The following is a 144,179-nucleotide window of genomic DNA, read 5'->3' on the forward strand; positions in this document are numbered from 1 at the left end:
CAAAAAAATTATACTGTTAATAAAACTGAATTTTCTCTCCTTCCTCCCTCATAATAACAGTGCAATATGTATATGATTATTTAGTCTTGAAAAATAATTTGAAAAGTAAAAATTAAAATGTATATTTTCAGCCATGAATAAAAAAAAGAATCAGTTGGCTGCACAAGGTGATATTTTAATTTATTTATGTTGACATTTGTGAATACTCACTTAAAACCAAATTACCAAATCTGTACCAAAAACATAAAATATATGTTGACCTTTCTCAATATGTTTACACTTTGCAGTTTCAAAACATATTTATATTACTAAGGTATATAGCCAGAAAATATATCTGTTAATTTATAATTAGAAATATTGTCAATATAGCCAAATGGATCATAATTTTCAGGTTGACCAGCATTTTTTCTTGGTAGGCAAATCTACTGAGAAAAATCAAATTATCAGAATATTTCTTAGTAAGCATGCAGGATCATAGATATTAGTTATGCAATTCCAATGTCCCTAATACATTTTCCTCCACAATGGATATCTACCTGCTAGGTTACCTGGAAACCAAAGATGACCTGACCTCTAATGTCTTCCCCAGTATGTTTGTTAGAGATCACTTCTTAGACTTTGAGACTCCACTTGCTTCTGCCTTGTGTCTGATCAGTTGCCTTTCTGACAGAATTATTCTTACTTCAAATTTGTTTTGTCTTCAAACAGGGTTTCTGCCTATTGTTAATCTGAGAGTTGCCGCTAAGATACCTTTGATATGGGCTTACTCAGTATCTTACTTAATAGCCCTTAGAGGTTATTTGTTTTCTTTAGAAATCAAATGTATTATCTAGGAGTTTAAACTTTAAAGTTTGAAGTATAAGCTTCCAAGGAGATGGGGGCAATCAGTTTTTCTACATTCTCATGTGAAAATTGGGTGCGGACTCTTATACCACTTTACAAGTAGCCTTTCATTATACTCCTTCCATTCTTCTTTTTATTTTTCTGCAATACTAGGCATTGAACCTAGGAGCATTCTACCACTGAACTACATCCCCAACCCCTTCTGTTGCTATTTTATTGTTATTATTTTTTAATTGAGGTAGGGTATCTTTCCAAATTACCCAGGCTGGGCTTGAACTCACAATCCTCCAGTCTCAAATGCCTGTACCACTGTGTCTGGCCCATAGTCTTCCATTTCTCTTTCTTTATTTTTGTTCTTCTGTATATAAACACAATTTTTAATTTTTACTGTTTTTATTAGTGCATTACACATAATATAATATTATATATAATATGTATATTGTATATATTTATATATTATATGTTGTGGAAAATATGTATTATACATAATATTGAGGTTCATTTTGATATAATCACATAAGCATGATATTAATATACTCTACTTTAGTCCCCAGTACTACCTCTTTCCCTTCCCTTCTACCTCCCCCAGTTTCCCTTCTTCTACTCTACTGATTGTCCTTCTATATATTTGTTTATTTATTTATTTATTTATTTATTTATTTTTTAGTTTTCGGCGGACACATCATCTTTATTTGTATGTGGTGCTGAGGATCGAACCCAGGCCACACGCATGCCAGGCAAGCGTGCTACCGCTTGAGCCACATCCCCAGCCCCCCTTCTATTTATTTATAGTTTTTAAATTTTTATAGATATACAAAAAGGTAAAATTCACTGTGGCATATTCATATATATACATGGCATAGTTCAGTCAATTTCAATCCTCAGTTTTTCCCTTTTTCAATCCTTCCTCCTTCCCCCTCTACTCCTTTCCTTTACTCATCTCCCTTATATTTTCATGGGATCTCCCCTTCTTCCACTAATATTGATCTAGCTTCCATATTAAAGATAAAATATTCAGTCCTTGAACTTCTGAGCTGGCTTATTTCACTTAGCATGATGTTTTTCATTTCCATTCATTTACCAACAAATATCATAATTCCATTCTTCTCTATGGTTCAATAAAACTCCATTGTGTGTGTATCACATTTTCTATATACATTTGTCTGTTGATGGGCACCAGATCTGGTTCTATATCTTGGCTATTGTGAATTGCACTTTTGTAAACATTGATGGTCCTGTATCACTATATTATGCTAATTTTAGTTCTTTCAGAAAGTAAGAGTGGGATAGCTGGGGTGGTTCCATTTCTTTCAGGGAATCTCCACTTTCCAGAGTGGTTGTACTAATTTGCAATCCCACAAACAATGTTTAAATACAGCTTTCCCCCCCACATCCTCACTATAATTCATTATAATTTTTATTATTGATGATTATAATTCTAACTGGAGTGAGATGAAATCTCAATGTAGTTTTGATTTGCATTTCCCTAATTGCTAGAGATGGTAAACATTTTTTCATGCATTTGTTGGTGATTTGTATTTCTTCCTTTGAGAAGCTTCTGTTTAGTTCTTTTGCCCATTTATTGATTGAGGTTTTTGATTTGGGGATGTTAATTTTTTTTGCAGTCTTTATATATTCTGGATATTAATCTCCTCTAAACAGGCAAGGATCTTCTACCATTCTGTAGGTTCTCTCTTCACATTCTTGTTTCCTTTGCTATGCAGAGCTTTTATTTGATGCTGTTCCACTTTTGAATTTTGGTTTTATTTGTTGAGCTTTAAGGGTCTTGTTAAGGAAGTCAGCACCTACATCAATATGTTGGAGTGTTCAGCCTATGTTTTCTTCTAGCAATTGCAAAGGTTCTGATCTTTGGTTCACTTTGAATTGAATTTTCTGCAGGGTGAAAGATAGGAATCTAGCCTATTTCTTCTATATTTGAATAGCCAGTTTTCCCAGCACCATTTGTTAAAAAAGTCCATCTTTTCTCTCATGTTTTTCGCACCTTTGTCAAATATCAGATGACTATATTTATGTAGGTTTGTCTCTGAGTCTTCTGTTCTATTTCATTGGTCTTCATGTCTGGAATGCCAATACCATGCTATTTTTGTTAATATAGTTCTGTAGCATAATTTGAGATCGGGTATTGTGATGCTTCCAGTATCACTCTTCTTAATCTTCTTTGGCTATTCTGGATCTTTTATTCCTCAAAATGAATTTTCGGTCTTTTTTTTTTCTAGTTCTGCAAAGAATGTCTTTCGGTATTTTGATGGGGGTTACATTGAACCTACATATTGCTTTTGGTAATATGGCCATATTCATTCTGCTGTCCAAGAACATGGGAAGTCTTTCCATCATCTAAGATTGTCTCCAATATTTTTGTCTCCAATATTTTTCTTCAGTTTTCTATAATTTTCTTTGTGGAAGTCTTTCTCCTCCTTGTTTAGATTTATTCCCAAGTATTTTATTTTATTTTGCTGAGGTTATTATCAATGGGATACTTATTTTGATTTATTACTCAGCAGATTTGTTATTGGAGTACAAGGAAGTGATTGATTTATATATGCTGGTCTTGTAGCCTAATACTTTGCTGAATTTGTTTATTAGCTCTAGAAGTCTTCTGGTGTAGGTGTTTTGGGGGGGTCTTCTAAATATAGTATCATGTCATCAGCAAGCAGAGATAATTTGATTTCTTAATTTTTTTCTTTATATCCCTTTAATTTCCTTCTCTTGCTGATTGCTCTGGCTTGACTTTCAAGAACTATACTGAAAAGAATAGTGAGAGTGGACATCCTTGTCTTGTTCCTGATTTTAGAGGAAATACTTTTGTTTTTCTCCATTCAATATGGTGTTGACAATGGATTTGTCATGTATAGTCTTTACAGTTTTGAGATAAATTCTTTCTATCCCTAGTTTCTACAGCATTTTTAACATGAATGGGTTTTGGACTTTGTCAAATGCTCTCTCTGCATCTATTGAGATGATCAACTCTATGTGGTGAATTACATTTATTGATTTGCATATGTTGAACAAAACTTCCATCCATGGGATGACTTAATCATTAAGCACTAACATCTTTAACTGTTTTTTAAAGTGGTTTGCCAACATTTTATTAAGAACTTTTTTTGTTTGTTTGTTTGTTGTGCTGGGGATTGAATCCAGGACCTTGTGCATGAGAGAAAAGCACTGATCCCAAGGACTTTTGCATATATGTTCATTAAGGAGATTGGTCTCAAATTTTCTTTCCTTGATATGTCTTTGTCTGGTTTTGGTATCAGAATGAATTCAGCAGTGTCCCTTTATATTCCATATAATAATTTGAAGAGAATTGGCATTGGTTCTTTGCTAAAAATCTGGTAGGATTCAGCTGAGAATCTATCCTGTCCTGGGCTTTTCTTTGAAGGAAGGCTTTTAATTGCTGCTTAATTCTCATTTCTTGATATTGGTCTGTTTAGGTTTTCTATATCCTCTTGACTCAATTTAGATAGGTTCATGCGTCTAGAAATTTCTCAATATCTTCTAAATATTGACAGTTTATTGGAGCATAAATTATCAAAATAGTTTCTAATGATCCTATGGATTTTAGAAGTATGTGTGGTTATATCTTCTTTTTCATCTCTAATTTCGTTGATTTGGGTCTTCTCTTTCATTGTTTTGATTCATTTGCTAAGGGTTTATCAATCTTATTTTTTATTAACTTTTAATTTATATATGGCAGAGGAATGCATTATAATTCTTATTACACATATAGAGCACAATTTTTCATATCTCTTGTTGTATACAAAGTATATTCACACCAATTTGTGTCTTCATACATGTACTTTGGATAATAATGTCCATTCCCATTCCACCATCATTTCTAACACCATACCCTCTCCCTTACCCTCCCACCCCTCTGCCCTATCTAGAGTTCATCTATTCCTCCCAAGCTCCCTCCCTACCCCACTATGAATCAGCCTCCTTATATCAGATAAAACATTCGGCATTTGGTTTTGGGGGATTGGCTAACTTCACTTAGCATTAACTTCTCTAACTCCATCCATTTACCTGCAAATGCCATGATTTTATTCTCTTTTATTGCTGAGTAATATTCCATTGAGTATATATGCCACATTTTTTTATCCATTCATCTACTGAAGGGCATATAGGTTGGTTACACAGTTTAGCTATTGTGAATTGTGCTGCTACAAACATTGATGTGGCTGTGTCCCTGTAGTATGCAGTTTTTAAATCCTTTGGGTATAGAACAAGGAGTGGGATTGCTGGGTCAAATGGTGGTTCCATTCCCAGTTTTTAATGGAATCTCCATTCTGCTTTCCATATTGGCTGCACCAATATGCAGTCCCACCAGCAATGTATGAGTGTGCCTTTTCCCCACATCTCGCCAATACTTATTGTTGTTTGTATGCATGATAGCTGCCATTTTGACTGGGGTGAGATGAAATCTTAGAGTGGTTTTGATTTGCATTTCTCTAATTGCTAGTGATGATGAACATTTTTTCATATATTTGTTGATTGGTTGTATATCATCTTCTGAGAAGTGTATGTTCAGGTCCTTGGCCCATTTATTGATTCAGTTATTTGTTTTTTGGGTGCTTAGCTGTTTGAGTTCTTTATATACCCTAGAGATTAGTGTTCTATCTGATGTGTGAGAGGTAAAGATTGGCTCCCAAAACGTAGGCTCTCTATTCACCTCACAGATTGTTTCTTTTGCTGAGAAGAAACTTTTTAGTTTGAGTCCATCCCATTTATTGATTCTTGATTTTAATTCTTGCACCACAGAAGTCTTATTAAGGATGTTGGGGCCTAATCCCACATGATGGAGATTAGGGCCTACTTTTTCCTCTATTAGATGCAGGGTCTCTGGTTTTATTCCTAGGATCTTGATTCATTTTGAGTTGAGTTTTGTGCATGGTGAGGGATAGGGGGTTAATTTCATTTTGTTTCATATGGATTTCCAGTTTTCCTAGCACCATTTGTTGAAGAGGCTATCTTTTCTCCAATGCATATTTTTGGTGCCTTTGTCTAATATAAGATAACTGTAATTTTGTGGGTTAGTCTCTATGTCCTGTATTCTGTACCATTGGTCTACCCCTCTGTTTGGGTGCCAATACTATGCTGTTTTTTTTTTTTTTTTTTTTTTTTTTTTTTTTACTTTTGCTCTGTAGAACAGTTTAAGGTCTGGTATAGTGATGCCACCTGCTAAATATGATTTATTTTAGAGAAAGTTCCATGTACTATTGAGAAGAAAAATTAATTTGGTTTTTGATGAATGAACTATTCTATAAATGTCTATTAAGGCTATTTGATTAATAGTATTTTTTAGTACTGGAGAGCCTTTACTTAGTTTATGTCTGAATTACCTGTTTTTAATGGTGAGAAAGGTGTGTTAATATCACCCAGTGGATTGTATTGTGGTCTATTTGGTTCTTCATATTAAGAAAGGTTTGTTTTATGTTTGTAAGTGCATCAAAGTTTGGGGCATAAATATTTACAATCATTGTATATTGTTGTTGGATGATTCCTTTAACCATTATGCAATTGCATTCTTTGTCTCTAGATTAATTTTGGCTTAAAGTTTACTTTGACATGAGAAAAGCTAACCCTGGTGCTTTGAGTCTCCGTTTTCATGGTATGTTTTTCCATTCTTTCACCTTCAACCTGTGAATATCTTTGCCTGTAAGGTGAGTCGCTTATAAACAACATATATTTGGGTCTTGCCAATCTCTGTCTTTTGATTAGAGAGTTTAGACCATTTACATTCAGTGTCATTATAGAGAGAAGATTTTTCTTTCCTTCCAGTTTAATTTATTTCTAAATGCTTAATTCAGGCTTAATTCTCCTTTATTTGACTAGTCTTCTTCTAATGAGATTCATCCATGTGCTCTGATATTTAGTATTCATTTTTTCTACATGAAATATTTCACTGAGTGTGTTCTATAGTGCAAGCTTAATAGTTATTATTTGTTTTAGTTTCTGTTATTGTAGAAGTTTTAATTTTAACTTCAATTCTGAAGATAGTTTTATTGAGATATAATAATCTTGGTTGGCACCCATTTTCTTTCAGGGCTTGGTGTATATTATTCTAAGCACTCCTGGCTTTTTCTCACCACCTTTGTTAAAGTCTATTAGCTACCTACTCTAACATCTGTAAGTATTTTCCATTGTAGGGGGCCTAACATTAGGGTCTTGTGCCATGACACAATCTAAGGAATGAACATATTCTAAACATTTATGTGCAATTATGTATAAATGCAGATCCATCTACTTTTCTATTGTAAAGGAAAATATATGTTCTTAGTCAGGACTAGAGTGTTTTGTAGTAGCAAACATTTGTTCCTGAACCATCTTAGAAATTATTTGAAGCAAGAGAAAGAATAAAAATGATGAAGAAAAAGAGGTGAGGAGAAAAAGTGGAAGGAAAAGGATAAAACATTAATTCAATGATACTTTGAAATAATTCCTTTCTACTTTTATTTTCTCTACAGACTAAAGTTTTTTTCCTCATCTTTCCAATGAAAATTGCATTATTTTAGAGAATATGCAAAAAATGAGAAAGTTGAAAGAAGTAAGAAGAAAAATTTTAGGTTATTATTTATCACCATTGTCTAATCATGCCTTTACATAGACTTAGTGTATGAGTCTGTCAGGACAACCCCTTTTGGCAAACTATATTCTGCTCACCTTGGCAGCTAAGGGTTAAGTTGCTGCCTTAGACACCAGTATTAGAAGGGAAGAAAACCAGGTAAAATTTTAAAAGGACAGTAAGATTCTAAACAGGTGAACGAGAAGAGTTTCCATCTACTAAAAATGGAATGTGATCCATTTCTCTTTTTTTTTTTTTTTTTTTGATACGGGGGATTGAACCTGGGGCATGTACCACTGTGTTACATCCCCAGCAGTTTTTATTTTTTATTTTGAGACAGGGTCTCAAAATTGGGATCTCTTGCTAAAATGATGACACCTTGAATTTGCCATCCATTCCACCTCAGTCTCCCAAGTCTCCAGGATTATAGGCATGTGTTACATACCCAGCTCCATTTCTTTTCAATTTTCCACAGTGAGAAGCCAGGCAAGTAGTTAATTCTTTTTCAAAAAATAAAACAAGCAACCCAAGTTTTTTTTCCTTTTTAGGGTACTGGGGATCAACCCAGGGATACTCTACCCAGAGCTGTATGCCCCGTCTTCTTTATTTTTTGAGACAAGGTCTTGTTAAATTATAAAGGCTTGCCTCAAACTTATGATCCTCCTGCCTCAGCCTCCCAAGTTCTGATGATTGTAGGAATACACTGTTGTGCCTGAATGCAACACAAGTCCTTTTCATCTGAAAACTCTCTCTTGCTTGTCCTCTTGCAACTTATTTATTGGTGTATATCCTTACTTGGATCTTGAAATAATTTAAGATACATTTTTTATTGCTCCTGGAAAGCGATATGAATTAATAATTTGTGCCTTGACCTTTTTTTTGAAAAAACATTATAGCAATATTCTTAATGGAAAATTTGCCAAATGGTCTTGACACATACACTTATGAAGACATAAGCTTTTGTTATGGACATAACAAAAGCCAAGAGATGAATAGAAGCTCACCTTGGCAAAAGCCCTGGAAAAGGCCTGGCCTTCACAGAAGCCTAGTGTGGCTGACAATAAACTAGAGATTTGGTTGTAGCAATTGTACTATAGGTATATACATGTTGCTATTCCACCTGAAAAGTTATTTTAAAATAGTTTGCTTTAAGGTCTGGGGATATAGCTCAGTGGTAGAGCACTTGTCTGGCGTTTTGGGTTTGATGTGATGTTTTGGGTTTGATTCCCACCACTGCCAAAAAAACAAAAAAGTTTGCTTTATATTATGCAACAGAAACTTGTAGCCAGAGAAGTACATCACGGTAAATTATGCATTAAAATACTGAAATAATAAATCATGCTTTTTCTTAGGTCAGCCTATGATCACATTGCAAAAGGACATATATTACAAGGTAAAAAGGAATGTCTGATTTCTATAAAGCTTGTATATACCCTTCCTGGAAGAGAATACTAAAACATTTGATGAGGGAATCTTTCTATAGCCTTCTTTAACACAAGACTGAAGACAAATAAATGTATATGCTTCAAATAAAACACAATCAGTGGTCAAAGTAAGGAAAAAATAAACTAAGTTTTATTAATATGTGTCTTGTTTGGCTTCCTAGTCTCAAAATTAGTTCTGGTTTCCTCTTAGACTCTTTATTTCAATATGTGTTTATATTTTTATTGTTGAAAAATTTTATGTGTAAACTATGTTGAAAGGTATCACAGAATATGGAAAGACAAAATGCAAACAGATGTCTTTCTTCGTGTACTAGCTCTTTAAAAGTTTAAGTTTCTATAAATTTTGAAAACCAGTGAGACCGACTTTTCTATATTAACACCCTCATCTAGGAAAAAAAAAAGTGTTAGCTTAAACCAGTAAGCACTACAAATCAGGTATGATTCTCCATGTAAGTAATACTCAGTTTTCAACAGAGACAATGAAACGTGCTCAATCCTGACTACACCTGGCAGAGTTTAGAAATCAGATGTTAAGAATCTTGGGAAAATAGAACAAAAAACCAGAACTGAAAAATTGATTTCTATTTTTAAAAGTTGGTATTTTGCCAAGTTTTTTTTTTGTGTGTCCTGATGCTGTTTCAATAACTTTAAATGTCTGCCTAAGGGGGATATTACTCCTATTTCTGTAAATGTCATTTAGGAACAAATGTTTGGAAAATAAGTCCCTAAACATTGGAGCTCACAGCCAGTCTTTCTTTTCCATGTTGTGTTAACATCCTCATCCTGGAAATCATATATATGTTCTTGGTTTTTGTTTAATAATAGAAGATTGAAAGAAAATCCTTAAGGAACACTTTAACAATTTTTCAGTTCTAGAATTATTATTCTCCAACTATCCCCAACCTATTTTTTCCCCTATATGTCAAGACCAAATGCTTTCCACCTTGAGAAAAGCATTTTTTTACATATTTCTGATTCTAGGAAGAAGTTTCTAGTTACTCAAATGTGAAGGTAAAAAACTAGGTTACCAGACCTCTAGCAATTCAAAAGTAGATAGGAGGGGTGAGAAGCAAGAGAGCATCTATCCTCTGGATGCACATTAAAGGAGACCAGGTGGAGCATGAAGAGCTTCACCATGAAAACGAAGCCCATTAGTATGTGTTTGTCAGCATAAGAGCTTCTGCATACAAGATCTATGATGACACAGGTGTTGGTAGTAGAAATTAAACCATGTTAAAAAGTTTATTTCACTCTCACAAAAATGTTGGCTTAGATTTTTGTTTTGTGAGTTTTCATTTTAAAATTGTTAACTATTTTATCATCAATTATTTTAGCCTCTGAGGAATCATTAAGATTTCTACATTAGTTTAATGGTTCCTTTCTACTGGACAGAATTTTTTCCCTTAAAATAGTGATTACTGGTGTAATTATTATGTAATTATCATTTTTAAATTTCTAATACTACAATACCCCTGTTGTTATGCCTTTCTTCTTTTTAAATATTTCTCACCTGCTATCATATTTGATTTTCCAGATAAGTAGTTTAATAATTTCATCAGGTTCTTCCACTAGGCCAACTCAATACTGCATGTCTGGAATCCCCAAGACTTGGAGGCTGAGGCAGAAGGATCTCAAGTTTAAGGCCAGCTTCATCAATTTAGCAAGGCTCTGAGCAACTTAAGGAGTCCCTGTTTCAAAATAAAAAAAAAAAAATAGAAAAGAGCTGAGCCTGTAGTTTAGTGATAGAGCATTTGCCTAGTATGTGCAAGTTCTGGATTGAATCACTGGTACTGAAAAAAAAGAAAAAAAAATTCCCTTAGAGGGAAAAAAATCATCTCATTCAATTCTTTCACCAAAATGTATGCCAGATTGTCTTAAATGTCAATATACAAATAAGCACCAGAAACAATTGGAAGAATCCATGATTAAATATATCTCTTATCTCTAGGAAGAGGAGGTATTTCTAAGCATATAAAGCAAAGAAAAAAAACACAAATCTGGATTGAGAGATATGACTATCTTTGACCTTCTCATTTTCACCTCTGTTAATTTTACTAGATGGTAATCATGGACAAGACACTTATCTTCTCTGTTCCTCTGTGTATTCATCTGTGCAGCTGAAAAAAAAACTCAATCATCCTTGGTTTATAAAACATCAATTGATTACAAAATTAAGCAGGCATTTAAAAGCATACTGAAGAAGTATAGGAATGAAAAACAGTCCTGTAATCTGCACTGTACTCATAAAAACCCTGAGAAGGGTGTTGTTTGTTTGTTGGTGCTGAGGAGCAAATCCACAGCATCATGCATGCTAAGCAACCACTGAACCCTCAGTCCTTACAAACCTGGTTTATAATCCAGTCTTTGGCACTGTAGGAACACTGTGACTTAAGTATGCTGATAGCAGCTTAAAGGTTGTTTTCAGAGGTAGGAATATTAGAGGCTATAGTACCAAAATTATAATTAATCATTTTCCAAAAGGGTAATTGTCCTCATTGTGATCCAATCCAAAGACCATGATTCATATTCCAGCTCAATCAGTTCCTCACATATGTCTAATTTTTCAGATTATCAGTATCAACTGAAATTTTTGTAGTGGACATTTACAATTTTTAGGTTAAGCCTAAATCAAGTTTATTTTTCCTCCAAACAAAATATGATTATCCTGAAAAGAAATGTTTTTTAATCTATTTGAATTTTTTCCAAATTTTAACAGATAATATAAGAAGACAAAAGTCATCATTATTTTATTTTTAAAAAGACCTTAGCTATGAAACTGTTCATTTTTATAGCCTTGATGCTGAGTAGCACATTAAAGATGGAATTTAGGAAAGCACAATAAAAAGGCTTAAGTACACTATAAAAATAATGAATCAACAAATACAAAAATGTTATGGCAACAGTAAAGAAGGATGTTCTGTGCCCAGCTGGAAGGCAAATTCACCATGGCAGCACTGTAAGTGGGCTGCATACACCCAATTCTCCACCTAGTTAGCAAGACAGATAGCTAAAATGTTTGGAACTGAGAAAGCATGTGCTGATTAATCATAGGATCAAGTAGTATTCAATGAGCTGTTCTCAGTGTTAATTCAAATTGGAAATTGAGGGAAGGGCCCAGAAATTGCACACCCTATATAACCAAAATTTCCAAAAGAAAAAAAAAACTCTTCATTTCCTGGGCCAAATAGTCTATTTGTTACCAAAATCAACATTTTTCAAGAAAATTTGAAACTTATAAAATCAACATTTCTATAGTCTTCCTCATTTCTCATATTCTATAATGCTGTGTTGTTTCAAAATAAACAAGTTTACATACATACAGGAAATTCACATTTTCTAATTTCATTCTGGAAAATATTTGACCAAAGTGAAATTAATAGAGGAAAAGTTTCTTGATGTCTAGTAATCAAATAAGGACATAAGAAAGCTGTTATCAGATTTCAATTTTACTTGAAGTTGTTAAAACGAAAATACCTTAATGTTTCTCCATACTACTATATGAAGGTCTTATGAGGGAAAACCCCCAAAGCAAACAGCAAACAGATAATAACCCTCACAGATGCTTTTGAATTAGTTTTGAAGTGCAGACTTGACACACAGCATTACTGTTGGAATCTTTGAGCCTAGCCCCTTGATCGCATTATAACAATATTCAAACATTTCTAACTATGTGTACATTAGTACCTGTAGTCACCTGTATAATCTTCTAGGAGTTTGCCTACTATACTCAACACTCACAGAAGCAGTTGTGAAACTGTTGAATTTGATGTCCATATTTAATTTTAAAAAGCCCAAAGATAGATAGTGATTATAATATAAGGGTGGGTGGATGCATATAATTTGGGATTTTTAGCTCAGAGATCCCAATCTAGAAACTCTCTGACAAAGAAACTGCTAAGACAAATGCTTTCACAGGCACTCAAATGCACAGTGAAGAGAGAACATAGTCACTTCAAAGGAAGCAAAGCAATTAGCATATCCATCAACTTAAACATTTATCATTTCTTTGTGGTGAGAACATTCCAAATCCTCTCTTGTGACTATTTTGAAATATTTGGTACATTATTATTAACTATAGTCATCCTGCTCCTTAATAGATCACCAGAACTTCTTCCTTCTAAATAATATTACACAATACATACATGATTTGGAATATCACATTTCACCCTATACTCATGTGTCAATCAAAACAAAATAAAATAAAAAGTTAAAAAAGCATTAGCCACTAGCATAGGTGATGCTTTGGTTGCAAAAGCCCTGGGGCAAATGCTGAAAACTTGTGTTCTTTGGCTTTCCTCCCTAAATGCTAGCAGACTCGTTAAAGATAATGTCTGAAAAGTTGAATGGCCATGAAAATGAAATTGAGAAACTAGAAGTTTCTCATTCTCAGAAAACAAAGAATCTCATTTATACAGGGAAGAAGCAATCATTTTTTAGTTAATTGGTAAATCCTAAATCCTTCCATTTATTTTGACCTATGAAAGCATGCTGATGTGTGTGTGTGTGTGTGTGTGTGTGTGTGTGTGTGTGTGAATAGTGGCCTTGAACTTGCAATCCCCCTGATAAGAATTACATTCATGAGGTGTTATCTATAAGAAGGGAGGGAAGGAGAGAGGGAGAGAATTGTCTTTGTAGACCAAATTGTGGCCATTAAGGCAGGTATAATAGAGCTGTTTTTAAGACTCTCACAGGCACAAAAACTCAGTTGTGATGAAGTCCTTTGGATGAAGAGTTCACACTAAAGAAATCATCCAAACCATATCTTTTAAAGGCTGACAGACTTTTTGAAGTCCCTCAAATGTGACTTAATACCCATGTGTCTCCCTCAGTCTGTAAAGTCGAACTCTTCTGAGTCCATCTCTGTGCTCACGGACTAAATTAGCCACTTCCTTCTTTTTGCCTATCTGATAGAATCTTCTATTATAAAGACAGATAGTCAGGTGCAGTGGTGCACACCTGTGTTCTCAGCAATTGGGGAGGCTGAGGCAGGCAGATTGCAACTCTGAAGCCAACTTGGGAAACTTAGCAAGACCTTGTCTCCAAATAAAAAAAATAAAAAGGGCTAGAGATGTAGCTCAATGGTAGAGTGCCCCTGGGTTCAATCCCAAGTACCTCTAAATAAATAATCATAGTTAATGCATATAGTGCTAACTTTGTGCTAGACATAGTTTCTTTAGATAAATTAATTCATTTAAACTTCAAAAAACCCCATGAGGAATTCATTTCTATCTCTATTGGGGTACACAAATACTAAACAACTTTTTAAAGGTAACACACTTAGTATATCAGATAAATGATATTAGAAGCAAGCAATCTGGATTTGGGTCCCTGTTTATGACCACGTTGATTGTAACAGAACCTTTACATGTCTAAGTCCTCTTTCACTGTGTGTTCAGTACTGGGAACTTGAACCTAGGGATGTTTTACCACTGAGCTACATCCCCAGCCATTTTTGTTTTTTATTTTGAGACAGGGTCTTCCTAATTTTTTGAGGTTGGCCTTAGACTTGAGTTCCTCCTGCCTCAAACTCTGCAGTCACTGGGATTACAGGCATGTGCCACCAACCCTGGCTTGCTGAATCCTCTTTATGTACTGACTGTTTACTCCTTGAGAGTAGAGGTTATAACTTGCTTATCTATATATCTTGAGTAGAGTTAGGAGGTCCATAGTTTTTGCTGAAGTAAATTACAAGTTCTTCAATAGCTAGGATCTTTATTCTTTGAACATGCACTGCATACAGTGTACTTTGAGTGCTTTGCACACTGAGCATAATCTGTAAATATACATGAAGGAATGGCTGTGACCCTTATGAATTGGATAAATCTTATCAAAGGGAAGGGTAGTCAATTCTGAAAAATGTAAATGGATTTTTTAAGTAGGAAATGTAAAAGTTAAAAAATCATCAAATCTGACTCCCCTTAAAAATTTTTATTCTTATTTCTCCTTTACAAGTTCCCCAGTGATTCACTTCTCTTAAACCAATTTTCTATCATCTTACGCACTAACCGAATAAATTTTTCTTTGGGAGTCATTATATCACTCAGAATTTAGATGAGCAATTTTGATGTTTTCCCCCTCCTCTTCAAAAGAGGTTCTGCTCAGGTAATACCAGGTAACACATAATTTTCATCTGTAGGACTTCCCAAAACTTCTCCTCAAACTTTTTCATGTCACTCCTATGGTTTCCTCTCTCCTTCCTAAAACCCCCTAGGTGAGAATCCTGCACTCCCATTCCCAGGGTTGGGAATCACTGCCTAAAACCACTTCCTCCTTGTTTACTATGAGATTTTGTTCTTTTTTTTGAAGAACTATTCATTTCCATTTTCAATCTGTTTCTTCACTAGTGATCCTATTTATGCATGGAATATGCTCTGCATTCCAATAATTCATTTTTATATCTCCTTTATTTTCCAATATTACAAAAAATAAAATTCAGACTGTACCAGTTTTTTATTTTTCATGGTACTGGGGATTGAACCCAAGGGCACTGTAAAATTGAGCTGCATCCCCAAACCCATGATTTTGTTGTTTTTTTTTAATTTGGAGACAGGATCATGCTAAATTGCCCAGGCTGGTTTTTTTTTTTAATTTTTTTTTATTATTAGTTGTTCAAAACATTACAAAGCTCTTGACATATCATATTTCATACATTTGATTCAAGCGGATTGTGAACTCCCATTTTTACCCCGTATACAGATTGCAGAATCACATCGGTTACACATCCACGTTTTTACGTATTGCCATACTAGTGTATGTTGTATTCTGCTGCCCTTCCTATCCTCTACTATCCCCCCTCCCCTCCCCTCCCCTCCCATCTTCTCTCTCTACCCCATCTACTGTAATTCATTTCTCTCTCATGTTGTTTTTTCCCCTTTCCCCTCACTTCCTCTTATATGTAATTTTGTATAACAATGAGGGTCTCCTTCCATTTCCATGCAATTTCCCTTCTCTCTCCCTTTCCCTCCCCCACCCCAGGCTGTTTTTGAACTTGTGATCCTTCTGCTTTGGTCTCCCGAGCCACTAGGATTACACAGTGTTACACCATGCCTGGTACAATTATTATTTCTTAATCACACATACAGATATATTAAATTTGGTCACATAATTGATTCTGTATAATATGTTTTAATATGGAAATTATTGTATTTGTCATGGTAAAACTTGCTAGCTGCTATGAACAATTATTCCCAAACTTCAGTGACTTAAAACAAAGTCACAGACCAAAGTTGTTCTAGCAGCTGTGTTCTGAAGCTTCCAAATGTTGACTTGGTGAATTTCTACTGTCTTGAAATCCTTTGATTGTAGCCTTAGGACAGTAGAGAGAGTCCAGTTCTTCAAATGACAAAAAATTATTTATGCTGACATTTTATTTCTCCGTCATATAGCTGCAATCTGTTTGATCTAATTGAGAAGCTTTGAACTACAGCATTCCTATATGCTCAACAAGTGGAAATAAGTGGTACATGTATACAATGGAATATTACTCAGCCATAAAGAAGAATGAAATTATGGCATTTACCAGTAAATGGATGGAATTGGAGGATATCTTGCAAAGTAAAATAAGCCAATCCCAAAAAAACAAAGGCCAAATATTCTCTCCGATATGCAGATGCTGATTCACGATAGGCAGGAGATGGGGTGGAAATTTACTGGATTGGACAGGGAGTGATGTGGGGAAGAGAGAGGCTTGGAATGGGAAAGGCAGTAGAATGAATCAGATGTGACTTTCCTATGTTCATGTATGAATACACCAGCAGTGTAATTCCACATCATGTACAACCACAAGAATGGGAAGTTGTACTCCACGTATGCACAATATGTCAAAATACATTCTACTGCATAATTAAAAAGAACAAATAAAAAAACAAATTTGCCTTGGTAAGAAAAAAAATCAACTATGTAGAAGGCAAGGTTAAATAATTTTCTCCTCTATCAATGGAACATAGACTTCTGCTAATTTCTTGGTGCTAAATTTCTACATTAGTAGGAGTAGTTTTACTTCCCCTGTGATGTTTGCCACTTTAGTGAGATCACAAAAGAAAAAAGAGAATAAATATCACTAGAGAGGGTATTTTATAGAATTAACTAATTAAATATTAACTCCACTTGTGGGGGTTTGGGACACAAACAAGTGCAAGATTAACTAATAATAGTGGGATTACAATTAAACTTAACTGTTATGAAAAATTTTATAATTCATGATCAATGTTTATTGTGAGTTGTATAAACATTGCTTCTTGAATCAGTATACTAAATAGATTTGATTAGTGAAAAAAAAGAGAACTAGAAATAAGATTGGGGAGCATCTAGGTAGTCTCTGCCACAGTCGTCTTTTTTGGCCACTCATTATCCCTTTTATTCATACTCCCACTCATGGGCCACATTTACCCCTATCACTAACACCAAACCCCAATCACTGACTACATTAGCTCCAAATCCAGTCTCTCCAATTGTTATATGGTCCTTTCCATTTGATTAAGATGTGATGCCTCAGGTTCTGCAGACCCAAGAAATAAAAAGACAAGTAAGTGAATTGTTCCCAAACACATATCTCATTATAATGATGGACCTGGGATAAGATAATCACAATCAATACTTTCATTGGAAAACTGTTTGGGGACAACTTTGAAATCCTGCTGGGATGGCCTTGGGAACAGAAGAAATTTCTTGATTACATCCTGATTGTGTTTTTTGAGTTGAACTCTTTTGTTCAATATTCTAACCTGGAAGGTTCCCACTCACCCGTTATTCTCTTTGTCCACATCTGGTGTGGACACTGGGGAACATGCCCCTTTTAATGGCTCTATATATCTAAAAGCCTGCTGCCAGCTTGAAGATTGGGCACATGCAGGTTGTTTTAAATCTTAATATTCTTAGTGTTTTGTTGCAGCTTCATAGTTCTCTTTTCCAAAATAATTTCTTCAAAAATGTGGCAATTTTCAATCTATAGTCATGCACTGCATAAGGACATTTTAATCAGTGACAGACTGCATATGATGGTTGTCCTAAAAGATTTTAATGGAACTGGCAGAAATCCTACCACCTAGTGGCATTGTAACTATTATAACATCATAGTACAATGCATTACTTACATGTCTGTGTTGTTGCTGGTGTAAAAAAACCTCCTACATTGTGGTTGTATAAAAGTACAACATATACAGTTATACACAATATGTAATATTTGATAATTAAAATAAACAACTATAGTTTCTAGTTTACATATTTACTATATTATACTTTAGTGTACTCCTTCAGCTTACATAAAAAATTTACTATGAGACAGCATGCTGTGATACCCTGGCAGCAACCTCAGCTTGTGTCTCTTGCTAATAAAATAATGAACCATCCATGTTGAGTGATTGACCTTATACCATCTAAGTTTGTGTACACACCCTCTGTGATGTTCACACAAAGATGAAATTTCCAAATGATGCATTTCTCAGAACATATTCCTGTTGTTAATCAATGTGCAGTTCTATTTATTTCCAATCAGATTCATGTGCCTGTAACTCCACATATAGTTTTTTTCCCCCACTTGAAATGATTCCAATGAGATTTGTGTTGCTTCTTCACTCCATGGTTCCTCTTTATGTTGTTGTTGTTGTTAAGGGGATTGAACCCAGGGGTGCTTAACAACGAGCCACATCCCCAGCCCTTTTTTATATTTTAAAAAGAGAAAGGGTCTCACTAAGTTGTTTAGGGTCTTGCTAAGTTTCTGAGGCAGGCTTTGAACTTGTGATCCTCCTACCTCAGCCTCTCGAGCTGCTGTAATTATAGGCATGCGCCACCATGCCTGGATCATGGTTCCTTTTTTTACTTAATGGTTGTTATCTTGGGTCTTTCAGTAAAAAATGATATATAGAGAACATACCATAAACTGATCTTTTCTGTGAGTACCTTTATTTAATCATTAAGTTGTAGTGGGCTTTTAAAAAATATATTAAATTAAATTGTTATCAATACATAATATAGTTTTTTGGACTTTTTTCTTATTGAAGATTGCACCTGGTCACCCTAACACTAAGCTCCATCCCCAGAATTTTTGTTTATTTTTCATTTTGAGACAGGGTCTCACTAAGTTGCCCAGGCTGGCCTCCAATATGTGATCCTCCTGTCTCAGCCTCTTAAGTCCTTGGAAATCCAGGAGTGCACCACAGTGCCCAGCTTGATACATAATATTTGTACGTATTTATAAGATATAATAAGATGTTTTGATTCATGCACATTGGGTGATATGAACTCAGGTAATTAGCATATTCATCACCTTAAACTTTTATAATTTCTTTATGAAAAATACATTCAAAAATCCTCTTTTAAAAACATTCTGGGCTATATAATACAAGATTGTTAATTATATTCACCCTGCTGTGCCATAGAATACAAGAACCTATTTCCCCTAACTGTAACCTTTTTTTTTTTTTTTTTTTTTGGTACTAGGGACTGAACTCAGGGGTGCTTTACTGCTAAGCCACATCCCCAGCCCTTTTTAAATATTTTATTTAGAGACAGGGTCTTGCTGAATTGCTTAGGACCTCACTAAATTGCTCTGAACTCACCATCCTCCTGCCTCAGCCTCCTGAGCCACTGGGATTACAGGCGTGTACCACCTGCCCCATATCTATACCTTTTGATCAACTTTTCCCCATCCTTCCCCAGTCTCTAGCAATCACTCTTCTACTGTAAACTTCAATGAGATCAACTTTTTTAGATTTCTCATAAATAAGATCATGCAGTATGTGCCTTTCTGTGCCTGATTTATTTCACTTAACACAATGCCCTCCAGGTCCATCATGTTGTCACTAAGACAGGATTTCATACTCTTCTATGAATGAATAGTTTTCTATTGAAAAACACTATGGAGGTTCCTGCCTCTACAAAGCTGTCTATGAAAACATTTTATAAATTATAAAGATCTCAAAATTGAGATTATTGCTATGATTGTAATAATGCAATATCAAGAAAATAAGATTAAGTTCTTCAGATATGCTGTTTGTATTCAGATTCTACTTTGTATTTTTAATTTATAGACTAAGAACACAAAATTAAATTAATTGCTTTCCATTTCATTTCACACTATCAGCACCCTTGCAATAGATGCTGCTTTCTTTATCCTTCCTTCCAACCTACTGGAGATTGAACCCAGGGGTGCTCTACCACTGAGCTCTAGCTCTAGCTCAGCCCTTCATATTTTTTACTCTGAGTCAGGGTCTCAGTAAGTTTCTCAGGCTGACCTTGAACTTTTGGTCTTTTTGCTTCAGTCTCCCAAGTCTCTGGGATTCAAAGTATGTGCCACTTAGCCCAGCTCCAACATTTGTGTATTCATGTCTTTGCAGTCTATCATTTCTATGTTTATTTAGACCACATATACAAAAATGTATAGTCTTGATGTGCTACCTAGGGAGGGGTCTATATGGTATTGTTGTTGTTGTTGTTTTTCCCCTTTGATACTAGGGATTGAACTCAGGGGCACTCAACCACTGAGCCACATCCCCAGCCCTATTTTTTTGTATTTTATTTAGAGACAGGGTCTTGTTAAGTTGCTTAGGGTCTCACTAAGTTGCTGAGGCTGGCTTTGAACTCACAATCCTCCTACGTAAGTCTCACAAGCCACTGGGCTTACAGGCCTACACCACTGCTCCAGCTGTTGTTGTTCTTGATTCCTATCATAAATTAAAGGCAAAGTGTCACAATGTCCAGAGCCCTTGATGTCCTGCAAATGAAGGAAGAGGATGTCCTCAAATTTCTGCACCAGGAACCCACTTAAGTGGCAGCAACCCTGATTTGCAGATGGAACAATGTATCTACAAAAGGGAAGGAGATGGCATCTACATCATAGATCTAAAGAGGACCTGGGAGAAGCTTCTGGTGCCAGTGTTGCCAGTGAAAATTCTGCTGATATCAGTGTCATGTCCTCCAGAAACACTGACCAACAGGCTGTGATGAAGTTTGCTGCTGCCACAGAGGCACTCCTATCTCTGGACGCTTCAGTCTTGAAACCTTCACTAAGCAGATCCAGGCAGCCTCCTGGGAGCCATGTCTTCTGACCACCAGCCTCTCACAGAAGTGGCTTTTGTAAACCTGCCTACGACTGCTCTGGGTAACACAGATTCTCCTTTGTGCTATGAGGACATTGCCATTCCATGCAACAACAAAATAATTCACTCTGTGGGTCTGATGTGGTGGATGCTGGCCTAAGAAGTTCTGTGCATGCCTGGCATCATTTCCCGCAAATACCCGTGGTTGACTATGCCTGATCTCTACTTTCACAGAGATCCTGAAAGATCGAACAGGAAAAGCAGGCAGCCACTAAAAAAGCTGTGACCAAGGAGGGATTTCTGGGTATATGAAATGTTCTAGCTCCAGTGTTCACTGATACTCAATCTGAAGTCAGAGACAGCTCTAAAGGCATTCAAGGTGCCCTCTGTGCCTAACCAGCAGTTCCCTACTGAAACCTGGAGTAACTAGTCAAGCACTGAAGATTGGTCTGCAGCTCCCATTGCTCAAGCCACTGAGCCAGTAGGAACAACCACAGAATGGTCTTGGGCTGTTTTTCTGGAAACACTTAAGCAAAATGGCAATAAAGTTACAGAAATAAGCACCAGTTTCTGAAAAAAAAAAAAAAACTGTAGAGTTGTGGGCCAGGGTTATAGCTTAGTGATAGAGTGCTTACCTGGCTCTTGTGAGGTACTGGGTTTGATCCTCAGCACAACATAAAAATAAATAAGTAAAAATAAAGGTATTGTGTCCATCTACAACTGAAAATATTTTTTTAAAAGTAAAGTTGTATTCTATGTGTGTACATTTTATCACACTGATAGGTATTCTTTTATACATCTCATATCATTATCATGATATTTTAAGAGTCATCCAGATATACATTAATCTGGAAAATTATTTCTGCATATAACTTTTGTGTCTATCTCCCATTTTATTCCCCTCCTCTTCTGATGAACATGTAGCCTTTCAGACACTGCTGTGAAAATACTCTTACAAAAATGCACAAGAAATCAAATTGCTACATCATATACAAAGTATAGGTATAGTTAATTTATCAAGTTTTCCAGGTTGTTCCCTAGAATTGTTGCACTAGCTTATTTTCCCTTAAGTTATACAGGTTTCTTATGTCTTAACTTCCTTACTCCTACTTAATATGATTAAGCTTTCTAATTGTTGTTTTAATTTTCATTAATACTCTAATAGCAAAAGTGTGTAACTCTTCATTTGCATAGCAGCTGTTTGTGTGTTCCTGTTTTTAATTTCAGCAATAGAATAAAAACTTCATGGCACCTTCTTTCCTTTTCCTGATCAGTTTTATCAGAAATTTAATCAATCTTTTAAAAGAAAAATCATAGAACCTAATTATAATAATGTATTATTTTACATAGAGTTTATTTATATCACATTTTAACAAAATAGTTGTGAGGTTTTATAATATGTCCTATAAAATCAATTTTTTAAAATACTGGGTCCAACATCTAAGAGTAAGAATATTTTTTAGTGGCTTGCTTCAATTAGCTTGTCTTGCCACTAGATGGAGAATGATGACAATTTGTGGGTTTGTGGCTAACCTAGTCTTTCAAAACACCTGTTCAAGTACAATATATATGTTAAGGATTTTTGTCTTAATCTGGTAAAAGGTATTCTAGTTTCAAAAGTGATTTTAGAACAAGTTCCTTTTTTTCTAAATCACTAAATAGTAGTGAAACAAGGCTTTTCTTATGTATCTCTTCTAAATCTCCCTATACTTTTTTGGGAAGAAAATGCAAGATGATTAACCCCAGAAATTATCATCGTCATCTCACCATTTCTGACAGGGTGCTGTATATTGTACCTGCTAGAAGAAATGGATCTTGGAGGTGTTATACGCACAGTGTGAAGTTTTCCAGAGAGTTCATCTGGTCTCATTAAATCAGGGAAGAATAGTTATTCCATGGTAGCTCTGAATGTTTAGACCTTTTGGACTTCCCGGAGTCATAGAGCTCTTCCTTACAGAACTTCCTTCTTCCTACGGTCTTTCTATGAATATCTAGACATTTATAGCCTGGGTCTCACCACAAGTAAATCCAAATGCATAAAATTATACTGATAGATATTCAAATACTTATTTGCAAGTCTACAATTTCCATATAAATCCAACTGACTGTATCATAATTGACTTATATAATCTTGCTTTTAAATTAAGACCTACAGAATTCAACCAAGTTTAATTATGGAGTCCATAAAGAGAAAAAAAACTTCCTTGATATGTACATGAAAGAGCTAAAGAGGATTGTTACAGGGCTACAAACACCGGTGTCACTAGATCTTAGAGTTATCTTTTTCAATAGTAACAATTACACATGACCCAACAAAACAACCATGTTAATTTCCCACCCTATGAGATTATTTATAAATGTATTTGTTATGGTTTGAATGTGAGGCGTCCCCCAAAAGCTGAAGTGTGAGACAACACAATAAGGTTTAGAGGAGAAGTGACTGGGTTATTAGAGACTTATCCCAATCAGTGAATTAATATCCTGATGGGATTAACTGAGTGGCAATTGAAGGCTGGTAGGGTGTGGCTGAGGACACAAGTCACTGTGGGCTTGCTTTTGGGGTATATATTTTCTATCTGGACAGTGGAGTCTCTCTCTACTGCTTTTCTCTACCACTGCTCTTCTGCTATAACATTCTGTGTCACCTTGCACCCTGAGGAATGGACCTGGTCTTCTATGGACTGAGACCTCTGAAACTGTGAGCCCTCAAATAAACTTTCCTCCTCTACAATTGTTCTGGTCAGGACTTTTATTCACAGCAGTGAAAAAGCTGACTAGAACAGTATTGCTGAGAAATATTAGGAAAAACAGTAGGCTAAAGACTTAATTATAATTCACCTGTTGTGAGAATTACAATGTTCAAACTTACTAGCAAAAGAAACTCAAAGTTTTTAAATAATGCATCAGTTTATAGTTTAAAAGTACTAACAAATATATAATCATGACTGACCATATGGAACAAGATTGACTGGGAGGAGCATAAAATCATATTACGTTTTTAAGAGGAAAATTATGCAATCATCAAAAACTTGAAAAGTATTCATATTATTTGACTAAGGAATTTATAATACAATAAATACCTAAATACATATTTAGGGTAGAGAAAAAATGTGCAAGGAACCTAAAAATCTAAAATTCAAAAATGTCTAAATAAATTGTAATACATTATGCTGTTTTAATTACAATCGACTTATTGTTTCTGTGTCTTGGATGTTGGAGAGTAAAAAATTACATTTCCCAGGTGCCTTCACAGGGTTGCAGACAGTTTGGGTTTCCACTAATCAGACACAGGGGATCTGTGTTCATGGGACCTTCAACAGTGAACCTTTTCAGCGCAGCAAACTCAAGGTGGCAATCTGCTGCTTTGTTCAGCTTGCCACTGTCTTTCAAGTTTGATGGTTTCCTGTGGCAGTGATGACTCAGGATCAAAAAACTGGCAGTGTGATTCTGGCTGTGGAAATTCTTCCCAAAAGCTCACTTAAGTACAATTTCATAGAATTTGTAAGACATCTAATACCCAGTAATAGATTCCTGTTTATGTCTCCTCTAGGGTGGTGTGCAAAAGAACCATATCCACTAGAGTATCTATATGATAGAATATGGCACATCCATTTGAAAATCACACTATCAAATAACACTCAATGGTACAGGAGTAAGTTCTGCAACTTTTTACTGACTCAGATTTATTTACGGACTTAAAATTTGTCAATCACTATTTTCTTAAAGGACCTCTGCATCTTTTAGAGCAAACAAACACATGTGAGTAGATCATTAATCTGAGTCATCTGCTTGCTGTCCTTATACTTTACAAAAGAGAAAAGGAAGAGTAGAGGTTTCTTTCCCCTCTGCTCCAAAATACACCACTTTCCTTAGCAGGTAGAAGCAGCACAATTGATTGATTTCAGTTGCAAATGATTTCAGTTTTCCATTACCCAAAACTGCCACTTTTCATTTGAAAACACTTTTGTAAGCCAGAGAATATTTCAGTATTTTCTTCGTGTATTTGTGGAACCTTTGATGTAAAGAATATGGAATGTGTATCAAAGGTAAGGTCAGTCATTCAGAGGAAGGATTGGAAAACATTTTCTAAAATTTTTTTTTTATTTTTCTTCAATATTTTGGAATATTACATAAGTGTGTTTTGTGCTCAGGAGAAGTGGAAATGCTAATCTGAAGTCCTGTTTAGTCCTCTCAGGAAACCACCTTTACTTGAGTCCTTTGAAGTGTCTGGGGGGCAGTTTGGTATGGAAACTAAGGGAGGATTTGAGATCAAATAGTTCTGGGTTCTTGACTGAAAACTTTCATTTTTAAAGATGAAGACTTCTTTAAAAATGGGAATTATAATTGTACTTTCTCCTGGGTGATTATGAAGATGCAGTAGAAATAATACATTTAAATTCTGGTATATAAAAGTATAAGACCCTAGCTGTATGTAAGTGGTGAAGAAATTGAACCTCCTTCTAATTCTGACTTTCCTTCTATATTTCTTATCTCTGTTAATGACATCTTTTAGATTCTTGATGAGAGCAGAAATTATTTCCTTTCTCTGAACTAGATAAACTTGGTTCTTTTAAAATAAGCAATGAGGAGAAAATTTCAGAACAGCATTAATAGTAGTACTTACTATTCAGGAATTCAGTAAGTAGACCTATGGAAATTAAAAAATGAAATGATTATTAATGATATAATTAATTATTAATTATATAATAAAATTTTAATGAAATAAAAAATAAAATAAAATATTAATGATAAAATAAAAATTTGGCCTCAAAGAAGATAATTTAGCATTTAGAATGCTTCTTCCTTTTGAAGCAGCTCGTCATGTTTCAAGAATCTGATCACTTTTTATCCCCCCCATTTTTGATCTAAAAATGGGACAGTTTCAGGAGGCTGAGGCAGAAGGATCACAAGTTTGCGGCCAGCCTCAGCAAAATAGTGAAGTCCTGTCTTGAAATATAAAATAAAAGGGATTGGGATTGAAGCTCAGTGGTAAAGTGCCTCTATATCTGATCTCCAATACAATAATAATAATAATAATGAAATAATAATAAATGGAGCTATATTATAATGCTAAGTATAAAAATAATAATTAGTATTATTACAGCTATCATTTTTTGAGAACTTACTGCTCTGTCTTGATAACACATATGCTTTATTTGCTAAATCTGCATAGTAATCCTAAGGAAGAGGCTCTGATTCCCATGCAGCCTTACAGATGAGGACACAGGTAAAAAGAGGTTAACTCATTGATTCAGCCAACTAAACAGCTTTTAAGTGGCAGAGTCTGTCTTTGAACAGAAAGCCTAATTTCAAAGTTCTTAAGGAGAGAAAAATCTTTCAGAGTTGAGCTGTCCACAAACCTAATAACAAGTTGTTCTAATAATTTTACAGAGATTGATAGAAGTATCACTCAAAATGCAAATCCAATTAAGTTATTCCCTTGAATCATTTAAGATGCTTGTTAAAATGACTGATTCCCAGACCCAGAACATCTGAATCTGATCCCCAGGAATGGGCATTTTCAAAACAGTTTTTTCATGAATCTTTATAAACATTATAGTTTGAGAACTTTTGATCAAGAGGATCAATTATAAACTAACTTATTTTGGCATAAAAACAACAAGGCCTTGCTCAGTGCCTGCCATGTAACAAATGTTCAACAAATGCTCCTAGTGGGGGAAAAATGAGGGGGCAGGAAGGGAAGGAAGTGAAGATGGTTAGTTACGCTACTAAAATTGTGGATGAAATTAAGTCTTAAGAAGAAGGCAAGGATGGGGCTGGGGATGTGGCTCAAGCGGTAGCGCGCTCGCCTGGCATGCATACGCCCCGGGTTCGATCCTCAGCACCACATACAAACAAAGATGTTGTGTCCGCCGAAAACTAAAAAAAATAAATATTAAAAAATTCTTTAAAAAAAAAAAGAAGGCAAGAAGGGCAGACTAGATCTTCTACAGAAATATTAATTTCATACTTCAGTCGACTCTGTTTTTCTTTCTCCAAAAAGGTAGCCCTTGGAAAACAAAAGCAATCATTAACTAAATGTAAATGTAACTAGTCAGCTTTTAAATGCCTTTTCCTCTTTCCCTCTTTTTATTGCCTCTTTCTTCACTTGCACTGGCATGTGAACTGGTTGTTCTGGTCAAATGAGTCAGTTTAGATAGGAGTGTTAACTTGCAGGAACACACTTGCAGTGAAGTCCTTTAGAGGCATGTAGAGTCACAGGTACAAATATATGTGTCTGTGTGTGTGTGTGTGTGTTTCTCTTCTCTTCTCTTCCCTTCTCTTCTCTTCTCTTCCCTCCTCCTCCTTCTCCTCCTCCCCTTCCTCCTCCTTCTTCTTCTCTCTCTCTTTCTTTTGTCCCAGCTATCCCACTCCTTGGTTTATACCCAAAGGACTTAAAATCATCATACTATAGTGATGCAGCCACATCAATGTTTATAGAAGCTCAATTCACAATAGCTAGACTATGGAACCAACCTAGGTATTCCTCAATAGATGAATGGATAAAGAAAATGTGGTATATATACTCAATGGAATATTACTCAGCTTTAAAGAAGAGTAAAATTACGGCATTTGCCAGCAAATGGTTGGAATTGGAAAATATCATGCTAAACGAAATAATCCAATCCCATAACACCAAAGACTGAATGTTTTCTCTAATATGCAGATGCTAATTCACAATAAGGCCAGGGGCACTAGGGTAGAGGGAAGTGATGGGAAGGAAAGGGATGGGATGTGGGGATAGGAAAGATAGTAGAATAAAACAGACATTATTACTCTATGTTATATATGTGACTGCATGACCAATATGATTCTGCAATAAGTACACTCAGAAAAATGAGAAATTATATCCCATATATGTATGATATATCAAAGTATATAAATGCATTCTACTGTCACGTATAACTAATTAAAATGAAGAAAAAAGGAAAGATATGAGTACATAATACTGTACTCCTTAAACATATGCAATAAAAGGAAAGCTATGACACAACAGAATAAAAAAAGTTGTGCTGTAATGATATACAATGAATTAAAATGCATTCTGCTGTCATATATACATAATTAGAATAAATAAATAAATCCAAACCAAACAAAAATGACCACCTATGAAGTTATCAAATTAATCAGAAATACATGGATATATGGGCATATTAAACTCATGTTCAGAAAAGCTAGGCCCATGAGTTTATCCAACACACCAGACAACTGAATGAAGCAAACCCTTGACTCAGAGCCCATAAAAGAAGGACCCCCACACACACCAGACTATTCATGGTGGTGCCCTGACTGCATCACCTGGTCCCTCATCATGAACCTTGCCCAGAAATATTGCAACAGTGACTAACCTCCAAATCGCTGTCCTTGGATTTTAGCAGAGTGCTATTTCTCCTGCCTGTGATGAACACATACAGCCTTCTCTAAGTTGACATCTCAAGCTGAGAGTGTGAAACTGTTATCCTTCTGGACTTTGGCCTAGAATAAGTTCCTGTGCTTTGACAATTTTGCACGCCAAACAAGTTCTTGGGCTGGTTCATAATCTTACTTGATTACCTACAGTGACTCTTTGCATTTTTATCTGTTTTTTGCCTTTGCTCTCAGTTAGCCTCCTGAACCCCTATGGCTGCCTAAACCTTTTCTTAGCCTTTCTTTAACTTATATATATAGAATTGTGTGAAGTGTGATGTGTTACTTGAGTATTATAGATGTTAGTAATTAATAAAAGGATATATGTTTGCCTGGCTTTTGACTTTCATCAGTGAACTGCCACTGATTAAAGTGGTGTAGTCTGTGAATTTATTGTTATTCAATAAATTCTGACACTGTGGAAAGACACAAACATGTTTTGGTATATGTTAATGACATAGCTCGCTCATGACAATTCACAGCCCTTTTAGTTTTTATTTTGAGACTGGGTCTCGCTAAGTTTCCCAGACTGACCTAAGTAGAATTGAATTATTCATGAAAATTTATTTCTTCATGATATTTAATTATATCATTCTTGAAATTCTGCTATAATTTGAATGTTTATATTCTTCCAATATTCATATGTAGAAATTTCAACCCTCAAGACAATGATATTAAAAGGTAGGGCCTTTCAGAGGTGATTAGATGATAGGGTAGAGACCCCAAGAATATGATTAGTGACTTATAAAAGAGGCTCTAGGCAGCTTGTTTGCCCCTTCTGACATGTTAACATATAGCTGGAAGATTTTTTCTATGAGAAAGTGGGCCTTTATCAGACAAAATATGGTAGTATCTTCATTTTGAACTTCCCAATCTCCAAGACTGATAGAAATAAGTGTCTATTGTTTATAAGTTATGTAGTCAATGGTATGTTGTTTTAGCAGTCTGAAAAAAGTAAGATACACTCACATACAAATGTATTTCTTATGGTAGCATTCCTTCTTGAAATGGCTCATGAGACATTCAATGGATCTATCTTTAAAATGAAGGTTAGCCAGGGGTGGTAGTGCATGCCTGCAATCCCAGTGGCCCAGGAAGCTGAGGCAGGAGGATCACAGACAGGATCAAAGCTAGCCTCAGTAAGTTATTTATTTATTTATTTATTTTTGGTGAAAACATGGGTAAATCTAGAATAGTTTATTTACTTTAAAGTTGGGAGTTAAAGTCCGGCACCTCAGTAATTTAGCAAAGCCCCAAGCAATTTAGCAATCCCGTCTCAAAAATTTAAAAAAAGGGCTGGGAATATGGCTCAGTGGTTAAGTGTTCCTGAGTTCATGCCCTAGTATCAAATAAATTTAAAACATAATAAAACAAAATAAAATAAAACAAAAGTTAAATGAGACAATAGAGAAAACACTTTCATAGGGTTTAGTAGTTAATAAAGACTCAGTACAGCATCATGGTTCATACCCATTTATTATGGTTGATGTGAGGTATCCTCTAAAATCTCATGTGTGAAACAATGCAAGAAGAAAGTGGGAGTAAAATTGAGGCTAAGAAAGTTGCAGTTGTTAAAAAAGACATTCACAACACTAAAGAAATGCTAAAGACTTTGCTCAGAGACAACAAGAATAATGGCTCCAAGGCATCTCAGGAATTGGCGAGATCACACCCATCTCAGGCTCAAGGAAGTAAAAGTAAAACTTCTTTGGGAAGAGACCAGTGGGGAGCCCTGCTTGCCTAGAAGAGAGCCTCAGAAGTTTTTTAAACAATCTCAGCCACCTAGGCACTCAAAGGCTTCTACAGCCAGGGTTCTGGAGGATTGGCTGCAGCTGGAATTAGTGACAGACTTTGGCGTGAACCACGTGAACCAAGTGGTGCTGGTTCTGCAGGAATGCAGGGTGCTTGAGTTAGGAGGTAAAAAGGAAGAACTGGGAGGCCAGGTAAAGTGCAGCAAGGTCTGAGTCCCTGCTGGCTTCCCCTGAGCACGCAATGTGTGAAGATGTGAGGTGGAAGCCAAAGTTGTAGTAGAAACTCCCAAGATTAAGAAATGCAGTACCATGGAATGTCTCTGGAGGAAAGCTGTAGGAATTGAGCACAGACAAGCCAAGAGAGAGGTCATGTGGACTGCAACCAGCAAACCCAGGAGGTACATAGTACATAAGCCCTTTACAGAGAACCTGGAACTACAGGAATTATTTGCCCAGCTGGATTTTGGTCTTGCTTTGGTCCCATCCCTTCTTTCTATGCCCCTATTTTTCTTAATAGAAATATTTGCTCTGTACCTTTATAATATTAGGTACTTGTGAATTGCTTTTGATTTTTACAGGAGCTCACAATGTGAGTTTGCCTTGAGTCTCAGAGGAGATTTTGGACTTGAACTTTTGAACACTCTTAGATTGCTGAGACTATGGAGACTCTTGGAAATGGACTGTGTGTTTTGCATTGTGAGAAAGGTCATGAACCTTGGGGACCAGGGGCAGAATATCATGGTTTGATGTGAAGTATCCCACAAAAGCTTATGTATAAGACAATGTAAGAAGATTTAGAGGTGAATGGTTGAGTTGAGAACCTTAACCCAATCTGTGAATTTATCCCCTGATTGGGATTAACAGAGTGGTAACTAAAGGCAGGTAGAGTGTGCCTGGAGGAAATGGGTCATTGAGGAGCTTAGTCTCTCTCTGTGCTTCATGATGGCCCTATCAGAAGCCACTTTGCTCTGCCAAGTTGTCCTGCCTCGCCTCAAGTCCCGAAGAATGGAGTTAGTTGTCTATGGGTTAAGGCCACCAAAACTGTGAGCTCCTGAATAAACTTTCCTCCTCTAAAATTGTTCCTGTTAGGTCTTTTAGTCACAGCCACGAAAAAGTGGACCAAAACACCCTAATCCCAGCTACTTTGGAGACTGAGGTGGGAGAATCACTGAGCCCAGCCTGGAAAACATAGTGAGACTTAGTATCAAAACAAAACAACAAACAAAAACACCAAAACCCCAAACCCCAGTCTAGCAACTGTGAGGCACTAAGCAACTCAGTGAGACCCTGTCTCTAAGTAAAATACAAAATAGGGCTAGGCATATGACTCAGTGGTTGATTGCCCCTGAGTTCAATACCTGGTATCCCCCCCACCCCTCAAAAAAATAATATGGAAGACTCAGTAAATATTAACTAGTTACTTTAACATGTAATTGTCTCTGTGTGTTTCTTTCATCTCTAGTTTACTTAATTCTCCCCACACATGTGTTTGTGGGTGAGTACATAAATGTATGTCCTTCTCTCATATATTAACCTATAGCCTCAATTTAATAGGCCAGTACTCTAATTAAGATTTCAGAGTTAGAATCGCATGCATTTATTTACCCAAAAATGCACTTTAATGGAGTTCTCATGTTTGCATTCTACAAATATTTATTGAGCAGCTATTGCCTTTTTTAGTACTGAAAAGAATAAAACAACATTTGTATAAGGATCACATATTTGTTATTTTCCTAAAGACTTTCAAAATTGTTTACCATTTTTTTCTTATAAATACTTTGTAGAAATTGTACCATTTGAGACTCAGATTACATGTATCCCAATTTTGGTCAGAAAGCAGAATGGCAGTTTTAGGAGAGGTTACTGTCCACCAGAAGATAAACCTAAGTTTGTCAAGACAGATATCAGTCTGGATATCCAGTATACAAGCAGCCATAAGAACAGTCTGAGAGGACCAGAAAGCAAATGTCTTGAGAATATAGAGGAGGCACTGTTCACTTATGGGGCTGAATGATACCTTCAAAAAAAGTTTTGTGCGAGGTATACATATTTATTATAGAAAACTGATTAAAATTAAATATCAGGAAGCGGATTGGGCTCCTTTACAAGGAAAAGTGAGATATCTACTTCATAGCCTTTTAGCCAAGTGCCACAAAAAAATAAACAGGAGGATAATTTACAATACAGAATTTTTTGATTATCTCACAAGAGTTTTGCTGACTTCATATCAATCCTAGAAAATACCTCCCAAACCAGACGCTATGGTGCAGGCTGGTAATCCCAGCTCCTTGGGGGGCTGAGACTGGAGGATCACAAGATGGAGGCCACACTTAGCAATTTAGTGAGACTCAACAACTTAGCAAGACTCTACCTCTAAATAAAAAATAAAAAAGATCGGGGATGTAGCTCAGTGGTAAAGCACCTTGTACCCTTGAGTTTGTTCAATCCCCAGGAACCACCCCAGGCAAAAAAAAAATAGGAGACATGAGGGTCTAGGTAGAAGTCAATGAGAAATTTTGTACATATGCAAAATAATGATGTGGTATACTTAAAAGAGAGCACAGAGAAAAGTTACTTTGACTACATCACGTGATTAGACTTGAGTGAGAGACAAGAGTAAAAGATTAGGTGGAAATAATTAGGTGGAAAGTCTGTTTATGGTTTAATAATTTATTTGGAAGAAAAGAGCTATCTATATATTGAACAGAAAAGTAGCATGATTGCAATATTTCAAAAAGATTGATCTGATGGTCTTAGGCATGATAGTATGAGGCAAACAGGAAGCAGAACAACCAGTTAGGCAATCAACTTGAGTGGTAACAATGGAAATAGAAAGGGCAAATAAAGATCTAGCAATTGATTCTATTTCAGAGAAAACAAAGATGGCTTAACAAGAGTACCAGATAACTCTGGTTTGGAGAGACTTTAAAACCTGTCAATATTAAGGTGATTTCCATATCTAGATTTTGATTGTTAATTGAAGGGTACCATAGTCTCAGGACAGTCAGAGACCTGTCTATAGGTATTTACTATTTTCATTCTCTATTAATAAAAACAATAACAAAAACAAAAACCCCTAAGTACTGTTGATATTTCTTTCAACAGCTCTAGCCAGGTTTTTTAGTTCAAGTACTCTAGAAACTGAAGCTGGTGTGGCTGGCTTATGGTCTCTGGGTCAAACACACAAGACTTAGTCTTCTAACCTGTTCTGTGGACATGATAAGGTGCCTTCCTTAAAGGTATGGAAAGGAATGCTCTCCCTTTCTTTCTTCCTTCCTTTTTTATTTTGCCTTGGGACTTGGAGATTGAACCCAAGGGCACTCTACCACTGAGCTACATCACCAGCCTCTGTTTTTCTTTCAATTTTTTATTTCGAGACAAAGTCTGGCTAAGTTGCTGAGGCTGAGCTTGCAATCCTGCCTCAGCCTCCAGAGTCATTGGTATTACAGGAATGTGCCACTGTTCCAGCCATACCCTTCTGTCTTCTACCAATTTTTTTAGAAACAAATCTGTTATCATATAATTTTATCTGCAAATATTTCAGTGTGTATCTTGAAATTATAAGAACTTTCAAAAAACTAATGTTACTATTAAAAATAGCTAAATATAATTCCTCAAAACCATCAGGTATTTACTCAGTATTTAATATATATGTATTTATTAATGTGCTCGTATATTCCAATCAGTATCCAAACAATGCCCTAGTTTCCTGATGTAACAGTACAGAAACAGGGTGCCTTAAAACAACAAGAATGTATTGTCTGATATTTCTATAGGCCAGAAGTTTGAAATCAAGTTGTCCACAGTGTTATGTTCCCTCAGAATCTACTAAGGAAGAGAATCATTACTTGCCTCTTTCAGTTTCCGGTTTTTGCTTACAACCTTTGGTGTTTCTTTGATGTATCACTCCAATATCTAATGCTGTTGTCACATGGCAGTCTTCTCCCTCTGTGCCTGTCTCTTCTCCTGTAAGGATTCCAGTCTTTTTAGATTAAGAGTCCACCCTATTTCGTATGACTTCATCTGAAGTAAGTATATCTGAAAAAACCCTATTTCAAAATAAGGTTTAATTTTGAGGTAGTGCAGGTTAGTACTTCAACATATTATTTTGGGAGAACAAGGCAACACATGACATCCATGCACTACAACTGGTGTATAACTTTTATCTTCTAGTAAATTAATTTTAATTTATAGGTTATCCTTACATTCTTTTCAATACTGGGGATTGAACTCGTGGGTGCTTTACCACTGAGCTACCTTCTTCCTAGCTCTTTTTATCCATTGAGCCACATCCCCAGCCTTGTTCTGTATTTTATTTAGAGATAGGGTCTCACTGAGTTGCTCAGTGCCTCACAGTTGCTGAGGCTAGCTTTGAACTTGAGATCCTCCTGTCTCAGCCTCCCAAAATACTGGGATTATGGGCATGCACACTGTACCTGGCCTTCCTAGCCCTTTTTGAGACAGGGTCTCACTGTGTTGCCCAGGCTGACCTCAAATATGCAATTCTTCTACCTCAGCCTCCTAAATAGCTGTGACTACAGTGTGTGCCACAGCACCCATCTTCTTCCATCTTTTTATATGGCATTTTATTTTTGAAGACACTTGTTTATTTGTCCCATAGAGTTTTATGTTGTCTGGATTTTGCTAATGGTGTTTCTGTGGAATTGCTTAACATATACACTGGTACTTGTCATTAGGTGGTGAAATAATTATTGCTTATGGGGGGTCTTTCTGATGCATTATAAGATGTATAACAGCATCCCTGGTTCCTACCATCCATATGCCAGTAGCACTCCCCTGTTGTGGCAACCACAAATTTCTCCAAACATTGTAAAATATCCCCTGGGGGTAGGATAACCTACATCTCTTCTCACACTCACACTATCCTACAACTTCTAGACTCACTAACCTAAAGTCTTTGTTCTGAACAACCCGGTCCCAGTATATGAGAACTGGCCCCAAGGTGTAATGAGACCAAAGAAAAGAGGCAGATAGATTCAAAATTGTAGAGTGTTATTAGGAACTCACTGACAGAATCATGGTTGTGGGCAATAGCAAGACCAGATTCTCATGATTTGAATCAGTATACTTGGGGCTTATGAAGTGTTCAGGACAAAAGTGAATTCATTCAAGCCAGAATATATGTTTGTCTCAAGCTAGTATCAGGTACATTCCTGGGGCTAGGGTATGGTCACAAAAGCTCTACATTCTACTTCAATGGTTTTGTCTATTTATAGTGTGCTGGGAAACTAAACAGAGGAAACCAACTAGGGTTACTCAGTGGTTGAAAGCACAGTTGTTACGACTCACGATGGCTGCAATCATGTCAAGATGAATCCACAGACTTTATGACATCCAGGTTTAATTTTTTGGAAAGATTTGTAGATAGTATACGTACTTCTATCAGGAGGAACATAGCATCTGACTGACTTTGTTCTGTTAATTAGCAGCTGGCACAGTGAATATGTCTTTAATCCCAAGGACTCAGGAGTTTAAGGCAGGTGAATCCCCAGGTAGTAGACCAGTCTCAGCATCTTAGTGAGAGACCCTGTCCCAAAATAAAAAATAAAAAGGAGTAGGGATGAAACTCAGTATTAGAGTGCCTCAGTAAATTCCCAGTACCTCCTCCAAAACGCATTAATCAGTTTATTTCATTAATGTTTGTAAATAGTGATGTCCTAGTTGTTAATGCATTGCTCTGACCGTGTATTAGCTGTAATGCTTCAATAGACACTTCTCTTCATCAAGGACTTACTCGATAGCCCTGAAATATGGTTCTACTCTTAGAACCATATTTAATCTGTTTAATTAATCTCTTTATTAATCTGTTTCATAGAATTCACGATTTTAAATTTGCTTACTTATACCTTGTCTCTAACTAGATTGTAAACTAAGTTTCCTTAAGGGCAAGGAACAGATTATTAAAACAAAACGATGTATATATATTCTCACCGCACCTGCGTGAGATAAATATTTGGGACTAAATAAAAACTAAATAGTTAACTGAATGAGAGCATCATACGACACTGTTTTTGATTCAGTCTCTTCTCACCTAATCTTTCAAAGCCTACCAGGGCCTCCACTAAGAGTTTCGGATGGGAAATCTGCACCACTACGGGGTACGCAGCACAACACCCGGCCGCTATAAAACCTGCGTCTAAAATTACTAGAAATAAGACTGGTTCGGGGACATCCGGGCTGCGGTGGGCGGGGCGACGTGCTGACGCTACGCCACGCTCCCTTACCGTCCTGCCTCTTCGCCCATGTCCGCACTGTGACGTTTCCAAAGAGGAACGGAGCGTAAACAGCGCAGGGCATTTCGGGAGCGGGATTGTTTCACGCAGGAAGCAGGCTCCATTTTAGCGCCGCCCGCCGTCGCCATCTGTTTCTCTTCCCTCCCTCTTACCCCGCCCGTATCTGAGCCTCAACGGGAAAGCTGGGCCCAGGCCGTCGGAGGCTGGAAAAAAGGGAAGGGGATAAGGGAGAACGGAAAGAAGAGGGAAGAAAGGGTGAGTAGAGGAGGGTGAGTGGTAGCGGCCAAGTGCGAAGCACGCAGCTCGTTGGACGGACTGACGGACGGGCGCGTGCGACTGCTGCCGCGGCTGCGGCGCCCGCGTGAGTCGCGTCCCGGCGGCGGTGGCGGTGGCGGTAGCGGCGGCGGCAGCAGCGGAAGCCGGAGGGGAGCAATGGCGGCCGACAGCCGGGAGGAGAAAGGTTAGTGCGGGAAAGGTGACGGGCGGAGGCGGGGTCTGGAGAGCGGTGGTCGTGGCTGCCTGGCGGGGGTGGGGAGTTTAGCCTGTCTGGCGCAGAGCTGGTCACCCCCGCTCCCCCCATCGAGACACTTGGACTCATTGGCGGAGAACCAGGCCTGTCCTTTCGTCCTCCGCCTCCATATGGCCTAACACTTATTTTCGCACAGGATTTTTTCTTTGATCCAAATTCCACTCCTGACTTTCCTTTTAGCTGTGTTGGGAGTGGCTGAGCAAGGGCTTGTTCAGAGTTGCAGGCCCCTGGGCTTATTTCCTGGTAGGGTTATGCGGATGTAATGCGTATTTTCCGAACAACCTTTTTGTTAGGCCAAATTTCAAAAACCCTTAATGCCACAATCAACGCTGGTAGTCTAGTTAAGTGAATGTGTTTAAGTGGTACAGGTGTATTATTCTCGAGAAATAGCTACAAATAACTTTAGACTGTTACTGTTAAATAGGAGAAGTGGCAAGGATAATCCCGTTTTGTTCCTAGAGTTATTATTTTTGAAAGCATGATGCTTGAAAATAAAACTATGCGACTCGTAACCCTTTCCAAAAAAAAAAAAAAAAAAAGGCACCCTGGCAACCATTCTGCTAGAAACGTGCGTACCTCCCACAGGGAGGGTACAACCGGGAACAAATTATTTGTAAGTTATGGAGGGTTGGAGGGAAGAACCAGTGAATGTCGTCTTCAGAGTGGTCTAGATTGGATACTGCCTGAAGATCATTTTCAACCCATAGATTATCATGATAGCCTTGCAATAGTTCTAGTTGATGAAAACATTGTAGAGTATCTGCACTGTATCTCTCAGGTCTCTTCTATATGGCTAGCTCATTTGGGCTGGGTATTTTTTAAGTGGATTCTAGAATCAATTTGCATTAAGCCTATGATCCTCCTAAGATTTTCTGGTTACTGGCTCAGGAGAGTCTTTGTTTTCAGTGAATTGTTCTTGGATAAGAAGAGTAAGCTTGGGGAATGGATTATGTTTAAGATAATGCCCTTGTCCTAAATAATTTCATTGATTAGATTATAGCAGTTTGATTCCCCCCAACACCTTGAAACTCCCCAAAGTTCCCACTTTCTTGAGAAATTCAGAATAATGTAAACATGGGGGGGGAGGGTATGGGGTGAGTAAAGGAAACCTCTTTTTAATAGTAAAGTGAGAAGATCTTAAGCAACAAGAATTCATTCAACATTGGATGGCCAGGGTGTAATTTATGAACTATATGTATGGAAGGTTTGGTGGTTGTGGTAGACCAGATTAACCAAACACAAAAATGAGTAAATGAAGATGCTTAAAGTCATAGTGCAGACAAATAATGCACATTGAAGAAGAAAAATGATACTGGCTTAAAGGATTTATTTTACAAATAGATTTAGTGATGATGGTGCAGTCTAAATACATGAAGTTTATTACTGAGAGATAGTAATGAAACCTATCAGTGCTACCTATGACGACTTTCCACCTTTTGGAAAGGGTTTTGCCTTGTGTTATCAAGTTTTTTTTTTTTTTTTAAACTTAATTTCCATAACTGAGTTCTTTAAAATTCTGATATAAGTGCTTATATTTTTTAGTTTATAACAAATATTATTTCTGGGCAACACAGAAAATAGCACATACCTACTGGAAGTGACATTTATTTAATTTCTGAAGAGTTCTGATCTACAACATGCATCACTTGATCATTGTCACACCCATGATTATAGATAAAGGATCAGTATTTGACTCATCTGTCTCTTAAACAATGAAAAGTGGGAACATAAGTATTTTAGTGTCATGAGTTATACAAAACATGAGAAAATTTGTAAAAGATTAACTCCCCAAGAATCGTAGTAACACTGCAAACCTTAAGTCCCTTCTTAAATGATTCCTCAAATGGTTTAAAATTTGATTAAAAAAATGAGTGTAAGTTGCAGAAATTTGCAGTAATATTTTATTTACAGAACAGTTAGAAAGACTGTCATGGAGTTCTTGAATTATTGAGCTTTGTGTATGAGCTATGTAATAAACACATTAATTTCTATAGTGCTTCTATGATACTCATACCTAGAAGTTGAATCCTATGTAACCGGACAAATTGTCAGCTCCCTGTGATTTCTGTGGTGATTATTTGTTAAAAAAGTGGATTTGAAAGATGTTGCCATGTTGGTGTTAACAGTAAATACATTTTTCTTTAATGAGGAAATACACATCTTTTCTGTCACCATAAACATCTGTATAAATTTTATTGCATATACTTTTAGAGTTCTCTATAGAGAACATTTTTAAAAAATTAATCCAAAATGTATATGTCCTTCCACTTTCTAAAGTAACTTGCATTCCACATTACTAGAGTGGAAGCTTCAAGAGGGCAGGAAATGTGTTTCTCATGTTTACCCTGAATCTTTGATGCAGTAATTGTGCCTTGAAGCTGAGGCAGGAGGATTTCAAGTTCAAGGCCAGCCTGGGCAACTTAGAGGCAGACTCAATCTCAAACTAAAACTTAAAAAAAAATGGGGAGGGCTAAGGATGTGGGTGAGTGTTAGAGCACCCATGGGTTCAATCCTCAGTATCACAAAGGAAAAAGAAATGACTAGTTATATGATGTGTGAAATATAAAGCCCAAAGTTGAGGTTTGTTACAGACAAAAACAGAAAAGCACATGAAAGTATGTTGTTATACACACATATATACATACCTGGCCCTCACTGTTTAAATCCTTAAAATACAATTGTCTATCCAGTAACTTCAGTTGACCCTTTTTGGAAGTTAGAAATTTGAATTGGGATGGAGATCCAAGTTTGGACTTCATTCTCAGCCGCGCCTGTAATCCCAGCCGCTTGGGAGGCTGAGACAGGAGGATCTTGAATTCAAAGCTAGCCTTAGCACCTATGAGGTGCTAAGCAACTCAGTGAGACCCTCTCTAAATAAAATACAAAATAGGGCTGGGGATGTGGCTCAATGGTCAAGTACCCCCGAGTTCAATCCCTAGTACCCAAAAAAACATAGCTGAGAAACCAATGTAAAATGTACTTTGCAAGATAATACAAGGGAATGTTCCAGGAAATCTTGCCCCATTGCCAGACCCTGCAACTAAGTAAGTGAATTGAAATAAACAAACAAACAAAAAAATGTACTTTGGTTTGTGTAATATTTAACCTCTTTTATTTCTTTGAGTATTAAATCTTGGTCTATCTAATGCTAGACCTTGAAATAATCTCCCTCCCCACCCCCTCCCCAGTATCTTGTGAGACCCACAAGCTTCAGTGATTAGGAAAATGACTTTGTTCCAGATAAAGATAAAGGTTAATTTTCTACACTTGAAGTTAAGATTTGTGACTTTCTTGGGCCAGGAATTTCAAAATTAAACTAAATTTCTGCTATAATGGAGAATGAATTAAATATGAATTCAGAGTTACAAGATTTTGTCGCCTTAGAGGCTACACTACTTTGAAAAGCAGTTCACATGTTTACCTAAAACAAAAATCCCACAATTAAGCAACAGAAACGCCTTTTAGCATCTTTTTAGTCTTAATAAACTCTAAAAATAATGGGTTTTGTTCTTTTTATTTCCTTGTTTTACCTCCTATACTTGGAAATCAGTATCTTCATCTCAAACTGTTTGCCAATAGTTGGTGAAATTAACCAAGATTCTGCTAGCTTGTTATCAGTAAACATAATGCAGTGCATAAGCATAAATACTGTGAAAGTAAAGATTAAAGCTAGCAGTCTACTTTTTTAAAAAATTGAAACAACATTTTAATTTAGTTACTTTATTTATTGCGCTACTGGGGATTGACCCAAAAGGAACTTTACCTCTGAGCTACAACCCCAAGTCTTATTTTCAAGGCAGGGCTTAGACTGGTCTGAAACTTTAGGTGCTCTGTTTCAGCTTCCTAAGTTGCTGGGACTATGAGGTGGCCTATACCACCTCACCTGGCTGAGGCAATATTTAAGTCAGGTAATTCCAAATAAAATCTGAACTGGGTGTTTCAATTGAAAAATTTGGAAATGTGACAATAGTGATTGCATTCTGTTAGTGCAGCAGATCCACTGGAATAGAATTTTGTCTGCTTTAGCCTTCCACTTCCTGGCCCTAAAATAACATTTCAGTCAACAGTGGACCACATATATGATGATGGTTCCATAATATTCTATCAGTGATGTTGTACCTTAGTCTATGAAGATGGACACTCCTGCCAACAATAAAGGATGTGTAAACCCCCTATCTTTGAACCTAATAGGCTTTTTTTTATAATTACCTCTGTGAATAAAATACTATTCTGAGTGTTGAGATCTGCCTGGTCTTTTCTGTGTTAGAACATAGACATTTAGATCCCTAAATCACCATGTAAGAAATACCCCTACCTAAAACTGCCATAATAGAGAGTTGTCATTGGAGAGAAATGTCTAAGATGCTCTACCTATTTTTAGTCATCCCAGCCTAGACCCTAGCCAGACATGTGAATGAGCAAGTCTTCTATCCCCAGTCATCTGACACAACCACATGAGAGAACCCTAGTTAATCCCCAAAACCACGAGTAATGAAAAATGATTGTTACTGTTTTTACCCACCAAGTTTTGGGGTGATATCTTATGCAGCCGTAGATAATTAGGGCATGCATGTACTTATTTTATCAAAGAAAGAGGATTTGGTTTTGCCTTCTGGACCAGGATTTATGTATCATGTAGCCTGATCATTATGTAATCAAGAGGGACAGGGTTTGTTAGAATCTGGTTGAAAAAATGGCTCAGGAAATTCAAAGACACCTTAAATACACACTTTCTACTTGCAGGACATACATAAACACAAGTCATGGGCCAAATTTGTTCAAGATTTAGTTTGCTAATTTGTGATAAAACCACACAGGTTTATTAATCTAAGAATAACATGGATAAAACTATGTACACCATCGAGTGTGGATGCTACTGATGATTTTTTAGTATTTTTTTAGTATTAAGTAAATTAAAACATAACTTACAATGTAGGAAATACTGATGTTAGAACATTCTGATGTTCTAATTTGAAATTAATTTAGAGCATACTACCTTTTGATGTTTGCATTTGTGTGGTGCCCTTTATATGTTGCTTAAAAGTGTGTTTAATGTTCCTTCATAAATGACTATAGGTTTTGGAAGTCTGAACTTGCATCCATCTGTACTAAACAACTGTATTTGGTCAACTTGAACCTCTGCGCTCTTTCTTTATCTGTAAAGTAATGAATGATAAACAGTTCTTAATTGCTTCATATGATGTCTGTGTGATATGTGTGAAAGTGCTAAAATGTTCAAGTGACAAGATATTTTGTTAAGTAAACATTGGTTTATATTCGTTACATTGAAAAAGTCTGTAGTTGCTTTCTACAACTATAACCAGTATCTGAATTTGAATGTTTAAACTTTTTTGAGCAATATACTCTTTTTAAAGGATAACCATGATTTAGGCATGCTGCTGAAATTTACCATAATTTTTCTTTATTTAGCACATAATATATAATTTCATGTGAATGTTCAGGCTTTTGGGTTGATATTTCTAATTGAAATCAATGACTCCATGAAAAGATGTGTGTATCACTGTATTATTTGTTTTTGATAGTTTTTCAGTTTTTCTTTTTGTCTTTTACAAATGTATTTGATTCTGTCAAGACTTGTTGATTCCACTTTCTTTACTGATAGAACTGTGAACCAATAATTATTAAACATTTGCAAAATTTGTTTTGCTGCTATCAAACTATTTAATGTGTTTTTATTTTATTTTTACCAGATAAAGCTTAAAAATGGTACTTGCCACCATTCAGATCTTGAATTTTTTCTTTAGTATAATACAAATCTAGATGAGAAAAGCCTTTTTGTTGGGCTTATCTTGATTTTCAATTGCATTTGAAAAATAATTGAACAGAAATACAACTCATAAAATATACATTTTAAGAAAACGGTGAAGTACAGATTAGTATTTATACCTCCCCCAAAATTATGTTATTCCATTCTAAACATAGTAATTTTCAAATATCTTTCTTAAATAGAAACTTACCATTTGCATTTTCTGTGTAACCTTGTTTCTCTTCTTATTGCCTGTATTAACTTTTTGAGGTATCTTCAGTCACTGTTTATTTCCCCTTTGGGGAAATTTGAAAACCATTTAACTTGACTATAGAGTCCAAGCTAATAAACTTGACTTTCAATGGGCTTTGCTTTTGGGCTATAGCCATGAATATACTTATTTTGTCTTATGAGTTTCATAACTTTATACATCCTTTTGCCACTGCTTAATGTTAAAACATTTACCATTATCTTTAGTGCAATATATTTAAAAAATCAATTGAAGGTGGCACTTATATGTATTTTTAATATTGATTTGAGTCCTGCATTATGGGGTAGGGAGACAAAACTGAGTTCCTCGTTTTTGTGATCATTGACTGTGTCAGTGTAGTTACAGTTGCTTTTTCTGAACAAATGGTACTTTTATAGTCTATACCAGCAGGATCTAAACTTATTTGATTGTTTAGTGTATTAGTAGGTTTTTTTAGCTTTTTAATTGGATGTAATTTCAGATAAATAGAATAGCTATAGGAATATGACAAAGAATTTTTTATAAGCTTCAATCACATTCTGTAAAGGTCAACATTTTATCTCATTTGTGTTTATCTCATTCTTTCTGTCTTCCTCCATCTCTCATTTTCTCCGTGTATATTTGTGAATCTATGCACACAGGCACAATTTTTTCCTTGAGTATATTTCCTGAAATTAAGAATTTTCTTAATTATAGTATTATCAAAATTACAAAATTAATATTGATTATCTAATCTACAAACTGTTTAGATTTCATGACATTTTCCAGTTACTTTCAGATTATGGACTGTGTTCAATTATGTTTCTGTAAATGTATTTCAATGTCCTTTTTAAAAAAATTTTTAGTTGTAGATGGACAGTATACCTTTCTTTATTATGTGGTACTGAGTATAAAACCCAGTGCCTTACATGTGCTAGGCAAGTACTGTACCACTGAGCTACACCCCCAACCCTAGATGCCCTTTTATTTTGATGCTTCCTCCCATGGTTAAGATATTGTATTTTGTATAGGAATGTCATAGAAGTTTTTCTTATTCTTAGTGCATTATACTAGAAGGTTCACGATGTTGATTTGTCCCATTACTAGTAATGCCAAGTTTGATTACTTAAACAAGTTGGTATTTACCATTTTTTCATGCCTTATGAGATATGTATATTCCTAACTTTATAGACTAGAGCTCTGTACTAAGTACATATACTTTGCTTTCTATAGAAATTTATTTTGTGTCTTGATCTGAAATAAAATTTCCTTTTAAGGGTTATGTTCTTAAGTACTCAAATGCTTAACGATAATGATTTTTCCCTAATTTTAAAATTTATTTGCAGATGGAGAACTTAATGTTCTAGATGATATTTTAACTGAAGTACCAGAACAGGATGATGAACTTTATAATCCAGAGAGTGAACAAGATAAAAATGAAAAAAAGGGTATGTGATATTTCTATTATTATTGTCAAAGCAACAGTGTAAGTAGAGGAAATAAAATTTCTTAAGAAAATGAAGATGCGGAAGGTGCTTTTATAACTTCTTTTCGCAGTTCATAAAAGCACATAAACTATGTTCCACATAACAGAACCTATTCCATGTAAGTAATTTATATTTTTTAAGTGTACAAATTTAGTTCAATAAGTAGTTTTCTTTTAGATTAATTCTAGAGTAAAAATATTTCAGAAGACATTTTGAGTCTGTAAATCTTTGGTGAAATTAATGGAAAGCTTTTATATGTCTTTTAAAATTGTATTTTAAAGGGTCAAAAAGAAAAAGTGACCGGATGGAATCTACTGACACAAAACGACAAAAGCCTTCTGTCCATTCAAGACAATTGGTTTCTAAACCCCTAAGCTCATCTGTTAGCAATAACAAAAGAATAGTTAGTACTAAAGGAAAGTCAGTCACAGAGTATAAAAATGAGGAATATCAAAGATCTGAAAGAAACAAGCGTCTAGAAGCTGACCGGAAAATTCGTCTATCAAGCAGTACCTCCAGAGAACCTTATAAGAGTCAACCTGAAAAAACTTGTCTACGGAAAAGAGATCCTGAAAGGAGAGGCAAATCTCCTACACCGGATGGTTCTGAGGTAGTAAATATTATTGCAATTATAAAACAGAAAGCAGTTCTTTTTGAGGCTTTAGAACTGTTTATTCATCTTGACTTTGTCTGTTATGTGACTGCTGATTCCCTTTTTCTTTAAACATCAGAGAATTGGGCTTGAAGTTGATAGACGTCCAAGCCGATCCAGCCAATCTTCTAAGGAAGAAGTGAACTCTGAAGAATATGGCTCCGACCATGAGACCGGCAGCAGTGGTTCTTCTGATGGGCAAGGCAATAACACTGAAAATGAAGAGGAAGGAGTGGAAGAAGATGTAGAGGAAGATGAAGAGGTAGAAGAAGATGCGGAGGAAGATGAGGAGGTGGATGAAGATGGAGAGGAGGAGGAGGAGGAGGAAGAAGAAGAGGAAGAGGAGGAGGAAGAGGAGGAAGAGGAAGAATATGAACAGGATGAGAGAGACCAGAAGGAAGAGGGAAATGATTATGATACTCGAAGTGAGGCCAGTGACTCTGGTTCTGAATCTGTTTCCTTTACAGATGGTTCTGTCAGATCTGGCTCAGGCACAGATGGATCAGGTACACTCTTTTATATGTAAAATTTTAAAAAAAAGTTTTTTAAGGAACTGATTGGTTTTGTTCTTGAATGTGTTGAAATTAAAGTATGCATTTTTGAGGTTATAGGGAACATGAATAGGATAGTTTTGTGATTTTGTTGTATTGTTGCTAATTGTATATTATTCGGTATTAGCAATATATATGAATAATTTTGAATAAGATTTGCATTATCAGTAAAGGTATTTCTCAGCTACAAACTGGTTTTATTATAAATTAGCACAAATCCAGTTGTTTATGTGGAAGAATTATTTCACCTTTCAATGTAGTGTTCTTAGGATTAATAATACAGTTGACAACAACTTGTTTTAATATTGATGTACTTGAAGTATATTTACATGAAAGCCCTCCCACAAGGTGTTACAACATTGCATGGTAGATCCATCCTAGATTTCCATTATGCGGCAGCAAAACCAAACAGTTTCTTCCTCATTTTTCCTTGGGATCACAAACTTCATCTTCCATTTCTGTACCTCTGAGTTGACAGAGACAGGTCTATAGAGGGCTGAGGTGTCAAGGTTTATGATGGAGGAAAAAATGAATATATAATTTTTGTGAAAAGATTGGGTAAGCTGTTTTGTATCATCCTTCCTCTACTTCTAGTTGATCCATGAGACAGAAATGTTGTCTGGTTGGTAGTTGCAGTCACTAAGCTGAGGGGACCCTTTCTTTGAGGGAAATTTAGAGGGTACAGTAAGAAAGAAAGGTCAGAGTACTTGTAGACCCCTGGGCACTGTATAGTTTTGGCCTAATGGTTGTCTTATGCCAGGTGTAATCCGATTTGCTACATAAGCAAAAGGTACTAACAATTAGAATATAATAGAAATTCTTTTTTGAAATGTATTTAGTTTCATTATAGTAGAATTTTGCCATTGATAGTACATTGTTAGTAAGTTATGCTCTTGATATGTACAAATATTAGAGCCGATTTTTCAGCTTTTATTCATTTGAATTTTAGGTTTTAGAGTTTAGACTTATTTTTAAAGGGTTAAAAATTAGTTTAACCAAATAGATGAATAATTGGATTTGATGTAAAAATTTCCAGAATCTTTCTTCCCATTATGCATTTGCAAACTAATGGAATATGCATATTTTATATTTTATAATGGATAGGGAATAAAATAATACATCAATAATATGAATGAATGTCCTATTATTGTGGCAAGTGTGTGTTCTCCATCACCCACAGAAGTAGAGAATATTTTTCTCTTTCTTCCTTTTCTTGCTTGTTGCTTGCTCATATGCTTGTACTAGTGATTGAACCTAGGGGAATCTCCCACTGAAATATATCACCAGCCGCTTTTATTTTTATTTTGAGACAGATTCTGCCTAAGTTACTAAGGGTGGCCTCTAACTTTGGATCCTACTTCCTTAGTTTTTGGAGTCATTGACATGCACCACTTCGAATAGCTGAGAATATTTTCTAAATTTCTTTTTGCCATCTCTGTTAGGAATATTTATTTCTTAGTCTTGAATTCTGGTTAAGTCAAATAATGTGAACTTATTTAAATGGGTAGGATCTGAAATAATTTGAATTTTAAATGAGTTTCAAGATAAGCCAGTTGTATATCAGGTGTTTGATAATACTTTTCAAATTGAATGGTAGTCTATAATTTTTATAATGAATTGCTATTAAAATTTGGTTAAAAAAGATACCTGGCTTGAACATGGTATACCTGTTACTTAGCAATTTGAGTGGCTGAGGAGTAGGCTTACAATTTTGAGGCTGGCCTCAAGAACATAGCAAGATCTTCAGTCTCAAAAAGGACTGGAAATGTACCTCGCTCATAAAGCTCCCCGTACTCAATTCCTAGCAACCCTGGAATTCTTGTTTTCCTTATTATTGGAAAATTCTAATTAGAAAATCCCTTATGCTGAACCTGTTTTAGATACTACATAAATATGCAGGCAGTTATTTTTCTTATAGTTTTTCTTTATAACAAAAAAAAAAAAGGATAGATTTGGAACTCCTTGATTAGGAGGTGTCAGATTTTAATGAAATACAAGGGATCATAGTTTACTTGTAGTTACTGTAACATTTCTAGACACCAGTTACTTTATCTGTATTTCCTCAGAATTATTAGTAATTTACAGACTACACAGTAGTTGATAATGCATTGTTAGATGAATGTTCTTTTGATCTGAGGGTAATAATTGAGGCACAGGACTATAAACTTAAGTTACTGATGCAAAAAAGATGAAAGTTCTTTGGAGACTTCTTATTTGTTACCACATTTAACATTGTATAAAAACAGTTGGGCAGGATTTTCTGTTTCTAATATTTGTTCTTCATTATCAACAAGAAATTCTTTTACTTGGGACCACAAGGCATTCTTTTTAAAAAGTCAATAAGAAATACTACCCTTAAACTTACTAATTCCTAATGCTTAGAATCTTGGAAGGAAATATTCAAGGAGAAAATATAATCGTTTAAAGAAGTCCCTAAGCTAGCTAAACCTATGACTATAGTAGTAAGGTATCTTTTGCTTTTGCTCAGTAAGAATAGAGTTAAGGGCTTATAATCCCAAGTCAAAAGACCATGAGTCTGAATGTTTAGCTGCTCAGGAACTATTGGACCCTGGTCAAGTAAGCAGACATTTCCTCATGTATAAATGAGAGAAACTCATGAGATTGCCCTGAGGATTAAAGGAGATAATATATATTTAAAGCTTAAAGTAGTTAGCTGTGGGGTACTATATAGTAGGATATTGTATGGATGATCAGCAATTATTTTTCAGCTTCCCATTGTTTTTATAAAAGTAGTTTGTACATTTTCTTTCTTCATACCCCTTATCTCCCAACTGAAGAATGAATGAGCTTATTATTATATAGTTAAAATGGCAAGAAGCATAAGAGCTTTCTATTTTAAGTCTTCTTATAAAGTTCCAAATTAAGCTTGAAATTGTTCTTACAGGATGGGTTATGCATACTTTTTCTGTCCTCTGAAGATTCCTGCCTTTACTATAGTAATACATAGATTGTATTACTTCCATTAAGATTTTAGGTATAGCCAGCAGCAGTGGTATAATCCTGTCTGTAGTCCCAGCAACTGGGGAGGCCAAGAAAAGAGGATCTCAAGTTTAAGTCCATCCTGGAGAATTTAGCAAGACCTTGTCTCAAAAAAAGAGGGCAGGGCTTTTATGTAGTTCAGTGGTGGAATAATGTCTCTGAGTTCTGTCCCCACTACCCTAAACCTCACAGATTTTAAGCATGATTTTAAATTAAATTAGAAAATAAGGAATCCAGGGAGAAAATTGTTAGAAGGAATGACATTGAAGAAACAAATGTAATGAGCATTGGCAACAGAAGGGACTATGTAAGACCTTTGTGAAAACCAGATATATAAGAATAACATTCTTGTTTGAATACCTGTGTTAGTTTTCATTTTATATTGTGACATTTTAAAAACTATTGTTTGGGGTTTTTTTTTTGTTTTTTTTTTTTTTAGATGAGAAAAAGAAGGAAAGAAAGAGAGCTAGAGGCATATCACCAATTGTTTTTGATAGAAGTGGAAGCTCTGCATCAGAGTCATATGCAGGTAATATTATTTTACTTCTGTGATTATATCTGACCATTCTAATGTAATCTGCTTTAGAAAGTGTGTGGAGGCTGTAGTTTAGTGTGAACTTGTTGATGTCTATTAGTATTGATTTTTGGCATGTTCAGTGTAATAATTCTAGAGGAAATTAAGCTTTTTCTTATTTTAATCCTGTTATGTTACTGCTTAAGTGGAATTTTCACTTTTTTTTTTCCCTTGGAAGATGATGATTCAGTGACTAGTTTTCTGAGTGGGAAACTGTTCAAATATATTTTTAAAAAATTTCAAGCAACCCAAAAAAACAAAACACTCGTACACATTGAGAAATACTTTTTTTGTGTGTGTGGGTGCGCCAGGAAGAATAATTTGTCTTGAATGAGAATTTTATGTGACAAAGACTGTAGAAATTTTGTCTTATCTCTATTAAAGCTCAATCTGAACAAATGTACTTTGGCTAAATACAGGTTCAGAAAAGAAGCATGAGAAATTATCATCTTCCGTTCGTGCTGTCCGAAAAGGTATCATTTAAATTTGAAATTGTTTTCATTGCATGCTTCATAAAGTCATTATTTTGCCTTATTGGTTCTCCATTAATAGTTGTTTTTAATGTAGTAATGTTCCGATATATTGAGTTAAGGAAAAAAGTATCTTACCTAGTAAGGTCCATGTTTCATGTCCATAGAAAGCTCCATGTTCCTGCATATTACCAAACAACTAAGGGTATTTTAGTTTTGGACACACATGGTGAGATGGTGTGGGGGTGTGTGTATTTTTTTTTTTTCTATTTCTATGTACATTTAACAACTTTAATGGATTAGTATCAGTCTTTGATAAAAAAGTTTATAAAAACTTCATCATAACTTAACAGCTATTTTTATACTATAATTACTGATCTGATATATCGGAACATCACTAGATTAGGTTTACCTTCTTGCACAGTGCTGGTTGTCTTTTCTTAGCTTTGCTGTATTATGTATTGTGGCTGAGCTTTTCAGATTGAGTGGGTGATTGTTGAGTTTTAAAAGTTTAGCTGGGTTCTGGAGGTCTGATTTTAGTACAGTTTAAATCACTTTGTATGATAATCATCTATGGGTAATCAATTTGGATTTGTTTTTTCTCCCTCCCCTCCCCCCAGATCAAACCAGTAAACTCAAATATGTACTTCAGGATGCAAGATTTTTCCTCATAAAGAGTAACAACCATGAGAATGTGTCTCTTGCGAAAGCTAAGGTATTGTCATCAGTTCTGCTTAAACTGTCCTAATATTGAAATTTTTAAATTGAAAGGTAGACTTGACTTATCTCCAGTGTAATAAGATACTGTGATTTTCATTAAAGCTTTAAAGATCTACAGCCCATTTGCCTCTGGGGTCTGGTTTATTGCTAGTTAGGCAACTAATGGTAATGATTTGAGGAGGCACAGTGTTCAAGGTTGAAGGACTGTATAATTCATACTCTTAAAGGTCTATTTTTATTTCTATATCCAGTTGCTAATATATTGTTCTAATACTTGTAAAAGTTTCTTCAGTTAATAGTTTTTGTTTTCTGTTGATGTTTTTGTTATATACCTTGAGCTTTATAAAGAAGCTTTATAAAGAAAACATTCCTTCATGGAGATTTGTTTTATTTCTTACAAGTTACTTACTTGCATTTAGAGGAAAAGGGTTAGCTTTAAAGTCCCACCCAAGACTTTATACAAACAGATATGCCTGGTTCCTATAGGATATTGTGAACCTAATCTTCTTTTTAAAGAAATCAAAAATATATTTTTGTGTTACGCCAGCTATTGTAATGTTTTGCAGTTCAAGGTTTAAATTGAGTAACAGGATGTTCAGCTAATCATCAAAACATAAACATTTTTCTAACCGAATTTCTATTAGTATTAATATTCTGTTTCTAAAAGAAGTCCAGGATTACCTGTAAAACTTTGCAAGCACATGCAAGTACACCAAATATTCCATCTAGCAATAATGTATTCTGTTATTCAGTGTAAGTGGAATTAAGGTAAAGTAAATTAAGCACTTAGTGTGAATTAGAAAATGTAGTTTGTGTGAGCTGAATTAGCTCTTGACTGACTTTATCTCTTTTTATTTTTCATGAAGAAGTATTGGTTAAAATATTTCAGAATTCAGTTTGTTTTAGGTCTATGTAAAGACATAGGCTTCAGTCTTTTGATACATAAAAATTTGAACTTAGGTAGAAAAACTTGAAAAATATGAGAATTTTGACAGAATTTCATCATGGTTTTAATGATAATAACTTGAAATTATTTAGTTTAGGTACATAATTTCAGAAAGACAAACATACAAGTTATGATTAACCTCAAAGTATCATGTATTTTACTATAGTAAATGGTTATGATTTTAAAGTAATTTTGCGTGACGTTTTATTATATAGAATCCCAGCCTATAAAATTTGCCCCCCAAATCTACTATTTCCTTTAATGATTTTGTAAAGTTGGTAGTTTTATCCATATTTTTTCTGAGTTTCTCATGATCTGTTCCTACATTATTTTGACAGCTAGTGAGTAATTCTTTAATATAGTGTTGAGTTTAAAACATACTGAAATCAGTAACTTTGCTCTTTTGTAACTAACTGGATTTACTATTAATTTGTGGTCTTTACATTGTTTTTATAGGGTGTATGGTCTACACTCCCTGTAAATGAGAAAAAATTAAATCTTGCATTCAGATCTGCGAGGAGTGTTATTTTAATATTTTCTGTCAGAGAAAGTGGAAAGTTTCAAGGTAAGAATAAAAATAATTTGGACATAAAGAAACATTAATTGTATTAGTATCTTCATATTATTTTGTGATATGATTCCCTTAGGATTTGCAAGACTTTCTTCAGAATCACATCATGGAGGATCTCCTATACACTGGGTACTTCCAGCAGGAATGAGTGCTAAGATGCTGGGAGGTGTCTTTAAAATTGACTGGATTTGCAGGTAAATTTTATCGTTTAGTGTATATAATTAGAGTTGCCATTGTTTTGAATGGGCTACCAGTTGGGAATGTTAAAATTCAATAGTAATTTCATTTATTCTTTCATTCTTCCTCCACCCCCCTTTTTTTTTGTGTGTGTGTCTTTCCTAGATTGATAAGAATCCATGAATTTTAGAAGTGTTAAAAAATTAAAAACAACTTGCTTGACTACCTCACTGCCTTTATTGTCTAATATCGAATGCAAAGATTTATTTATTGAAGAGTTTTGTGTATTTCAGTTGCTTAGTTTGTTGGCATGTTTTTGTAAATTTAATGCACATGTCATTGTGGAATGGGAAAAATAATTACTCTGACTTGGCTAATAATTTTGGAGATGACTGATTTAGTATGATCAGTTGGTGGTTTTTGTGGGTAGAACTTTCCATGTCTTGTTTAGTCTTTAATTACTAAAATAAATGTTATTGTAACAGGATTAAGTAAGGCTTAACTATTTATGAGAAAAAGTCAGGCTTATTTGAACACTGAGTTATTTACCATTATTTTGCGCATAAACAGCTAATTATGTAATCCAACTTTCCATGGCATGCACAAATCTTATTACCTGTAAAATTGGTTTTAAATATCTACAAAGCACTATATGAATTCTTTGTTATAAGTTGACTTAGGGTCCTGGATATTAAAAACAGTGGAATAATTGATTAAGAAATAAGAGGAAAAATTGCTATTTATATCAGGAAAGCAGCATGAGCATGGAAACAATAGTGGAGGAAATGTAGAGGTTGGATAGGGACCTTTTTATGTGTATGGGAGGTAGACAGGAAGAACAAAAGAGAGAGATGAAAAGTAGTATGGACCATCCTCAGCTATGTATAGTGAAGAATGATGAAGATACATGGGTAATGATAGAATAGAAATAGTGTGAGGGTGATTGTTGAATAGCCAAAAGCTATATGCAAAAGAATACTTATCCCATCTTATTTTCTGTGTAAAAATATTAAAGTCATCTAAATTTTTATAAATAGGAAATTGGTTAAGTTTGTGATTTATTTCTTAAATATAATATTGTTATAGAAAAAATTGTTGATTTACCAACATAGAAAGATAAAACAAATAAAAAAATGAGACTTGCCAATATCCCTGTACTCTACTGCCTCCCTGGGTTTTTATATATATATAATTTGTTAGAAATTAGATTTGTAGTCCTAAAGTATGTGATAATTTTCAGGGGAAACGAGTTAGTGATGATTCTTTAGCAGAGAGAGATTTTATTATTATTATTTTTGTATGTATGTGAGAGAAATTATAAAGCCAAAGGAAACGTTGGTGATATTGTAAAATATTTGGAGATAGTGCTTTCTTGGGGAAAGAGTCAAAAATGATTATTTATTTTTAGATAGATTGGAGCAGATTTTCTTTGAATGTTACTTGTATTAACCTTTATTTTCTCATTGCTGAGGAAATATTTATTTCTTAATTTTCGAAGATGCTTTTCATTTATTTACTAATTAATCTTTCTTATTCCTCTTCCTTAACTTATTGGCTATTTTACTAGTTTGAAACACATAGGACAACAGAAAACATAAAGATAGACCCAAATAGTTCATTGCACTAATATTGTATGTAAGATTTTGGGTAGAAAAGCTTTGGGCTCTTTACTGTTTAATAATAAATTATAGGTTTGTTAAGAAATGACATTGTAAATAAGACTTTGATTTTAATTTTTTAATCTTAAGTTCTGTTAAGTATAATTTGAATACTTAATAGTTTTGGATGGCACTTGGTATTTCCTTGGTATAAGTACCTTGAATGTTCCAAGTTAAGTTTTCTATATAAAATGAGAATTACATTTGATTATCCCAGAAATAAAAGAATTAAACTTTCATGAGTATGAATGCTCAGTGCTTTGCTTTAATAAGTGATTGCTAGTAATATTCTTTCTTTTCAGTTATGGTAATCATTAGACTTTTATTTAAGTGCCTTGTGGATTTAATAATAACTCAAGTTTTTCGGGGGTGTAGTTCAGGGACTACTTGCATCAGTAGTCTCTGATTATAAAATGTAGTGCTGAGGACCACTACCTCCAATATGTGTTAAATTCCTAATGCCTTAGGTACTAGTCACAGAATAAATTTCAGACCAGATAAGAAAGGCATAAATAATGACTGACTTCAAGTTGCTGCCTGGATTTAGCTCAAAATAAGGTTTTGCCGTTTTCATTGATAAACTGACTGAGATTTAAACTAATTTGTCCAAACAATGAGCAAAATGAATCTAGTTAGAGCCAATGCCACCAAAGAATCTCGACCCCAAATGATGCATGTGGGTTGACATATACTTTTACTTTGGATCTTGGGCATTTTGTTGCTAATAATTGAGAATTTCATTGAGTAATAATCTGTAACCTTCTTATATTTTGTTGACTGTAGGTTTTCATTTATTTTTTTCTTGTAATTGTTTTAAATTGGTAGGTAGTTTAGAAGAAAAATCTAAAAAAAAAAAGTAGGACAAAATACAAATAAATATGGAGCTCTGCCTCTGGATGTTTTAATCTTTTCATGTGTTATTAAAGATAGTCTTTCTACCTGGAATAAAGGTTGGGGCAAATTATCTGCTATTTATCTTATTCATCTTTGTATGCTTTTTTGTTGAGCAGTTTATTTTGTATTGTAGGTAGAGTGAAAAGTTCATTAATTTGATGTTTGTTTATGCATGAGTAAAACCTTTATCAACTGATTTTTTTTTAATTGGCAAATAACAAGTGCTTATTATGTGTCATCTTTGTGTTTAGCATTGTGCTAGGTTGAAAAAGAGCTATGAAAATACTAAATTATACTTTTAAAAAATTTGTTCTTTATACACAAGGGATATATTAACTGTTTTATATGTCATTTCATTTGCAAACTACATAAGCAACAATAATACAAATAGTTATATCCTTATTTGTAAAATGAAGAAGCTCAGGCTGTTGAAAGAGACCTGGGATTTAAACTCTAAATTGTCTTGGTTCTTAATTAAGCCCATGCTTTTAAACACTCTACAAATGGTTCTTGACTTACGGTAGCTTGAATTTTTTGATACAGTTCTGTAAAATGATAATCATTCAGTGGGAACCATACTTCAAGTTTGATTTTGATCTCTTCCCAGTCTAGTGATATTCAGTACTCTTTTGTTATGTTAGATAGGTTGGTGAGCTGCCAGCCAGTGGTGCCATTGTAAGGGTAAACAACCAATACTCTGCATCATATACATTGCTAAGCTATATTTGGTAGACCGGGAGTATTAAATGTATTTTTGATTTGAGATATTTTCAGTTTACCAGGGTTATTAGGCTTTAATCTCATTTAGGTAAAGGAGTAGCGGGACATGGTGGGCACACACTTGTAATCCCAGTGACTGAGGTTTCTGAAGCAGAAGGATCACGAGTTTGAGACCAGCCTTAGAAACTTAATAAGACCCTGTCTGAAAATTTAAAAAAAGAGGGGGCGTGCTGGAGTTGTTCAGTGGCAAAGCACCTTGAGTTTAATCCCCAGTACCAAACAAACAAACAAAAAAAGGCAAGGAACATCTATTTGTTTTTGCTTTTTGAGGAAACTGGAGAATGTAGAAGAAGGGGCTGTCCCTGGGGCTCTTTGTAAGGGATATGCAGAACTGCTGTGATTTTTAAAAATTTCAGTCACATTTAAGTCACAGTTAAAATAGGGATTCACTACTGTAGTAGTGTAAGGTCCTTACTAGATTACACAAAAGAAAGTAATTGATATTATTTTGTATTTAGGCGTGAATTACCCTTTACTAAGTCGGCTCATCTCACCAATCCTTGGAATGAACATAAGCCAGTAAAGATAGGACGCGATGGACAGGTTTGTTGTTTTGATTAATTCTTTAAAAACATAAAATTAACCAACTACTTTAGAAATCTTGATTGAAGGATATTTTAAAACCATTTCTGAAAGAAATGAACTATAAAAAATTAAGGGGAAATCTTATTTGGAGTTTATGATAATTTTTAACTAAGAAGACATCTATGTTGAAATATAGATTGCTTTATATGTAGTGCTTTCATTGATAAAATTAAAAGGAAAATGATTGATGTGGCATGTTTTTAATTTTTTTCATAATATTGTCATTTTTTAAACAAATTCCACACTTGTATAGCACATTTTAGAACAGCCATTTAACATCTTTGCTGATGTTTTTTGAATAGAGTAGGCTTCTGCAAAGACACACACACTCAGATGTTAAAGTCTAAAAGAGTATGTAGTGATTTAAATAGTGATTTCTAAACAAACCTTTGACATCCTCATAGCTTTCACAGATAATACTGAATGTTTCATCCTCAGAAATGAAAATGTTGGTAATTGAAACTAAGACTAAAGTTTTGAAGTTATGATTAAATCTGCTTTGTGGTTAGTCTATTTCAGTATATTAATTGAAAATAGCATTGACTTTTTAAAAGCCTGCAAGTTTGTCTGCCTTTATAATTATTCTGATGTATTTCAGTGCATAATTATCAAAGTTGTTGGCACACACACACACTAACATGTATTTTTTCTTTACTGTATTAAGATTGATGGCTTTGTCCTGATGTATTTGTATTTTACACAAAGAAATATTCCTTTAATTTTAGAGGATGATTGTTAAAGAGTTAAGCAGTAGCATTTGTGTATTTTACTGTGAAGATTCTATACTTTTAATTTACCCTTCATGAAATACCTTGAGAAGGTTTTCTGAATCTTTTGTGTAATACTTTTTGAAATTTTACTGGAATCTCATTATCATCAGCCTTGGGAAGCAATCCTCCAAGTCAAGTTTTGTTCTTATACATCAGGAAAATGCAAGTCTTAAAAAGGGTTCTCCTGTTTTTGTCTTAAAAATTGCTACTTTCCTATTCCAGGAAATTGAACTTGAATGTGGAACCCAGCTTTGTCTTCTATTTCCCCCCGATGAAAGTATTGACTTGTATCAGGTCATTCATAAAATGCGTCACAAGAGAAGAATGCATTCTCAGCCCAGATCAAGAGGACGTCCATCCCGTCGAGAACCAGTCCGGGATGTGGGAAGGTTAGAAACGTTCTTTGGACTGATAATAGGCACATGTATCAGGATAACATGATGGAGGAATATGATTCGTCAAAAGTTTTTCCTGCGGTAAAGAAGAAAGAGAAAATCCTCAAATCAAGCTGCATGGACTAGTTTGTGGCTTCATTGAGGATTTCACATGGTCACCTTGGTCTCAGTCATTTTTCAAGAGGAAAATGGGGATCTTACCTTATGCAGAAAAAAATTATTTGCTAAAGAGTGATAACCAGTTTAGATTAGTTAGTACTCTGATAACACAGTACACAAGTGAAATGAGGTAGGCATTTGTTGCTAAGAACAGGCTAGAAAGGAGGAAGAGGCGGAAGTCTTTATTTGCAAAAATTGTTAATATTTTGTAAAAAGCCTTTTCTTTCAGGTGTGTCTCTGGATAATCCTTATCAGATATGGGACTTTTATAAAGGATCACTAATATTTTTTCAGAAGATGACGCCTCATTTAGAGGATAAAATATTTTTAAGTTATTTTGATATTCAAGAAGAGCATTATTGGGACTGTTTGAAATTTTGTCACCGTGATGTGTTAACCCCATTGCCAAATATTCTCTAACATGTACCCAGTGAAATCATACATCTTGCTGAGCTTCTGAAAACAATAGGTTCTTTCCAAAGGGAATCAAGTGGCCCTGGGAGACCCGGCAACAAACCAAAACGAAGGGCTGTTGCTGTGTCTGTTTACAACTTTTCCAGATGCTGGCAGTACCGGTGGACTTAAAAGTGTTTTTTAGAGGATCGCCATGGTTATTGATCACTACTTTATGAACTTAACAGCATTTTCCAGGAAAAGGGGGTTTAACTTGTTACAGAATTGGAGAGAAGTCTTTGCAAAGGACTGATTTAAGCCCTTCTACCCAACACCTTCCCCTGTATAGATTTGCATACAGCTAAATCTAAAATATTCTGCTAAAGACTATTGGATATGTGGTTGATGGGATGAAACCTTTGGTTAAGTTTCCTTTTGGTGGAAACATCCTGCGGTAGGTACAGATAATACAACAAGAGCCCCATTTCTTTGAGCTTAAAAAGGACACTGTCGAGTAGGTAGGAGGAAACCTGGCAGAGCCCCTTACTTTTGGCCTAAAAGGACTGAGCACCAAGATGTCTTTTGAAGTTTAAGCTAAGAGGTTTCCTGTGCAATACAATTTATACAAGTGAAGTTTTTACCTCAGTTTTGCAATGGACTGCAAACTATACTTATTACACCACTACACCTTCTCTCAAGCCTGCCAGGGCCTCCATTTATGTATGTGGCTTACAGCTTAAAGTCAGTAGTTGGACTACCTTATGAACTGTTACTATCATGTTTTATACCGGTCGTAAATGCACTCCCCAAACTACAAGAAAGCGGTATGTTTATTTTTTAAACCAGCTTTTAATTTTCATAGTATTTATTGTAGATTCAACTGTTTTTATTCTGTTGGGGGGGGTTGGGGTTATTGCACTTAACTGAAGTTTGAGTGAACTTGTGTTGCAAACATTAATAAAAGCAGTCAGTGTTCAGAGAAATAGCTGAAAAACTAGTGATGCTAGGTTACTACAATTTTTATTTGACATTAATGTTAAAAAGACAAATTTACTAAATATTTTGGATTTTTACAAATTTTGTTTAGCTCTTTATTAATGCCAAATAAATTGCAGTGTATTTTATTATGTTACATTAGCCATTAAGATTTATGAAAGACAATAAAGAGCAGCCCTCTGCAAACAGTACAGTTTCACCTTATAAAGAATATACTTTGAACTAGTTTTATGAATTCTGTTAAAGCTCATGAGCATTACTTGCGAATTTATATTGTTTCTGGAAAAAAATTTCCTTAATTTCTTAATGTTATTAAATATAGAATAAATGCTATTAAGAAATATTAAGAAATTAGTTTTTCAAAATACTAAGTTTTATTTTAAACTTTCCTGTACAGTAGCTCTTTCTAAATATCAGACTTTCTGTATGATCATATGAAAAGTGTAATTTTGTGCAAGGCAGAGGGAAAATATTTATGCAGTTTTTAATTTTGTTTAGACTTAAACTAACGTGACATTAATAACTTAAATATATAGATTTTAGAATTACCTGTTGTATAATGATGGTATGCTTCTCCCACCCACCCACCTTTCTTTTTCACCTGAATGGTGGCTTTATTTGGGAAAGTGTTTTTATTGTTAATCTGGATATATTTGATTAGACATCTAAAATATGATTTACATGTTTTGATCAGATTACTCTGTGGCTGTCTCATCATAGCATGATATTGCAGAGAATGCCTACTTCCAGTGGTACTTTCAAGGTTTGGTTTATAGGACATAATTTGAAATTAAAATTAAGAATTTTTAAGATAATCTGATTGCCAAAAATTAATGTTATTTAAAGGAAGTAATGGGCTATTCTTTGTACTTATCTCTATCAAAAACTCTTGCTTTGCTGTTTGTTCTCCCAGCAGTTTTTGGTTTAATTTCTAATGTGTCTAATTTGTGTAGGCGTCGACCAGAAGATTATGATATTCATAACAGCAGAAAGAAACCAAGGATTGACTATCCCCCTGAGTTTCACCAGAGACCAGGTTAATATTTTATAATCCTGCAGATATTTGACTTAAATTATTAAACAAAACAAAACAAAACAAAAAAATTCTGTCATAATCCTGTAGTTTTAAAAATGAAGAAAATTTAAGACATGACTACTTAAACATTAGGAAATTATTAATATTTCTCATTAGTAATTCTTCCCCTGCTCTGATAAGATGGTTTAATCTATTCCAGTGTGAGTCATCATAATCTCTTAATTATCCGAAATTGCTAATTTTGCAAAAATGGAAATATATCTGCACACAAGTTCAAGATTTAAATGTAGTTAGGGTAAATAGTGACTGTATACTTTATTATGTTTTTCTGTTTCTGTGATACTTAGTGTTTTATGTATTATATAGCTTTAATCGGAAACTCAAGTTATACTTTTTTTTTTAAATAAAAAACTTCATGATTTTGCAGAATAATGGAAAATACTTGGTCTGTAATCTAAATGCAGATTTCAGTTAGTCTATTCTTCACTGGAATTTATATTCAACAAAGGATATCATATTTAGAACACAGTGATACACTTTTAAACCTAGCAATTTGGGACTTGGTGTTAGCAATATAGTACTCTTCTATAACAAGTGGCTTTTAATACAAGCCTTATTCTTTCCTAAAATGGGGTCTTGTGTTGCAGTAGTGCAAGTAGTTTTTTCCCATTAACATGGCCACTCCAACATTTTATGCTTCAGTTTGCTGGCTTCTTACTAAAAGAAGCTGGGAAAAAGGCTGTTTCTTTCTCTTACTACCATGGTTTTTTCATTTAAAATATATACATTTTTGCAACTTTTGCAATTTGTTTCCCTCCCCTTTTGAGTTCCCATTTTTTAAAACATCTGTGGTTTACTTAGCAAGACCTGTATGTATTCAATGTGAAAGGTAAACATTTGCTTTAAGAAAAATCCTGTTACAGTTTCCTCAAGATAGTTCCTCTTCTCTTTACCTTTCCTATGGTACACAATGAAGAAATTTTCTCTATAGCAGGATTTGGGCCATGAATGTAGAAGATGTACATGAAAACCCCTCCAGTAGTTTACAATTCTGTGATATCATTAAGTTAGGTACTGCCTAGATTATCATATTATCTAAGAAGAAATTTTGAAAATGGAATAAATAATAATAGTATCACTTAAAGTACATATTTTATGGAAAGAATTAAAACAAGTGGTAAGGAAGGCTTAATTATAGTGCCATAATAAAAATATATAAATTTGATTTACTAAAATGCTTGATGTTTGAACAGGGTATTTAAAGGATCCACGATACCAGGAAGTAGACAGGTAAGTTGGGTTCACTCTTGCTTAGCTTTGAATTACATTCTTGGAACTAGTTTATGAATTACCTGAATTTAGTTTCACAAATCTTATTCCCAACAGACGATTTTCAGGAGTTCGCCGAGATGTGTTTTTAAATGGGGTAAGCATTACCTTTTATATATTTAATGTAGATAAAACCAGGGTCTGGTTTGTTTTGTAGTCCTGGGATGATTTTTATTCATTATTGACATTATCATGTTTTATTTTAGTCCTACAATGATTATGTGAGGGAATTTCATAACATGGGACCACCACCACCATGGCAAGGAATGGTTTGTATTCTTTTTTTTTTTTTTTCAATGAATTTAATTTACAGTTCCTAGTGCTTTGAGTGTTTATTTGTAACATGATGGTTATAGTTATCTATTAAGAGACTTAATACGAATTTTTGCTAATAAGTAAATTGCATGCTGTTTGTAAAGTTATAGACTAATGAGTACATTGATTTGTGTTAACAGTCTAAGCATAATTGAGATGTATAATAATATAGGGTATTATGGTTAGTGTAAACTCTGCCTTCAGATATATTCTTTTCTCTAACTCTGACCTTGAACAAGTTTCATAATGTATCTCTTTCTCGTCTGTAAAATTAAAAAAATTCTTTGGCTCATCAAACATATTTAATACTCTGTACATGGCAGAGCTTTCTTTAGGTATACAGTGGTGAATGAAATGGACATTATGCCTGTTCATTTATAGCTTAACATTTACTGAATAGTATCAGTCTCATAGGATTGTTGAGAAGAAAAATTTGCCAGAGATATCTAAAATTTAGTATAGTGTCTGATATAAATTTATTTGTCTGTTTAAAGTAAGATTGATTAAATCCTGATAATTACTGATTTTTAATCATTTCCTTTCTTTAAGAAAACTGGATATTCTTCTTAGAGTTTATTTTAAGATATAAGGGTTAACTGAAGTGTTAATTTCCAAGAAAGGAAAACTTGGTAGTTTAAGTAGCTTTTGTTTCTTATTTTATTTTAAATGTTATATTATGTGACCTCTTTATCTGATTTTTGTTCCACTTATGATACAGAATTTTTTACTTCATATACAGATATGTGGATCATGATAATTATGAGATTTCTTTCCTTTGGGGTCTATGAAAATGTAAAATTAAAATATTTAATATATGAGCTTGATACCATGAAAGTAACTTCTGTACTTTATTCATTTTGTAATGGCATTCAAAGTTTCATTATTTTCTGGATTTATTTTATTTCTTGAGAATAAATGTGTGCATAGTACTTAAGCAGGTGATGATGGATGGGGCTCTTAATGATGGTCTGGAGAATGCTCAGAAAGCGAGTGTTCAGATCGAGAGTCTACTCATTACCCTGCTCACAAAGAAAAACAGTTAACATTTGAAATTCTTTTGAAGATTGAGTGACTCAAACAGGACTGGAGACACCAAAAATACTATGGTGAACAATATTACCAAGTGATGATCAGTGATTTTAGTACCAGGATGCTTGATGTTGTATACCTGCGGTGCCCCTTAACTACTAGCACTCTGACTGTAGGCAGGTTACTTGGTGCCTCATTTTTTTCCCCATCTTATAAACTAAGAATTTGTGCCTCATAGGTTTTTCTGTGACAATTAAATGAATGATATTTAAAGTGCTTTAGGATACTACCTGGCTCTCAGTAAATACCATGTTTGCTATTTCTATTAGAATGTAAATGATATAAGTTAAAAAGTATAAATATGTTGGATCTTTAAAAATGTGTGATTAGAGAGACTATCACAAATACTTTGTTTTCAACAAATGGAGATTTTGAAGAACCTTAATGGCTAGTACAGAAGATTAAATTATTTGGGGTTGGTGGTTTGGGTAGGATAATTCTAACAATGGCTTATATTCAAGGGTACTTGGCAGAATCTTATGGAGACGGTTTTTCTTTTTTAGCCCCCCTATCCGGGAATGGAACAGCCTCCACACCATCCTTACTATCAGCACCATGCTCCACCTCCTCAAGCCCATCCCCCTTACTCAGGACATCATCCAGTACCACATGAAGCAAGATACAGAGATAAACGAGTAGTAAGTGCATGAGAATGCAAAGGTGTGAGGGAACTACTTAGAATTCTGTAGGTAATTTAAATATGGGGATACCATATTGTGTTTAATATATGAGCTTTAAAAATGGCTGATCAAGCCTTTGGATTATTTAGACAGGTATTTCTTTTTGTTAATCAAATTAAAGACTGCTCAAATTAGATAATCTATCAAAGATAAATAATACCTAGGATATTTTCTTTCTGTACTAAAATCTTCACTGTAACTATGTAATTAATGTTACTACTAGGTATTTCTAAGTTTTTTGTGTGTTCTGTCTCAATTTTTATAGTATTGATGGTTTATGTTAACAGATAATCTCATTATCTGTTATATAAATTTTTAACAAATTTTATTTGGATTAATAACCAGGTACGTTTAATCTCCTTTGCATCTGGTTCTTATGATATTAGGAAACAGCAATAAGATGCTAATAAATAGAATAACTCCCTTTAGTAATTGGTTTTAATAATTATATAAGTATTCAATGTACTTGATATATAAAAGGTATTTTTTTTAATCACTTCAGAATAAATGAAAGATAATTTCTACTTTTGAGGTTTCCAGGTTTTTATTGTATAGCAGGCTTATTTTTATTATATTTCTTACTCCATTTTATTTTTAAATTTATTTTTCTGTTTTTAGAATTAGATTTTTTTAAAAAAAATTTAAATTTGTTCTTTTTAGTTACATATGACAGTAGAGTACATTTTGACATATTTATACAGACATGGAATACATCTGATTCTAATTAGGATCCTAGTTCTTTATTTTTTTAAAAGTGGAAATTGTCTTCTGGTACTTGCTAGAAGTGTAATTCATATACTTGTAAGTTTGATACTTATATTTACAAAGAACAAAAACAGTGTCTTCCTCAAAATCCCCCTCCCCCCAATAAAAAGTCTTGTTAGGATGAGGAGTTTGTACAGGGGCCAAGTATCTCTTATCTTCCACTATGAATTCTAGTTGGCCAGGATAATAGATTCCTGGGCAATCTTTTGAGACATGTATTGTTATTTCTTATTCTCATAAGAATAGTAATCATTCAAAATAAAATCTTAAGTAGTATCTTTAACATGATATAAATCAATTTGAGAATTCTAATAAATGGACCTGAAACTGTAGACTTTTTTTAGTTAGTCACACAAAAAAACATAGCCTGTGTCGGATGAAATTTTAGTTTACTAGATGGGTTGTGGTGTTTTAAAAAGTGCCTTTTTTAAGTGATAGCCTAATTTTTAAAACAAGAAGTCTTTTTGATTCTTTTACTGAAATACAATTGTCCTTTTTAACAAGTTCTGTTTCATGGAATTTTATTGTAGTAGGTTTTCTAATTTGTGTGTGTGTGTGTATATTCTATACTTATAACATCACATATTCCTTACATATGAAAGGAATATATGATGTTATAAGTATAGAATATATATGCTGTGGGATTGTGTTTTGAATCTTATGTTCTATATATTTAAGCTGTTTTTAAAACAAAACATATTCAGTAAGTAAAGGTGAGCTGAGAAATTAGAGTAGAAAGCTAAAACTAGAGCAAGGCTTAAGCTTTTAAAAGTAACCACAGCTTTCCCTTTCACTTAGTTGCTTACCTTACCCTTCCTTATTCATTTCATCCTTCAGTACATTTTTAGCTCTGTGTGAGACAAGATTTCAGTCTTACTGAGTGCTTATTTTCTTACAGTTCATTAAATTCCATAAATTATTTGTTAAAAATTTTATCTGTAAATTGTCATTAGCAGTAGACTTTAACAAAAATCTGAAGCATAAGATTTCTTAGTTTCACCTCAAGAGGGCAGAGTTTGCTGTATTTTGTGGAGTTGAAGGAAGGTAAAAAGTATTAGTCTTGCATCAAAAACATTGACAGTGTTTAGCATAATGGGAAAATATGATGGTTGATTGTCATGACCAGGTGTTTACTTTGGTCTAAATCTCGTTAAAGGGATTAGATGGAAGAATCATTAAACTTGAATACAAGGAAATTGAATGATGAGGCTTGAGTTATCTGTGGTAAATGTCTTAATTAGTGAGCCATCAAAATTCTTTTTCTCTGAACAGTCAAAATATATCTTCTGTGAATTAATTATTATAGTTTTCTGAAATCTTCCTCTCTACCAGACTTAATAAGTGTTGTTCAGACATTTTGGCATGTTTATCCCATTTCTTTCTTTTCTTCCCATTTTAGCATGATTATGATATGAGAGTGGATGATTTCCTTCGTCGCACACAAGCTGTTGTCAGTGGTCGGAGAAGTAGACCCCGTGAAAGAGACCGGGAGCGAGAACGAGATCGCCCTAGAGATAACAGAAGAGACAGAGAGCGAGATAGAGGACGTGATCGAGAAAGAGAAAGAGAGCGATTATGTGATCGGGACAGAGACCGAGGGGAGAGAGGTCGATATCGAAGATAATGTGCTTTTGGAAGCTCTGATTGAAGATACAAAAAAAAGAATCTTTTTTTTTTTTGGTTGTTTTTTTTTTTTTTGGTTGTTTTTTTGGTGTGTGTTTACAAGTAGTAAATTTATTTTCAGCTGTCTACTTAAAGTCCATTGTGTAGAAGGATTTATTATTACCCCCTTCGTTTCAAGCATGCAGTATAATAAGAACTGGAAAATCTCAAATCCTCCAAAAATGCACAGTTGACAGTTGACACTTTTATCGGGGCAGAATGGAACAGTCCAAGAATGTAGATATTGATTCATTCTCCAAAAATGTTCATCTTATAGCTTATTCATCTAGAGTTATATTTTTTGTTTGTTTTCTTTCAGATCTTGATAACTGCCATGGTATTTTGCTTTGATGTGTTTCTACATGTAGTTGCACACGGTTCAGTAAAAATAATGCTGCTATCAAGTATGCAAATATTGAAGTATGATGGTTTGACTATATGGCAGTGTTGTAGCAGCCTCTTGGTTTCTCCTTTTCCCTCTTTTTTTAAAAAACTTATAAAGTCACTTTTTATTTTTTAGTCTTCAATGATGAGAGCAATATTAAGAAGACATTGCTATCTAATTTTTAATCTTTTTAAAGAAAAGATTCCTATGTTCAGTAGCATGATTGATGCTATTGTTTAGCCTTTCCCTCTAAACTGTATACATTGGCTTGGAATGTTCACAACTTGGCGTGTGTGGCAGCAGAAGATAATTCCCATATTCTACATTGCTACTGTTTTGTATAAAATAAATTGGTAAAGATTGACACTTACCTGTTGTTACTTTTTTCTTGTCTGATTGCCAGTTTCTTATTATGCATTAGTGGACATAAAAGAATGCTTTCTCTAAGAATTTATGTGATAAGGTAGAATTATGTTGGTATTTTGTTTAAGTATTTATACATCTAGTAACGTTTTGGGGTCTACCTTGATCTCTGATTTGTTCTCTTATTTATTTCAGATTTTCGATCTGTTTTTGTCTTCTATAAGTGAGGTACTTTGTAGAATTTTCTATTTTACTTCCTAAATTGACTTAAAATTTAGCCCTCCTAGTTATTTCCATATATTAACTGCCAGTCCCTCCCACTGGTAATAAGCTATAATAGAAATAGATCAACATAAGCTAACAGTTTATTGAAGAATATTTTGCATTTCAGTTTCTTGAGTTACATATGAAATTTTGTCCTGTATAAAGTTGAATTATCTAAATGTAAGGGCTATTTGAATATTTGACTACTTTGTTTTGGTTTTTAAATATTTAGAGTCCATGCCACAAGATGATAATGCAGCTTTACATTTAATCTGTATTTATTGGTCTGAAAAGGAGAACATAGGAGCTTTACTCTGTAATATATAAAGCTCTAATTTTACTGCCTTCATATTCACATCAGCATTTAGAATATTTTCCTTTGCATTTAAAATGAGTAAATTTATTTTTCCTATCTCAAAAATAAAGCCTATAGATTTATGTTAACTCTGCAGTGTGGTTCAGGAAAGTACATTAACTATTTCTTAAGGATACCAGAGTTCTAGCTTTGGAATTGCCTTTTGTTGTTTGATTTTGAAAGCTGGTAGTGGTAAAATGCCTTTGTCACTCTTCTGAAAGACATTTAGATTGTTCCTTGTTTTAATATTAAAAAGTCTTTTTTTGAACATGTCAAGTGTGTTTAATAGATGAAGAAAGAAATGTGAATAATTGTGAATACTTTCCAGTAATGTTATAATTCCCTGACCCAAGGGTAAGGGTAGTGTGACACAGAGATCATTTATCCTGATTTTTTTTTTTTTTAAGGTACCAGGAATTCAACCAGGGTCACTTAACCACTAATCCATATTCCTTTAAGGAACTCTTTGAATCAATCAGGGCAAGATCTTTTGCAAGATTGTTAAGACTAGGAAGTTTATGGTACTTAGGCTAATGAGACTGTAGGAGACTTTTTCTGAGCTTTACTTACTTATAAGAGATCCAGTAGAAGAGATTCCCTTCACTTCCAGGCACTAAATTATGTGAATACAAAGTATCAGGGAATTGGTTTAAGAATAATTAAATAGATAAAGCCAGAACTACTTGTATGATAGAATAGATAAGATATTTTTGGTCACTTTTCTACTTAATGGGAGAGAAAAGACCCTATAAGTACAGTCATTGATAAAATAATAGCAAAACATTGGGAGACCATAGTTCTGAATAAAACAAGGTATAATATCAATAGGGACAAGTAGATCTTTTTATGACCAAGTAGTACCTTTCAGTCACACAGGGATATATAGAATGCAACTGAATTTTTCTGACTCTTTAGTTTTGACTTGGGGAAAGATGCTCAGAATATATTGGAGTTGGAAAGGACAAATCTAGTAGAGGAAGAAAGGGGCAGAACTTCTATGGTGTCACATTCATCACATCTTTCTGGTAGGTGCTTGTAGACTTAACAAAGGCTAGCATGCAGTGGAGTCAGACTTTGAGCCACATTGTTTTACTTGACTAGTCCACAATTTTCTGAAAAGAAAACATTTCTTCTCTGTTAGTATGTTTTCTGGTATAATCCAGGAAATACTCCAGATGGGATATTCTGGAAAGGAGGAAAGAAAAATTATTGTTTATTTGTGGGGATAGAACTCTGGACCTCAATCAAGCACTTCATCACTGAGCAACATTCTTATCCCCTTTTTAATTTTGATATTGTCCCACTAAGCTGCCCAGGCTGGACTCAAATTGGAAATCCTGCCAGCCTTTCTGAGTAGCTGGGATATAGGTGTGTGCCGCCACCCCTGGCTTCATCGTGTTTTTAAAAATGGTTCTATCTAACCTTAGAGCTTCCAGTTAAAAAGGGAATAAAAATATGAACCAATACAGATTTTGAAAGTATGTTTAATAAGCATGTCAGTCAATTTATGCTAAATTTAGCAAGTGTATTAAGTACTTCCAATGGGACATTTTGGGGGAGATTATAGATACAAAAGAATCTCTCTACCTTTAAAGATTAATTTTCATATGGAGATATATTTATGGACAATTGTGACCATGAATTTGGATGGTGAAGCAGGATTGATTGGAGAAATTGATGGGATTTAGAGATGCTGAAGATAAAAAAGGGGTAATGGAACTGGGAAAGGAGTGTAGATGAAAGTGAAATTAAACTGTTAGGACCAGATTGCCTGAAATTATTTGCTGTGATTTTACTTCCCTTTATGTAAAGTGATGCCTTTGGAAAATTTCAAAAGCAATACCTGTTGAGATTTTGATAGTAATACACATGGCCTTGAACAAATACTAAAAAGTACAAAAAAAAAATCATAGTCTCACTTTCCATTCTAATTTACATAGGTAACCGATGTGATGGTTTCCCCTTAGATTTCTTTCTAAGCTTATATAATCATTGTATGCATATATAGTTATGTTTGTGATATATGTGGCATATACAGTCATACACCATATTAGGATGCTTTGGTCAATGAGGAACTACATATATGACTCTGGTCTTAAGGTTATATCACCTGGCAAAATTGTAGTCATCTTAGTTCATGTAAATACTCTTCATGATGGATCACACCATGAAGAAATTGCCTGATTGCTTTTTTTAATCTATTATAAGCAACACATGAATACGAATATATTTCTACACAAAGCTTTTTTCCACTCACATCTCTTTCTATTAAAATGTCTTCATTCATTCAATGATTCTAGGGCAGTTAGAGAATTTTCCTGTCAGAACAGTGCTAAAATGGATAATCTTGTGCATGTATTTTTATGCTTACACTTTTTGTCAGGGAGAGATCTAGAAATGTAGTTTGGTCATTTTGCAGTTTGACAGAATATTGTCAGATTGTCTTCCAAATAGTCATACAATTTACTAGCAGTCTGTGAGCCTTGGTAGTTTACTATATATAGTCTTTATCAGCATGGGAAATTATAAACCACTTAAATTCCTGCCAACCTGACAGAAGCATAATGCTTTTTGTATTTATTTGCATTTCCCTGATTTATAAATTTGAGTATTTTTCCCCACAAATTTAACCATTGATATTTCTTTTTTTCTGATAATTGCCTTTTTCTCATTCTTTGCTCACTTTTTATAATTTGTATTATGAATGACTGATACGGATATTGATTATTGGTTTGCAATATGTGCTGTCAATGTTCTCTACTAATGTATGGGTTGTCTTTTTATTTGTTTATGATATCTTCTTCCATATATAAGTTTGCCTCTACTGGAAGCTGTGGTCCATACTTGTAATCTCAGCAACTGGGGATGTTGAGGCAGGAAGATTGCAAGTTTGAGGATAGCTTCAGTAATTCAGCAAGGACCTAAGCAACTTAGCTAGAACTTGTCTCAAAATTGAAAAAGAATTTTTTTTTAAAAAAGCCGAATATGTAGCCCAATGGTAAAAGCACTCTTGGGTTAAATCCCCAATATCCTCCCACCAGAAGTTTGAATCTTTAATTCAAATATGTAAATTGTTATGGTTTTTTTAGGATTTGTACTATTTTCAAGATTCTGAAAAGTGTTCTATGGATATTTTAGAATTTAAAGTGTTTTAACTTTTAAATGTGAAATCCAGTATGAAACTTGTTTTTATGATGATCTGACATGGGGATCTTATTGAATGTACCCTAACTATATCTATGAATATGGCAATTATGTCTCTATAAATGATTTTAGATGCCCCCCCTGCTTTTTTACATATGCAGTTTCTCATGTGGGTTTAATTTGGATGTTAGTCTATTGATGTGCACATCTGTTTCTATGCCAGCGCTACAGTATATTAATAGCTATAGTTTATTAGGATGCTCTTCAGTTTCAATGTTTTTCTTATTTTTTTGTGAATGCAATTCTATATTAGCATGTGTAATTCTTTTGTGTCTCTTGAAAATACTTTTATTTTTAAATAAATGCATTAAGCTCATAGAATTATTTAGAGAGAGTAACTTAAATGTCAAGATTACTAATCCAGGTAATTGGTATATGTTTCCAATTTTTCACATCTTTATGTTCTCAAGGAAATCTTTTTTTTAACTTTTATTCTATATAATTCATACTTTTTTGTAGTTATTTTTATTTGCTCATAGTTTCTGTTAGTGAATTTTTGTAATATTTTAGGTTTTTTTCTAAAACTTAGGAAACTTTATTTTTTTAAACCACATATATTTAAAGGCATGCAACACAATGTTTTGGTATGTATGTATATATAGTGAAAGGATTAGTAAAGCCAATTGACATTCATCATCTCACATAATTACCTTTTCTCTGTGTGATTAAGAGTTCCTCAAAATCTTAGAAAATTTTCTGTATACAATAAAATACTCACTATGGTCCTCATGCTGTACTTTAGATCTCTAGACTATATAACTTCAATTTTGTACTCTCTGACCTACATCTTATTTCCCATCAACCCCCCCCCACCACCACCACCTCCAGTGACCACTATTCTATCGTGTTTCTATGTATTAGACTTGTTCTTTAGATTTCTTACATAACAGATCATGCAGTGTTTTTGTGTCTGGCTTATTTCATTTAGTGTGTCTGTCTTTCATGTTTATCCATGTCACAAATGGCAGGATTGCCCTCTTTTAAAGAGTAATACTCCATTCTGTTTGTGTGTAACAATTTATCCAGTCCTTTGTCAACCAACATTTAAGATGTTTCCATACCTTGGCTATTATGAGTAATATTGCAGTGAGCATGGAAGTTCACATATCTCTACAAGGTGCTGATTTTATTTCTTTTGGTTATATAGTGAGAAAGGGAGTAATTCTATTTTTAATTTTTTCAGGAAACTTCATGATCTTTTACATTATACTTGTACCAATTTACATTCCAGCAGTGCGTTACACACCTTCACAAACTCTTGATATCTTTTGCCTTTTAGATTGTAGCTGTGTAACAGGTGGTATCACATTTTGGGTTTTGATTTCCCTGATGATTAGTGAGGTTCCGTACCATGTACCTGTTGGTCTTATTTATGTTGTCTTTGGAGAATTTAGGTCCTTTGCCCTTTTTTTTTTCTTTAATTGGATGATGATTTTTGCTATTGAATTGTGAGTTCCTTATATATTTTGGATATTAACTCTTATCAGGTTCTAATTTTCTTCTGTTCTATAGGCCACCTTTTCCTTTTGTTAATTGTTTATTTTGCTGTATTATAGTGCCACTTGTTTATTTTTACTTTTGTGGCCTGTGCTTTGGTGTTCTATCCAAAACATTGTCAAGATCATTGTCAAGGAGATTTTCTCCTATGTTTTCCTCTTGGAGAAGTGTTTTTTTTTTTCCCTGCATTTTTTTGGGGGTTAAGTAATTATTAGTGTAAAATTTAACTGGTTTTAGTGTGTTAATATTGTATTCTGCAACTTTATTGAATTACTTGAGGTTTCTTGTGTGTGTTTTTTCTATATTTAGGATCATCTCTTCTGCAAATAGGAACAGTATTTTCCTTTATGATTTTAGATGCCTTTATTTATTTTTTCCTTGTCATTCTGCTCTTGTTAATACTTCCAGTACCATGTAAATAGAAGCAATGAGGGTAGGCATTCTTGCCTTGCATTGAATCTTAGAGGAAAACCTTTCAGTTTTTCCATTTATGATGATGTTAGCTGTGACCTTTTCATATATGGCCTTTATAGGAACTTTCCACCTATATCAATTTGTTGAAAGATTTTTATCTTGAAAAATTGTGAACTTTGTTCTCTGCATCTAGGGGATGAACATGTGGTTTGTATCATTCATTTTGTAAATATAGTATATCATATTGACTAATTTGCATATGTTAACCTTCCATGCCAGGCATTAAATCTTATTTGCTTATACTGTAATTTTTTGGCATGTTGAATTTGTTAATATTTTGGGGGTTAGGGTTATGGTGGCTCATAAAATGCATTTGGATTATTTCTTCTACCTTTTTTTTTTTTTTTTTTTTTTGAGAGCGAGTTTAAGAACTGTTGGTATTAATTATTTTGATGTTTGGTTAAACCTAGCCATTAAATCATCTAATCTTGGGCATCTCCTTGTTGAGATTTTTAATTACTACTTCAATCTCAGTGGTTTATTCAGACTTTCTGTTTCTTCTCATTTCATTCTTGTTCGTTTTCTAGAAATTTATTTCCTCTAGTTTATCCAATTTATTGACATATGTTATACATAATAGTCTTTTATGATCCTCAGTAATAGCTCCACTTTTGTTACTGATTCTATTTGTGCATTCTCTTTCCTTTAAGTCTTAGTCTTGCTAAATTTCTATTTTATTTGTCCAAAATCTAACTCTTTTGTTAATTTTTTTCCTGCAGTTTTCCTTTTGATTTATTTGTTCTGATTTTTACTGTTTTCTTTCTTCTGCTAAATTTCATTTTATCCCTCCCCTCTCCCATTCTCCTTCCTCTAGTAGAATCTGTTAGTTTATATTTGATTAGTTCTTTATGCTGTCCTATCCTTCCTTCCCCCTTTATTTTACTCTACCTTCTGCATATGAGATAAAACATTTCTTAGTTTGGCTAATTTGACTGAGCATTCTTTATTTCCATCCCATTTACTGGCAAATGCCATAATTTCATTGCTTTTTTTTTTTTAGAGTAGAACTCCTGTGTGTGTGTGTGTGTGTATTTTATGTGTGTGTGTGTGTGTGTGTGTATGTATGTATATATATATATATATATATATATATATATATATATATATATATATTGCAATTTCTTAATTCATTCTTCCATTGATGGGCATCTGGGTTGATTCCATAGTTTAGCTGTTGTAAATTGTGCTGCTGTAAACATTGATGTGGCTAAATTCTGTAGTATACTGATTTTAGATCTTTTGGGAAAATACCCAAAGAGTGGGATAGCTGGTGGTTCCATGCCTAATTTTTCTGAGGATTCTTCATACTGCTTTCCAGAGTGGTGGTAGTAGTCTGCAGTCTCACCAACAATATACAAGTGTACCTTTTCCCCCACAACCTCACCAGCATTTATTGTTTGTCTTCTTGATCTTTGCCATTCTGACTGGAGATGAAATCTTTGTGTAGTTTTGATTTGCATTTCCCTGATTGCCAGAGATATTTGACATATTTTCATGTATCTGTTGGCCATTTGTGTTTTTTCTTTTGAGAAGTTTGTTTAGTACTTTTGCCCATTCACTGATGGGATGATTTGATTTATTGGTCTTAAGTTTTTTGAGTTGTTTCTGTATTCTGAATATCAGTCCCCTATCAGAGGAGTAGCTGGCCAAGATTTTCTCCAATTCTGTAGGTTTACCTCTTCACGCTTTTCACTGCTTCCTTTGCCGTGCAGAAACTTTTTAGTTTGATGGCACTTATTGATACTTGGTTTTATTTCTTGTGTTTTGGAGGTCTTATTAAGGAAGTTGGTGCCAACACCTAAATAATGAAATGTTGATCCTGTTTTCTTCCTGAAGTTGTAAAGTTTCTGGTCTAATTCCTAAGTCTTTGACCCACTTCGAGTTTTGTGCAGATTGACAGAAAGGAGTCTAATTTCATTTTTCTACATATAACTATTCAATTTTTCCAGCACCATTTGTTAAAGAGGTGATATTTTCTCCAAGATTTATTTTTGGCACCTTTGTCAAATATCAAATGGCTATATCTATGTGGATTTGTCTCTGTGTCTTCATGTCTATTTTGATGCCAATGCTTTTTGTAATTATGCTCTGTAGCATAATTTCAGATCAGGTATTGTGGGATGCCTCCTGTGTTGATTTTCTTGCTTAGTATTACTTTGGCTATGCTGGGTCTTTTGTTGTTTCGAATGAATTTAAGAATTGTCTTTTGATTGTTTGTTTGTAATCCTGTAAAGAATGTTATTGGTATTTGATAGGGATTTCATTGAATCTGTATATTGCTTTTGGTGGTACGGGCATTTTGAAAATATTGATTCTGCCTAACTAAGAACATGGGATGTCATACATTATTCCCTCAAACTAATATGTATATATCCAGTTGCTTATTTTAAAACATAGTAATATAGTTGAATACTCATGAATTTTTTGTTTTGTTTTGTTTTCTTTCTTGGGGATTGAACCCAGGGCCTCACATATGCTAAGAAGGGCTTTACCACTGAGAAATTTTATTTTTGAGATAGAGTTCATTACATTCCCAAGGCTGGTCATGAACTTGTGAACCTCCTGCTTATAGACCACCAAACCTGGCTCATGTATTTTTTTTTCTGTTTTATAGTTTACTATTCATTTTTTGGTGGTGACATGATTGCATGTTTAAAGTTTAATGAAAAAAGTAATAGTGTATTTCTTGTATATTATTATCTATATTATATTTTGGATATTATGCCTTTTATTTTATTATTAGTTTCATTAATGATTATTGCTAAAATGAATTTTGTCATAAGAAGAGTTCTTTTTTCTTTTTTCCATAGTTTTTTTTTTTTATTGCTGCATTATAGTTGCACATAATGGTGGGATTTGTTGTTATATATTTATACATGCATACAATATAACTATATATAGGCTAATGTCATTCTCTAGTATTCCTTTTTTCTCAAGTTCTAAAAAAAAATTTCCAGCTTACAAAAACAACTAATTAAGTCTTTGTTCCATCCAGTTGTTTAAACATATATCTTGTCAAGCAAAAAAAACTTGCTCTTGGTTTCTTTTATTCTTGGTGATTTACAAACTTTATTCTGAATTCAAAGGCTATTAAAGACAAGAGTTTGAGATCTTTTGGACATACAAAATACTTTCTGTAGCATAGGATCTCACAATTGTTTCACACAATATTAGGGGATTTTGTGTGTGTGTGTGTGTGTGTGTGTGTGTGTGTGTTGGGGCGGGGGTACTGGGAAAGGAACCAAGGGAAACTTACTATGGAACTACATCCCCAGTCCTTTTTTTGTTTTTAATTTTTAGATAGTATCTTACTAAATTGCACAGGTTTGCCTTAAACTTGCTATCTTCCTGCCTTAGTGTCCTGACTTGCTGGAATTGTAGGCATGCAGCACCATACCCAGTCGATATTTGTTTCTTGATTCCACCTTCAATTCATTTTTTCTGTGTGCTATAAGATCCTAGGTGTTGAAGTAGTTGGAACTCCTATGAGGAGATAAGGTTAAGCAATGAGACATATGTCACAGAAAGAGGGACATCTACAATACAAGGTAACTTCTACATTATGATCCAAAGGAACTCAAAAACTTGGCTGGGTCCCACTTGTCAGTCTTAATTAAAGAGAAATAGTCTTTTCTTTAAATTTGTCTTATTAATCAATTACAATGGTACATTTAATGAAGTACTCCAGCATGTTCAAAAACTATGTAAAAGTATCTTTTGTCTTTCTACTTAAATATTTTATTGGGTTGTATAGTTTTGGGTAGGTAGCGAGTTAGGACCATTCAGAATTTCTGAAATAATATTTCCATGGAAAAGTATTTTGTATATTATGAGGGGTGAACTGTAAATTTCCATGCTGCACAAAGAGCTTGACTAAACCCTATGCTAAGATGCATGACCAAAGTTTAGCCCTAAAGGTGACCTCAGTTGCCATGCTGAATATTTGTTCAAGCAAATGAGATTCAACCCAAAATATACAATGTCCAACCCACACTCGTCAAACCATTTCAGTAAATTTTTACTTACCACTTCTGTAATTTTCCGTTTCAAAAAATCCTGAAGAAACTTTTTGGTCTCCCCTCTTCACTTACCTATTGTCTCATTTTGCTTCCTGTTCTCCCTTTAAAAACCTCAGTGGCCTTTGTCTTAATTGGAGTGGAATCAGTTTATACAGGAGTCTCTCTGCTATAAGAATCAGAATAAGATTTTTCATGCCATTTTTAAGTAGTGTCATGCTCTGCTTTGACAGGAGCATGTTACACTCGCTTGCATTTTATTGAAATAGTGTTTCTGAAAACACAGTAAAAACATCAGATTTATGATCATCTCAGATCAATAGACTAAGGCTCCAGTGAGTCTCATTTAAGTGATGAAATTACACTTCAGGATTAAAGTAGATTTATTTGAGGATTTTTAAAAACTTTGTTTTAATTAGTTACATATGACAGTACAATGACCTTGACATATCATACATTTGAATCAGATGGGATATAATTTCTCATTTTTCTGAGTGTACAGGTTGCAGAATCACATTGGTCATGCAGTCACGTATATACACACAGTAATAATAATGTCTATTTCATTCTACTATCCTTCCTTTCCCCCCATCCCCTGCCCTCCCCTCCTATCACGGCTCTCTACATTGCTTAATGTTGAACCAAGAGTGAAACATTTGGGAAATCAAGAGGGCACATGTCTTGGAAAGCTTGAAAGATAATCTTTTCACCCTTTGAAAGTTGGTTGAATTAAGTGGAAAGGTCTTACCTATTATGTCTACTGACCTCAGTTCTATTTTATATTTTCTTGTCTTCACAAACTTTTGAATCAAACAACCATTTATAAAAAGAAGTTACAATCACAACCTCAGTCCACAGCAACATTGTCACATATTCTTTTTTGGCTGTAGGTTGCTGGTTGTAGCTGTTTGCCTCCTTTGTCAGTTCAGAAGACTGTTAGATCAAGGGCCTTTAAAAATAAAATGAGATGCACACTATAAGAAACTAAAAGGGGCAAGTTTTTTTTCTAGAAAACATACATATAAAACTGCATTACAATTGCTTTCATATTTCATGAAGGAAGCGCCTAAGACCACTGTGAGGAAAGTGAAGGCTACATGGACGAGGTAATATGTGACATGAGACTTGAACAAGGAATACAAGATTAGTAGATGAAAAAAATGGACAAGCGTATACTGGTAAAAACAGTGTGCAAACAAACAAAAATGCTTCATGTTAAACTGCATTCTTTTAAAGAAATAATGAAGTCACTGAGTATTATAGTAGTGTGTACAGGGAAGTGGAATAGGATGGTGCCAGAATCAGAGGAAGGATAAAAGCTGTTCCATAGTGTCAAGTGTTATGACTTCATGATAAAGACTGTGAATTTTTTTCCCCATAGAAAATAGAGTCACAGATAACAAAAAGGGACATCTATTTTTCAGTGGCATTTGAAATACCCCTACAGTACATAGAAGGGGTAGGTATAAGGTTGCAGAACAAGGAGATAGACATTCCAGGAAGTTTTTGGAGAATTCTTTGTGATAAGTAACTACATTTAAAATAAGGAATTTGAACTCTGGTCCTAGGGAATGTAAATGTGTATAAAGAACACTAACTCTTAAGTTTATATTTCCCCCATTGAACTAGAAAAATAATTATAAAACGTTTAAATATTCTTTTTGAATTTTCTATTAGTAAATATTCAACAAATATCTTTTCTCTTGAACTATTATCGGTCCGATGGTGTTATGTTTTCAGAATTTCTAGAGAATTACAAAGAATAATTTTGGGGAATCTGCTTGTAAAGCAGATTATTGGGTCCTAAGGTATCTGGTATCTTGCCACCAAATCTTTGATATGACCAGTTAAAGAAAATATTTTATTATTTGAGTTGGATTTCAAGTTATAGCATGTTAGAATTCTAAAGATATTAAGAAAGATATTAAGAGGAGAAAGAGAGGTACTAGGGTCAGTACAAGATATAGTCCATGCTTGTATAAGTATGTCAAAATGGATTCTACTGTTGTATAACTAAAAAGAACCAGTTTAACAACAACAACAACAAAAAAAGAGATCACATAGCGAATGCACTTAGTATGACAGATAAGGGAATGAGTTTAAGATATTAACAAGAACTAATGAAATTGATATAAATGGAAATATTCATAGTTCTTATATGGATTGAAACCAGGGGCACTTAACCTAGAGCCACATCCTTATCTCTTTTTATTTTTTATTTTGAGAGACAGGGTCTTACTAATTTCCTTAAGGCCTTGCTAAATTGCTGAGGCTGACCTTGAACTTGCAATCCTCCTTTTTCATCTTCCCTAGTTGCTGGGATTACAGTTGTGTGCTACCATATCCAGCTCTCTATTTTTATATGTAATCATGGTGTGGAATACAATCTTAAAACTTCATGAATAGAACCTTACGCAAATGAGATTATCAATGAAAATTTTGAATATTCAAGAAATCGGTAGCCAATCATTTTAACTCCAATGCAAAAAACTAAACAAAAATTCCAATGGTTTACACATTCACTTTGCTGTATATATCTATTTTGTGGGGTAGCTCTCATTTTCCAAATTAAAAATAACTTGCTTATTTTTTCTGAGTGACAGGGGAGAGAGTTTACTTGTGCCCGCTTGTTCATAAGTTAATTTATTATTTTTAAAATTTTAATTTACAAATAAAATATTAGACAATAGGCCACCTGTGAGAACAAAATTAATTCTGTTTTAAAATAACTTATTTTTAGAAACAAATTACTAAACGGTAATTCTAAGAAAAACTGTGAAAGTGACAATTTTTGATATAAATATAGTGTATTAATATAATTTTGGGTTTATAAATCCTTGAAATGTAAAATAGAGCCCATTTTTAAATTTATAAATAATACAGCTATTGGAAAAAATCCAATATTATCTTGATGCTAAATTTTATTCAACTGACATTTAACAATTAATGATGTATTACATAGGATTAACAGTAATAATCAGCATGGTTCCTTATTGCCAAGATTTTTTTTCTTTATTTTTTCCCCTGGTACAGGAATGGAATCTAAGTCCTTGAGCATGCTAGGCAAGCACTCAAGCACTGAGTGGCATTCCCAGCCCTCACCAAGACTTTTCTATTCCAAGTACCAAAGTGAGGTACTGATGATTTTGGAATTCCCAAGCATTCCTATTAAACTGGAGGATCACTTATGAGTGATCAATTTATATTTTTATTATGTGAGAGTTAAACTATCTTCAAATCTAAACAAAAATTGGCATATGTAATTAGGAGGGGGTATCATAAAGAAAACTTAAAAAATAGCAAATACCTAAAGACTTCAGGTGTAGGTATCATTAGAAAATAAGTTATCACTATATTTAACAGTGAGGAGCATCTGATCTTCTTCCCATGCCACACTTCTATAAGACTTCTTATTTTCTCTCCTTCCTTAATAGGGGGACGTGTAAATCTGATGCGTTTAGAAAGAGAGTCCTATGGATCCACATTTTACCATGTACAGGGTCTATCTTAAAGGCAGAATCCTGTCTCCACCATTTCTCTTACATCATCCAGTTTTAGACATTGGCAGGTCCAAGTCCAGCTTTCTCTAAAGCTAACTGACTGGGCAGGACCTAAACTCAAGAATCTCTAAATAAGCTTCTGAACAGCAAAATGTAAGTAATGTAAAAGTGGCTAGAATTACTGATCAATCCTAAAGAGCATGATATAATTCAGTATAATTTTCAACATTATTGTGCCAGTGTTACAGTCAGATTGTTGGGTACTGTGACTAAAAGACCCAACCAGAACAATTTTAGGAAAGGAGAAGTTTATTTGATGGCTCACAGTTTCAGAGGTCTTAGTCCATAGAAGGCTGGCTCCATTCCTCAGGGCTTGAGGTGAGGCAGAACATCATGGCAGAAGAGAGTAGCAGAGGGAAGTGGCTCATATAATGATAAAGGAAGCAGGCAGAGGTCTCTACTTGCCAGATAAAAATATGTACCCCAAAGCCACAACCCCAATTCCCACCTCCTCTAGCCACACCTTACCACTTCAGTTACCACCTAGTTAATCCCTATTAATTCACTGATCCAGTTAAACCTCTCACAATCCAATCATTTCTTCTCTGAAACTTCTTGCATTGTTTCACATGTGAGCTTTTGGGGGAAATCTCACATCCAAACTGTAATAGCCAGTATAATTACTCACCAAACTTAATGCTTTTCTAATAAGTTTCTAAGGTATACAGTGCTATGATAATCCTATAGGGAAAAGGGCAAATATCAGGGCAGGTTCTTGTTATTTTTGTATCGGCTTGCAATACCTGTATACTACCAACTTCACACTGCACCTACAATTATTCTTCTTTTTGAGAGTGATGTTAATGACAAAGTCATTATCAACCAAAACCACTCTTATTTTGACATGTGTCATGTTGTAGGAGTCTGTGTATTTTTTTTTTTAGAGTGGCTTCTGAGATATATTAGAACTATCATAACAGTTCACCTTTTACTCTGGAAATCTCTATAACCAGACTCTATAGAGGGTAACACTATTAAGGTACTTTGTTTTGAAACTTGGGCACTGAATGGTGCATTGACCCTTTCTTCTGACATGTTACTGTTGACCCCAGAGAAAATACCACAATATTTTTATTATAACTCTGGACAAAATCATTTTCTATGAAGAAAGAATTTGCTCTTCACAAAACAGCAAAGCAAACACTATTGAAAGGATTTCCCTTCCAACTTCTCTATTCTTCCCCTTCAGTTGTCTTTCTCCACACATTCCCTGGCAGCCACCATATAATTTCTATGAATTTTACTAGTCTAGATGCCTCAGGTAGGGGGAATCAAATATCTGTTACTGACTTAGTTCTTTTACTGCAACATTTTCAAGTTTCATCTGTATTATACCAAGTGTCAAAATTTCTTGCCTATTCAAGATAGGTAACATTTCATTGAAAAAATACATATATAGTATGAATATTATATAGTACGTATATGTCATGTTTTGTTTGTTGATTTATCTGTAGACAGTTTTTTTACAAATTTTTTTAGTTGTCAATATTTATTTATACGTGATGCTGAGAATCAAACACAGTGCCTTACACATTCTAGGCAAGTTCTCTTCCATTGTACTGTGACCCCAGTGCTGTAGAGACTTTTGTTGCTTCTGCCTCTGGCTTTTGTTATTATTACTAGAACATGACTGTACAAATATCCTTCAAGACCTTAATTTCAATTCTTAAGGGTATCAATTTAGAAGTATATTGCTAGCTTAAGTGGTAATTCTATTTTCATTTTCTTGAATGACATCCATATTGTTTTCATTTTTTCCTATTTTTTGATATGCCTAATGAATTCCTTTGGACAGAGATGTATGAGATTGACTTCTTCATTGTGTATTTGTGGAAATGTTTGTGTGTATGGACAAGCTAGAAAAGAAATAGCGTTATTATATAGCATTTGTATGTGGGAGATACTGTTAGAAAATGTTGTAATCACATTCTTCATTTATGATATTAACTGCCAATATACATTCTTGGAAAGGGGTCCCATAGCAGGAATTTCTCTCTCTTTAATTCTCTGTAATTATTTTTCTACTAATTCACTTGGATTTATTTTAGGCAAGTATTCTGATGATTATTTTATTTTATTTTATTTTTTTATTATTAGTTGTTCAAAACATTACAAAGCTCTTGACATATCATATTTCATACATTTGATTCAAGCAGATTGTGAACTCCCATTTTTACCCCGTATACATATTGCAGATTCACATCGGTTACACATCCACTTTTTTACATACTGCCATACTAGGGTCTGTTGTATTCTGCTGCCTTTCCTATCCTCTACTATCCCCCATCTCCTCCCCTCCCCTCCCCTCCCCTCTTCTCTCTCTACCCCATCTACTGTACTTCATTTCTCTCTCTTGTTTTTTTTCCCCTTTCCCCTCACTTCTTCATATATGTAATTTTGTATAACTGAGGGTCTCCTTCCTTTATCATGCAATTTCCCTTCTATCGCTCTTTCCCTCCCGCCTCTCATCCCTATTTAATGGTGATCTTCTTCTCATGTGTGCAGCCAATTTGGAAAGCAGTATGGAGATTCCTTGGAAAGCTGGGAATGGAACCACCATTTGACCCAGCTATTCCCCTTCTTGGACTATTCCCTAAAGACCTTAAAAGAGCGTACTATAGGGATACTGCTACAACGATGTTCATAGCAGCACAATTCACAATAGCTAGACTGTGGAACCAACCTAGATGCCCTTCAATAGATGAATGGATAAAAAAATGTGGCATTTGTACACAATGGAGTATTACTCTGCACTAAAAAAATGACAAAATCATGTAATTTGCAGGGAAATGGATGGCACTAGAGCAGATTATGCTAAGTGAAGCTAGCCAATCCCTAAAAAACATATGCCAAATGTCATCTTTGATATAAGGAGAGCAACTAAGAACAGAATAGGGGGGAAGAGCATGAGAAGAAGATCACCATGATTATTTTAGTTTAGTCATTAGTTTTCTTTTCTTTCTTTTCTTTTTCTTTTTTTTTTTTGGTACCAGGGATTTAACCCAGAGGCACTTAACCACTGAGCCTCATCCCCAGCACTTTTTTATTAGAGACAGGGTCTCACTAAGTTGCTGAGGCTGGGTTTGAACTCTCAGTCCTCCTGCCTTCTCCTCCTGAGTTGTTGCTGGGATTACACGTTGTGCCACTGATCCTATTAGTATTTTCTTTCCTTCACTATGAACACTAAGTAAAAGTTAGTTATGATTGAAATGACTTTATACTTGTTTTTGCTTAATTATATAATCCTTTGTACTTATGTCATGAAAAAGGATTAAATGTTTCCATGTAAGTGTTATGGAAGGTAATGGGACAATATGCTATTGAGGAAAGAAAAGAAAATTTGACATTTTCATTTAAAATATGTATTATAGGGCTGGGGATGTGGCTCAAGCAGTAGCGCGCTCACCTGGCATGCGTGCGACCCAGGTTCGATCCTCAGCACCACATACAAAGAAAGATGTTGTGCCCGCCAAAAAACTAAAAAATAAATGTTAAAAAATTCTCTCTCTCTCTCTCTCTCTCTCTCTCTCTCTCTCTCTCTCACTCTCTCTTTAAAAAAATAAAAATAAAAATAAAATAAAATATGAGTAATAATCATTTTGAACTACCACAAGCTTACTGAATTTTACAACATACTTGTGAGGTAGCTAAGTGACACTGTCTTGTTTTGAAAAAAGTAAACACGTGTGCATATACATTGGGAAGGAATGGAAATTCAGTTAAATGTTCTTACTATTTCTACTACCAGTTCTACATTATCACAACCATAATTGAGAGCTTACATCTATTTCCAAAGACTGAATATGAGAATAAGTGTAAGCAGATCTTTCTGTTTAACTGGTTAAGAGGAAAAGAGAATGAATTTGTGAAACCAAAGACATTCCCAAATAGTTCACTGTTACGGTAGGAAGCAGGTAGGAAATAATATACTTCTCATCAACATACCTTCCCTAGAAGTTACTTCAGCAGGAAGAAGATAAAAATCTTATCAGGTCCTGAAGAAGAGAATTGATGCTAAGGCTGGATGTATAAGCAGCACTTCCAGTCTGCCAAAACCAAAGAGAAGGGTGAATCTTGACACATGATTTTTAGTATTGAATACCTTGTTCAGAAAAAATTAACACTACAAAATTCTACACCCAAATGAAGGTAAGGCATACTGAGTATTTGGCAAATCTATGTTGATACTATAACTAGACCTTTGGAAGTTCTTGTATCCATGAATAACTTGTGAACCACAGTCTAGCTCAGTAAATTAATATTGTATAACCTGTGAATTCCAGCAGTAATTTTTAATAGGCACTTATATATCATTTTTATTTTTCACCATCTTCCTTTGTTCTGAAATATTTCTTTTTAAACATTTTTTATTTGTTTTAATTAGTTATACATGAGAGTAGAATGCATTTATGCACTTTGATATACATAGATGGGATATAATTTCTCATTTTTCTGAGTGTACATGTTGCAGAATCATATTGGTCATGCAGTCACATATATACATAAAGTAATAATGTCTGTTTCATTCTACTATCTTTCCTATCCCTACATCCCCTCCCTATCCCTCCCATCACTTCCCTCTACCTAATCTAAGGTAAGGCTATTCTTCCCTAGTGTTCCCTGCCTTTTTATAAATTAGCATCTGCATATTAGAGAAAACATTCAGCCTTTGGTTTTGTGTGATTGACTTAATTTCACTTAGCATGATGTTCTCCAACTCCAATCAATTACTGGCAAATGCCATAATTTTATTCTTTGTTAAAGCTGAGTAATATTTCATTGAGTATATATACCGCATTTTCTTTACCCATTCATCTATTGAGGGACAATAAACAAGTGGTATATCACTGAAAACTAAGCTGTGCCTTGATTAGGTAAGTTGTGAAAAGTAGTTTTGTCACCAGAAGAAAGAGCCTGGTTCACAATCTCTTCTTGTGAAATTGAACTGGAGGAGGCTTATCTGTCAGGACCCCAGCTTTGAGTCTAGGTAAAACTATGCCCTTTTTTTCTTCTTTCCTGTTTTAGCTAACTTCTGGCAACAAAACAGACAGCATTTAGTGATGATGAACATTACAGTTGCCACACAGGCCAGCAGGAACCCAAGCACATCCAAAGAGTAGTACTGGAACCAGGAAAGGTCATGAGCAGCAACCGGAGGTGTTTAGCTCCTTTGTGGCGCATGACAAACTCAATCCAGAAGACAGCTCGGTCCAGAGGCTTCACTGGCTGATCACGGTGAATTCTTAATAGCCTCATAGCATTCTCTTTATGTCTAAAGGACAAACTATAAGACACCAATATTTAAAGCAAGTTAATTTGCATAAGTATGTTAAGTCTATGAAAAATTTTTAGAAATTTTCATAAAACTGAATGTAAACAAGTGCCATAGAATAGCCATAGAAGGGCCAGTTTGGTGACACAAGCCTGTATCCCAGCTATTTGGGAGGCTGAGGCAGAATAACAAGTTCAAGGCTAAGCCTGGGCAACTTAGTAAGACATTGTCTCAAAATAAAATAAAAAGGGTTGAGGATGTAGCTCAGTGGTAGAGCACTTGCCACGAACAAAGGTGTGAGTTAAATTCCCAGTACCACACATGCAAGGAATAGTCATATATTTTTGTGAGTTTTTGGTTAGATTTTTGTAGAAAGTTTAGTTTTTAATTTGGAATTTTCTTATTGACAAATATTTTCCAAAATAAAAATGGAAGGCTGATTGAGAAAATAAATCTCTTGCAGCAAAGAAAATGATAATAATTCATTCTAAGCACTATAAATAAGACAGTGCAATTGAGATGATCATCTTGAAGTCTTTTAAGAGCAATTGTGTCATAGTGTGTGAAATGACTTTCAACCGGTCTCTGTTTTCACTCTTTTTTTTAAGAGAGAGAGAAAGAGAGAGAGAATTTTTTTAATATTTATTTTTTAATTTTCTCTCTCTCTCTCTTAAAAAAAAAAAGAAGAGTGAAAACAGAGACTGGTTGAAAAGTCATTTCACACACTCCTTATATTTTACTTTGAGAAAGGGTCTCTTTAAGTTGCTGAGGCTTGCCTTGAGTTCACAATCCTCTCTCTCACAAATCCCTGAAATTATAGGCATGTTCCACCATGGCCAGCTGCAAAAGCTTGATTGAGACTTGAAATCTTTTATCTCTTTACTCATAGCCTTTCTATGTAATTAAATTAAGCATATCTTATAAAAGTATATTGTGGGTTTTAAACATCCAGTCTGAAAATCTTTTATCTTTTAAGGATGTAGTTAATAGTTAATGTAGATACTGATATATTCATATTTAAATATACCACCTTATTTCACATTTTCTTTACCATTTTTCCTACTTGCATTATGTTCATTTTTTTCTTATCTGCTTTTAAAGAATTTTCAACATTCAAATGTTCTACAAATTTCTTTTTTGATAATATATTGTCAAAGTATTCCTATAGGTGATACTTAAATAATGAGTATTGGTAGTCATAATCAATGCTGACTTGATACTAGAAATCTAAGCACTACACATTTTACAGAACTATTTTTGTTGGATCAAGGGAAAATTTTACTATAACAGATATTTTATAAAAATTGAAATTATTTGTTTTCCAAGTGCATCATTAAGAAAGTGATGAACTCATCTATTCAGAATATAAGAAAATACATGCAAATCAAATATCTCATGATGAACGTGTCTCCATAATAAAGACTAACTTAAGAGGACAAATAACCTAATTAAGAAAGGATTTAAAGACTAGAATTATTATTTCTACAAAGAACAAACATGAATATCTAGTATGCATGTGAACAACCATTCATTTTAATCAACCTGTGAAATGCAAATCAAGATCACAATGAGATACAACTTCATAACCACTAGGATGGATATAATAAAAAGAAGTCACATGGTCCAGGCATGGTGGTGCACGCCTGTAATCCCAGTGGCTCAGAAGGCTGACACAAGAGGATTATGAATTTAAAGCCAGCCTCAGCATCGGTGAGGCACTAAGCAACTCAGTGGTGAGACCCTGACTCTAAATAAAATACAAAATAGAGCTGGAGATGTGGCTCAGTGGCCAGGTGCCTCTGAGTTCAATCCCCAGTACCCTCCCCCGCCAAAAAAAGACAGATGATGGCAACTTTTAGCAGTGATGTGGAAAAATTGGAACTCTCCAACACAGCTGTTAGAAATTAAAAATCCTGCCACTTGTTTGGCAATCAGATTGGCATTTAAATATTAGCATGAAGTTCTCATGTGAGGGAGTAATGCCACTCCTTGGCAATACACAAAAGAAATACAAATTTTTTTTTCATACAAAACAAGCCATGTTCATAGAGTCAAAATTGGAAAAAAAAAACCCTCCCAAATGTTTGTGATGTAATAAATGGTTAAATAAAATGTGTTATATCCATTTACATCAAAGAATACTATTCAGCAATAAGCAGAAATCAAGCAGTTTTATATGTTTAAACATGGACAAAATTAAAAAACATCACAGTAAGTGAAACAACCCAGTTGAAGTTGACTACCATTGTATGACTTGTTCTATTTGTATGAAATGTGCATCTGAGGTTAATTTTTAGAGACTGAAGGTATATAAGTTGTTGTGAAGAGCTGAGATTAAGAGGGATATACTTGAAGGGTATATGAGATTTTATTTTGGCACAACAAAATTGTTCTAAAATTATCTCTTGATGAAGAATTCTTAACTATGTAAACTTACTCAAATTATTTGACTTTTACAGCTCAAAAAAGGAATTTAAGGTATATAAATTTTATATACTATAATCTGTTAAAAATCAATTTGGGGGAAAATTTATATTTTCAGTAGAGGGGAAACACTTGAAATCAGTATAATCAATAATTTTTTTTTTAGATGAGACTCCAAAAGCACATACAACAAAAGCAAAAATAGACAATTTGGGTTATTTTAAATTGAGACGCCTTCATACAACAAAGTTAAGACCAAGAGTGTAAAGAGAAAACATGCACAATTGGGAGATAATATTTGTAAACGATTCATGTAAGAAAAGGTGAATATCTAGAATATGTGAGGAATTCTAAAAGCTCAGCAGCAAAAACCATATTATTGTTCTAAAAACCAGAAAATGATCTGAATAGATATTTTGATTTCAAAAAAAGATATATGACAAGATGCTCAACACTACTAATCATCAGTGAAATGTAAATCAAACAACAATCAACCCACAAGGTTGATTTCACAACTGTTTTGTAGGTATCTACTCAAACTTTGAAAAATACAGAGGAGCAGCAACAGTAGCAGCAGCAATAACAACAACAAAAATGAGAGATAATCTCATTGGATAGAATGGTCATAACAAAACAAAAAAAAGTGCTGGTGAGGTAGAAGAGGATGGGGACCTCTTATGGTCCATTGCCAGGAATGCAAATTTGTACACCCACTATGGAAAAAAGAATATGGAGTTTCCCCAAATATCTGAAAATAGAACTACCATAGGATTCAGCTTTCTCATTATTGGATATAAACACAACAAAAAAGAAATCAGTTTATCAAAGAAGTTCCTGAACTTCCATGTTTACCTGCAGCACTATACACAAGAGTCAAGGTATAAAATCTACCGAGGTGTTTATTATTGGATAATGGCTAAAGCAAACATGGTATATATACACACATAGCTGGATTTTATTCAGCCATGAAAAAGAAAGAAATATTGTCATTTTCACTAACAAGGATAGAAGTGGAAGTCATTATGCTAAGTCATATAAACTGGCACTACAAGAAAAGCACTGCATTTTCTCATTCTCATGTGAAGTCTAAAAAGCTGATTTAATAGAAGTACAGTGTTGAGTAGTAGTAACTAGGAGCTAGGAAGAGTAGGAGCAAGGCAACCTAAATAGAAGTTGAAAACAGATCAAGCTACAGTTAGATAGAAGGAATATGTGCTACTGTTATGCGACACAATAGGTTAACTATTGTTTACAATTTCTTATATCTTATAAAGAACTAGAGGAGAGGAGTTTGATGGTTCCTATCAGAAGAAATTATGAATGTTTAAAAATATGGAAATGAAAATTTTCCTGATTAGGTCATTGCATATTGTATACATGTATCAAATTATTCTGCCATACCAAATAAGTATATATAATTTTAAAAATGTTGGTAGTTTTGGAATTTTAGGTATTGAATGGAAGTATCTTATTTCTTCAACTTCATTGTCCTTCTCTTCTATGTATTCTGTCATATTAGTAAAAAATTTGCTCTTTACATTAAGCTTTATAGTAAGAAGTTTTTAGTGTCATATTATTTTACTAATAACTAATACTAGTAATTAAGTAAATTCATAGGGTTAATTTGAAATTTAAAAATGATTGGTTGAGAATTAAAGCACATTTCAGAGAGTTAAATAATTTTAGTTATTAAAAATTAGACTCAAAATAGGATTAAATCTTTTATCTTTGCAAGGGAATCTAATATAAATATTACTTTATTGAAAAAAATGCCATACTCACGAAGGTTCATTAATGACTGTATTCAATGCATTGAGTAAATCCATACTTGACATTGTGATAAAACCCAATCTAACAGCTGCTCCTTTGGCCTTCATGTGCATGACATTATCAGGTTGATCCCCAAACAAGGGAATGCCCACCAGAGGGATCCCATGATAGATGGCCTCATAGATGCCATTGGTTCCACCATGAGTTATGAAAGCTTTTGTTTTTGGATGATCTAGGATTGGAACAAATCAAGGGAAATTATTTATGTCAGGAAAAAAAAGTGTTGAATATGTAATATAAAGCACTGAAGATTGTTTTCTAGGTAGTAGATTCTTATAATGATGAATCAATATCGCAATTACTTTCACTCTCGAAGCAAGAGGTACCTATATCCACTGGCGAGGTAAGTGAAGACTATGTAGAAGAGGTGGTATGTTATGTTAGATCTGAAAAATGAAAACAAGGTTGCCACATGGACAAACCGAAAGAAAATATGCTGGGTAGAACAAACAACCTATGCAAACATAAGAGGGGACCTGGGTTTATGTGTTCAATTAAAACAACAATGACGTCCCTGAGCATGCTATGAAGGGTGTCCAATGCAGCAGGGAGTGGGTTGTTTGTGGTTATGAAATCAGTGGCTATACTTCATTAAGAAGTACAACTTCATGATTAAGGTTTTAAACTTGATTGAGAATTATTTTTCAGTAGAGAAAGAGGATAATCAGAATGTTGTGCCAGAAACTACCTCTGAAGGCTATACCTTTCAAGTTCAGGACAGGACTCCTAGGATTTTAATTTCTAGGCTCCACAGCTGAGGCATAAATTTGTCTTACTATTTCCCTGCTAAGAACTCTTTATAAATGTTGTTTGTTATTGTAGCACTTTTTACAACAAAACTGTACTTGAACAGTTCCAAACTGTATATACTGTATGAAGTTTGTTCTCCAAATGGGTTTTCTATTTCTATGTGAAATTTATATCTTACAGTGTCCTGTAAATACAGATTAAACTCTACCCCTTTTTCTTTACTTAAAAAATTTTTTTTAAAAGATTGTGAATTTTTGGGGGGTCATGAAACATGCAGAGTCAGTTGTAATAAAAAGAAAGGGCTGTTTTTCATTGGCATTTCAGATAGCACTATTGTAGATCACAGGATAGGTGTAAAATTGTAGAAATAGGCAATAACGGACAATCTAGGAAGTGACTAAAAAATTCTCTGTGAGAGGTCATTACCCCTGAAATATAGATTCTTGGACTATGACCACAAAGAATGCGAATTTGTATAATAAAATGCCCAAAGTTTTTCTTTATTTGTTTTCCCCCTAGGACTAAAAAGAAAATTAAAAAAAAATAGGTTATTTTGAATTTTTCTTAATAAATTTTTATAAGTTTATTTTCTGTTGAACTATTATCTTTCTGATTGGCTATTACTCATGTTTTTGAGATTTGTTCTCCTGAGTCTTACTAAGAAGATTATTCTAGGGAATCCACTTGTAAATTCAAGTATTGGGTCGTAAGGTAGCTGGTTTCTTGCCATCAAATCTCCATTTGACTTATTAGGGTATAGCAAACCTCTTATAAGTTGAGTTAAATTTCAAATTATAGGATGTTAGAATTTTAAAGAGATGAAGAAAAAATCACATACTTAAATACATATTCTATGGAAGATAAAGAAATGAGATCAAGAGACAATAAATAATGAGATCTATTGAAATGGGGATGTAAACAGAGTACATAATTTTCCTGTATTTTTATATTTAATCAAGGTCATATAAATAGTAGCTTTATATAAGGAGAAGCTTAGATAAATTAGTTTATCAATATCAAATACAAATATTTAAGAAATTGACAATTATAATCTAGAGGATAATATGTAAAAAATTTCTAATAACTTACATTCATTTTGTTTTAGAAATATATATTTGATACTAGTTCTCATATGCTAAATTTAATATTAACTTTTGTCTTGATATGTGAAGATTATCTATAACCACTTTTCCATAGGTTATTAGTATTTGGACCTTGTAGGGTCACAGTTTTAATGCACAGGATCCCATCTGCATCTATTCTCTTATACCTTCCTTCTTGAGAAATTAATAGGGCCACATCCACTGGAGCAGACTAGTTTGTTTCCTCTCAGTCTCCTTGGTTTGGTGGATACCTAGACTCAGGGTTGGTGAGCCCTGGACTTCCTTTCTGTAACTAGCATCATAAAGAGATCATGAGTAGGCCCCTTCCAACATATAGGGGGAGAATCGAGGCCAGTATTACATAGGATAATGATGCTGTATGATGCTATTTAGACTTTTCATTACCTGCCATTGCTATGACACTGAGGAAGTTACTGTCTAATATTTAACTCCATGCTGATTATGTCTGTAGTGTGTACTGTGTCCTCAGAAATTCTGCAAGTTAATGGAGGAAATGATAGGGCAGAATTTGGAGATTACTGTAATTATTGCAGGTAATTTGGAGATTACCTGCAATACTCTTTTAATACCAAGTTCATATTGCATCTGTAAAATATATTTCTTTCTGAGCACAATGTTAATGCCAAAATGTTGTTAATCAAGAATATGCTTCATGCAATTTTAGAATTTTCTGTGTATATTTTGTTTTAAAGGTGATTTCTGAGAAAAATTTGCACTATCAAGACAGTTAACCTTTCACATTGAAAAGTGATTCTATAATAAGAACATTTACAGAGTTTAAGATAACTAAATAACTACTTATTCAGTAGTTCTCTACCATTAGGGCACTTTATCTAACTTTTTGTGGAATCTGGGCAAGGGTGATGCAATCACATTGGCCCTTTCTTCAGTCATGTTATTGACCACTGACACCACAACACCATTCTCTCCAGAGCTCTGGACAAAGTCTTCCATTTCCTATAAAGGAAAGAATTTGTTCCATCACAACAGAGCAAAGGCAGAACACAGACTATTGTAAGGTTTGGTACAACTATTTAAGGAGAGAAATCAAGTATTAACAGGAGTTATGTTTGGCTCTTTTAAAATTAAGTTAAATATACATAATGTAATAAATAGTTATAACCATTTCTAAAGGTTTAAACTTCTGTAGTATTCTACATGCATATATTTCACATTCTTTTGCAAACATTTTTTATTTCTTACAAAGGAAATTTGTATAAGTTAAGAACTCTTGGTTTCTTTCTCCTCTGATCCATTGTCTACCATATTTCTACTTTCTGCTCCTATGAAATTGATTAGTCAGGTATTTATATCAGTGGATTTATAGTAATTTCTTTTTTTGACAGACTTATATTAGTGTAATTTTTTTTAGTATTGTAGCATGTGTCCCAATTCCTCAAAGTTGTTAAGGCTTAGTGATATTTTTATGTACATTTTGTTTATCAATAAACCCTTTAAGGAATACCTAGGTTGTTTCTACCTCTTCACTTCCAGGAATAGTTTTATGATTATCCTTGGTCCAATACCTTGTCAAGGTCCTTCAATCAGTTCTTCCACAATCTATCTAGAAGTGGAATTGGTAAATCATTAATTTATTTTTAATTCAGTATTGGGGTGTGTGTGTGTGATGAGCCATCCATGGGTTGTGTGTGGGTCAATGAGCATCAAAGCCTAGTGGATGGAAACATCTGGTGTCTGGGGATGACCAGTGGACATTTTCTCTGGTTAATTGCCCAAGGACAGTCTGTCCTGCTTTGGCATGGTCCACACAGCACCTGAGATGGGTGTGGCCTGCCAATATGTCAATCAACCTGCTGACTGGAAGACATTACAAAGCAAGACTCCTCCCTGGAAACCTTATTTCTGCCTTTGATATACCCCCTTAAATAAACCAGTGTATCCATCTTTCTTTTGTCCAGTTCCAGCACCCAGTGGACTAGATCTATCAGGGTTCTGCTTTATGTAAATATATTTCTGACTATTTGTGTTTGTTCTTCACTAATTATTTGAGACTTTAAGTTTTCTGGTGACTTATATCCTCCTCAGCAGGGTATAAGAAGAACCCCCTAATGAGATACTGGCTGTCACTCCCATTGTGTGTGTGTGTGTGTGTGTGTGTGTGTTTCCAGAATTTGAATCTAGGGCCTTATGCATGCCAGTCAAGTGCTTTTCCATTGAGCTACATCCCCAACCTGTGTTGTCTTAAAAAAAAAAAAAAAAAAAAACTGAATCACTTAGTTTTGTTGGAGACAGATTTCTTATATGAAATACATTCCCTTTATTATGTATATATGCAAGTATATGCATATTTCTGTGTGTGTGTGTGTTCAAACATGAAATAAAATAGTCATTACAGACTAGTGAGAATGTTTTTCTCCTTGACCAAATGCTTGTTGTCTTTTCTGAAATTGCATCCCCTATAGGAGCTAGCTTTTGTGCCTCTTCTTTGCAGTTAGTATTTGGGTATTCTTCTTTGTATTGTCAAATTGAGAATCCTCTAAATTTGAGTCGTCTTAAATTAGTTTAACTAGAATCTGCCAACGTTGATGTCTAATACTGTGTATCTAATATAAGGTATTTTCAGGTCTCTCAAACTCCTCCTAACTTAGATATCACACTGGCCTGCCTTTAGCAACTATCTTGTTAGGTCAGTGTGGTCAGAATCCCTGCAGCCCTTTATGTTTCCTCTTTATAACTTTCTATCCACTGACCCTTACCTTACACCTTTTCTCTAAATATATCCTTTGCCTTGTATTCAGAGTTGAACTTAATTTATCTTTCTACAAAATCCAGTTGCAATGGTGCCTACACTTAGTGTCCAGAACCTAATGAAATCTGCCTTACTGCCTTTAATGTGAAAGTGACAAAATAATTGAATTTATAAATGAGGGAACTAACATAAAGATATGGAGGCAGTTTCCTCAAAACTACATAGATGCTTATTCTAGGAATCTGTGGATGTTCTTAATCTACATTCTACACTCATGAAGATATTTAGTGACATTTATAATTATTGCTTTTGAAGATGAAATAATATGGATAAAATAAATGATAATAAATGTGTGTGACTGCCTAGGGAAGTCCTTAGTGGCTTATTTTGTGTATGTGTGTGTGTGTGTGTGTGGCTTCCTGTTGTGTCCAAAGATTTCAAACTGAATCAACAATTTAAGCTTTTCTATAGTGTTTTGGCTTTGACGTATTATTGTGATAAAATATTTTTATTTTATCACCACACTTTCAAGATTAACTTCTCTGATTTCATATTCCTTCAGGCTCACCCTCAAAGACATGGCAAATTTTGGAATTTATATTGCTATTAGAAAACAGGGCTTACCTAAAGCTTCACTGTAAAACTGATTCCACTTCTTCTCATTAAATGTTTGGAACCAAAAATCAAAATAAAGCACACACAGCATGTTTTTTATCCACTCCATGAATTTCATTTGATCACTTAAATCTGACATAAGAACAGGCACATAGGAAAGAGGGAATAAAAGTCCTGCACTATATTTTTCATATGTGAAGCCAAAAAAAAGAAAAAAAAGCGAAGAGTGTACATGAATGGTATTTTAAGTAGCTCAGCTAGCAGCTCGCCACAGGGACCAAATGCAAGAATGACATCAAACTTGGATCCACGTAGTTTTGTCATAAGATTTTTGTTGAAAACTACATCTTTACGGAGTGTCTCAAAGTATTCAGAATCTTCCCACATCATTTCTTGCAACAGTGAAAAGTGTGTCCAAACTGATTCTTTTTTTTTAAAGAGAGTGAGACAGAGAGAGAGAGAATTTTTTTAATATTTATTTTTTAGTTTTCGGCGGACACAATATCTTTGTTTGTATGTGGTGCTGAGGATCCAACCCGGGCCGCACGCATGCCCAGGCGAGCGCGCTACCGCTTGAGCCACATCCCCAGCCCCACCAAATTGATTCTTTTGGCGGCTCATAAATCAATTTCCTTATTGCTTCAATGTAAAAATCCTCCAAGTCATTTCTAGACATTGCTGTAGGGTAAGACTCAAATTTAATAGCAGATCCTTCTTCAACATTAAAAGAAAAGGAAGCTGAGGATTTCAGAACAGTTACCTCATAAGCCCTCTGGACTAGTTCATCCAATATTGTCTTTATATTGATCCAATGGCTGTATTCCATTGGCCACACAAGCACCTTCCCACAACTTCCAGAACCAAAGTGACTACTCAGCTGTAACAGAAGCAAAACTGCAGTCATTTTTCGTAGACATCCTGGTGAGATGCAAGGCTTCCTTTCACACTGGATTACCTCTGCTCTTGCTGATATCCAAGCAGAAATCATTAGTTAAAATATAACTTGTACAAACCCAAGTAAATACATACACTAATAGACAGAGTGTCTGACTGCCAAGTGGGAAAAGCAGATGGTAGATGACCTCATGTCCTTGTGTAGATGTGCCGTGATTCTTTTCTGAGTGCTTTCCTGTAGTTAAGAATTGATGGCCTTACACATATGTGTCACTTATGTTATAGTTGAGGTGTTAGAATAATGTCAAGAACAGTGGCATGTGACATGTTACATGTTACTTTTGTTTGCAGCTTCTTTGTACAGAAGCAGAAATGTAGTCATGATCCTGGTGAATCAGCATTTAGGGATAACTTCATTCAATGGATTTTTTTTTGGTGTGATGGAAATCTTGTTTTCACATAAATCACATATCATACAATTCAGCAATAAGCATAAAGCTCAATGGTCCATAGTACTATCTCTGAATTGTAAACCTACACTGAAATCAAGATTCAAGCACTTTAGCATCCTGGAAATAAGCCCTATGCCTCTACCCATTCTCTTTTTCCAGTCCTAGGAACCTCTAATATACTTTTTGTCTCTTTATAGCACTTTGAAGGGACTAGTATCAAAACTATCTAGGTACAGAATATGAACCATTTACCATTATGTTATACTGACTCCATTTCTTAGTAATAGTTACTTTCAATGTTGTTACATTTTTTTGACTCCCCTTTATATACCTCTGAATTAACTGAAAGAGTATTTCATTAGTATAATTAAAAATATGTCAATTTTATGTCCAGGTATCTATCACTGTTTAACAAATTACCCTCAAATGTAGAGGACTAGAACAGCAACTTTTTTGTTGTCTTCTTTCATAGTTTGGTTTGTTGACTGGGCTCAGCAAGGTAGTTCTTACACAGGCTTTCTTAGGTGCATATAGTCCTGTGGTGGCAGGGATGTAATCATGGAAGGTCATTCATTTACTCATCTGGTGATTGTCAAGAAAAAGTCAAACTGATGGTGGGTTGGAACAAGTGGGACAACTCTCTCTCTCTCCACCAAAGGGTCATTTATCATGGGGGGCATCTGTTCTGACTCAGATTCTATAGAGAATGGAGGATTGAATAAGAGAGAAAGGCACAAACAGAAAAAGGGCACAGGGACAGAAACTAAAGACAAAGAGTACACGTGTTGTCTTTCTAATAGTCTTCAAAAATAAAGTATGTTACTTCTACTGTATTCTCTTTGTTGAGGGAGCTACAAGCCTTGCTAAAATTCAGCCAGAAAGTTCACTGAGAGGGGACATGGTTTGTCGAGGTTGTCAGAGTATAGTCATATGTCAAATCACCACAATTTTTTGAAGTCACTAACAAAGGTCACTAGTTACTATAAAATGCATTAAACATTGATATTAGAAGCAAAGTAATTTCACAAAAATTGTGTGAATTTAGAGTTTTACAAGTATAGAAATTTAATGATATATTTATTCATAGATTTTTTGTAATATTTGGTTTTTTAGATATACATGGCAGTAAAATGTATTTTTAATATATGGTATATAACATTCTAATAAAGACCCAATTATTGTCATTGTACATGATGTGGAGACATGTATTCATATATGAACATAGGAAAACTGTGTCTGATTCATTCTATTGTGTTTCCTATTTGCATCCTTCTCCCTCCTCTTTATTCCAATGAACTTCTATTCTTCCCTCCCCCAGCTTGTTGTGTGTTAGCATCTGTATGTTAGAACATTTGGCCTTTAGTTTGTGGGGATTTATTTATTTTATTTATGATGATAGTCTGCAGTTCCACCCATATACTGGCAAATGCATAATTCCATTCTTCTTTATGGCTGAGTAATATTTCATTGTGTGTATGTACCATATTTTTTTTAACCATTCATGTGTTGAAGGGCACTTAGGTTGGTTCCCTAGCTTTGCTATTGTTAGTGAGCTGCTATAAACATTGATGTGGCTGCATCTCTGCAGTATGATGATTTTAAGTCCTTTGTGTATATACAAAGAGTGGGATAACTGCATTAAATGGTGGTTCCATTCCAAGTTTTGTAAGGAATATCCATACTGCTTTCCAGAGTTTTTGCACCAATTTGCAGTTCCATTTACAATGTATGAGTGAAAGTTTTCTTCTATATTCTTGCCAACATTTATTGTTACTTGTATTCTTGATAATTGCCACTCTGACTGAAGTGAGATGGAATCTCAATGTAGTTTCTAGAGATGTTGAACATTTTTTTATATATTTGTTGACCAATTGTATTTCTTCTTCTGTGAAGTGTCTGTTCAGTTCCTTTGTCCATTTATTAATTGGGTTTTTTGTTTTTTTGGTGTTAATTTTTTTAGTTTTTTTTTTTTTTTGTATATTCTGGAAAAAAAAAGAAATGTGGAGTGATTATCTTGGCATTTTTAAAGAAGAATTGTGTCTTCTTGGTGAAATGCCTCCTGACCAGTCCCTTCTAATTCTCTTCTACCCTCTACTTTCTAATTTCTACCTAGTAGACAGAAGTAATTTTTAATATGTGTATCCAATTATGTTACTATGTTTTTTAAAATTTCCATCTGGCTTCTTACCGCCATTAGAATAAAATCCAAACCCATTCCGGGGCTTTAGGTTTCTAATTGGTCAGACAACGGCAATGTTTTCTGCTTCATTTTGTTCCTGCTGATTCTATCTAGGAGCATTTGTCTTCTTTCCATTCCCTGATGACACCAAGTGTATTCTCACCTGTGCACCTTCATACTTTAAATTCTCCCTATCCCTTTCCTTGGGCATCCTTCCCTGCAGCACACAAGTCTTGCTCACTTGTCTTGATTGAGGTCTTGGCTTAAGCATCACTTCTCTGAGGTGTGTTTCCAGATCATATTAGCATGGGAGCCCTAGGCATTCCTTCTATTAGTTTGTGTTTATTTTTTGTATTTGTTTCCTAATATTTTAAAATACAAAAATATTATATTTTGTATGATAAACCCTAAATTTAAGTATAAAATACATAAAAATTGCACATATCCTAAGTGACCAGCTGGACATTTCACAATTAGCTTGGTAAATATGGCGAACCAAGGACAGCAATGTATCTACCAACAGGATCATGATACAGAATATCCCTTCTTCCCAGAAGCACCCCTGCTCATGAGTACCTTTAGTCACTACTACCTTCCCCAAATTAATTATGATCTTGACTTTTAACACATAGCTTAGTTTTATTTGGTTATATATTGTCATAATATGGCATATTCTCAATTGGGCCTTTATTTTGGGTAGGAGCTGTGGTGTAACTCTATTGCTACATTTTATTTATAAAACTATTATGAGTTATCTCATTGTTTTATATATAACAGACATTTGAGTAGGTAACTTTTTTGCCACTTGTAATAATTTTGTCATAAAACATTCTTGTAAATTTCTTTCTTCTTTTTTAGTTAACATTCTTAAATATTTCTTTTGGATATATACATTTTTTTTTCACATTTGTCAAGGTGTTTATTATAAATGTTTCATTGTTATATAAGGCATACATTTTGGACAAAATCTGTTCAATGTTCACTACTCGTATAAGTTTTCAGATGTTCAATGAATTTAAAATTTGAAGAAGTTTTGGAAATATTATTTAACTTTTTAGGGTTTCTGGACACAATGAATTCTCCAACAATCACTAGTGTTTAAGAAACATGTGGCTATGAAATGTTATTTTTTTTCCATTTGTATTCTCTCTAACCAGTATGTATTCACAGGTGCTGAGTATTGGTGAATAAATTTTGAAGGCATTGTCACATTGTCAATTTTCACATTTCAAAACTTTCTCTTTGCTATGGTTATTGTGGTGAGGATTAAATTTTGACCCTTTCTTAGAGGAATTGTTCAATGGTCTCATTTATAAAGCTTCTCTCCAGTGTGTTATCTATGATGTCTAGTAATATATGATATAGAATTTAAAATTTAACATTCTCTAAATTTATATGTCTTCTTTCCAGAATAAATAGCATGGTGGTGAAAATAACTGATTTTTTATTAAAAGCTTTGCTGCACTGTGTCCATGTGTAGGGGTTCTTTTCTGTATAAATTATGTTGTTAATAAGGTTTAGTTTATCTTTAAAAGTATTATAACTTTATTTGCATTTCACATTCATCAGGGTGTATTTTATTTATTTTTCATTAAAAGTTTTGCCACATTATTCACATTTGTAGGACTATTCTCCAGTGTGATATCTGCTGTGGTGGATAAGGCCTATTTTATTGCTAAAAGCTTTGTCACTTTCCTTAAATTTGTAGGGCTTCTCTTGAGTGTGAATTCTTCTGTGGCAAATAAGGGTTGATATTTGAGTAAATCATTTACACATACTTTGCATTTGTGAGGCTTCTCTCCAGTGTGAGTTCTTGTGTGGCAAATAAAGTGTGATTTTTGACTGAAAGCTTTGCCACATTCTTTTCATTTGTAGGGCTTTGCTCCAGTGTGAGTTTTGCAGTGGCAAATAAGGTGTGATTTTTGACTGAAAGCTTTGCCACATTATTTACATTTGTAGGGCTTCTCTCCAGTGTGAGTTCTGCTGTGGTTAATAAGGCCAACTTTTTGAATGAAAGCTTTGACACATTCTTTACATTTGTAGGGCTTCTCTCCAGTGTGAGTTCTGCTGTGATAAATAAGGCCAACATTTTGACTGAAGGCTTTGCCACATTCTTTATGCTTCTCTCCAGTGTGAGTTCTCCTATGACGAATAAGGCCTATTTTTTGACTAAAAGCTTTGCCACATTCTTTACATTTGTAGGGCTTTTCTACAGGGTCAATTCTTCTTTGGTAAATAAGTTTTAAGTTTTTAATAAAAACTTTACCATATTCTTCACATTTGTAGGGCTTCTCTTCAGTGTGAATTCTGCTTTGCTTAATAAAGTTTGATTTTTCTTTAAAAACTTTATCACATTCTGCCCATTGGTAGGGCATCTGTCCACTGTGGGTTACTCTGTGGTTAATAAGACCATTTATTTTACTAAAAGCTTTGCCACATTGTTTATATTTGTAGGGCTTCTCTCCAGTATAAATTCTCTGGTGGTGAACAAGGTCTGATTTTTTTATGATTCCTGGTGTTCACTCTCACTTGTAGTTTTCCATATTTTCTTTTGTTGTAAATAGTCAAGATCACAACTTCTATATTTCCTATTTATCACTTTGTGAAATATATGTTTTATGCCCTTTTCTGGTGAATATTCTTGGGTATCCTCTAGAGTCATGGCCAGGAAGGCAAAGTTTCTATAGTTCTCTAACATCACATCTTCATATAAGTTTTTCTGAGCAGGCTGAAGGCATTTCCACTCCTCTTCAGTAAAATCAATGGCTATATCCCTGAATGATAACAGGAACATTTCCTGGCTTTCAGGGTTCTCAGCATTCTATCTGGGATTTGTTTTCAGATTTGCATAGCACAGACACTTGAGTTCCAGATTCAGGACAGAAAGCCTTTCACCTAGAGGGGCTTCGCCTGCTTCTGCCTGGACATGTCCGGGAATTCCGGCCCTCCGTCTCTCTCTGCAGCTGGCTCCCCCGCCGCCCCCGCCGCTCCGGGTAGCCCTTCTCCCCCTGCCTCTCGGAAACTTTTTTTTTTTTTTTTTTGGCAGCAGGTGGGCGGCTGCGGGGAGCGGACCCCAGGTCTGGGCGGCCTCCCTGGGGGGGCAACCGTGGCCCTGGATATATACATTTGAGTTTAACTAGTGAAATGAAAGTTCTCATTAAGATGTTTGTTGACTCTGAATTACTTAGAAGGATATTTCTTAACTTCCATATTTTAGAAATTCTAAACATTATCTCTTGTGTCCACTATCGTCTTCTTGGTAATGTAGTTTTAAAGTGATATTCTGCTTAGAGATAATACTGCCAGTAGCAATAATGAACGCTGAATTATGATAGCCATGCTATCTGGATACTACACATTCCACAACATTTTTTTTTTTTTTTTTTTGCTTTGGAGAATAGAAAAGGTTAATTTTTTTAAAAAAATATTTTATCAAATACCATGCAGGACATTTTAATGTGCTTGAAAAGATATCATAAAGATTTTTTTAATCAATTCATTTAGAATGGTAGAAAATATTTACAAATCATACATCTGCCAAGAGGCTTATATCCATAGTCTATAGAGAATCACTACAATCAATAATAAAAAGACAATCCTATTAAAAATGTGTAAAAAATGTGAATTCATATTTTTCTCAAGATACTGTATTAGTTGTCAATAAGAACTTGAAAGAATTTGCTTAAGCCATAATGGAAATTCAAATCAAGGCCACAATAAGCTATAATCTCCTGTCCACTAGAAAGGTTATGATAAAAAGGAGTAGATGATAATGTGTTAGCAATTATGTAGAAAAATTACAACCCCCTTATATTGCTGATTGGAATGAAAAGTTTGTAACTGCTTTGGAAAAATTTTGATACACCTCATACACATAAAGTTCCCATATGTGTACAAAATGGACTCAGAGATTCCATTTGTATTATGTACCCAGAAGAAATGAAAAGATATGATCACACACACACACACTATATATATATATATATATATATATATATATATATATATATATATATATATTTACCAAAATTGGGAGCAACAAAGACATCCAGAATGTATCACATGAATAAATGGCATGTGATATATCCAATCATAAAATATTATTCAGGGAGAATAGAAATCCAATTCTGATGTATGGTACAACATAGATGAAATAAAAAATATGCTAGTAAAAGTAAGTAGGTATAAAGAAAATAATGGGATTCGTATGTTTTGATGAAATATCCAGAAGAGGATAATTGATAGAGATAAAACATAAATGATGATTGTCTAAGACTAATTTCAATGCAAATTACACGTCTTTTGGTGATAAAGTTTCCTAAAATTATAGTGCTATGAAAGTTTCATAATTCTTTAAACATAGTAAATATATTTGACTTTTAGTTTTCTACTTTAAAAAGGTAAATTTTATATATGTGTGTTCTATATCATTAATGAACTCTGATAAAATAATTATAATAATAAGATAAAAATTTGAGCCAAAATTTAGTTCCAGAAATTTTATTTATATAATTAAGACATTTGTCATATTTATTCAAATTCATTATTCTTTCTTCACGTAGATTCCATCATATTTTAAAAATTACATCCTTATTGCAAATAGCTTGTATATATGGCAAACATTTTATGTATGCCTAGAAAAATTGCACTAATTGATTACCCATGTAAACGATGAGGCCAATGCAACTTTGAAATAGTTACTATAGTTGAAGTAGACAGCAGTTCTGAAACACTAAAATTTCATCTGTTTGGTTGCAAATAAAAACAGATTTCACATAGCTTAAATCACTTAAATTCTAGAAATTAGCCTCTAGAAATTGTCTGAAATTCATACTCATCAATGAGTAGACAACCCTTCTATTAATACTACCTAAAGACAAAGTCGCTATACTCATGAAGGATTATTAATATCATGCTTAAGGTCTTGAGAAGATCTGCACTTGGCCATGTCCAATCTAATAGCTTCTCCCTTGGCCTTCACATAAGCAATGTTATCAGATAATCTGCAAACAAAAGAATGCCCACCATACGGATCCCATGGTAGGTCACCTCACAGATGTCATTGGTTCAACTGTGAATTATAAAAGTTTTTGTTTTTGGATGACCTAGGACTGAGTGAATGTCAACAAAATTATTAATTAAAAGTCTTAGAAATGAAATGAGAAATGTGAGTAATAAAAGGGACTAAAGGGGGCAATGCATTTTAGATAATAGATTATTTTGGGTATGATTCCACTTTGAAATTTCTATCATATCTCATAGGATGAAGCACCTTCATCTACTGGAGAAGTAAATGAAAGCTACATGGAAGGGGAGGTACATGACTTGAGACTTGAAATATGAACACAAGATTGATAAATGGAGAAAACAAATGAAAAAATTGGGAGTTAAAAAAGCAGCATATGCCAATAAAAAATAAGTTGAGGAGGGCACGTCAAGACATTTTCTCACAAAGAAGTACTGAAGTCATTGAATTTGGTATGTAGCGTGCCCAAAGCAGCAGGGAGTGGTGGTGGTGGAGTGGTTGATTGTGAGGAAGGTGAGGATACACTTCATATGAAATATGTTAGTTACCACTTCATGATAAAGATTCAGGTTTTTTGTTTGTAGAAAATGAAGAAACATTGATAATAAGAGCTATTTTTTATTGGTATTTAAAATACTTCTTCAGTAGAGGAAAGTGAAAGTTGTAGAAATACCAGACAGAAAATCCGAAAGTTGATGGAAAAATTCTTAAAGAGAGAATTACATCTGAAATAAAAATACTCAAATACTGGCCTAAAAAATATGACTGAGCATAACAAAATGACATCTTTTAAAAAATTTTTTAATATTTATTTTTTTATTTTCGGTGGACACAATATCTTTATTTTATTTTTATGTGGTGCTGAGGATCGAACCTAGCGCCCTGCGCATGCCAGGCGAGGGTACTACCACTTGAGCCACATCCCCCCCCCCAAAAATGACATCTTTTTATAATTGATCCTTTCCCCCATCCTTAGTACTAGAAGAAAATATAAAGAAGTTAGGTTTCAAACCCTGGGGCACTTTACCCGAGTGACATCTTCAGCCCTTTTCATTTTTCATTTCCACAGGGTTTCACTAAATTGCCTGGGTTGGCCTGAATTTATAATCCAGAATTGTTGGGAATACAAGCATGAACTATCATGCCAGACTTCATATGAGTGTTTTAAATAACAAGTGTTCAAAAAACTTTTTTTTTTTTTTCCTGTTGAACTATTATCATCCTGACTGGCTGTTCAAGTTTTCAGTATTTATTCTCCATAGTCTTACTAAGAAGTTCATTCTGGGGAATTTCCTTGTATAGCTTAGTGTAGGGTCTTATTGTACTTGATTTCTTGCCATCAAATTTCCATAGAACCTGTTAGGTAAAGACAAAACCTATTTTATGACTTATAATTTAAAGTTAGAGAATATTTGAGTTCTAAAAACATCGAGAGATCATGAAGTTTAACACTTGACACATAGAAAAGAGGACAGGAGGTTTTGAATCATAAGAATTATTAAGGCTGAAGTAAATAGAATATTTACATGTCATGAATGTCTCTCTAATCAGTTGAGTACTTAATGTAATTATTCGTATATTAGTAATTAAAAATGTGATGATTAATGACAAATTCAAGTGCTTAAGAAATTGTTTGCTGTCAATATGATTGCTGTGGATAAAGGTAATAAATTACTACTAAGGAACATATTTATTTTATGTATTTTATTGTAACTCTCATTTCCTAAATTTAACAAGACCTTGTTTATTCCTTTCTGAATGGTATGGGAAGGAGTTTACTTATATCTACTTGTTCATTTAGTTGCTTATTATAATTTGTCTTTTGATATACAAAATAAGTAATGATCTTAGATATTTGTGAGAAGTAAATGAATGCTAACTAGGAAGTATATATAATTTGTTTTGGATTCCAAATTATTAAGCACTAATCAAAAGAAACATTTCAACTGGTAACGGTGAGCCATAACCTACATTTTCATTACTCTGGTTGAAAATTCCTTAAGTGTTGAAAAGAAGAAATCATTGATAATTTTTAAATAAACACACACTATTTAAAAAATGTTGCTAAATTTGTTTAATTGTTAAGAACTTGAACATATACTACAAAATCATGACAGTGGTTAGAAAGAAGGTCCAAGTTATTTTCATATCCAGAATCATAATACTTTGGAGTTTACTTCAATCTTCTTTTTATTCTTGACTTTTTAGTGGTGCAGGATAATTATAAATAATAGTGGGATTTGTTGTTACATATTAATAAGGCACATACATAAATTTGGTTAATTTTATTCACTAGTACCTCCTCTATCCCTTCCTTCCTTCCTCCCATGAGCTCACCTTCCTCTTTTCTTCTGGTCTCGCTTTTATCTTTCCTGAGATTCTCCTCCCCTTTTTCCTTTTATTTCTAAATTTACACTTATGAAAGAAACATACATATATGACCCTTGACTTCATGCGTCTGTTATCTTTCTTTTAATATAGTGCTCTCAATGTCTATTTCCCTATAAGTAACATAATTTTTGCTCCTCTTTATGGCTGAATAAAGCCAGACACACACACACACACACACAATATTTTCTTTATCCATTCATCTGTTGACGGCCATCTGGGCTGGTTTCATATCTTGGCTAACGTAAATTTTGCTGCTATAAACATTGATGTGGCTATATCACTATAATATCCTAATTTTCCTTCTTTTGGATCAATATCCAGAAGTGGACATTTGCTTTCCAGAGTGCTTGCACTAATTTGTAGTTCCGTCAAATATGCATAAGTGTATGTTTTCCCCCACAACCTCACTAGCATTGATTATTGTGCATATTCTTGATCATTGCTATTCTGACTGAAGTGAGATGCAGTCTTATTGTAGTTTAGATTTGTATTTCATGTTTGGTGAACGTGTATTTTTTATTTTGAGAAAAGTCTGTTCAGTTCTTTTGTCAATTCATTGTTTTGATTATTTGGGTGTTTTTTTTGGTGGGGGAGGGGGTACTAACCTATTTGAATTCTTTATCTATTCAGGATATTATTTCCCTGTAAGAAGAGTAACTAGGAAAGACTCTCTTATTCTGTAGACTCTCTATTCATGCTCTTAGTCATTTCCTTTGCTGCAAAGAAAATTTTATTTTGATGACATCCCATTTATTGATTCTTGGTTTTATCTCTTGAACTTTACGGATCTTATTAAGGAACTTGATGGCTGCAACAATATGAAGTTAGAGGGTTGATCCTGTTTTCTTCTAGCAATTGCAAAGTTTCTGGTCTAATTCCTACGTCTTTGATTCACTTTGATTTGACTTTTGTGGAAGGTGAGAGGGCTCTATTTTCATTTTTCTACATATGGAGATGCAGTTTCCCAACATCATTTGTTAAAAAGATCATCTTCATCCAACATATATTTTTGGCACATTTATCAAGAATCATATGATATACATGGGTATGTTTCTGTGTCTTTTATTCTCTTCCATTGGTGCCAATGCCATGCCATTCTTTTAAACTATAGCTCTATAGTATAATTTGATCAGGCATTATGATGTATTCAGCATTGCTCTTTTTTGCTCAGGATTACTTTGGCTATTCTGGGTCTCTTATTCTTCCAAATGAATTTTAAGACTGCTTTTTCTAGTTCTGTGAAGATTGTCATTGGTATTTTGATGTGATTGCCTTGAATCTGTACATTGCTTTTGGCAGTATGGCCATTTTGACAATATTAATTCTGCCTATTCAAGAATATAGGAAGTCTCTCTATCTTCTAAAGTATTCTTCAATTTCCTTCTTTAGTGATCTGTATTTTTTTATTGTAGAGATATTTCACCTCGTGAGTTAGATTAATTCACAAGTATTCTTTTAATGTCATTGTTAAAGGAATGATTTTCCTGAATTTTCTTTCTCAGCAGAATTGCTGTTGGAGTATAGGAAAGCTATTAATTTATGAATATCAATCTTTTATCCTGCCACTTTGCTGAATTCATTTGTCAGTTCTGGAAGTTATTTAGTGGAATTTTTTTTTTGTATCTTCTGGATACATGTCATGTCATCAGTAAATGGAGATATTCTTTTTATATATATTTCTTTAATGTCCTTCTTTTGCCTGATTACTGTAGCTAAAGTTTCAAGAACTGTATTAAATAAAAATGGTGAGAGTGGACATCTTTTTCTTATTTCTGATTTTAGAGGAAATGCTTTCATTTTTTTTGTCCATTTAGTGTGATATTGACTTTGGATTTATCATATATAATCTTCATAATGTTGAGTTAATTTCCTTATATCCCTAGTTTTTCCAGCATTTGAAAAAAAAATGTTTTAATTGTTGATGAATCTTTATTTTGTTTATATAGCATGCTGAGAATTGAACCCAGTGCTTCACACATGCTAGGCATGCATTCTACTGCTGAGCCAGACTACCCCACACCCCTTCCAGCATTTTTAACATGAGTGGATGCTAGATTTTATCAAAGTCCTTTTTTTCTACATCTATTGAGATAACCACATGATTCTTGTCCATAATTCCATATATGTAGTAAAATATATTTATTGATTTGCATATGCTGAGGTAACTTGGAACTCATGGGATGAAACCCACTTGGTCATTGTATTTTATCTTCTTGATGTATTTTTGAATATGGTTTGCATACTACAGTGATGCAGCCACATCAATAGTTTATAACAGTTCAGTTCACAATAACACACACACATAAAATACACACATATATTTGTTATATTTAGATATACATGAGAATAGAGTGTATTTTGACATATTACACATACATATTAGAATAAATAAATTATTCTAATAAGGATACTATTCTTGTGGTTGTACATGATGTGGAGTTTCACTGGTTGTGTATTCATATATGAAATAGGAAAGTTATGTCCAATTCATTCTACTGTCTTTCCTATTCCCATCCTCCCTCCCTTCACTTTATTGCCTTTTGTGTAATCCAATGAACTTTTATTCTTCCTTCCCTGATCCTTGTTGTATTTTGACATCTGCATATTGGAGAGAACATTCAGCCTTTGGTTTGTGGAGATTGGCTTATTCCACTTAGTATGATAGTCTCCAGTTCCATCCATTTACGGGCAAATGCGATTATTTCATTCTTCTTTATTGCTGAGTAATATTTCACTGTGTATATGAAACAGGTTTTCTTTATCCTTTCATCTGTTTCATCTGTTGGAGGACACCTAGATTGGTTCCAGAGCTTAGTTATTGTGAACTGAACTGTTATAAACCATTGATGTGGCTTCAACACTGTAGTATGATGATTTTAAGCTTTTGAATTTTTTTTTTTAATTTTTTATTGTGGGTTGTTCAAAACATTACAAATTTCTTGACATATCATATTCCACACTTTGATTCAAGTGGGTTATGAACTCCCACCTTCACCCCATACACAGATTGCAGAATCACATCAGTTACACATCCATTGATTTACAAATTGCCATACTAGTGTCTGTTGTGCTCCGCTGCCTTTCCCATCCTCCACCCTCCCCCCTCCCCACCTCTCCCCTCTCTCTACCCCCTCCACTGTATAACCCTGAGGGTCTCCTTCCATTACCATGCAATTTCCCTTCTCTCTCCCTTTCCCTCCCACCTCTCATCCCTGTTAAATGTTAATCTTCTTCTCCTGCTCTTCGTCCCTACTCTGTTCTTAGTTACTCTCCTTATATCAAAGAAGACATTTGGCATTTGTTTTTTAGGGATTGGCTAGCTTCACTTAGCATAATCTGCTCTAATGCCATCCATTTCCCTGTAAATTCTATGATTTTGTCATTTTTTAATGCAGAGTAATACTCCATTGTGTATAAATGCCACATTTTTTTTAGCCATTCATCTATTGAAGGGCATCTAGGTTGGTTCCACAGTCTTGCTGTTGTGAACTGTGCTGCTATGAACATCGATGTAGCAGTGTCCCTGTAGCATGCTCTTTTTAGGTCTTTAGGGAATAGACCAAGAAGGGGAATAGCTGGGTCAAATGGTGGCTCCATTCCCAGCTTTCCAAGAAATCTCCATACTGCTTTCCAAATTGGCTGCACCAATCTGCAGTCCCACCAGCAATGTACAAGTGTACCCTTTTCCCCACATCCTCGCCAGCACTTGTTGTTGTTTGACTTCCTAATGGCTGCCAATCTTACTGGAGTGAGATGGTATCTTAGGGTGGTTTTGATTTGCATTTCTCTGACAGCTAGAGATGTTGAGCATTTTTTCATGTACTTGTTGATTGACTGTATGTCCTCCTCTGAGAAGTGTCTGTTCAGGTCCTTGGCCCATTTGTTGATTGGGTTGTTTGTTCTCTTATTGTCTAATTTTTTGAGTTCTTTGTATACTCTGGATATTAGGGCTCTATCTGAAGTGTGAGGAGTAAAGATTTGTTCCCAGGGTGTAGGCTCCCTATTTACCTCTTTTATTGTTTCTTTTGCTGAGAAAAAACTTTTTAGTTTGAGTAAGTCCCATTTGTTGATTCTAGTTATTAACTTTTGTGCTATGGGTGTCCTATTGAGGAATTTGGAGCCCGACCCCACCGACTGTAGATCGTAGCCAACTTTTTCTTCTATCAGACGGCGTGTCTCTGATTTGATATCAAGCTCCTTGATCCATTTTGAATTCACTTTTGTGCATGGCGAGAGAAAGGGATTCAGTTTCATTTTGTTGCATATGGATTTCCAGTTTTCCCAGCACCATTTGTTGAAGATGCTATCCTTCCTCCATTGCATGCTTTTAGCCCCTTTATCAAATATAAGGTAGTTGTAGTTTTGTGGATTGGTTTCTGTGTCCTCTATTCTGTACCATTCGTCCACCCGCCTGTTTTGGTACCAGTACCATGCTGTTTTTGTTACTATTGCTCTGTAGTATAGTTTGAAGTCTGGTATCGCTATACCGCCTGATTCACACTTCTTGCTTAGCATTGTTTTTGCTATTCTGGGTCTTTTATTTTTCCATATGAATTTCATGATTGCTTTCTCTATTTCTATAAGAAATGCCGTTGGGATTTTGATTGGCATTGCATTAAACCTATAGAGAACTTTTGGTAATATCGCCATTTTGATGATGTTAGTTCTGCCTATCCATGAACAGGGTATATTTTTCCATCTTCTAAGATCTTCTTCTATTTCTCTCTTTAGGGTTCTGTAGTTTTCATTGTATAAGTCTTTCACCTCTTTTGTTAGGTTGATTCCCAAGTATTTTATTTTTTTTGAAGATATTTTGAATGGAGTGGTTGTCCTCATTTCCATTTCAGAGGATTTGTCGCTGATATACAGGAATGCCTTTGATTTATGCATGTTGATTTTATATCCTGCCACTTTGCTGAATTCATTTATTAGCTCTAATAGTTTCTTTGTAGAGCCTTTTGGGTCTGCTAGGTATAGAATCATATCATCTGCAAATAGTGATAATTTAAGTTCTTCTTTTCCTATTTTTATGCCTTTAATTTCTTTCGTCTGTCTAATTGCTCTGGCCAGTGTTTCGAGAACTATGTTGAAGAGAAGTGGAGAGAGAGGGCATCCCTGTCTTGTTCCAGATTTTAGAGGGAATGCCTTCAGTTTTTCTCCATTCAGAATGATGCTAGACTGAGGCTTAGCATAGATTGCTTTTACATTATTGAGGTATGTTCCTGTTATCCCTAGTTTTTCTAGAGTTTTGAACATAAAGGGATGCTGTACTTTGTCGAATGCTTTTTCCGCATCTATCGAGATGATCATATGGTTCTTATTTTTAAGTCTATTGATGTGGTGAATAACATTTATTGATTTCCGTATATTGAACCAGCCTTGCATCCCAGGGATGAATCCTACTTGATCATGGTGTACAATTTTTTTGATATGTTTTTGTATCCGATTCGCTAGAATTTTATTGAGGATTTTTGCATCTAGGTTCATTAGAGATATTGGTCTGTAGTTTTCTTTCTTTGAAGTGTCTTTGTCTGGTTTAGGTATCAGGGTGATGTTGGCCTCATAGAATGAATTTGGAAGTTCTCCCTCCTTTTCTATTTCCTGAAGTAGCTTGAAAAGTATTGGTATTAGTTCTTCTTTAAAGGTTTTGTAAAATTCTGCTGTATACCCATCCGGACCTGGGCTTTTCTTAGTTGGTAGTCTTTTGATGGTTTCTTCTATTTCCTCAATTGATATTGGTCTGTTTAGGTTGTCTATATCCTCCTGACTCAATCTGGGCAGATCATATGACTTAAGAAATTTATCTATGCCTTCACTATCTTCTAATTTATTGGAGTATAAGGATTCAAAATAGTTTTTGATTATCTTCTGTATTTCTGAAGTGTCTGTTGTGATATTGCCTTTTTCATCCCGTATGCTAGTAATTTGAGTTCTCTCTCTTCTTCTCTTCGCTAGCATCGCTAAGGGTCTGTCGATTTTGTTTATTTTTTCAAAGAACCAACTTTTAGTTTTGTCAATTTTTTCAATTGTTTCTTTTGTTTCAATTTCATTAATTTCAGCTCTGATTTTCATTATTTCTTGCCTTCTACTTCTTTTGCTGTTGTTTTGCTCTTCTGTTTCAAGGATTTTGAGATGAAGTATGAGATCATTTATTTGTTGGTTTTTTCTTTTTTTAAGGAATGAACTCCAAGCAATGAATTTTCCTCTTAGAACTGCTTTCAATGTGTCCCATAGATTCCGATATGTTGTGTCTGTGTTTTCATTTATCTCTAAGAATTTTTTAATTTCCTTCTTGATGTCTTGTATAACCCATTGATCATTCAGTAACCTATTGTTCATTCTCCAAGTGATGTATGCTTTTTCCTTCCTTCTCTTATCGTTGATTTTCAGTTTCATTCCATTATGATCAGATAAGATGCATGGTATTATCTCTACTCCTTTATATTGTCTAAGAGTTGCCCTGTGACATAATATGTGATCTATTTTTGAGAAGGATCCATGTGCTGCTGAGAAAAAAGTGTAACTGCTTGATGTTGGGTGGTATACTCTATATATGTCAATTAGGTCTAGGTTATTAATAGTGTTATTGAGTTCTATAGTTTGCTTATTCAACTTTTATTTGGAAGATCTGTCCAGTGGTGAGAGAGGTGTGTTGAAGTCTCCCATGATTATGGTGTGGTGGTCTATTAGACTTTTGAACTTGAGAAGAGTTTTTTTGACGAACATAGCTGCACCATTGTTTGGGGCATAAATATTTATGATTGTTATGTCTTGTTGGTGTATGGTTCCCTTAAGCAGTATGTAGTGTCCCTCTTTATCTCTCTTGATTAACTTTGGCTTGAAATCTATTTTATTTGATATGAGTATGGACACGCCTGCTTGTTTCCGAAGTCCATATGAGTGATATGATTTTTCCCAACCTTTCACCTTCAGCCTATGTATGTCTTTTCCTATCAAATGCATCTCCTGTAGGCAGCATATTGTTGGGTCTTGTTTTGTGATCCATTCTACTAGCCTGTGTCTCTTAATTGGTGAGTTTAAGCCATTAACATTTAGGGTTATTATTGAGATATGGGTTGTTCTTCCAGCCATATTTGTTTATTTCTGTTACTAAACATTGTTTGTTTTCCTCTTTGATTATCCCCCCCCTTTACTGTCCTACCTCCCACTGTTGGTTTTCATTGTTATTTTCCATTTCCTCTTCCTGTAATGCTTTGGCAAGGATGTTTTGAAGAGATGGTTTTCTAGCTGCGAATTCTTTAAACTTTTGTTTATCGTGGAAGGTTTTAATTTCATCCTCCATCCTGAAGCTTAATTTCACTGGATACAGAATTCTTGGTTGGAACCCATTTTCTTTCAGTGTTTGAAATATGTTATTCCAGGATCTTCTAGCTTTCAGAGTCTGTGTTGAAAGATCAGCTGTTATCCTGATTGGCTTACCCCTAAATGTAATCTGCTTCCTTTCTCTTGTAGCTTTTAAAATTCTCTCCTTATTCTGTATGTTGGGCATCTTCATTATAATGTGTCTGGGTGTGGATCTCTTATGATTTTGCACATTCGGCGTCCTGTAGGCTTCTAGGATTTGGGATTCTGTCTCATTCTTCAAGTCTGGGAAGTTTTCTCGTATTATTTCATTGAATAGACTGCTCATTCCTTTGGTTTGGAGCTCTGTACCTTCCTGTATCCCAATGACTCTTAAGTTTGGTCTCTTAATGTTATCCCATATTTCTTGGATGTTCTGCTCATGGTTTCTTAACAGTCTTGCTGAGCTGTCTATGTTCTTTTCCAGTTGAAATACTTTGTCTTCATTGTCTGATGTTCTATCTTCTAAGTGTTCTACTCTTCTGGTAGTATTCTCCATTGAGTTTTTAAGTTGGTTTTTGCTTCCTGCATTTCTAGGATTTCTGATTGCTTGTTTTTTATAACCTCTATCTCCCTGTATAGTTGATCCTTTGCTTCCTGGATTTGTTTGCGTAATTCATTGTCGAAGTGATCTTTCATTGTCTGATTTTGCTGTCTAATGTCTTCCTTGATACTCCAGATCATCTGAAGCATGTATATCCTGAATTCTTTATCTGACATTCCATCTGCTGCAGCTGTTACCTCTTCTAAATTTGTGTTGACCTGCATTGCTTGTGGTCCTTTCTTTCCTTGTCTTTTCATACTGCTTGCGTATCTTTCCTGCAGGTGCGGGCGGCGGCTCTGCTCTCTCCTTATTCCAATTTGGGTGTCGTGGCTACCACGCCGGCAGGTCACTGGGCCTGTTCTGGGAGCTGGCGGCGGCTCTGTTCTGCCCCTACTCCAACTGGGGTGACGAGTGTACCACGCCGGCAGGCCACCGGGCCTGATCTGCCGGTCGGTTTCAGGTTTGCCTACCCTGCAGGCGCGGGCGGCAGCTCTACTCTGCCCCTACTCCAAATGGGATGACGTGTCTGTCGTACTGGCAGGCCACTGGGCCTGTCCCGCTGGTCGGTCACAGATCTGCCCACCTTTCGGGCACGGGTGGAGGCTCTGCTCTGCCCCTACTCCAATTGGGGTGTCGTGAATACCCCGCCTGCAGGACGCTGGGCCTGTTCCTGGCACGGGAGGCGACTCTGCTCTGTCACTACTCCAATTAGGGTGGTGTTTGTACCACGCCGGCAGGCTCCTGGGCCTGATCCGCAGGTCTGTTGTAGGTCTGCCTACCTTGGAGGCGCGGGCGGCGGATCTGCCCTGCCCCTCCTACCACGCCTGCGGACCCCTGGGCCTGATCTACAGGTTGATCACTGGTCTGCTCACCCTGCGGGCACGGGTGGCGGTTCCACTCCGCCCCCACTCCAATTTGGGTCACGTGACCACCACACCGGCAGGGCCTGATCCGGGCGTGGGAGAAGGATCTGCTCTGCCCCTACTCCAGTTGGGGTTACGTGTGTACCACACTGGCAGGCCACTGGGCCTGACCCGCCAGGCTGTCTCAGGTCTGTTTACCTTGCAAGCGCGAAGGGCGGCTCTGCCCTGCCCCTCCTACCATGCCCATGTACCACTGGGTCGCGGGTCTGCCCACCTGGCGGGTGTGGGTGGCGGCTCCGCTCCGCCCCCTCTCCAATTGGGGTCACGCGGTCACCACGCTGGCGAGCTGCTGGGCCTGCTCCGGGCGCTGGCGGCGGCCCGGCTCCTCCCCTCTGGCTCGAGGACAAATTGAGGAGACTCGGGTGACTGAGCCTCACCCCCCTTACCAGAAGACCAACTGCTTATGTCACCGCTGGTATTGATGAAGATCTCTCCTCCGCCGCTTTCTGCTGACATCAGATCTCTGCCATGTTGGTATCCTATGCGAATGGCAGCATTTCGTTCCCCTTGCCGGGCAACCAAAGCAACGGGTGAGTCCTGACCGGCCCTCAGCAGGACCCGGACCGAGACGCAGTTTCCGCGGTCTCCAAGCCCCGGTCCAGGGAAGTTCCGGGAGCCGGAACTCGGCCGCTCCGTGCTCGGTGTAAGCTCCTATAAGTGTAAGCTCCAAGAAGCAGTCCCCGCGGGCTCAGTTCCGGGAGCCGGAATTCGGCTGCTTAGTGCTTGGTGTATGCTCTGATAGTAGCAGGGTCCAAGAAGCAGCCTCCGCAGGCTCCGCAGCCCTGAGCCAGGGCGGTTCCGGGACGGTTCCGGGAGCCAGAACTCGGCCGCCCCGCGCTCGGTGTTCGCTCCGATAAGATCAGATTCTAAGAAGCACCCAGGCGCTGAACCCTAGCAATCTGTCTGCAAGCCGCAGGCGAATTGCAGCCTGAAATTACCTGTTCTATGGCTGAATGAGCTGCGGTCAGTCGAAAACAGGGAAGGTGACGTCAGTTTACCAACATGGTGGCTGCTGGCCTCCTCTGTGGTCTGACCGGTGTGGAGAACCGAGATGGACCGCTTCCTTCCCCCGTCTCGAACCCAGAATTCAGCCCTGAGTGCGGTGCTTGCGCGGCTGGCAGAAACTGCAGCACTGTAACCCTGCGTCTCTATCCCAGCGCGCGCTGCAGACTCTAGCCGCGGGGCGATTTGCTGAATAAGCAGTGTTACCCTCCGTGCGACAAACCTCTCGCGTTTGAGTCCCCGTAGCCGATCCTCGTGCGATGGAAATCCTTCCTCCAGGTTCCGGCGCACCCCACTATTGCTGGAAATTCCTAACAAGCTATCCTTTAGCCGTCCTGACTTGTCATACTCCCACACAGTGAAGCAGCACACGGGGGTAATGCACTCCCCTCGCCGCCATCTTCCTTCTCCTCTGATCTAAGCTTTTGATTTTAAACCAGGAGTGGGATAGCTGGGTCAAGTGGTGGTTCCATTCCAAGTTTTCTGAGGAATATCCATACTGCTTTCCAGAGTGATTGCACCAATTTGCAGTCACACCAACAATGTGAGTATACCTTTTTTCCCCACATCCTCATCAACATTTATTGTTACTTGTATTCTTGATAATTGCCTTTCTGATTGGAGTGAGATGGAATCTCAGTGCAGTTTTAATTTGTATTTCTGTAATTGCTAGAGATCATGGACATTTTTTCATATGTTTGTTGATGATATTTCTTCTTCTGTAAAGTGTTCAGTTCCTTTGCCCATTTAATTATTGGATTATTTGTTTTCTTGGTGTTAAGTTTTTTGGGTTTTTTATATAAACTGATGATGAATGCTCTATGTGAGATGCAGGTAGCATAGATTTTCTCCCATTCTGTAGGCTCTTTGTTCATGTTCTTGATTATTTCCTTTTCTGTGAAGATTTTTAGTTTGATACCACCCATTTATTGATTCCCAATTTTACTTTTTGTTTTTTCATAGTGTCAGTTAGAAATTTGGTTCCTAAGCCAATATGATGAAGAGTTGGGCCTAACTTTTTTTTCTATTAGGTTCAGGGTCTCTGGTCTAATGCCTAAGCCCTTGATTCACTTTGAGTCCACTTTGAGTTGAGTTTTGTGCAGGGTGAGAGATAGGGGTCAATTTCATTCTGCTACATATGGATTTCCAGTTTTCCGAGCACCACCTGTTGAAGAGAATATCTTTTCGCCAAGGTTTATGGCACCATTGTCTAGTATGAAATAACTATATTTATGTGGGTTTGTTTCTGTGTCTTCTGTACAGTTCTATTAGTCTTCATGTATATTTTGGTGCCAATACAAATTATTTTATTATTATATCTCTGTAATATAATTTAATGTCTGGTATTGTGATGCCTCCTGCTTCACATTTCTGGCTAAGAATTGCTTTGGCTATTATGGGCCTCTTAGTTTTCCAAAGAATTTCATGAATGCTTTTTTTTTTCTATGAAGAATGTCTTTGGAATTTTAACTTAAATCTGTATAGCACTTTTGGTAGTATGGGCATATTGACACCATTAATTTTGCCTATCCAAGAGCATGGGGGAATCTTTCCATCATCTAAGGTCTTCAACTCTAATTTTAATTATTTCCTGTCTTCTACTGATTTTGGTGTTGATTTGGTCTTCTTTTTCTAGGGCTTTTTGATGTAAAGTTAGGTTATTTATTTGGTGACTTTTTATTCCTTTAACGAATGAGCTCAATGCACTGAACTTTCCTCTTAGAACTGCATTCATAATGTCCCCAAGATTTTGATATGTTGTGTCACTATTCTCAGTTACCTCTAAGTATTTTTTTTTAAATTTCATCCTGGATTTCTTCAACTAACATTGGTCATTTTATACCACATTATTTAGTTTCTGGGTTAGAGTAGCTTCTATTTTTATTTTATCATTTCTAATTCATTCTTTTATGATCTGATAAAATCCTTGGTATTTTCTTTTTTTTTTTTTTTTTTGTATTTGCTAAGAGTGGCATTGTGACTTAAGGTATAGTCTATTTTAGAGTAGGATCCATATGCTGCTTAGAAGAAATTATACTCAGTTATTGATGGACTAAATATTCAATATATTTCTATTAAGTCTAAATGATTGATTGTAGTTTTTACTTTTAGCTTCTTTATTTAGTTTTTGTTTGGAAGATCTCTCAAATGATAAGAGGGACTTGTTAAAGTCACCTAATATTACTGTGTTTTGGTATATTTGATTCTTGAAATTTTGAAGTGTTTATTTATATGTATGTCAATGCTCCATTGTTTGGGGCATAAATATTTATGATTGTTATGTTTTTTTGATGTATGATTCCTTTATGCAGTATGAGTGGCCTTCTTTATTCCTTCTGATTAACTTTGTTTTGAAGTCTACTTTATCTGATATGAGGATAGGGATCCCTGCTTGTTTACAAGATCCCTGTGAATGGTATGTGTTTTTTGCCATCTTTTAACCTTCAGTCTGTGGATGTCTTTGCCTAGAGGTGAGTTTCTTGGAGATGGCATATTGCCGAGTCTTCTTTTTAAATCCAATCTTCCAGGCTGTGTCTTTTTATTGATGATTTTAGTAAATTTACATTCAATATTATAATTAAGAAATGAGGGGCTGGGGATGTGGCTCAAGTGGTAGCGCACTCGCCTGGCATGCGTGCGGCCTGGGTTGGATCCTCAGCACCACATACAAACAAATGTTGTGTCTGCCGAAAAACTAAAATAAATAAATAAATAAATATTAAAATTCTCTCTCTCTCTCTCTCTCTCTAAAAAAAAATTAAAAAGAAAAAGAAATGATTTTTATTCCCTGCCATTTTGATTAATTACTGGTTTTTCATTTGAATTAGTTTCCCCTTTGATTTTCTATTATTTTTGTGTATTTCTCCCTTTGCTGGTTTTTGCTTTTATTTTTTATTTATTCTTCATGAAATATTTTATTAACTATGTTTTTAGTGCAGGATTTCTAGTTATGAGTTCTTTTAACTTTTATTTATCATGGAAAGTTTTTGTTTTATCATCAATTCTGAAGCTTAATTTTGCTGGGTATAGTATTCTTGGCTGGCATCCATCTTTTTCAAAACTTTGTATATATTATTTTAAGACCTCCTATCTTTGAGAGTCTGGGATGACAAATCAGCTGAGATCCAAATTGGGTTTTCTATAAATATGAACTGTAATTTTTCTCTGACAGCCTGTAAAATTCTACTCTTATTCTGTATGTTAGGCATTTTTATAATAATATGCCTTGGTGTAGGTTTGTTGTAATTTTCTGCTGTGGTTCTGCATTTGATTTTCTATTTCATTCTTAAGATTTCTGAAATTTTCAGATATTATTTCATTGAAAATATTGTAAATTTTGTTGGTTCATGTCTTTGAGCCTTCAACTATTCCAATAAATCTTACATTTGTTCTTTCCATTATCCCATAATTTTTGGAAGTTCTGTTCATGGTCTCTTAATATCTTTTGTCCATGGCCAACTTTATTTTCAAGATTACATATTTTGTCTTCGTTACCTGAAAATCAGTCTTCCAAGTAGTCTAGTCTGCTGGTGATGCTTTCCAATAAATTTTTACTTAGGTTAATTGATTATTTTTTATTTTATTTTATTTTTTTTAAAATTTCTATCTCTTTATTGAAGTGCTATTTTGCTTCCTGTATTTTCTACCTTATATCATCCTTTACCTCCCAGATCAGTTTAACTGTGAACATTCTAAACTCTTTCTCTGACATTTCTTGCACTGTGGTGTCATCGGATTCTGTTATTGAAGTATCTGGATTGGTTTGGGGGCAATTTGTTCCCTTGCTTTTTCATGTTGTTTGTGTGTCTCCCCATCTAACCATTGGTTTTGAGGTAGCAAGTTTCTACCCTGTGGACTTACAGTGTCCTTGAAAGTTTCCAGTACCTCATAGTTTAGGGAGAGACAGGTTAATATCAACAACCAATGCAAACAATTTACACCATTAAATCAAATAGATCTTGCTATGAAATCTACAATATTGATTTTTAAAATAATCAGAAATGATATGATCAGTTATTGCCCATGATAAAAATAGTAAGTTCACAAAAGTGTTTACAATTTCAAGGGTGAACAGGGATAGAACAAAATTTATATAGGATGTGATGATTATGAGGGTAGAGGAAAAAATAGGTATAAAAATTAAAAGAAGAGTGTTATGGTTTGGATATGAGGTGTCCCCCAAAAGCTCATATGTGAGACAATGCAAGAAGGTTCAAAGGAGAAATGATTGGGTTGTAAGAGTCTTAACTCAATTAGTAAAATAATCCCCTCATAAGGGTTAACCAAGGGTAGAGGTAGGGTGTTGCTGGAGGAGGTGGGAATTTGGAGTGTGGCTTTGGGGTCTATATATTTTGTATCTGAAGAGTGGAGTCAGTCTCTCTGCTCTCTGATAATGATGTAAGCATCTTCCCTCTGCCACTTCCCTCTGCCATGATGTTCCGCTTCACCTTGAGCCCAGAGTAATGGAGACTACTCTCTTTGCATTGAGACCTCTGAAACAGTGAGCCTTCAAATAAACCTTTCCTCTTCTACAATTCTTCTGTTCAGTTTGGTCCTTTAGTTGCAACAGTGAAAATTCTGTTCAAAATAAAGAGTGAAAGAGATGTCAGTAGGGATTGGCTGTTAGTGAGGAAAAGAGAGAAAGAGAGTTGAGAGAAACAGATAAGTAAGAAAAAAATGTATAAAATAAAAAAAATTAATAGAAATTTTAAAAATGAAAGAATATAAGAGCAAAATAGATATCTACTAATCAAACATCTTTGTCCTTAAATACTGATTTATGAAAATTAACTGCCTTCAAAAAATGCTAGAATTGAGAATAAATAAAAGATATAAATCTGAGTAAGTATCCAGTTAAAGATAGAGTTCATTAAGAACAAAGAATAAGAGATGGGGGTGGATAGAAAAAGGTTTATAGACTCACCAGATGAATAGGGCAAACTCAGAGAAAATGTAAGTTGTGTTTATGAGGGTGGAGTAGAAAAAATAGAAATAAAAAAATAGAAGGAGGAGTAGAAGAGAACAATAGAGTTTGGCTGTTAGCAAGAAAAAAGGCAAAAAGAGAAACAAAATTGTGAAAGAGAGAATAACAAATCTATCTAAAATACTCTAAATAAAATCTTAACCCTCAAAAAACAGCATGAAAACATAACTACCTACCTTCAAGAAATGCTAAGAATATTACAGCAGAAACAAATACATAACTGTCCATCATGCCTCTAGAAAATCCTATTGTTATTTTATTGGTATAGTCAGGCCTTATCTCCATCAGGACTAAACTCACTGCTCTGTGTCTGTGAATTGTTTCTACTCCATGGGTGAGAATGTGGGGAACTTCATGAGATTTTATTGCATTTAACGAATGATGACTGTATTACAGAGTGAAGGACTAAAAAGAAAGAACTACTATTAAAGAGGACTGATTAAAAAGACTGGCACACAATACAATATGATTCGTAAAAAGCAATAGGTAAAAGAAAGAAAAAAGGACAATGGTAATCTGGGTGGGCTGCTCAGAGCACAGAAAGGAGACTTCTCCTGAAACCTGGGCAGTGTACTTCTCCCTTCAAGGAGAAACCATTATTATGGAAATCAGATTGCTGGGCCAGCAGGGATTGCAGTCTGTGCTTCCAAGCCGGTCTCTCTCTTTGAGACCCTTGGCTGGGGATAATTGGTGCCACTTCTTCATGAATGAACCCCCTGGTACTCCTATTGGAGAGAGGTAAGACTGGTGGGATCTTGAGGTCGAGTTGAAAAGAAGCCCATTCCAATGCTAATTCCCCAGGTAACCTACCTAATTCACCCCTGGAAGTAGAACCTCGCACCTGTCCACCATGGATTTTGTTCTGCTGTACAACCCAGAATTTAACCAACGCTTCTCTTCTCGGTGTTTGCCGACTTTCTTCCACCTGTAATGAGCTGGATGACCAGCTCTTGGGCCTTGGGCAGCCCTGAACAAGTCCTCCCTTCTGTGCCTCACTTTCCACCTGTGACAAATGGAAGTATTAACTAGATACTAGTCTGATTAGGTTGCTATGAAGGTCGAACTACACGAAGGAAGCCAAAGGCAATTCTTGGCTCTTCATAGGTTGTAAAATGGTGAACCTCAACTGCTGTCGAGTTGCAATTTCTCTCCCTCCCTCTTCTTCATGCTGAACTATTTTTCAAGTCTCGGGTCATTTTTTTTTTTCCCATGGGAACTTTGCGACTCCTTAGCCCCCAGCCTGGAATGAAACTCTTTACTCTCTCTCCCGCAATGCCTCGCTTTTTAACCCCCTAACAAAAGCAAGAATAAATAGTTATCATTTTTAAAGTGCTCATTCGGTGCCAGGCTCTATATTCAACACTACCTGGATTATCTCCTTTAAATTTTCACAAAATTCTTATTTTATTTTTTGTGGTAGTGGGGATTGAACCCAGAGGCCTTCTACCAGTAAGCCACACCCCCAGCCCTTGTATTTTGAGACAGGATCTAGCTAAATGGCTGAGAGTGGTCTTGAATTTGCAGTCCTCCTGCCTCAGCCTCTTCAATTGCTGAGATTATGGATCTGTGCCACCACACCCAGATCCCAGGATCCTTTTAAGTTTCCCAGGGACACAGCTTAGAAAAATGCAGGCCTCATGTGTCATCAACTGCTGATCCACCGCCTTGATGACAGCACCCCTGTGCACCTTCCCAGTTCAGTTCCAGCAGCCCTCAGTCAGCCCTCAGTCACCTCAGTCTTAGAGGTGGTAAATGCCATCTATGAGGATATCCAGTATACACAGGTGCCTGTGGCTGACGCACCCATCTCTGAGCTCTATGACTTCTTTGACCCCATTGCCGACCACATCCACAGTGTGGAAATGAAGCAGGGCTGCACACTGCTACACTGTGCCGCTGGCGTGAGTTGCTCAGCCACTTTGTGCCTTGCCTACCTCATGAAGTATCATGCCATGTCCCTGCTGGATGCCCACACATGGACCAAGTCATGCCGGCCCATCATCCGACCCAACACTGGCTTTTGGGAACAACTCATCCATTATGAGTTCCAGCTGTTTGGCAAGAATGCTATACACATGGTTAGCTCCCCAATGGGAATAATCCCTGACATCTATGAGAAGGAAGTCCGTTTGATGATTCCACTGTAAATCATCCCCTAAACCCCTGCTTTGGGTCAGCTTATAGACCTATTGTTGATCCTATATCAGGATCTGAACTTGAACGATCTTTGTTGATACAGGAAAGCAACAGATGATACCTTTTATAAGGGCAAAAAAGAGAAAGCGATGCCACAGCTTTCAACTTTGTAATCCATATCTTTAAAGATTAAACTTGATTGTTAGAGGTGGAGAAAAAAAAAGGGCTATGGTGTCTCTATTAGTACCATTTGAAGAAGTTGGTGAAGTGGATCATTTGACCAACAGAGAGCCTACATGTGGCAAAAATCTACTCTTTGTCTCCTAAATGTTCTGAAGAAAGAGACTAATTACTTATTTTACAAATCATTTATTTCAGTGATAATTTCCCCAGAGATATGAAAAAATCATATTTCTTACTAGGGAGATTGTGATCTTGACTAAAGAAATTTGCAAGCAGAAGTGTTGGTTTCTTTTTTCTCCTAGTCCCTTCTGATTTACCAAAGCAAGGCAGAGAGCACTTCCTCTTTGTCCTGAGAGCTCCTCCTAACCCTGAATAAGGGTTTGGGGGTTGGTCTACCCAAGTGTGATGATACTTCAAAGAAAGTCCTAATATTTACCAATGATTTTTTTTTAATTTAAAGAAGATGGGGGAACATCTTAAAATACTGTTTAAAAAAGCCTAGAAATTAACACACTGACAGAATATTTTAACATTCCACAACTATCCTTACAGGTGTATGTCTTCATCTTTTTTTTTACTAAGCCCATCTATTACTTAAGAAAGTTTATAAGTGTGAAACAATCATTCAAGATGACTAGATCCTAATATTTTTCTTCCCATTCAAGTCAATTCTAGGATCCTTTACATCTTGATACTTTTTATTCTCATTGAAAAGAAAAAGATAGTCTCACTGTCCCAATTGATACTGAACATTTCTTCACCTATCCAATTTGCTGTTGTATTTTGTGTTATTATTTGCTTGTATTGTTTATTTAGGAAATATGATAACAAACATGGCTAACAACAGTCTTATAAAACTCATTTCTTCTATTTTTCTCATCTTCTGTGTTCTTTTGTTTTGGAAAGAGACCTACTGAAAGGGAAGAGCCATCTGCTGTAGGGGGCCCAGCCTTCAAACTCAATGTTGAGCAATGCTTCTTTGGTCTGTTTTTATTTGTCCCTTTGGGCCAGGAAATCTGCCCCCTTTACAAAGATTGTGGACAAAGATCCAGCCAGCCTCTCTGTCTCAAGACCCAGCATTCCCAGAATATTGAAAATAGCCCACTCATATAGTCTTTTCAAAATGGGAATAGAGGACTGAGAGAGAGAGAGAAAAGGAAGTTATTATCTTACTACAAAGCCACAAAACCAAGGCAGATCTTAGGATGTTCCTGTCATAGTTGGAGAAAAGCAGTGTCTGAGTGCTCAGTTAGTACACTCAGGAAATAAAAGCAAAACATTCTCTTCTGAAGATAAAAAAAAAACAAAAACAACCTCTTGTTTCAATGATATCATCACAGTTATGGGGCATGATCTTGTCTCGTGTTTCCAATACTGGCATTATGGGATTTGTTCTCTAATTACTCTGGGCTTCAGTGTCTGATTTTTTTGTGGACATTGCATTTGTAGCTGAACAAACATTGAATTTGTATCTGAGGGGAGATGGGTCAAATATTTTTCTCAGTAGTTTAATTTTAGTTATTGTTTGTAGAATAGAGAATAGAGTAAAAGAATACGTACGTGTTGGTTCTCTCATGGTGTTACAATAATGGCTGAATGTGACTCAATTATGTTTAAAGTAGTAAGGAAATGATTTATCTGTTAATATCATATTATAAAGGAGAGTTAATGTAAACTTATTAAGGAGATTTAGTTCCTAGGAAGAAAAAAACCCTACATTTGAGTTATTCTAAAAGGGAAAGAATATATCCATGCTTTGGAATTGAGATTAAGTTTTTTAAGCCAGAGAAACTATATCTTTCCCTTCTTTCATTGGGCAAGGTTCAATATTTATTTGTTCTTAACTATATATTCCTTTTTCATCCTTAATCAAATGCCTCTAACGTGGAATCAGATGTCTCATCTATTTCAAAAGTGTTGTTTGCATCAAATTTTAAAATTTTAGAAGGCCATATTTTATGTTTAAAATTCCAAAAATAATTTAGACTTTCTCTATTTGTAACTTAGAATATTACATATTTACCTACCTATCAAATAAACACAAATTTTTCTGTCTTACTTTTTCATTGTCTTAGATTTACTTTTTACCATGTCCCTCTACTCAAATCAAATATGTGAATAGAAAATTTATTCCAGATTGAAAAATACTTTAAAAAGAGAAAGATATCTTATTATTATTATTGGCAAAAAGGAAATTTCACAGTTAATAAGCCAGCAAACTAAAATACTTAACTGTGCAATGTTTTAATAAAATATAGAATTTATTTAACGACCCATTAAAATCTACATTTAAACTCTGAAAATAACAGCATAATTTATGCCTAAAAGATATTTTTTTGGCATTGGACCACTATTTGTACTTTTGCTCTTAAGGCATTATTGGTAATGAAACTGCACTTTCCCCTTCCTATTCTGCAGATGATAGGTTAGAAGCTGTATCTTATAAGTTATGGAAGTTTGTTGCTAAGACAATGAATTATTGTAGAATACATTCATTTTAACTAAGAAAAATTCCTTTGTTTTAATAATCTTCAAGAAAAAGTAAAGTACTATTCTTTCATTTTGTTTTTGTTTTCCTTGACTATGACAGATAAACATAGTAGAGATTTAATAATGAAAGAATCTGTGTTAGATGGAATGAACTGAATTTTTAAACTTATTAAAATATCAATATTTAGTTCCCCATTTGATTTCCATTAGGTCAGAAGGTGTCCTTTGCTTCTGTTCACATTGCCTATATGTGTGTGTGTGTGTGTGTGTGTATAGATTTTTTTTTTTTTTTTGCCCCCTGTGGTACTGGGGATTGAACCTGGAGCCTGTGCATGTGAGGCAAGCAATCTACCAACTGAGGTATATCCCCAGCCCTGCAGATATTCCCAATGAGTGTTCCACTCACAAAAAATCCTAACAACTTTCCCTAAGTCATACATTTATGAAGTAATGACTTTTGTTACATAATACAAATAAGTGACATCCCGTGTTTTTTATTTTTTAACCAAAACCCTTTATGCCTTATCCCTTCCTTTAGTCAGAAAAATATCTTTAAATCTATTTTGAATATGTCAAGATATTATTTTAGTCTAAAAATGCTTCCAAGACTTCTTGTTTTGCCTTCATAGAATAACAGTGGGATATCAAATACTTTCATATTTGTAGAAAATATAGCCACATAAACCATAACTCACATTCAAATTTTAGTGCTACAGATTTAAACACAGCATTCGTCATAAGGAAAGAAAGTTATGAATGTTAGTAATCACACATCCTGGATTTTCCATAACATCTTTAATTTCAGACATTTTCTATTCTTGTCTTCACTTATTCAGAGGTAGGTAACTTTTAGACCAATGTAGCAGCATTTTCATTCAGAAAATAGCACTGCACTGAAAATTCTTGAAATAAATCTGGATAAAAATGTCACTGTGGGCATTAAAATATTAAATATTGTTCACTTATAGCACTCAGTCAACAGAATTCAAATGAACTTATTGAAATGTATATTTCATGTAAGACACTTGATGTGTGAATAAGGTAGTGATCCTTTTATTGATAAATAAATACTATAATCTTGTGATTTTTATAACCAACTATTTCTCAAATCTCAACTCTTCATACTAATTATCAAGAGCTCTAATGTAGGGAGAGGAAATCTTAATTTACTGAAATTAGCAGAAATAGCAGTTGAATCATTTAGCAAGTCATGTTCCTGAACTCTATTAGAAAATGCAGCAATATTACTCTGAGTATCTCACACTTACCTAGGAAAAATGATATGAAAGTTGCTCAGATGTCATCTGAAGTACAGTCTCATGTCACTTGTTAAAAGTTTAATGAACATATAACAAATAGATATCTGTGGTTAAGATAATATAAGGTTAAGATTATAGGTGATTGCTTAAAGTAACTGTCCTGTGATTTTAAAATGAAGGATGTATACTCACTTTTCTTGTGACATTAATTCAGAAAAATTATAACATATTGATGGATAATATTTAATAGACCAATAATAGTGAATTACATGATTTTATAAGATATGTAATGTATTTAATGAATATATGACAAATCATGTGACAAAACATGATTGTGTGTGTGTGTGTGTGTATGTGTGTATACATATGAAGAAACTACTAGGTAATATCTTGGGCTATTTATACCCCAAAGAGAACCCCAAGAAAACCTAGATAATTCTGCTTTACTATAAAATCCTTCCATATCCTGACCCTAAATCAATGTGTTACAAAGTAGAATTGAAATTGAAGAAATTAAAAAATATTTTACAGGTTATAATAGCAAAGTAACAGAGAGCAGGTTGGAAACTTTCTTTTGTTCTGATCTTCAACCCTAATTTCTAATGTAATTGGCAAAAAGTAGTGCAAACAGGAAAATAAAGGGATTTAAAAATGAAATTCTGGAAAAACAAAGCATGATTGAGCGTATGGTGGAAAGAAAGACTCGTGAATGTTTTGCACAGGTGAGAGCAGTGCATCATCCTGTTTTCTCTGCTTTGACTCTTGTGATTTTCAGTGCACTCAGCCTGGCTCATAAAGTTACAGCTCTTCAGGAAAGATTCAAAATGATACCAAGAATAGCAAATGTGCCTCCCAGCTGTAGGGCAGAGTTCTGACTTGTTGTTCTATGTTTATTTTCTAGTTAAAGTTCTTTATTATGTTAGGACCACACGGAGTTATTTGCAGGGTTTATATTAAGCAACTATGTCTATTATAATACTGTACTACCGCCAGGTGATGCGAGATTAATCTTAAACTCAGTTCTTCATTTCTTAAAAAATAAACAAATCTTAATCCTGGATCTCAAGACACTTAATATAAACTTTGGAAAGATCAATAGCTGTAATGTATAGCATCACATTAATTTTAATAAAACCCAAATTAAATCATTAATATTGTACCTTCAAAAGAAAAAAAAAGTTGCATTTTATTTCCTCCAAGTAAAAGAAAGGTTTTTATTTATTATTTGTTTGTTTATCTCTTGTGGTTCAGGGGTCTCCTGCATGTATGCAAGTGCTCTCTCACTGGGCTATACCCAGCCCAAGTTATTATTTATTTTATATTTCAAATAGTTAAAACCAACTATTTCAAACTGGTCACTCCTTGTTGTGGTCACCTCATCCACTCATGAAAATAAAAATTCTCAAAAGTATTAAGAATAAAAAAAAAAAAAAAAAAAAAAAGTATTAAGAATATAACTTCTTATAGAGAAATAAACAAATACAGTTATCTGCTAAAGCAATTTGGGTAAAAATCTAGAAGTTAGAGAGGTAAGATAGTAGGAAAATATTCTAAAGACTTGTTCAATTATGAAGTTATAATTTCTAAAGATTTTTTAAAAATAGTTACACTGTATTTTATTTACTAATAGTTGTATATAGACCTTCACTCAGTGTAAGACCTAAACTGCTAATACTTGCTTCTTTCCTCACCCTAGAATGAGAAACAGGTGTCTGGCGCTCAAGCCCTCCAATGGAGAACAAGAAGGGGCTGCCTGCCTTGCATTATGTGAGTCAGACACATATAGAGCATAATTTTTGATATCTCTGGTTCTTCACAGTCACACCATTTGTGTCTTATGACTATTAATATCTCCCCAAAAGTCTTTCATTAATCAAAATCTTTACAGAGTACATTCTAAGGGCCAGAGCTAGTCCTACAGTACCTCAGGTATGGTTGTGCATGTTGTGCACATTACAGTTCCAGAGGTACTTTAATGCTACTGCATATGTCAGTATTCCTAGGTGTGATTTTGAAAGACAATGTGTTTATGAAAAAGAAAGGCACAGGTATTGCCATCAAAGCACTTTGAATAATGTTGACCAAGTGAGTTCCTTTGATACACACACATCTAAGGAAGGAAGAGTCAAGTTCCACTTATCTGTTTTTGGTATTTGCATTGGTTTTCCAATGTCAAGAAGTTTTCTTTGAGTTGGACATAGTGGTACATTCCTGTAATCCCACTGGTTTGGGATTACACTGAGGCAGGAGGATTTCAAGTTCAAAGCCAGCCTCAGCAATTTAGTGAGGTCCTAAGCAATTTAGTAAGATCCTACCTCAAAATACAAACATAAAAAGGGCTGGCCATGTTGCTCAGTGGGTAAGTGCCCTTGGGTTTAATTCCTGATACAAAAAAAGAAGGAAGAAAAAAGGAAGAAGAGAGAAGAAGAAGTAGGGTTTTATTTATATATATATATATATATATATATATATATATATATATATATATATATATATAATTTTATACGATATGTAATATATTTAATGAATATATTAAACTTTTATATATATATATATATATATATATATATATGTATATATATTACTTTATCCAATAATGTTTCTTCACTGTTCTTCATTAAAGAAGACTGAGGCATACAAGGATGTCATTATTCAGATGAGGGACTTCTGCAGTTGTGAAAAGCGATGTGAGGAAAAGCATTCTGGAGACACCCTGCCTTCCCAAGTAGATGAGCTATGATGACAGAAGAAATTTCAAAAATGTGACTCCCCATTATTTCTATCACAAGAGGGAAAAGATTACCCTATATTCAGTAAATTTCACGGAAAGAAATAGTTGCATAAGAGTCTGGCTTCTTTGAACTTACACATTCATTCACAAGAAGAGTAAGTACAAATACACACACACACACACACACACACATACGTACACACAGACATGAGAAGCTGCTGATATAGAAAAAAGAAATTAGACAACTTGAACATTGTGATTTGAAAATATGCCCCTTAATCAGAAAAAATAAACCAAATGTACTCAAAATGTAAATGCCAATTATGAAATAAATTGCAATCTGAGGAAAAACTATCATTGATTTCCTTAAGTATAGCAAAAATAGCATTTCCCTCTCCAAGGCTTCTTCCTATTTTATATCCTTGTTTTCTGCTCTTTAAAATATTTAGAGCATCCATTCATTATTAGTAGGTTATGTACTCAGGGTATTATATAAAAACGATGCAAAAATCATGGGGTGAAAATTATGCACTGTGATAATTAAGATTATATGTGGCTAAATTTCAGAGCCCTTTCCTCACCAATGCATATACAACAAGCAAGCATGCATCGGGATTTCTTTGAATTCGACTTAAAAATACAATTTTATAAAAGCATTAAGGCATAGTTCCTTTCTTACGAAAATGTGTTTTCTTATAAGAAAAAGAAGAAAAATTAAAATTTCTTCTGAATATCAGGCTGTTTTACAAAGGCTAAATTGCATGTAACATTATATGAAAAAAATAAAAGTAGTGATTTTGGGGAATATTTGTTCCATTAATAGAAGAAAAAATAGAAATATCTTTAATGTTCACATAGCTGTCACAATAACAACATATATATTTCAATAGTAAAACAAGAATAGACTAATAGCTTTCTCAATCGCCACTAAAAAAATAATTTTTAGGATAATAGAAGTTGATCAAGTGTGAAAGTAACTAAAAAAATGCCACCTCAAACAATGTGATAAAAAGAAAACTTTTAAGTTTATGCAACACCACAATATTTGCCTTTAAATATTGATCACATGGATAAAGGTAGTGTAACACGGGTTTGTGTGAGTGCTTGAGGATTCTTATCTCATGCACCTGAAGGTGAAGTACACAGTTGACACAGGGTGAGAATTCAGAAGCAGATTGTTTTAGAAGCAAGCAATGAAAGCTCCCACAGCATGGGTGGGGGTCCCAAAGAGGGTACTATTGGTGATGAAGAATTAACCTTCCATTGGAGAGTCCCCCTGGGTTGTTCTCTTTCTCTGACTCAAAGATGTACGATTTTAATTTGTTGTTCTCACAATGGGATGATTTAATATGTTTGTTAATCTGAGTTTGTCCTGTACTTTTTCCTTAAAATGAAAGAATTGCTTGGGTTTGAAACAACTCTCTGGGGTTGACAAATGTTCAGGTAGGAAGGGAAACCTAGGGCAAAACAGAAAGACCAGGCATCCAAGCATGAGTGGGGCTTCCCAATTAGGCTGACAGAAACAAAGACGACAAAAAGATTTAGCCTAGAGTTTTATGTATTTTTTTTAAATATATACTTTATTTTATGTATTTATTTTTATGTGTTGCTGAGGATTGAACCCAGTGCCTCACATGTGCTAGGCACATGCTTTTCCACTGAACTCCAGCTCCAGTCACTAGTCTAGGATTTTAATCCAGAGTAGTGGGATCCCATTCTCTAACTTTTCCATTTCAGTCTCTTACCTCAGTATATTGATATTCTGCTGATGTTAACTTAAATTGGTATAAACATCTCAAAGTATATACCCTTTGGTTTAACAATTTTGCTTCTAAAAGAATATTCCAAAGTAAGTACTAGTTTTTCATAATAGCAAAATTCAGCTTAAATCCAGTGTGTATATTACAATGCTATTATCATTATTATTATTTATGGCTTCAAAAGTGTCTACGAAGATTTTGGAAAAGATATTCTGAAAGTCTCCAAATAATTCAGAATCTGTTGAGAACATATTTTAAAATCAGAACGCCCTTGAAAATTTTCCTTAAGAATCTATAAATAGTGGGCTGGGGTTGTACCTCAGTGGAAGAGCACTTGCCTAGCTTGTGTAAAGCTCTGGGTTTGATTCCCATCACCATATATAAATAAATAAAATAAAGGTTCATTGACAACTAAAAAAAATAAATATATTTTTAAAAATCTGTAAATAAAATTGACGGCGTAAAAGAACGTGCTAGTTTCTTTCACAGCTTCCTGACTTCCTGGGCCTCATAAGTTTAGCCATCCAGCAGTGGCTTAATGCTTGTCATTGTAGGTAAATCTGAGTTGAATGCCATTAACCAAAGCATTAATTTCAGCAAGTGGACTAAAGGAAAAGTTATTGGTACTTAAGTAATGGAGGATAAAAGTATGTTTCTGGTCCCCAATTTTCCCTTTTCATACACAGTACTAGGTTCTAGTTTACTCTTTCTGTGTTTATATGAGTCAGCATTAAAAAAAAAACCGAGCAGTTATGGAAATGAATAGGGTGACAATAAGCATTATGAAACCATCTCTGTTTCTGCTCTCCAAATAAATGTTCATCTTCAGTGTATGTTTGGTACACTTGACCTTTCCATCATATTGGAAACTCATGTTTTGTCTAGATGAAAACATACATGTACATCACAACCACTTTTCATCATGATTAAAATTATTAGAAGACATTTCTAGTAGCGAGGCAAAACATTCTGATCTCCTGACTCTTCATGTGCTTTCTGGTTGTGTTTCCCTCAGACCCTTTGCAGCCTGTGGGGGAGTTCAAATCTAAGCAAACTTGGTCTGAGCTGAATTCTAGTCACCACCCTCCTCCATTTCCTTTTCTGGGCTTTGTGGTTCTGCCAGCTCTGGAGACAGCAGGGCCTTCCTGTTTGTGTGTGTGTAGTTCAAACTCATCATTTCATAACTGCCTGTGGAGTTGCTGAATGTTATCACTGACTGCTGTGCTTGGACTTGTTTATTTTCTGGAGAGACGGCTACATTGAAGATAAAAATTGCTTTGAAGATTTTGAACTATATCTACAGAGCATTGTGCTGGTTAGAAAAGTTTCTGTTTCCAGCAGTTTCCTAATTTGAATGTTCTTTGCATATTCTAATTTTTCCCACGGGAAACCCAACTCTGTTGTTTATGCTGTGAAGAATATTTCAAGTTTTCAATGTTCACTTATTTCTCTGGGTTAAGTGGAATACTTCTGAAGTATTGCCAGGAGTGGGGGATCTTCTCTTGAGACCTGAAGGCACTTCAGGATAAATAAATCCTCTTTAAGGCCTCATCTTTCTTCCCTTATCTTCCACACACACACAGGGTGTCAGTCCTTAGTGTGGTTGTCTGTAGGCTAAGGGCAAACTGATAAGGCTGGGAACTGAAGGATTATGCTGGGGCAAGTTCCACAATGAGGTAAGACTTCAAATCCAGATTCCTCAGAAAACTTGGAATGGAATCATCATTTGACCCATTTATCTCACTCCTTGGCATATACCCAAGAGAGTTAAAATCAACATACTATAGTGATTGGCCACATCTATGTTCAAAGCAGCTCCATTCATAACAATTGAGCTATGGAACCAAACTAGATGCCATTCAACAGATGAAAGGGTAAAAAAAAATGTGGTACATGACACACAATGGAATATTGCTCAGCCAAAGGAAAGTATGAAATGAAAAAGTGATTGAGCCAAAATAATCTGAGACAAGGAGTCAAGGATCATTGGTATGAAGCAGGGTTAGGATTTGAGGAAAGCTGGGTAGGGCTGCCAGAGAGGGAATAGTTGTTCAGCTAGGAGATGAGGATAGACTCTGGCTTTCAGACTTACTCTGGAGCCTGAATGGGGATTATTGTGATGTCTTTGTGTCTTCTTAGCATTCACATTTGTGAATATAAAGGGCTCAAATTTAAAGATTTTCATATGACAAAATGATTGTAAGATAGAGAAGGAAAAGAAATTTTACAGGGAATCTGAGGGAAAGACCTGGAAAAACAGATATGGGAGACTTCATAAAAATAACAGAAGCAAGTTTATTTTATGGACATTTAGGAAGAGCGACTTATGGAAAATTACAATTTCTCACTTCTCTGTGCTGGGTAAATTGTAGCCATATTAGAAGTATAATAAAATCCCTGGTGGAATTTTATACATCTGTAATTAATATTTTCAAATAACATACAAGAAACTCAATTAAATTGAAAATTCAGAAAAGGGACCATTATTACATAGGAGATATTTATACTAAGAAGATTGTTTTTTTTTTAAATATAAAATTAAAATTTAACTGGGCATCTTGCTTCTGCCAATCCTATTTTTATTGACATAAGAAAGTTCTTCTTAATGCTAATCATGTGCTGTTCACTCTGCTCTACTGGACATCCCTTGGTGAAGAAAACCAGTCACCTGCTCTGCTGAAATATCCATTTTATTTTGTGTGTTTTGGGGTGAGGATGAAATGAAAGTATGGGAACAGATAGTAAACAAGGAAGTAAACAAACTTAAACATAAATACATATCATAAAAAAACATGTGAACAGAGTGTCAAAATGGCAAATGAGAGACTTTTTTTCCATTTTTTTGTTGCATTTGAGCTTTTAATGCAGAAAATAATTGCAGAGAAAAGACAAATTCTCATCCCTCTTAGGTGCCTAGGAAGGTTATGCAAACTTTCCAAAATTATATATTTCTCTGTTATTATACATGTCTGTTGCAGTTTGCATTTATAAATTATTTTATAATTATTTAGTCAACTCTGGTAATAACCTTCTAAATTAAAACTCAGCCTCAATAATGGATGTTTTGACCCCACTTGCCAAGTCCATGAACAGAAAATGAGTGAAGACCTCTGGTTGGGAAAGAACTTTTCTTTGTGTTTCTAGCAAGTAAACTGTCATCACATTTAATTGAGATTTGAGAAATGGGTAGCAAAACAGCAGTGAATGATGGCTTTTGCTATTTAGTTGAAGCCAAGTGAATTTTTGCCTAGAATGTTCAGACCAGCATCCATTCCTTCTTTCTTTTTAAAAACAGCACTTAATGATGTCTAGGTATCCATCTTTCCTCTTTGCAGGCATGAACCCCAGCCCCAAGGTAGTCCTCATTGGAATATGGGTGATTCTTTAATCTTGCCAGTAGTTGAGTCAGACATGGGCATGTGATCTATGTCTCATTATAATGATGCATTGTTTCTTGGAGATGAGCCTGTTTGGCTGTCTAGATTAGCTAAAGTATCCAAGACCGAGGTTCAACCAAGAGATTTTATTGGGAGGGATGCCTGAAGGGGAAGAAAAGGAGAGGCAGAAAGCAGAGAGAGGAGAGGTAGAGGGCAGAGAGGGAGAGGGAGAGGAAGAGCGCAGAAGAGAGTGTGAGAAAGAGAGCAGAGAGAGGAGAGAAAGAAGAGGAAGAAGGCAGAGTGAGCTTGCAAGCTTTGGCTAAAATGAGAGACTTTTAACATATATAAGAAATGATTGCAGCTGGGCATGGTGTTCCATGCCTGTAATCCTACCAGCACTCAAGGCTGAGGCAGGAGGATACAGAGTTTAAAGCCAACCTCAGCAAAAATGAGGCACCAGGTAACTCAGTGAGACACTGTCTCTAAATAAAATACAAAATTAGGCTGGGAATGTGGCTCAGTGGTCAAGTGCCCCTGAGTTCAATCCCCAGTATATCACCCCCCACCAAAAAAGAATTCATTGAAAAGAAGAGTAACAATTATTGTTTTCAGTGTGTAAGTCAAATGCAATTTTGTGTGGGTAAACCTTCCTAAACAGAAGGTAGAAAGATTATGTGGAATTAGAAGATAATTTAGAGGTTATGTTGGATATAAGAAATAGTGTGAAAAACAAAGGAAGGATGCATAGGATTTTAAGATTTATTAGATAAGAGAGCTGAAGGAGGAGATATGTTAAAACTTCAAATTACTAAAGTGGGCATTTCTATCCCTTAATTTGGAGAAGGGGAAATGAAACATGGACACTCAGATGTTTTTGAAATATTTCACAATGAATAAGTGATCGTATATATTTCAACACAGGAAAGATAATTTCAAATCGAACACTCAACTATTACATAAAACTGCTTCTTGGAATACAGAGAAATGCCTGTAATTGGTACAGCATTTAAACATTTAGCTACATGATATGTTGCTCAAAAACGTCTTGAAAAATTGGCTGGGAAGATGAGGACATCTGTGTTTCTTGGAGACTTTAATATCTCTAAATACCAAACTAAAATTCCCTAGGTATAGAACAATTAGAGAAAAATCCATCACCTCATCTTCTGAGGATGCATCTACCAACTGACCTTCTTTCTAAGTCTTTCTTGGAGAACAAACTGCAGGGTAGACTCTAAACTGTAAGCGGATTGTAAAGTATGACCTTGTCTCTTTACCCATTTACATAGTAAGAAAATGGCCAGATGTTTAATTGACTTGTGACCATGAGCACTGAGCTACATGGGGGATTGTTTCAATTAAAAAAAATTAGTGTAATCTTCCTTACTTAAGTTATCTAAACTTGAGTAGCAACAGAATCCTCACCTCAGGACAGTGTTACTACTTTCATTCCTCTGCTGTCCCTAGATATTGTGGCCTTCTACAAAAACTTAACATAAGAGTGCTAGTTCTTATTTGTATGGTAAAATTCTTCAGTGAACATTTATTTGTATCTGCATATTTCCTTTGGGGTAAGCTTTAAATTCCAAATTGAATTCTTCAATAGCTATAGTGTTATTCAGATCATCTATAGCATCTTACCTGACTTTTGCTAGTTTGTTATCTGTGAGGAAATTTTCCAAGTTGTTGAATTTATGAGTGAAAAATTATTCACATAATATATACCTATATTATTCTTATAGTGGTTTTAGGAATTGTTATGATACCCACTGTTCTGTTCTTTATCTTAGTTGTTTGTATCTCCTCTCTTTTGTCTTTGTTGTTGCTGGAATGTTTTCAATTTTATTAATTTTATTTTTAAAAAGCAAGATTTTTGTTTCTATTATATTTCTACTTTTATTTTCATGGATTTGTGCTCTTATCTTTATTATTGCTGTTCTGATTGTTTGGATTTAATTACTCTTTCTTTTCTAATTTCTTCAATATAACAAAGTAGATTATTAATTTGGTACCTCTCCTCTGTTTCTAGAGTAAACAATCAATGCACTAATTTCCTCTCAGAATTACTTTGGTTGCATCTGACAAATTTTGATATGTTGTACTTTGATATCAACTCAGTACTACGAATGTTTTTATTTCATTTGAAATGTACTTATTTACTGTAGGATTACTTCAAAGTGTGCTGTTTAATTTCCAGTTATTTAAGGCTTTTCATGTTGTCTTGTTATTAATGCTTTCTATTTTGATTTCATTTTTATCAAGGGCTATATATTATATAATTTTTATTCTCTAAAATATCTTATATTTTTTCTCTACCTTTGTGAATGTTCCATGGGAACTTGAGAAGAATGTGCATTTTTCTTTGATGGTTGAAATGGTCTATACATTTTGGTTAGACCCTGTTGCCTGATAACATTATTTAGTTCTTAATACTTGCTTGTTTTCTACTGCTTGGTGGTTTGGTCAGTTGGTGAGGGTGGACTCTAAATGCCCCCAACTATAACTTTTGAGTTGTTTTTTTGCTGATTTCAGCTTCACCAGGTTTTGTTTCATGCATTTGGAAGCTATGTGTTTTGTGTTTGGGTGTTAAGATTGCATTATCTCCTTAGTGGGTTAAAACATTTGTCATTATGCAATGTCCTTTCTAGTTCCTTGTAATTTTTTGTACTGCATTTTACCTTGTCTCATATTCACACAGTCACTCCTAGTATTTACTGATGAATCTTTGCATGGGATGTTTTTCTCTATTCATTTACTTTCAACTTATTGTCACATTGAAGTGAGTTTCTTGTAAATATCATATGATTGAATCTTGTTTTTTAAAAACCCACCCAGCCAATTTAAATTCATATATTTATACCATATACATTGAAAATATTATTGACATTTTAAAACTGAAACCTGTCAATTTTTTTTCTTTGCTTTTTGTTGTTTATCATATCTTTGTTTCTGCATTTTTTCCATTGCTTAGTTTACCAGAATTTTTTTTAAGGATGTCATTTTCAACTTGCTTATAATGTTTTTGAGGTTTTTTTTTTTTGTCATTTTTTTTTGTTTTATTTTTAGATATGGTTTTCTCAATGACTGTTCTAGATATCTAGCATACAAACATGTATAACTTATAACAAATTATTGTTTTCAACATTTTTCTACTTCAAATAAAATATAGACATTTACTTCAATTTTACTTCCTATACCCTCCCTGTGTTAAACAAAATGGTCCGAAGTGTTTCCCGGACATGAATAAAGTGCCTCATCAGATGCTCTTTTAACCTTTGCTTCAATTATAAATATAAAGAAGAATCTGGCCAAATCAAAGATATTCTATTATGATTACTTCTCCTTTGCCCATTTTCTTGCTCTTTTTTCTTTTTGAAGATTCCATTCTTCTGTGGTCATTTTCTTTCTCTTCAGAGCTTCCATTAGCCATTCCTTAAGATAGGTCTACAAGTAACAGGGTTTTTTTTTTTTTCCTATCTTTCTTTCTTTCTTTTTCCTTATCTGATAATATCTTTATTTCCCTTCTTTGCTAGAAGTAGAGTTTTAACTGCATACATATTTTGCTTTCTGTACTTGCCACTTCTTTTTGGCTTTCATGATTTTGAACGAAAAATTGATTGCCATTCACATCAATGATCCTTAATATGCAATGTAGTATCTCTCTAGCTGGATTTAAGGTTTTATTTATATTTCAGAAGTTTATTAACAAGGTTGTCTTGGTCTGACTTTATTTGGTTTCTCCTCCTTGGACTTCATTTGGCTTCTTGGATCTATAGATATATTTGCTTTAATATACATGAGTGTTAGCATTTTGTGGCTGTGACCAAAATACCTGACAAGAACAACCTAGAGGAAGAAAATTTTATTTTGGGCTCATGGTTTCAGGGGTTGTTCCATGGTGGATTGTCTCCATTGCTCTCTGCCCAAGGTGAGGTAGAACATTGTGGAGGAAAGGCATGGGAGAGGAGCACTGCTCTATTCATATTGGGAAGGAAACAGAGAAAGAGAGGGGATGGAATCACAGGGAATTGAACCCTTCCAGTGCTTGCCCCCAGTGACCCACCTCTTCCAGCCATGTCCCACTTACCTACAGTTACCACCTAGTTAGTCCATTTAAAATAGGATGGCTGATTAATTTCAGCTTCCACAATCCAATCATTTTACCTCTGGATTTTCCTGCATTAACACCAAAGCTTTCGGGGGATATCTCATATACAAACCATAACAACTTGTGAGGTTTTAGTTATTAATTCTCCAAATCATTTTTTTCTGTTTTTTTTCTTTCTCCTAATACTCTGAAGTTCTGAATATATGATTGTGAGATCTTTCGTTATCATTTCACAGATCTCTAATATTCTGTTCATTTCTCTTCAGTCTTTTTCCTTTCTATTGTTTACATCTAGTAACTTCTATTGATGTATGGGTTATTGCTTCTTATTCATTCCTTAGTTTATGACATAAACATCCATTCTGACTCCCTCACTCTTAAGCTCACTCTTAAAGCCACACATTCCTACCAAAATTCAGTTTAAGAAGTGCTTGATATATTTTGAAACCATTAAAAAAAGCTGCCACCAAATTAATTTTTCAAAAAAGATTTTTTTATCTCTATTTCTCTTTTAGTCTCCAAATAAAACACAGTTACATTAACCTCATTCTAATGTTGTTGTTGTTGTTGTGTGTGTGTGCGTGTATGTGTGTTTTCAACCTAACTGATGTACCAAGAGGTAAGGACAGTGGTAACAAATATTTGGCAAGTATGCGAATATTCCCTTATCTGCTAGAAGTTTCAATTTATCTATCAAGAAGTCAATGAACAGCTTAAAGATTTTTACATCACAGCACAAATATCTATTCCCTTTCACTCCATCCTGTTCTCATGTGTCCTGTTCTAACTTGCAATTGAGTTGATAAACATGAATTTTAAGGGGCTAAAGGGGTGTCAAAGAAGTATTTTTGTTGCTATAAATATTTTTTTCTTAGTTCAAAGATATCATGTAAACTGTACAGGTTTTTGTTCTAATTAGTTTTATTTTCTATTTTTCCTCATAGAACTTTATAACTGGTATCTGTTAGTGTTTTATGGAAGTACTACTTAAACAGAATAACCTGAGTTAATTTAAGATAATAAGTCATCACCTACAGAACAGATAGGATATCATGCTGACTCTGAGTACTCATAGTGACCCCAATTAAATGGAAGGGGTAACTATAAAATCATAGATATTAAACTTAAAACTCATTACTTACCCTTTAAGACTGGTGCAACTGGCCTGCTCCATGTTTAAACCCAAAACTTGAACACAAAAGAGAAGGAGGTAAAAAGGCTAAGAGGAAAGCAGCCAATATTTTTGATCTTGTCTTCTAAGATCATTCAGAACTCAGGGAATGATGGAATCTCACTAAGGGCCCTGAAACTCTGGTGAGTCAAGAAAGCAATCACTGAACCTTCTGCAAAAAGGAGGGGGATTTAAGAAGGAAATATCCATGATCCTTACAAGGGAAGTTGCATGTGGTTAGCAAGACCCTGACCTAAACTGGAAGCTGGCACATCTGGTGGATGAAAAGCTAAAGGAGTCAAGAGGCTTCTCATAGGCTCCCAATAGTGATCTCTGTGGAATCTCAGCCAAACTTAATCATAGATAGGACCATGGTTGATTTTTTTTTAACCAATTTGCTCTTAAACACTGGTATGGTTTAGACATTAGGTGTTCTCCAAAAGCTCATAGTAAGACAATTCAAGAAAGTTTAAAGATAAAATGATTGGGTTATGAGAGATTTCACCTAAACAGTGCATTAATCCCTGATAGGAATTAACTGAGTGGTGACTGTAGGTAGGTAGGATGTGGCTAGAGGAAGTGGGTCCCTGGGGGTGTGCCTTGAGGTTTATATTTTGTGAACTGAGTTTAGTTTCTCTCTCTCCTTCCTGGTGTTATAGTCCCAGCCATTTTGCTCCACCTCAGCCTTCTGCCATGATGTTCTGCTTCACATCAGGCACGGAGGAATGGAGTCCGCCCTTTGTGAGAGACCTCTGAAACTGTACGACTGAAATTAAACTTTTTCATCCTTTAAGATTGTTCTTGTCAGGCCTTTTTGTTGGAGCAGTGAAAAACCTGATTAAAACAAACACCTAGCAGAATAGTGCAACAAAAGATAGACATACTATTATGAGAATAGAACTTGAAATATGCATTCATGTCAGTTTTATCTAATTCTTTTTTTAAAAAAAATAGTTTTTAGCTGTAGTTGGACACAATACATTTATTTTATTTATTTATATGTGGTGCTGAGTATCTAACCCAGTGCCTCGCATATGCTAGGTGAGCATTCTACCACTGAGCCACAATCCAAGCACAACCCTATCTAATTTTATCAAGAGAGCTCTAACAGCTAAAGGGATTCCTCCACTAAACAGAAAAAATAACACTAATTTTTAAAAAAGCTATTTTTCTAAATCAGAAAGCATTATGTATCTTAACTATAGCTCAAGGGGATACATGTGCCATGTTGTGTGTATATTTCTAACATCTCTGCTAATGTTTTTAAAGCCTTAAATGACATCCATGCACAAATAATCACATCTTGCTGAAGTTTTAATGAGTTTACTTACCTCTGTGTCATTCCAAGATTGCTTTTTTGCTAAATAATTACAAAAATAATGTTTCACTGTATTATTTATTTTTCTCTTAACTGTCTTGTTTCTTTTTGTGTAAACATGATCCTGACCCTATGCATATCTCACTGAGTCACCCACCAACTGCCATGATGGACCTCTGAATTGCCCTGATGCTAAATATTCTTAACTGTCCATGCCCTCCTGGACAAAAAGTGAATTGAGGTCACTTCTTCTAATTTTACCCTCTCTTGGCAAGGAGCAGCCAGAATAAATCAATGTCCAAATACTCAAAAAGAATTTAGGGACCCAAAGTTCTTGATACACTGAATAATAAGTGTCTGACATACATGAGCACTGGGAATGTGAGATTAAAGGAATAATTACATAAATGAGGACCACTGTGCTGACTTCTACATGCTTTTTTTTTTTTAAATGGTTTACCTGAAGTCCTGATAACTAGAATATGTTATATTCATCAGCAAACAATCTGTTATCTGCAGGAGAAATGCAAGTATAGAATACCCATAAGAAGAATACCTCTTACCCTCAAGTGGTGAAATTTTATGGCCTTTACACAGACCAGGTTGCAAAACTTAGCAATATAGAGATAATTCCCCATAACCATAAAAATCTGTAAGAACAGATTCCAATCATAATTAGTCAGCATAGGCCAAAGTGAACTAAGTTGCCCTGAAAGTTTACTATACATAGCAGGAACTTGAAAGTCTGATGTGATCCTTCCTAGTCAGAAGTCAAGAAGTAGTCCTGGATGTACTCTCTGGAAACTTCCCTGTATATCAAGAAAACAGGAGGGCAGGATGAGCAGTCTTTCTTCTCCTCTCTGAGAGAACTCAGTTTTTCCTTGAGAGTGTCCACTTTCTTCCCTTTTCCTAATAAACTCATTCCTGCTGTTCTAAGTCACATGTCTGAAATCTTTCTGGTATGATCATAAGAAATGGTAAGGAAGGACAACCATGCCTCAAGTCCATGGTAGGCTCTTACCCTGTAAAAATTTTACCTTTGATATTGCAGATTAAGTCTCTAACTATAATATTTGGAGGTTCACAAAATCCATAATATCACAGAAAAGGAACAAACTGAATAAACAGAGGGATAAACACTAAGTATAACAATAAAAAAAAAAACAACCAAAAAACTGACCTGAGTGTTATTTGAAGAGATAAAAGAAAACCTTTAAAAAATATTATGAATAATTTTATAAATATTTAATAGCTTATTTAATTATTAAATAAAAATAATTTTTTAATCTAAAAATAGAATGGGAAGATATGAAACACTGAAAGAAAATGGGTTCCAACCAAGAATTGTGTTTCCAGCGAAATTAAGCTTCAGGATGGAAGATGAAATTAAAACCTTCCATGATAAACAAAAGTTAAAAGAATTTGCAGCTAGAAAACCATCTCTTCAAAACATCCTTGGCAAAACATTACAGGAACAGGAAATGGAAAATAACAATGAAAACCAACAGTGGGAGGTAGGACACTAAAGGGGGGAAAATAATCAAAGAGGAAAACAAACCATGTTTAGTAACATAAATAAACAAATATGGCTGGAAGAACAACCCATATCTCAATAATAACCCTAAATGTTAATGGCTTAAACTCACCAATCAAGAGACACAGGCTAGTAGAATGGATCACAAAACAAGACCCAACAATATGCTGCCTACAGGAGATGCATTTGATAGGAAAAGACATACATAGGCTGAAGGTGAAAGGTTGGGAAAAATCATATCACTCATATGGACTTCGGAAACAAGCAGGAGTATCCATACTCATATCAAATAAAATAGATTTCAAGCCAAAGTTCATCAAAAGGGATAAAGAGGGACATTACATACTGCTCAAGGGAACCATACACCAACAAGACATAACAATCATAAATATATATGCCCCAAACAATGGTGCAGCTATGTTCATCAAACAAACTCTTCTCAAGTTCAAGAGTCTAATAGACCACCATACAATAATCATGGGAGACTTCAACACACCTCTATCACCACTGGACAGATCTTCCAAACAAAAGTTGAATAAGGAAACTATAGAACTCAATAACACAATTAATAACCTAGACTTAATTGACATATATAGAATATACCACCCAACATCAAGCAGTTACACTTTTTTCTCAGCAGCACATGGATCCTTCTCAAAAATAGATCATATATTATGTCACAGGGAAACTCTTAGACAATATAAAGGAGTAGAGATAATACCATGCATCCTATCTGATCATAATGGAATGGAACTGAAAATCAACGATAAAAGAAGGAAGGGAAAAAAATACATCACTTGGAGAATGAACAATAGTTTACTGAATGATCAATGGGTTATAGAAGACATCAAGGAAGAAATTAAAAAATTCTTAGAGATTAATGAAAACACAGACACAACACATCGGAATCTATGGGACACATTGAAAGCAGTTCTAAGAGGAAAATTCATTGCTTGGAGTTCATTCCTTAAAAAAAGAAAAAACCAACAAATAAATGATATCATACTTCATCTCAAAATCCTAGAAAAAGAAGAGCAAAACAACAGCAAAAGAAGTAGAAGGCAAGAAATAATGAAAATCAGAGCTGAAATTAATGAAATTGAAACAAAAGAAACAATTGAAAAAATTGACAAAACTAAAAGTTGGTTCTTTGAAAAAATAAACAAAATCGACAGACCCTTAGCCATGCTAGCGAAGAGAAGAAGAGAGAGAACTCAAATTACTAACATACGGGATGAAAGAGGCAATATCACAACAGACACTTCAGAAATACAGAAGATAATCAAAAATTACTTTGAATCCTTATACTCCAATAAATTAGAAGATAGTGAAGGCATAGATAGATTTCTTAAGTCATATGATCTGCCCAGATTGAGTCAGGAGGATATAGACAACCTAAACAGACCAATATCAATTGAGGAAATAGAAGAAACCATCAAAAGACTACCAACTAAGAAAAGCCCAGGACCGGATGGGTATACAGCAGAGTTTTACAAAACCTTTAAAGAGGAACTAATACCAATACTTTTCAAGCTACTTCGGGAAATGGAAAAAGAGGGAGAACTTCCAAATTCATTCTACGAGGCCAACATCACCCTGATACCTAAACCAGACAAAGACACTTCAAAGAAAGAAAACTACAGACCAAAATCTCTAATGAACCTAGATGCAAAAATCCTCAATAAAATTCTGGCCACTCAGATACAAAAACTTATCAAAAAATTGTGCACCATGATCAAGTAGGATTCATCCCTGGGATGCAAGGCTGGTTCAATATACGGAAATCAATAAATGTTATTCACCACATCAATAGACTTAAAAATAAGAATCATATGATCATCTCGATAGATGCGGAAAAAGCATTTGACAAAGTACAGCATCCCTTTATGTTCAAAACTCTAGAAAAACTAGGGATAACAGGAACATACCTCAATATTGTAAAAGCAATCTATGCTAAGCCTCAGGCTAGCATCATTCTGAATGGAGGAAAATTGAAGGCATTCCCTCTAAAATCT

The 144,179-nt window shown here is 34.8% G+C and overlaps 1 protein-coding gene, 1 long non-coding RNA gene and 3 pseudogenes across 5 annotated transcripts; 3 read left to right on the forward strand and 2 right to left on the reverse strand.

Moving 5' to 3' along the window:
• Nucleotides 1–20,560: 20,560 nt before the first annotated feature.
• Nucleotides 20,561–21,480, forward strand: LOC124082251 (small ribosomal subunit protein uS2-like; annotated as a pseudogene).
• A 12,220-nt stretch (nucleotides 21,481–33,700) lies between these two features.
• Nucleotides 33,701–36,448, reverse strand: LOC124082223 (uncharacterized). Its single transcript, XR_006848308.2, has 3 exons — nucleotides 36,310–36,448; nucleotides 35,463–35,612; nucleotides 33,701–34,030 (listed from the first exon to the last, which is right to left on the reverse strand). It is a non-coding gene; the product is annotated as an uncharacterized LOC124082223 (long non-coding RNA).
• A 199-nt stretch (nucleotides 36,449–36,647) lies between these two features.
• Nucleotides 36,648–66,252, forward strand: Ythdc1 (YTH N6-methyladenosine RNA binding protein C1). Of its 4 annotated transcripts, none has more exons than XM_046428686.2 (17): nucleotides 36,648–36,778; nucleotides 44,190–44,291; nucleotides 44,612–44,940; nucleotides 45,062–45,488; nucleotides 48,973–49,062; nucleotides 49,527–49,580; nucleotides 50,198–50,292; nucleotides 51,700–51,808; nucleotides 51,891–52,008; nucleotides 55,782–55,866; nucleotides 56,901–57,067; nucleotides 59,575–59,657; nucleotides 60,911–60,947; nucleotides 61,020–61,083; nucleotides 61,193–61,255; nucleotides 62,894–63,028; nucleotides 65,235–66,252. In XM_046428686.2, exons 1-17 carry the CDS (start codon nucleotides 36,751–36,753, stop codon nucleotides 65,457–65,459), a joined length of 2,211 nt encoding a protein of 736 aa, XP_046284642.1. In that variant the 5' UTR covers nucleotides 36,648–36,750; the 3' UTR covers nucleotides 65,460–66,252. The 4 variants fall into 4 exon arrangements, with proteins under 4 accessions (XP_046284642.1, XP_046284643.1, XP_046284644.1 ...); XM_046428687.2 differs by having other exon boundaries at nucleotides 61,044–61,083; XM_046428688.2 differs by lacking the exon at nucleotides 49,527–49,580.
• Nucleotides 66,253–84,608: 18,356 nt separating this feature from the next.
• On the reverse strand, nucleotides 84,609–95,275 carry LOC124082252 (UDP-glucuronosyltransferase 2B31-like; annotated as a pseudogene).
• A 26,436-nt stretch (nucleotides 95,276–121,711) lies between these two features.
• Nucleotides 121,712–122,244, forward strand: LOC124082235 (dual specificity protein phosphatase 18-like; annotated as a pseudogene).
• Nucleotides 122,245–144,179: the final 21,935 nt, after the last annotated feature.

The sequence above is a fragment of the Marmota monax genome, unplaced genomic scaffold (assembly GCF_021218885.2).
Source record: "Marmota monax isolate L192 unplaced genomic scaffold, Marmota_monax_Labrador192_F-V1.1 WCK01_AAM20220418_F8-fsc00132, whole genome shotgun sequence".
NCBI classification, from domain to species: Eukaryota; Metazoa; Chordata; class Mammalia; order Rodentia; family Sciuridae; genus Marmota; species Marmota monax.

Bases quoted from the DNA above. Each gene is read 5' to 3' on its own strand.
- Ythdc1 (XM_046428686.2), top strand. From the start codon at position 36,751: ATGGCGGCCGACAGCCGGGAGGAGAAAG. The intron at 51,809-51,890 runs GTAAGAATAAAA...TGATTCCCTTAG, and splicing joins AGAAAGTGGAAAGTTTCAAG to GATTTGCAAGACTTTCTTCA. The intron at 59,658-60,910 runs GTTAATATTTTA...ATGTTTGAACAG, and splicing joins TGAGTTTCACCAGAGACCAG to GGTATTTAAAGGATCCACGA.